The sequence below is a fragment of the Myotis lucifugus genome, unplaced genomic scaffold, assembly GCF_000147115.1.
Source record: "Myotis lucifugus unplaced genomic scaffold, Myoluc2.0 scaffold_57, whole genome shotgun sequence".
Lineage (NCBI taxonomy): Eukaryota > Metazoa > Chordata > Mammalia > Chiroptera > Vespertilionidae > Myotis > Myotis lucifugus.
In genome coordinates, this window is record NW_005871105.1 from 2,358,116 (window position 1) to 2,471,828 (window position 113,713).

General features: G+C 37.1%; 2 protein-coding genes across 2 annotated transcripts; one reads left to right on the plus strand and one right to left on the minus strand.

Annotated features, from left to right (window-relative positions):
• Nucleotides 1–30,446: 30,446 nt before the first annotated feature.
• CEP85L (centrosomal protein 85 like) lies at nucleotides 30,447–108,306 on the minus strand. Its single transcript, XM_023754202.1, has 14 exons — nucleotides 108,261–108,306; nucleotides 101,862–102,023; nucleotides 86,327–87,114; nucleotides 79,288–79,374; nucleotides 58,310–58,431; nucleotides 56,208–56,325; nucleotides 51,352–51,531; nucleotides 47,874–48,026; nucleotides 45,763–45,917; nucleotides 42,678–42,795; nucleotides 42,133–42,183; nucleotides 41,189–41,296; nucleotides 39,123–39,354; nucleotides 30,447–35,163 (listed from the first exon to the last, which is right to left on the minus strand). Exons 1-14 carry the CDS (start codon nucleotides 108,304–108,306, stop codon nucleotides 35,000–35,002), a joined length of 2,484 nt encoding a protein of 827 aa, XP_023609970.1. The 3' UTR covers nucleotides 30,447–34,999.
• On the plus strand, nucleotides 71,385–82,540 carry PLN (phospholamban). The gene is made up of 2 exons (XM_006089206.3): nucleotides 71,385–71,524; nucleotides 79,966–82,540. The coding sequence occupies exon 2, from the start codon at nucleotides 80,055–80,057 to the stop codon at nucleotides 80,211–80,213; it is 159 nt and encodes a 52-aa protein (XP_006089268.1). The 5' UTR covers nucleotides 71,385–71,524; nucleotides 79,966–80,054; the 3' UTR covers nucleotides 80,214–82,540.
• Nucleotides 108,307–113,713: the final 5,407 nt, after the last annotated feature.

Genomic DNA, 113,713 nt, shown 5'->3' on the forward strand with positions numbered 1-113,713 from the left:
TCTCCCTCATTCCTATCCACCGTCTCCTGCCTTTGGAATGGGCATTGTGGGAATTCCACGAGAGCAGAGGAGGGAAGGAAATGAGGGAGGAAGGAAGATGAAATCATATTTATGTATACTGTATGTATAAGTATGTTTGCTTGGTGTTTGTGAGTAGAGAAAAACTTCACAGAGATACTGAACTAAGAACTGTAGTCCTCCAGACGTGGCCCTAGGGGTAGAGGGAAGGAACAGAGGAAGAAGCTTGACTACTTACACTTACATTTCTGTAACTCCGGAACTTTTTACAAGCAGGGTTATAGCTTACATTAGTAATTAAGTCAGATAATGATCCTATCTAGGTCTGGTCTTTACAAGCTCAGTGCACACTGCGGCTTTATTAACTCTGGGCTGGGGCACGATGGAAGCGAGTGTCTGTTTACTCACCGCAGGCTCATTGTTCGGAGGAACCCAGCACGGATGATGGAAGCAAATTGCAAAATCACTCAGCAGAAACTGGAGAACGTTGTCAATGAGTTGGAAAATTGTTCTGAGCGATTTGTGATGAAGGGTAGTGACTGGGCTGAAGCTGAGAAATTTGAACTGCCTTGCTGTCTTCTGATTATGAGAGCTGAAATTATTAAAGTTTAAAATTACATAAGCAGAAAGACGGTTTTCTCACTCTTAAATGACAAATGTAAGTCCCACACAAATAATTGCAGGTTATAAGGAGCTGAATCTGAAACCTACCTACACTACACTATAAATATTTTGAAAAGTGAATTCAATTTAATATAAAAATACTGAAAGGTGATGTTTTCATAATTTTTATATTTGATTTGTTTGCATAAGGTTTCACCCAAAGGCTGGGTGAACAACCTTTCCATCCAATCACTTAAAAACCTGTTAGAGTTGACACCGATGACTTCATCTTACATTAGCTTCCTGTATAAATATATCTCCGAGCAAATTACTGCAGACAACCTCCGTGTTAAAACAGCTTTCGTGCAAACACAATCTCTCAAACAAGTGCGAAGGAGCTACACTTGAAAATTCACCCCTTGTCATTAATTCCCAAAGTCAAGGACACTTCGCTAAGCCCTGGCCCAGATCTCAAGAGAGAAAAGGGCCTGGTGGCGGCGGACAAGGCTTGTGCTCACAGCCAGCCTCACGCATGCTCCTCCACCCAGTCGCCCAGGAGGCTGGTTCCGTCCGGGCTGGGCTGCTGACCACCCCGCCGGCCAGGCCTGATTCTTCTCCCAGCCACTCCGCAGCTTTCTTCTGTGGATTCACCAGAACATTTTCAAAACCAGGTCAAATAATTGCTATTCAGAAAGGGCAGGTCCACCCATGTTTAGAGACAGTTAAAGAGCTGAAGTTCATGGAAAAAAATGGATAGATATCTCAAATGACAAGATATTATGGAAATATTTTATTTCAATTCTGTCCTTTTAAAGCTGAACAAACCAAGTCCTTGAGAGCTATGTGACTGGCCAGAACCAAAAGGTTATTTTGTGGTCAATGTATCGCTAGGCAGAAAGAGATTATCTTTACCTAGATATTTCGGGAACGGTGATATAAAAAAATGATTATATAAAAATGTAGTAATTCATATCACATACCTTACTAGGTAACCAAACAAAGATAAGTTGCAGTTTTTTGGCTTCTGTTTTTTACACTAAGGTTTAAATATTATTTTATTCATTAGGCAAATCTTTATCACCTACTTTATGCCAGGCACTGTTCAGTTTGGGGGGAAAAGGACCATTGGAGAGTTTTGAGCACAGAAGTGATATGATCTGCTTTATTTCAAAGGACCACTCAAGTTGCTGTGTGGAGAATAGAGCATGAGGCACGGACGGGAGGTCAGCAAAGGGGAAGGAGGCAAAGCAGTGAGGAGGCTGTTGCAATAAAGGTAGCACTCGTGGCGGCTTGCACCAAGGTGGTAGGGGAAGGAATGCTATTTTGCAGGAAGAGTCAACAGGATTTGCTGCTAATGCACTGGGTGTGAGTGTGAGAGGAAGGAATGAGTCAGCCATAATTCCAAAATATTTGGCTTCTGAAAATACAGCAACTGAAAGAATGCAATTGCCATGAACTGATATGGAGAGAACCAGAAAATTAAGGATTGAGGGGATAAAATCTGCAATTCAGTTTGGGACATACTGTTTGAAAATGCTAGAAGATATTCAAGAGTGATATGAATCAGCACGATCAGACCTAAGCAAGTGGAGTTTAGAGGAAATACTGGGTTATATATCTTCTCACTCCAATTTTGAAGTGAAGAGCTTAATTATAGCTAATTATCACCCCTAAAGTCTCTAATAAAGCATTTCTCACTAGAGTGTTAGGAACTACTATATTCTACTGATTCAACTAGTTCTTTATGTATTAGGAGCCAGACACTATTATAGGTTCTGGGGGGTATAAAGATGACTATGGTCCTTGTTCTGGGTGCCTAGATGTAGAGGAAGGGAAAGAAAATAAACAAAGTCTACATCATTATAAATGCCGTAAGAGTTTGCCCAACGTGCTAACGAAAACCCAGAAGCAGACACAGTTAACTATCCCGGGAAGGCCAGTTAGTGTGTGAGTGGCCTTAGGGTTGTGTATGCGTTTTTCAGACAGGCAAGGGTGGGACGGGAATTCCAGGCAAAGAAAACATGCACCGGGTGCCAGGACAGGGCTGGGCAGAGCTCATGCAGGACCCTGGTGCCTTATGGCCAAAGCCCAGGCTGTGTGGGAATGGAGGCTGTTAATAGCCGGGATGAAGAGAAAGCAGTGGGTGTGGAGTGCGGAACATATGATGTGCTGGGCTGCTATGCTACCCCATAAAGGAAGAGCGGGCAAACACAGGCAGGATGAGTAAAGACACACACATCCGTCCATGCGGGCCCAGCTGTGCTCGGCTGAGCTGCGTTAATCTCCTGGCGGCAGAGGAGGTGGCCCTGCTGTCTGGGAGGGAGGGTCAGGTGCCAGGAGCTGACAGTGTCATGAAAGGGTGCCCTTCAGAGGGTTGTCTATGGCTGCTGAGAACGGGGCCAGCTGCTGGGGGGAGGGGGGGCAGCGAAAGAGCAGGCATGCCCTGGAGAGGCCTTGGCCCCCATCTGAGAGGAAGGAGAGCCACCAGCGAGCTTATGTTCCGAGAGGCCCATGATGAGATTTTCCCAAGGGGCCACTCCTTCCCAGGAGACTCTGACAGAGAAATTCATCACGTTTGGTAGAAGTACATCAATGGATCACAAAGTCTGTGCAGAGAACATTGGGGCGGGCGGCCCTCAGACCATGTCACAGTAAAAGGCTACCTACCTACTTAAGATCAGCCTGAAAATATGTGGTTTCTGTCCAGTTTTAGCCTTTGAGAATCACAAAAGAAATGCTTTTACTTAGGATATTTCAGAAATATGGAATGTCTGCAAATGTTTATCAATTCTAAAGCAGTGTTAAGTTTTAAATACACACTATATAAAGGATCATCTATTAAAATTATGTTCATGATGGAGTGTGTGTGGCGGGGGGGGGCACTGATGGAAATAAGGAAAAATCTAGGGTTGTAAGAGGATAATCTCTTCTATTCGTGTTCCACAGGAGCCATTCTGCATTGATAGAGTAGCCCACTTGTTCTTATCCATGAAGTCGAATGGTGTGGCTGCAGAGTGTGGACAAGGTACCTACGTGGATTGTGCTCTTGTGAGCATGGGAGGCCTGGAAAGGGTATACGGATCGTGATGATGTTGTGGTGATTTTCCAGAGGAGAAAGCCTTTCCCGGGTGGCTTTCTGCTACAGGCTTTAGGGGATTACGGGTGAATAATGTAGCTTGTACTCACTCTTTCCTGTCCATTGGTTCCCACTTCCTGTCCTTGAGAAAACAGCTAGATCACTTGTATCCTCTTGTACAAGGTTTCCAGAAATAACCAGGTGGAACTTTGACTGAGCTGTAAAGAAACCAGCCCACATGCACAAAGGCTGTATGTATTCTGAAAGTGTGCATGGATTTTTAATAGTCCATATATCAGCTAGGTTCTTCTGGGCTTTATCATCTAGACAATCAAATATCCTGACTCCACACTTTATGGAAAGTCCAGTGCCCTGGCCAAGAGTGATCTGAATTTCTGAAAGGGGTAGATGAACGTGGTGGCTCCTTTATCTGATCGCCTGCCTGCTCTGGCTAGACTGTTGTGTTTATGGAGTCACTACCCTGCATGTGAAATGCTTGGTCCACACCATGTGACACCAGTCATCAATTTCTACCATTCGGGTGAGTTGCCAAGTAGACTACTCACCCAGGCTCTTTGGAGGTGGAAGTGACTTTACTGGTTTAGGGGAGATGGTGGGAAGTTTATAACAGAAGAACTCTACAACTTTAAAGCTAAATAATCCTCACCTCTCTCTCTCTCTGCAAGCCCCTTGGTCCCTCCATTTTGCTGTTCATCTTTTCTTCCTCATCAGCATCCTCCTTCCTACAGGCATAAAATAAATAAATAAACATTATTAGTATGATGAAGAATTTTAAAATTTCCCTGTTGTAATATGCAGAATAATTTCCTATCTCCATTCTCTCCCTTGAAACTCAGTTGCAAACTGCATTGTTTATTGAAGACTCTAAGGAAGCTCTTACGCCCAGGAATGGGCCTGGCCCTCTTGACCAAATAAGTCCTTAGACAAAAGCTCAGAGACTAGCAGTAGATATCTCTGCCTGCAAAATTATAGCTAAATGCTATATTCTTTTCTGTGCCTTTTTATCATTTTTCAAAATTTTTACTGTACTTTTTATGCAGACACAAATAATCAAATGCTTTGAAAATGTTCTGGGAAAATAAATCTAGTCGTTTGTGGAAAATTGTTTCTTGGAGAACATGTATGGAAAGGGGATTTGAAGAAAGCTGAAGTTGATGTTAAGAGTGGGGGTCAACAAACTTTACCTATGAAGGCCCAAAGAGTAAATATTTTAGGTTTTGTGGGTCCCACGGTCTGTGTCACAGCTATTGGACTCTGCCATTGTTCAGAAAGCAGCCATAGATCACACACAAATGAGTGTGACTGTGTTCCAATCAAATTTTATTTACAAAAACAGGTGGCAAACCCCTTCCTCTCTGTAAAAAAATCAATAAAAATATTTTTAAAAAAAAGAGTGGGGGTCAACAAACTTTACCTAAGAGCATGAGGGAACACCTCAAAAACAGGAAAGTTGAGATGATGTGGTTAAACCATTGTGTAGCTTCCATAAAACGTAATTGTTTCTCTTATTAGTATATTTTAGAAAGTTTAGAAAGATAAAATGTTTGGCTCCTTTAATAACTTAAAGAAGCTTAAAAGGAATGGGGAGAGTAGAATGCTAGAATTGAGAGAAAAACTAAGTTGGATTAGAGAGAAATAAATCAGGTAGAGAAAAACTTGGTGAACAGGGAGAGACAGTGTGGGGCAAAGACTACCGACATGGTCTCAGGAACCCTGGGTGCATGTTCAGGCTCTGGTAGGAACTCTTTGATGATCAAATCAGTTTAACTTCTGAGGCACCCGGTGCTCTTTCTTGGAAGTGATAAAAGTGTTGTACTAGATTAGTCTAATGTTCTCTCCTGCTCTAGGATTCCATGAGAAGTTAACTTGGAATCTTATGGAGAATAGAAATGAACACTGGAAAATATTTTCTTCCTTTTTACCCATCAGATTTAATAAATACATTGAGTGTTGCTTGTGGGCCAGGTGGTTGCCCCTGCATTATCTTACTCCACACTCCCAATAACCAACACTGTTTTCTTCCTTAGACCTGTCCAGTTGAGCCTAGTGGTTGGGTATTCTTATTGAGATCTTCTCATATAGAACCTGGACCTCTCAGAAGTTAAATAACTGACTATGCTACCCAAATAATAAGTGGTAGAACTGAGAGTCAAACTTTAGGCTCACCATGTCAGGCTACATCATTTATTACACTCAGTCATAGTTGCATACCTTTTTTTTTCCAGGAAAGGAAAAAATGGACATTGAAAGGCAAATGGGAACTTTCTTCTGAGTGCACAAATGAAAGAAGTCAGTAGGAAGTTTTCAAAATTTATACTGGAAGTACATACCATTGAGGGAAACCTTTAACAGCAAGATGAGGTTTGGCAGGAGTTAAAGGTACTTTTCTATGGAGGCCTAAAAGAGAAACCGAGTGGGAGAGGGCTGGGTGTTGAAAGGACGAAAGGAGGACACAGAAGTCAGTCCCAGTCTGCTACCTGAATGACTTGGAAAGGAGCAAAGTCCTCCAAAGGAGAGGGACCTGCATCCTCCGAGTGCCTTTGCCCCATCTGGGAGGGCCTCCCTGCATCTGTCACTGTGCCTTACAAGGAAATGGACAGTGCACCTGGGGACAAACTGCTTTTCCTACTGCCTTCTGACTCCAGCTAGTCCCCTAATGAAGACCAATAATTAGTTTAGACTCACAGAGTCAGGGCAGAGGGAGGAGGGGCTGCTGCCTGGCTCAAGAAGGAAGTTGGTATCACCTTTGAACATGACTGCAGACACAGCAGAGGCCAGTGACAAACCAAGTTTTTTGGTTTTAGTTACTGACCTTTCCAGTGAAAGAACTCATTGTATCTTAGCCCTGGGGTTTGGTTGGGAAACATCTTCTTCTTTTACATTTACATCGTGTGTGTGTGTGTGTGTGTGTGTGTGTGTGTGTGTGTGTACTTTCCAGTCACAAAGGGCCCATTTATCATCACTAAGGAAAACAGGAGAGAGCATTACAGGACATGGACAGCACGGTGCCCAGGAAATTGCATTTTTGTCTGGATCCAGACAGCTCCGGTGGACAAAGAAGGCTTAGCTGCTCTCAGCTGTTGATGTGTCTTTTGAAACATCCGGATGAGGTCTAGTTGGTCAGAAGAAAAGTGAGTCACGGTAGGATGAACAAAGCGAGGTCATGGGGATGGAAGATGGATGAAATAAGCAAGAAGACAGTTATCCTCTCAGCCAATGGATTCATAGGCCCTGTCCAATATTCTCAACTTAAGACATTCTGCTGAGGGTTTGGGGGCAAGGTCTGTGGGTCGGTCAGTCCGGCTCACTGTCTTCGCTGTCTCACCTGTCCCCCACCATCTTTTTCCATAAGGAGTCTTACAAAGGTGGCGTGCACTGAGAGTCCAAGCTGTTTTACCAGCTGAAATCCCCACTGTGTCAACATAAAAACTCATTATGTCTGCTTTTAGGAACCACAGCATTTTAGTAAAACTTGCCAGCCTGTCACGTTAGGATGAGTTTTTGAGATGAAGACTAATTTCTACTTCAGTACCTTGTGTTTTAAAACCCTCATATCATCCTTGTCCTTTAGTACCTTTTCAGGATAGGGATCAAGCAGGAGCGGTCAGGGGACACATTTGTATTCAATCACATTAAAGGTGTTTGGTCAAGAGTTTAAAATTGGGGGAGAATAAACAATTAGCCAAATATTGACCAGCCATGTTCAGGTGAGTACACGGCAACTGTGGAGGCATGGGAAAGTCCTGGTTAGAAGCTACATGTGGCAAATGGAAAGGGAAAGGATAATTTCCCAGGCCAAAAGGGTCCTGCCCTGGCCGGGTGGTTCAGTTGGTTTGAGCGTTGTCCTGTACACCAAAAGGCTGCGGGTTCTATTCCCATTTAGGGCATATGCCTAGGTTGTGGGTTCAATCCCCAATCGGGGCATGTACAGGAGGCAACCAATAGATGTTTCTCTCTTACGTCAATGTTGCTCTCTCTCTTTCTCTCTCCCTTCCTCTCTCTCAAATCAATGAACATATTCTCAGGTGAGGATTAAAAAAAGGGTCCAGCTGAGAGTCAGGGACTCCCCTGGGAGTGGTATTGAACAAGGAAAGGCATTTAAATGCTTTCTTGGAAGGAGTCACTCTACAGCTTTCCAAAGCTTTGGGGGCTTCTCAACACCGGCTTCTCTCTTCACAGATCTTGGTAAAGGGACACCCAGGATCACGCGCTCACCCTCCCTTTCTCTCTCTTTAAGAGAGCACCTGTAATAGAAAGTTAGCTTAATCCTGTGACCTACTCCCAATACCTCCATTTCACCTGATTTATCTGAGTCCATTTGGATGACAAGGTTGAATCAGGAGAGGACAGAACCAGAATTCCCTGAGGAGAATATCTTCATGGCTTCGCTCTCTTGACCTGAAAAGAAGCAGCAAAAGAAAAAAGCAAAACCAAGTGCCCCACAATACAGCACATTTTAGGGGAGAGGCAGCTTCTAGTGTCAGGGATGATTTTGTGTCTACAAAGCACAGCTGCTCTCATGCCAGTTCTAAAGGGAAGAGACTCAGTTGTCCTTAAGCTGTGGTCCAATATTTGCAGGTCTAGGCTGACGACGTGTGCTAAAATTCTGGTTACACTAAAGGAAAAAACTAGAAAACAGTATTTCGACTCAACATTTAAAAAGTTAACCTTGACAATGCCTTAAAAAGGTAGTAAACCTCTTAGCACTGAAAATGCTCAAACAAAATGCCCATCTGGTTTGTATAAACTGGGGAAAGCTAAGCTGAAGTAACAAATGGACCCAAAAGATTCAGGGACTTAGAAAATACGGTTTTGTTTGTTTGTGTCTTCAGGCAATAGTCCAAAGTAGGTATGCAGGGACCCAGCTTGATGACTAATCTAGTATTTTTCTGGATGGCCCATCCCCGTGACCTACCTGGATAAGGGGGAAAAGCATCCTGAGAAAACCCACCCATGGGAAGTGGCCCACACCTCCACTGCCCCCATTGCATTTGCCATAACGAACTGCAAGGGGGTCTGGGAAGTACGTTACAGCTCACTAGTCACAGCCTTGCTCGGCACTTCCAATCCCTACAGTCGGTGGATAGCAGGAGGCGTGTGTTTGGGGAGGTAGTTGGAAATCTTTGGTATCATGCCCTGGAGTCAGACTAAAATAGTTTGAAACGTGGTGCAGCAATTCTATAGCTATGGTACTTTTAGGTGAATCATTTCACCTCTCTGAAATATTGTTTCCTCATCTGGAAAATGGAAGAAGGAAACTTGGCAACATCTATGTCATCTGTGTGGAAATAAAAGGGAAAAATCGATGTATTTCAGAGCACTGGGCTATCAGGCCAACTCTCTGTTGTTGTTGTGATGGGAATCTAAGTGTAAATGCACCCAAATGGTAAACATCACCAACACACTCTACGTCTGTGAGCAAATGACAAAGTCGAGGTAAAATGCAGCAGGAGGGTTTCAGGTCAGGAGTGAAAACGGACCCGCGGAACACAGATGTCAGGAAGTAGAAGGGAAGGGAGGGTGCAGGGATGGGCTATTGAAGAGAACGAGGGAGCCACTTTGTCTAGATCAGGGGTCGGCAAACTGTGGCTCGAGAGCCACATGCGGCTCTTTGGCCCCTTGAGTGTGGCCACAAACTTTCAATCGCACTGTGCATGTGCGCCCGCACGTGGTATTTTGTGGAAGAGCCACACTCCAGGGGCCGCAGTTTGCTGACCACTGGTCTAGATAACCTTAGAAGAAGATGTGATTCTTATTTCCTTGGGGGTGGGTTTGAAAAAACCACAAACTCACCTACAAAGAGGGCTTCACTGAAGGTCATTTCTCCAAGTCCTTTCTAGATCTATTTGTTTCCCTCGAGGTGGCCTTGGACTATGAAGGCATCACCAAATGCAGGAACAGCTGAGCATCTTTTCATAGGAAAACTTAAAATTGTTTACCTTTCCTGATCCTAATAGTATAGCGAAAAGGGAGTATATATCAGAGGCTGGAAAGCTGGAGACATCTGTAGACCATGCAAAACAGTCGTCTTCAATAACATACCTGCTGAGTCACCGCTCCAGGGAAAGTGCTTGAATGCAGTCGAAGGTCTGTGTGAGCTGCCAGCTCCTTGCTGTTCTTAGCATGGCTTGACAAGAAAACAGAACTCAGTAAATTGGTTGCTTTGCAAACAGAAATGGAAGGAAATAGAAAAGGTATAGAAATGCATAGTTTCCCGTTCACTCATTTGTTCATTCGTTAAACAAATTTGTCTCAGGCATTTGGAATGAACATCAATGAACTAAACACACAAAGAACTTATATTCCAGTTGGTGAGGCATGCAATAAGCAATAAATGTAATGAATTATAGACGTTGGAGAATAGCAAGTGTTATGGAAAACAAAACAGGGAGGACAGTGCGACTGGGGAGGGGGATGTGAACAGTATGTGATTTTGAATAGAATGGTCCTAGTAGGCCTTACTGAGAAGGCAACATTTGAATGAAGACTTGGAGGTGGGGGAGTTCGATATATAGAAAAAGCATGTTCCAGGAAGGGGGATCAACAGGGCAAGGGCCTGAGTTGAGGAAGTGCCTGAGTCATATCCAGAGGGCTCCTGGGGGAGGGTCGGAGGATATGACAACCTCAGCGATCTCCCAGTGGTCATCCTCCTCCCAGGGAAGAATGAGAACAAGGTGGGAAAATAGCTGTTTTTCCCCAGGAACATAAAGAATGAGAATAAGATCCCCCTACAACTATCATAATTATTAAAGTGCACGATAGGAATATCTTTCATTTTAGAACAGAATAATTCATTACACACCTTTCAAAATCCCATTTTAAAGTGCATTATATAACAAGAATTAGGTAATTCTTATGTTCACAATATTCTTTCTTGCTTAACCAATGTATTTCTCTGAGAGGCAGCATAATGTCATAGGAAAGCAGCCTCAATTTGGGGGATCAGACTTAAATCTCTTTCTAATCTTGACCTTTCTATCTACTAGCTGTGTAAGTTACTTAACAGCTTTAAGCTTCAACTTCCTGCCCAGAAGAGAGGAGCGGTGATACTGGATGAATGTGATAGCGCATGGTAGATAAATATTACAGTGTCCATACCATAGAATGCACCCTCAAGGTTAGTTTTTCCTTAAAGCAGGAGAATCCATGTCAATGTGAAATGTCTGCTCTCCGCTATCCTTGAAAGAAGCTCCCCTCCCTGAAACATCGGCTCCTATATATGAAATGCAGTTTGCCAAAGTTGAAAGAAGAAACGTTGCTTTCCATTCAGATGCCCTTGGCTTCATTTGTGGGCTTTGGAGAGCTCGGTGACCTCCAGCACTAAACCACTGATGAAGCATAGTCTGCGAGAATTCGGTGCAATGATGAGAAGAATCGTCTCATAAAAGAAGCTATTCTTGTGATGTCTTCAGCCCTCGCTCAAGTCTTGTGGTTTCCAATAGATCAAACAAAGCCTGGGGTAAAAATAAAACCTCGATGGAGATTTGTTCGCAGAAGCCAACTTGCTAGAAGGCTACATTTCTCAATGATTTTATGGTCTGGTATTTCAGTTATATGCTATCAATTACTCATTTTTCTAACACCAGAGCACTGACTCAGAGCTCTTACTAATTATGAGAGATGCTGTGAAGAATAATGAGAAGGGGGTTTCAAATGCTTTGATTAAAATGACATTCACAGAATTGACATTTAAGTGACTAATTTGGTTCCTTTTCCATACTATAAGCTCATTCATATTTTGTACCGGTATATAAAAGGAGATTTGGAGAATTTCAGGAGCAAAATCACCACCATGGGTAGCAGTCTATTTTAAAATAAAACCTTTAGTGTTCAAAGAAAAAAAATCCCTGTTGCTATGCAGAGAGCTTTATTTTTAAATCATATGAACATATCATTGGATTAGAGTAAACTGCTTTAAAACAGCCTTTGACATTCTTCAGCATTTCCCTTCAGTGATTTATACCTTTGTATAATGTAGTAGAGCAGAAAAAAGAAGACTTAGGAGTTTCAAAGTTCTGGGTTTTATTCCCAGATCAACTGGTTGTTTGATCTTGGGCGAAAGAACCTGTTTTCTCAAATGCAATGTAAGGACAACTCATAATATTGTTCTACAGATTTAACAAGAACATTCTTTTGAAAACATCTAGTATTGGTATTGGTGTCTAGTAAGCAATACATGGTAGCTATATTTCTACGAACAGTCATCATAATTCCTTTGATCCTACTTTTGAAGATCATTTCCGGTCTTCCGCAAAGCTACGTGAAACTTGAGTCAAATAACATACGTTCTGGAGAGAGATACTTATAGCTAGGGAAAAGTGAAGCAAGAGAAAATGGAATAGCATTTTTTGAAGCTACCTACTACTATTGCATGATTATTATGTGCCAGACAATATGCTGAGACATTTGTATGAGTTATCGAACACAATAAAATTTTTTTTTTAAATTGAGATGTAATTCACATAAATCATCATTTTAAATTGTATAATTCAGTGGTTTTTGGTATATTCACAATTGTTAAACCATCACCACTATCTAATTCCAGAACATTAGCAGTCATTCCCTATCCCCCTCTATCACATGTTCTGGTAACCACTAATCTACTTTCTATCTCTAAATTTGCCTGCTCTGGACATTGTATATAAAGGAATCATATAATGTGTGACCTTTTGTGCCTGAATACTCTCTCAGCATGTTTTCCAGATTCATCCATGTTGTAGTGTGTGTCAGTGCTTCATCATTTTTAAGGCTGAATAATATTGCATTATATGGATATCCCACATTGTGTTTATCCATTCATCAGTTGATGGCATAATAACACTTTACAATTGAGGATACTGAGACAGAAAGTTTAAGAAAATTTGCCAGAGATCACACAGTATGTGTCCAGGCAAGGACTTAAAGCCAGGTGTTTTTTTTTTCTTAAATCTAGACTTAATATTCTTAATCATTTCACCTTACTATATCAAAATTTTAATATATAAATGGAGAGAGAGAGAGAGAGAGAGAGAGAGAAGGAACATATGTCCATGGCCTTGTTTTTCTATTGTTTATGTCCTTCTTAATGGTTTAGAGGTATTCTTAATATAAATATTATTCTGATACTAATTTTTGTTGGTGGTGTGTATTATAAATATTGTATTTCAGTTCATAACTTGTCTTTTTACTTTCTTGAATGTGTCTTGATAAATAAAACTTCTCAAGTTTAACATGTTAGTGGTGAAATGTATCAATATCTTACAGATATAATTTTTGTGTCTTGTTTAGGTCGAGACCCACCCCTAACCCAAGGTTGAAAACATATTCACTTATATATTCTAATACAAACATAAATTTTCCTTCTTTATATTCAAGTACTTAATCTATCTGAAGTTGATTTTGGAAGGGTTCTAATTTTATCCAAACATTATTCCACCCATGCATTTCATAGAAGAACTGCTCATGGCAAATGAATATTTGAAATGATATTCAACTTCATTAGCAATGGAGGAAATGCAAACCAAGGACACAATATGACAGCATATTATATTCTTTAAATAAAGTGGTTAAAGCCACTTGGAAAACAGTTTGTATTATAAAGTTGAACATGCACACCCTTTGCAAGCAGTAACTCCACAGGAGAAATATCCTTAACATCTTAACATGTGTTCATAATAAAACATACAAACAACCCAAGAACCCATGTTGGGAGACATGAACAATTGTGAATAAACAGTGAATAAACAGTGGAATGTTCACCAAATAGAATATGATGCCACAGTCAGAATGAATGAATTACAGAGACAATATTATGAATGAATCTTAGCAAAAAGTGGGGAAAAGTAAGTCCTTGAAGATAACATCACTTTTATACTCATTTTTGTAAATTTAAAAATAATTCTAATCAAAAAGAAAACAAGGAAATTCCACACTATGGAGCCAATATATTCCCTTTCTTGCATGAACAATAAGCATTTTTTCAACTTGAGTAACTCTGTTAGGTAAAATGCCACACAATTTTATCAAATATTCATATGGAGGGCATCGTTGGTTCTTCTTGGGTTATAGTGACAGAGATGTAGACTAGGGGTTGCAATTTGATCTACATTGTGACCAGATCTGTAGACCAACATGATGTTCTTTAAAAAGGTCTTATTGAATCTACCAAACAGAATTCTGTGTAAGCTTATGAGACTGTATTTAAAAGACTAAATATTGTATTTGATTTATACTTTGAAATTTGTGAAAGATAAGGAGAATGCAATGTCTATCATTACATACCCAAGACTTAGGCCAGCATCATGTGGAATATACTAAGAAATTACTCAGAAAATTTTGTTGAGAAAATGGCTTTCTTCTGAAGATACAAGCCATACCATGACACGATTCAGCAGTTTTTTTGCAATGCCCCACAGCTTTTTTTCTGAAAAAGCATATGGATAACACTGAAGTGAGGCAAAGTAAGCAAATTCAATAAATAAATAAATTCTAGCTCATCAGTATGCTGTTTGACCTTGAGAGTTGAAGTTGTTTCTGTATAAACAAGATTTCCCATTTCTAGGTCTCTGGGTTCAAGGGAACCTAGCAAGAAAAATACCCTACCCTACTTTATAACAAGCAAAATAATAATAATAATAATAATAATAATAATAATGTTAATACATTAACTATTTGCAAAATAATTTAAAGCTAAAACTAAGCTTTCCAAGTTTTAAAAATCCTTTCTAATATAGCTCATATTCACCCACAGCAAGAGTGCTTCTGTCAGAACAAGAGCAGTGCCTTCATCCCAGCTGGAAGGTGTTGGGGGAACATTTGCTTCCCCATCACATTTCCACAGAGATTAAGGAGCAGTAGTGGGGTGACTACTTCTGCATCATTTCTCTGTCCCTTTCCTCATCCTTTTCCACTGGAATAAACACAGATCCCTCTGGAAAGGTCATGGATCTCTACGCACCTGATCCACACTCACCAAGCCGACCAGGGTGGGGATGAGGCACAGCACTGAAAAGCCGACCGCACACCAGTCTCTGTTTAACTGGCCCTCTCTGTTCTGCCCGACGTTGGCTTATTAAGCTGTCACGACTCTGTATGGTTGGCTGGGGAAAAGGTGTGCTCTGCAGGAACAGCTCTTCCTACAGGTAAGGAAGAAGGCCCAGGCTGCAGAAAGGAAGAAATGGCAGCCTCCACTTAAGCCTAAGCGCACCATCTAATACAGTTTATCAGGGGCTGTGGAGCCAGGGAGGCTGAAACTCTACTGCAGGTGCTTCCGGCTTCCTTTGCCCTTTTTAATTGGCTAGTTACCCGGAAGTAATGTCTGTGAGTGATCAGCACCTTAGGGGTCAGCATAAGGCATTTTGGCAAGGACGACTTACACCTAAACAGAGGAAGTAGCAACTGGAGGGCAGAGAACCATATGGGGAGCCAGCATTTTGGAGTGGCTCCTGGAGCTGATGCCCTTGGGGTTTTGCGGCCAAGGGCACAGCCCCACAAACTGTAGAGCTTGCGTAGTAATTACAGCTTTACCTGGTAACACAAGGCCCAGTTTGTTTCTTTAAAAAGAAGAAGATTCATTTGGGATCCAGATAGGTTTTCTAGAACCTAAAGCTGCGTGAGAAGAAACGTTCTTGTGTAGAGAGATCCATTCCTGCATTTGAGAGGTTAGACCAGACCGGTGGCTTCACTTTTTTAGGGACCTCAGAGGACAAAGCCCCCAGTAAATCTTGTAAGGCTTGTTTCAGAGCCATCAGAACCTCTGACGATAGCCATGAGTAGAAAGAACAATTCGTGGTATAATTTGTTTTAAAACTAACTTGTCAACCTGGAACACAGCTATAAAACAGCTGATGTCTATAAGGGCGAGAGCTGATCAAAGTGGTGGCCCTGTAGTTGTTGGGACTGCCATTGGGACTTTTGCGTTCCAATGCTAGACCAAGTTCTGTTCCATTGTATTTTACTGTGAACTATAACCAGGGATGAAGATAAAATTTTAAGGGAATAGCTGAAATGGCTTGACTCCAGGCATCGAGTATCATTTCTACCATGTTTGCTTTCATTTGGCTCTGAATTATGTAAGCCCTGAACACAATTGTGAAATTCCTATAGTTAGGAAAAGTATATTTTGTCCACGAATAGATAAAAAAGAATGAATAGGCCCTTTATGGTAGAGGGCCCATACCAACTGTTTAAGCTGAAGTGGTGAAAAATCCCAGTGGACCCATCACATCCCTAAGGCCAAAGAGAACATTTTGAAAGGCTGTGCTGGACAACTCTATCTCCAGGAAGTAATTTTGTTCAGACTCAAGGAGAAAGAAGACCAATGTAAAACATGGGTTGGATCTTAAACATGATCAAAGGGGAAAATGAGAATAAAATTACACTTTCCTTAGATGAAAAGTTGGAAGTCTCACCAGGCTTTTAAGATAGGATTGGAAAAAGCAGTAGGATGCCCATCTATTTCCATTCTAAGGACACCACAATAGATTGGCAATGCCAAAGACATCTGTGGTTAGACCATGGTTTAACTACTTCAGCTGGGCTGTCCATTGTAGTAACTGTGCCTACCTTGTTTTTGACAATTAAGTGCGTACATTTGAAGATCAGATGTTGAATGTTGTGGGGAGCCTCTATAGGGTTAAACCTCGGACTGACCTGTTGGCAAAGTCACAAACAAGTCCCAGCTTGGAGGGCACAGTCCTCTTAAGCATAATTAGGCTTGACCTTATGACGCTCCCTAGATCTTACCTGGGAAACTAATGGGCTGAGGGAAGTGCAGCAAGAACAAGAACAAAAACAAGTGAAACTCACAAGAACAGTGTAAACAAGTGAAACTCACAAGAACAGTGTAACTTTGGTAACCACTACCTGTTTACCTCTGACTATAAAAATAAAGGCTCAGCTTGCCTCAGGATCTTTCTCTGTGGCCTCAGCCAGGCACAGGAAGATCCACGGAGACTGGAGAGGGCTAGAGAGTTCTGAATGCTGTCTCCGTGTAAAACATTCTTCGCTGACTCCGTCCACACCTTTGGGAACCCCTGGACTGCTGGGGCTGGACCCCGGCAGAATGTTGTTATCCCAATCTCTGTAATAGGACCATCTGCCATGGGCCTTGGCTCCACCCAGGTGTGCTTACTGCCTGAGGTCAGAAAGCAAAGGATCCAGCAAAGGAGAAAGGAGAAAGGCCCTGCACCTGAAGAGAGGGAGAGAAAGAAAGCAAATGGGTGGAGCCTGAATCTTGCTTCTTGGCCCAGTTACTCTCCCACCAGCAGACTTGGCTCAAACTCAACAGACGTCAAGTTCTAACTACATTGCCCCCTCCTTCTCCCATAGGGAAGGGAGCATAAGAAGATGGAGCGAGGTAAACTTTCCAATCTCAGCACTTACCCTGGTGCGAGAAGGGTGGAAACCAGACTCCTAATAAGAGTCTTGATGAAAGAATAGGGTTTGGATTAGTTGAAATGAGAGGGTTCAAGTGGTTAACATGGGAAAAGCAGTAGTCAAGAGCACGAAGGCAGGAACGGGTGGAAAATCAGGCAGGCTCTGGTCCTGCCACGTGACCTGTACTTTTTTTAGGGCTCCCACCCCAGGAGGGAGCTAGATGTCAGTGGGGAACCAAAGCTTGACTTGTGATACGAAGTGTGCAAATGTGGAAGTCGTTAGGAAAGGGAAGTTTCAGATGTCGCCTGGATACACAGGGTCACTACCAGAACTTACAGGGTTTAGGGCAACAGAAGTAATTCCAAAGCAATCCCCAATCTACAAGCAGAAATTTCCTAAAGGGTATCCAACACTTACTAGCTGAAAATTAGGCAGCTATTCCCCAATAATCCCAACCTCCTAAAAGTGTGGCCCTTTAGGCAAGTTCACCCTGAAGTTGGCACCTTGCAAAAATATCCATTTGGGGCCCAATGAGTCTCCAATAGTTCTCAAAGCTCTAGTGCTTCTGCAGGAACCATTCTCGTGGTCTTAAAAATTAACTAAGACTTCAATTTGCATTTCATTTCTCTACTTGCCAGAAAGAAAGAAAACGCAGACAACGCATTTCCTGGTACCAACCCACAAATTCCAGTTCAGTTCAAGAAGTTCCCAAAGGTGTGGACGGAGTCGGCGAAGAATGTTTTACACGGAGACAGTGTTCAGAACTCTCTAGCTTTCCTTAGTCTCCGTGGATCTTCCCTGTGCCTGGCTGAGGCCACAGAGAAAGATTCCAAGGCAAGCTGAGCCTTTATTTTTATAGTGAGCGGTAAACAAGGTAGTGGTTTCTATAGTTACACAGTTCTTGTAAGTTTCACTTGTTTACACTGTTGTAAGTTTCACTTGTTTTTGTTCTTGTAAGTTTCACTTGTTTTTGTTCTTGTTGCACTTCCCTCAGCCCATTAGCTTCCCGAGTAAGATCTAGGGAGCTTTATAAGGTCAAGTCTAATTATGCTAAGAGGACTGTGCCCTCTAAGCTGGGAATTGTTTGTGACTTTGCCCACAGGTCAGTCCGAGGCTTAACCCTATTTCCTGGTACCAACCCACAAATTCCAGTTCAGTTCAAGAAGCTGAAAGAATAGGACCCCTGCCTTTTGTCTGATGCAAAAGCCAGTGGGGACTCTGCTTTGAAAAGGCAGCTAAGAATAAAGCCAGCACAGCAAAGGACAGAGCCAGGCAGGAAAAAAACCAGCTCCTGCCAAAAATTGTTGTATTATATGCTAACTCCCACTTTAAGGTGGCAACCACAATTTAGTCTCTCCGTATTCTTCCCTTTATAAGATTGGATGGCATTAGAGTTGTTTGGAAGTCAGCGGGGGCAGCGTCTGCCAAGAGCAGCCAGCCCAGTTAAGTGGCATTTCCATGGTGCTCTTTTTCATAGTGACAAATGGACCCGGGTTGATGAAATCCCTGTGAAAATGAGGCATTTACGTGGAGCTCCACGTGACTGGCCATGTTCAGGCAAAGACTCACCAAGGAGTTATGCGGAAAGGTTCTTGTTCAAGGGGAGAAATGTGGGTGTGGAAATGGTGGGTGTGGGAGAGGTGAGATGTTGGGTCTTTAAAATATTCAGGACATCAAAATAGGTATGCAGGTTTGGAATATCCTTCAGAAATACCCAACCTAATGGCACCTACTCTTCATTATGGAATGCTTTAAGATGATTAATAAAATGACAATTAACTACCTTCTTTTTGACATATTTTAAAGCCTTCAATAATAAAAACAGTTGCTTTTTTGTCAATTTCCCATGATTAAAGGAAAATGTATAAAGTCATTAGCATTGAAATTGTGGCATCTAAGCCACCAAGCATTAGAAACATGTAAACATACCATTGAGTTTTGAGATTTAACTTTGAATGGGGGCTCAGTCTTCCTAAAACATGCTCTGATGATATGGCATCCTGATATGCTGACCATATCTCTGTGAAGAAGAGGATAGCCTTATGGGACTACACACCCGTGGTGTAAACTTAGGCATTTTAAAAGAAAAAAATAATTGATTATTAAGGAAAAGGAGTTGAGGCTTGGGTTGGGAATCCAGAAAGAAATATCTACAACTAAAATTCTCCCTCTCTCTCTCTCTCTCTGTCTTCCCCTCCTCCCCTTATTTCTTCCCCTTTCCCCTTTCCTTTCTGCTTTCCCCCCTCCATCCCCCCACTAGTTTGTGCGAGGTGCTTTACTGTTACTCAGTTTTACTGCTATGGTTGCATCTATCGCATCCTATTGTAACTGTGACTATTTCTCCTGCTAGATCGTCAGTTCTTCCAGTGCTGGCGCTGAGATGTTTCTTTTCCAAGGACCTGACACATAGCAGGCATCCAACAAGTTTCAGCTGAATAAAAGAACGAATAAGTTGCTATTTGAATGGAAGAAAAAAATTGCAAAGGATTTTGGGAAGAGAGGGCAGCTGATGGTTGTAGTGGGCAGAGACAGGGAAAGCCTGGAGGAGCTGGATGCAGAAGGAAGATGAGTTCATGGCCCTGGAGGACAAGGAAAGACATACCAGCTGGGGTCATGGCCATAAAGCAGAAATGCACTCAGTTTATTGTGAAGCAGCGAATTCTCCAGCGTGGCTAGAGCAGAAAGGTCTAGAGCAGGTCGTAGGGAAGGAAATTGGGAAGCTAGAGTCAGGCTGCAGAGAGCACCACATGCCAGACTAAGCAGCTTTACCATTGTCCCCTGTTTTAGGTTCTTAAAATATTTTGAGCAACAGGCAACGTAACCAAGTGAAGTTGAAAAACAGCTGGGAGATGTATGAGAGAGTAATTGGACGGGAGAAACCAATTACACATAAAAGGAGAAAAGCCATTCTCCTGCCAAGCTATGAGCCAGAGAGGTAGGACCAAGTTTGGCTCTGGAAAAAGCAATTTGGAAGGGATTTAAAGATTATTTACAGATTCAGTGATCTCCTACCCCTAGCTTAGAGTTAACATTCTCCACGAGGTGACTTGAACCCCACATTCTAATGCTTCCCCTCCTGTCAGACACCATCATTAGCTGTTACCAACATGACCTCTGTTGCCTCATCTCTGGGAAAACCTTGGTGCCTGGAATACTCTCCCGTCCACCCGCTTCCTCCTGTCAAAATCTGACCTGTCCTCCCACCCTCCTCAAATGCTACCTCACCCGTGATAGAAATTCAAATGTGCATATGCATCACCTGGGGAATCTTGATAAAATGTAGGTTCTGCTTTAGTAAGTCTGATTGGGGGCCTGAGATTCTGCAATTCTACCCAGATGCTGGTGATGAGGATGTAGGTGGTTCCCAGGCTATACTTTGAGTAGCAAAGACTTAAAGCACATAGTAGGCTGTGTAGTCTGCATCTGTGGTTTTCAAAGTAGGTCTCGCTGTCAGATATGGGCATGGAGGGCTGAGGGCTCACTTTATGGGGCAAATAAAGCATAATTCTAGACTTTACTTTTTATATTCGAATAAGTGCTGCTTAGTGATGGGGGTTCCCAGCGGGAGATTTGGCCCTCTGTCAGTGATTGGTAATGATATAAAGTGCATTCATTTATTCGAGACCACCAGAGGCCACTGCCTGTGAGCCAAGCACTGGTCTGGGTATTGGGAGTACATCTGAACAAAACAAGCAAACAAATAAAAACTCCCTGTTCACATGGAGCTTCCATTTAATAAGGGAAATATAATGAATAAAACAAGGCACGCACATAGTTAGAATTCCTACACTTTTAGGAAAACATGTTTTTTATCGTATGTCAGTGTTTCCTTAAGCTGGTTATTGGTGTTTCCAGTGCTGCCATTCTGCCGTCCATTGTAAATGGATATTAGTGTAGCTGTAATTATCAACTTAATTGTGGCCTGTTTTGTGAATCCAGTGGTGGGTAGTGACGGATGTTCGCAGCAGGGTATTTTAGGACTTTACGTTTGAGACTCAATTATGAACCATTCGCATTCCATTCCCAACAGTCAGATTGATGTCACTAGACTTGATTAACTGGTGACCTGCAGCAAAAGTCACAGATAAACCTGTCCGTCAATTGGACTCCAAGAAAATTGCTCATAACAGCATGAAGCAAATCCTACATTTCTATGAGCATCATCAGCAACAATCTGAAAGCAGATTTACCTAATCTCTTGTCAAATTCTGCTTTTCCAGTGACATTTAATTGTGATCACCAATTCCTTTTTTCACAGAAGGAAGAAATGGGGAAGGTAATGTGCCTGTTCACTAAATCCTTATGGGGAGACTCAGTTAGAGGTTGCAATTTATGAGGATTTCTGCCATAACCACAGAGTTCTGCCACCTGGGGTTTGACTTTTCTGTTTGGTTGATGATCGCATTAGCCATGTGCCTCCTGAGTTTCTGCTTCTCTATTCTTTCTCTTTAAAGTCAGGGGAGCTATTCTGAGTTTAATTTTCTCCTTGTCCACTAGCCCAGGGTTTCTTTCCAAGTTTGGACATTTTCAGATGTTGGATATTTCCCCTCGTTGGGCTCAGTCCAAGTAGACATGATGGATGTCCTGGTAGTAGTTTGGGAGTCAGAGTGACAAGTGACCTCACTTTGTCACTTTAAAAATACATTATTTTTTAAAAATATTCTACTATGAGCACATACTATTTTCATAAATGTAAAAGTATTTTTAAAATAAGATACATGATTTGTTGAGGATGACTAAGTATGGTCTCTCTGCCACAAAATTTTTAAAATATTCACTTCTTTTTTTAGCTGAAGGAGGAGCAGTGATCTTTTTTCTCTCTCTATCTCTTTTTTTTTTTTTTTGCTTCAGAAAATTAAGTACCTATTACCCTGGGAATAGGGTTTAACTGGACCTTTTTACTTCCTGTGACTTAGAAAAGGTCCCTGCTCTTCTCAGAGCTCTGGGAAGTGTCATGATAATTTGCATACTTCTGGAAGGGGAAGCCCAATTCCAAACCCCTCTCCCCAAAGCCCATGGTATTTTCTAACCGATAGAGTGGGCCAGACCAAAGGGCTGATGGGAGAGGACACCCCAGAACTCACCTGGGGAATTCACCTACAATACCAGGGACAATGGCTGGTGGTTCTGTCTCAACTAAGGGCCCATAGGCGTGTGAGAGAGCAAGGGTCTAGAGAGCATGTGCGGGTGGCTGCAGGCACCTCCACATCCGGCTGACCTGCCAGTGTCCTGCTGGGTACAAGGCAGAACTCACCAAATCTGACCCAAATCAGCTCCCACATTTCTAGACCAATCCAACGGGGGAGGAAAGCTCACAGGGAAGACGCCATGCTTCAGCGGTGAATAGGGAACTAAAACCATATTTGTACCCTAAGCTGGTGAAATGAGTTTAGTTGCACTTTTCCTTGGGTTTGCTGTGGGCAAGGGGAGGTGGCAACATTCCCTCAACCAAGTTCAGTGCAGATCAGGAGCCTGGATGCTTGTTGATGATGTTCTGCATAAAGCTTGAGCAGCAAGTTTCATCTGCACGGTGACTGCCCTACACATTACAGCTGTGAATTTGCACGGCCGTTAACCTGAGAAAAATACTCAGGAGACCCATGGGCAGCACAGTAAATGGTGACAAAGGAATATGGCAAATTAGTAAATGTTATGATGCCTCTTTGCAGTGTGGACCCTCTGATTGGAGAAGAGCCACACCCTACCTGTGAGGGGAGGCTGGTTGGAAGTTTGGGTGTCCACTCCCGACTTGCTTGAAGGCAGGAGGGAGCTATGGCTCCTGCTTTTACAAAATCCCTTACTCTGGAGAGAAGGGGAGTTCTTCTACAGCTTCTGGGAACATTTCACTTGCCCTTCGGAGCCTTTCCAGGCAGGGGCTGCAGTGTATAACAGGACACCACAAGCCTTCATTCCTTTGAAATGTGTTTCCCTGGGGGCCATTTAAAGCACTGAAATGAAACCCATTGAAGAATACCTAAGTAAGAGGAGAGAAAGGGGGGAGGGGGTCAGGGACAAAGAAGCCAAATGCCACCTTGACCTCCATTTTGCTACGGGCTCGCATTTGGCTGTATTAGTTTCCTAGGGATGCTGTAACAAAGTCCCACCAACTGAGGACCTGAAAACAACAGAAATGTATTCTCTCACGGTTCTAGAGACGACAAGTCCAAAACCAAGGTGTCAACAGGGCCCTGCTGTCTCTCAAGGTCTTAGGGAAGAACCTTCCTTGCCCCTCTTTCGCCTCCAGGATCACCACCATTCCTTGGCCCTCCTGGCCTTGGAGATGTATCCCCTCAATCTCTGCCCCATGTGACATGATGCTCTTCCTCTGTGTCTGTGACTCACTTTATAAGGACATCAGTCACTGGATTAGGGCCCACAATAATCTAGTATGATCTCATCTTAACTAATTACATCTGCAACGATCCTACCTCCAAATGTCTGAAGTTTTAGGTGGAAATGAACTTGGAGAGGACATTCAACCTAGTACAGTGGCTATACCTCCTTTCAGCTCTATTTGCTATTCCTAATATTCTAAATATAAAAAATTATCAAGTTAAAAAGAGGACATCTTGCAGCCTGGATTAGTAGACAGTAGATAGATTTTTAAAATTTATTTTTAAATTATGCCTTTTCACTAGATGGGGTCATTCAAGGTCAAAAATCACTTTGCTTGGGGTTGGAGCCCACTGATGAATCTTGTATGACATAGTGTTCCCAGCATTCACACTATAGGCAAGAAAACAGTTAGAAAAAGAGCTTTCCCTCAAATCTGACCTGGGATGTTCCTTTCAGCAAGTTCCCTCTAGAATATCATGATTTGCATAGGCCTCCCCTCCCCATTCGCAACCTTCTTCTTGTTGGCAATAATTTCTGGGACTATGGGAATTAAAATAAGCAAATTCATGCAAAAGTATTGCTGACACCTTTCTGCGGACTCCTTTAGGGATACCCTTTCTAAACATCTAGACCTGTATGAAGAATCCAGAAGAAAGAACAATTACTAGTTAATACCATGATAAAAAGTATTACTTCATCAAAATACAGAGCACTGTCCCACACTCATTGCCTACATATATCAGATATACAAGCTGAAAAAAAAGTGTATCACAAGCCACAAAACTATCCAGTTGATATTGAGAGAGAAACAAAAGAGGCATGCTTCCAAAAAATAGAAAATAAAAGCCAAATGAAGTAAAAAAAATTTTTTTCTAAATAGTCCTATTGTACTATAATGTACTTACAGCTGTATTTTACACATCTATCCCTGTCTGTTTCAGTCCTTCGTTGTTTTATCTAAAGTCGCCCAGTGAGGAAAAACCACATCGTCTGGATCTGGTTCAGGGAGTTTATAAAAGTCGCCTATACCCATAAGCCTTAATAGTTTTTGAAGTGATACAAATGCCCTGTAATCTGAAGAAGAATAGGAGCACAAAAACATTTGTAGGGAAATTTGGAATAAGAAAAAATGGTTACTGGGTGTCTTCAACAGAAAACGATGCATCATTTAGAGCCTCTGAGGTTATCTGATTTAAACCGGGCAATTGGAGCCATTTTATAACTCTTGGCACCTTGGAGCTCCAAGAATTATCAAGCATTGGAGCTATTTTATAAATCTTATAAGTTGTAGATAACTAATAATAAGGCAAAGTAATTGTCTATCGACAATTCTTATCTATCAATACACAATAAATTCTGACTAGTGGAGGCTCAATTGACTTTCCTTCCCCAGGATGAAAAAGCGTTTTGCAACCGCTTGCAAATGCATTTCAATATTCCTGATTTATAACTGTGTTTTTTCCTCTGGATTCTCTTTTGAATCAATTGTAATAGCTTTTCCTGTTCCCTCATTTAATTACGAGTTAAATAAAATCTTTGACACATGTTCATTTTATATTCATGAGTCATGTTGCTTTTTTTGAAAATTATCCTTTAACAGATTTATGCAAGAAAATACTCCACCATTTTCAGATTGAAAAGAAGCCTTCAATTTTTTACTGAAAATTGAATCTAGCCATTAGATTAAATTTAAGTGAATTTACATATTTCTGGAATAGCACTCATGTATTAGAGCATTAATCCCTGCATAGATGGACTGATAGTTCAAGATTATTAGATGCATTGTTTTTCCATAGTGTCCTCATTTTTTATGACTTCTGCCTGGAAAATTTTCAGACCAGCTCTGCTCCACATTAAGGAATCATTGGGATCGAGTCATGGAAAATGTGAATTCATTTGGTTTGCTTTGTGAATTACAGCCTCAAAGCTGAGAGTAAAGGCGATGTGATTCTAAAAATAATTTATCACTTGATGACAATGCAATAGCTATTGCATTTGAATAATGAGTTCACAATTTACCTTCACAGTGTAAGTGAAGAAGGAGCAGGAAAGGGAATGCACCCTTCAGTCCAATCCTTCACATTGGGGGTAGGGACGCACCTGGACTAAAATTCTGGCTGCAGGTAACCTCCTCACCCCCACACACTCAGGCCCCAGGCACAATTAAGAATACATTAGAGTATGTCTTTGGTATATGTTAGCTGTCAATTTATGTCAATCCATTATGGCTATCTCAACAGCCAGTATCCTATAACTCAGACCCACCTGTTAATAGAAGATTCTGAATAATTCTTTCAAACTAAAATATTAAAAACTTTCAACATTACCTTCCCCAGGAGGAGCTTTATTTGAAAAGGAATCACAACCCACACGTATATAGTCAACTGATCTTTGACAAAGAGCAAAGGCAATTAATGAGAAAAGTTATTCCTTTCAACAAATGGTGCTTGAACAAAGGGACATCCACATACAAAAAAATGAATCTAGATAAAGATCCTGAAGCTTTCACACAAATTAACTCAAAATAGATTGTAGACCTAAATATAAAACACAAAACTATAAGAGAAGATAATATAGAAAACCTATGTGCCTTGGGTTTGGTGATGACTTTTTAGATGCTCCATCAAAAGCATAATCCAGCAAAGAAAAAATTGAAAAGCTGGACTTCATTATAATTAAAAACTTCTGTTTTGAGAAAGACGCTATTTAGATAATGAAGAGATAAGCCATAGAATGGGAGAAAATATTTGCAAAACACATATTTGATAAAGAACTTGCATCAAAAATAGTCCTGGCTGGTATGGCTCAGTTGGTTGGACATCATCTCATGCACTGAGAGGTCACCAGTTTGATTCCCAGTCAGAGTACATGCCCAAGTTTCAGGCTCAATCCGGGTAGGGGACATGCAGGAGGCAGCCGATTGATGTTTCACTTTCACATCAATGTTTCTCTCTCTCCCTCTCTCCCTCTCTCTATAAAAATTATTTTTTTAAAAAGAATTTGTATCTAAAATATACAGAGAACTCTTAAAACTCAATAAGAAACCAAACAGCCCAAATAAAAAAGTAGGCAAAAGATCTGACCACTCCACCAAAGATATACAGACATGCAAACGGGCATATGAAAAGACATTCAATATCATATGTTACTAGAGGCCTGATGCATGAAATTCATGTGAGGGCTTTGGCCCCGACCCATGCCCGCCACTGCCGCTGAGGCCAGGGGCCTCTGCCACCTCTGCTGTGGCCCCTACCCACTGTGGCTAATTAGCATATTACCCTTTTATTATTATATATTAGAAAAATGCAAATTAAAACAATAATAATGAGATGCCACTATTCCTTCACCTAGTAGAACTAGAGGCCCAGTGCACAAAACTCGTGCACTGGTAGGGTCCCTAGCGGCTGCCAGCTGCAGGCAGGGTACTCCCTCCCTTCCCCTTGTCACCTGCTGCTGCCAGCCAGGGCCCCCCTCCCTTCCCTCATCTGGCCCTGCCCTCTGGTCAAACTCCCGGACTAACTCCCGGTCGGTCGAGGGGACAATTTGCATACTATGCTTTTATTATATAGGATGGTTAAGATCCAAAACACTGATGATAACAAATGCTGACAAGGATGTGAAGCAGCATTCATTGCTGGTGGGAATGCAAAATGGTACAACCACTTTGGAAGACAGTTTGGCAGTGTTTTATAAAACCAAACATGGCTTTACCACACAATCCAGCAATCACGCTCCTATGTATTTACCCAAAGGGGTTGAAAATCTATGTCCCCACAAAAACATGTAGATGAATTTTTATAACAGCTTTATCCATAATTGCCAAAACCTGGAAACAACCAAGTGTCCTTCAATAAGTGAATGGATAAACTGTGCATGGGAAGATATCAGGGAATTTTAGATGCATACTGTTAAGTGACAGACACTAATCTGAAGTGGTTACATACTGTATAATTTCAACTATATGACATTTTGGAAAAGGCAATACTATAGTAAAAAGATCAGTGGTTGCCAGGGGTTTGGTAGGGAAAGAAGTGTAGGTGGAGCACAGAGAATTTTGGGAGTGACCAAACTTCTGTATATTAACCCTTTGCACTCCGCTGTCCCCTCTCAGGGGACATCGGAATTCTAGCATATCACTCGGATGTCCCCTGACAAAAACCCATAGTACTGTCCAAATAAAGATGACCCCTAATGTAAATTATGGACTTTAGTTAATAATAATGCATCAATATTAGTTCATCAGTTATAAGAAGTGCACCACACTAACACGAGATGTTAACAGGGAAACTGCATACTGAGGCAGAGGGAGAGTAGGTCTATTTTCTATTTACAGAAAAACTTGTGTTCTAAAAACAAAATCCATTCAAAAAGAATTGCACAGTGAGTAAACTGTTTAACACAAAAGTGTGACTCGCTGGTTGTGAACTATTGGTAACAGTTTTGGAAAAAGCAATTTCCCCAACATCTCGTCACTCACATCGCAGAGCCAGCATTCCTTCGGTCAGTCACGTGGCCTTCCCGAGTACTATGGAGGGATTTTGCTTTATTTTTTCTTCTCCAGACCCATTCTTCTTGTCCAAACCACTAGTTTTATGACTAAATAATCAGTGTAGGAATAAAAAATGTAATTTACCTTGCTTTCTATTATTTTCCAAACATATACATATATGCATTTGCCTTTTAAGTTGGTATTGTGTTCCTCTTTTAAGCCAGCCCTTGGATTCACCCTTACAAAACCTGCACAGCTGGCCTAAAGCCTGATAATGCTATGCTCTTGGGGCTCTGGGGTTGGAAAGTAACCATGTCCAGTCCTGTGGCCTGGACCCACAGAAGAGCAGAAAGCGTAGTCACATAAAAGATGAACAGGAGCCGAAACCGGTTTGGCTCAGTGGATAGAGCGTCGGCCTGAAGACTCAAGGGTACCGGGTTCGATTCCAGTCAAGGGCATGTACCTTGGTTGCGGACACATCCCCAGTGGGGAGTGTGCAGGAGGCAGCTGATCGATGTTTCTCTCTCATCGATGTTTCTAACTCTCTATCCCTCTCCCTTCCTCTCTGTAAAAAATCAATATATTTAAAAAAAAAAAAAAAGATGAACAGGAGATCCAAGAGATGGAAGAAAATGGGACTTGCCCAAATAGGATTTATTATCACTGTACCCCTCTCCCATCAAAAGCTCCAAACAAACAAACAAACAAACTCCACAACCTCCTAGGGGGAGCTATGCTTTAAACCACATTTTCTCCTTGCTACTAGGGTTCTTACTTCCTGGGGCTAAGGGCAGATACTTGCACATCGTGGGAGGATGGTATATTCCAGTTGCTCATTAAACACAAAATTTAATAAGACAAGGCATCACCAGCACCCCAATAGCAAACAGCGGCATAGAAAGTTTGTTTCAATCAGGATGCGACCAAGCGCTTCACGAGAATTGTGGAGACACAGAGAACAGAGGTGGCAGCAAGACAAAGGACAATACCCCAGAGGGAAGTAGAAACACAAATGCCTCTAGTTAACAGACAGGCTGTTTTCCAACTCTGATTCTCCACTGCCTTGTGTACTAAATGTTACTCCCTTTTCCAAAAAAAAGTATATAGATTATCCCTTAGAACTCAAGATTGTAGAAAAATAATGTTTTTCAACTCTGGGTGGAGAACTCATACTGAAAAAGTATTTCCAGTATTTGATTATTATAAATAAAACTGCTATGAACATTCATCTGCAAGTTTCTTTTTAGGCATATGTTTATATTTATATCAAATATCTAGGGTGAATTTCTGGGTTACAGGGTAGGTGTAAATTCAGTTTAAACTTCTATTATGAGCAAGTCAATAGAGATCATGAAGTGAGGCTGGTGTTTAAGTAAAATCAAATTGGCTAAAATGCAAAGATTTTTTCTTTTTGTGTATACACTTTTTTTTCATCATCAGCAATTTTAAACATTCTAGAAATTTTTCATCTTAGTTTCAGCCTTCAAAGTGGACTCTCCCTTAAATCAGGGAGTCTCTACTGCCCTGAGGTTGGAGTGTTCTTTGTGAGAAGGTGTCTGCTCTGCTGACCCACTCTGCCCATTACTAACACCCTTCACACCTCTTTCTTAACTGATTTCTACATAAAATGGTTGTTTGGGGATTTGGCATAAAAAGCTCAAAATCACTGAGATGCACCCTATCAAAAGCTATTGCCTCCCCCATCAAAACATTTTTGAAACCAGATCAAAAATAATTATATCTTCACCAATTGCCAAAGAAATATTCTAGGATTTTGTCCACTCTGCTTTTATTTCCAAGACATTTGCTTGCAACCTAAAAGAGTCTACGATGCATGATTTTTCAGTGCTCCTTCTGTTAACTGAATCAGTTGCCTCATTAAAGACTCTGAGAGCCATGTCAAGTTAGCTGGGCTGGAAACAAATACTGCTAATCCAAATAGTAACCAACTTCCTAGAGACACTGAGGCCACAGCCCACATGTGTTACAACAAGGACCCAGGGTGCCATCCACAGGGCATCTCTGGTCTAGGCTGGCAAACCACCAAAGGTGAGATGTCAAGTCCCTGCATAGTATGATCTTTTCACAAGATCACATTCGTAGCATACGTTTCAGTCGGGTTTCAACTTTGATTAGAAGGGGAAATATTTGATTTGCTAGTCCAAGCTTTTAGCAATATGGGAAACTAAAATCAAATTTTCTCTGTTGGAAAAGAAAACACTCTTGATATAAATGGGGCTTTTCAAAATCCAAATGGGGGACACAGCACTATTAGCTGAAATGGATATAGATATGTATTTACAGCACCTGTTATAAAAAAAATCTCAGTACCCTTCATGGGAAGGCCAGGAGAAAAAGCTTTTTAGTAACTGAAAAGAAAGTGTAAGACAGACCTAAAGCAGAAGTCTCCACTTTCTAGTCATAGGTTCTCTTATTTATAAAAGCTTTTACCTAAAGGACAAGTCAATATAATCTTGTTACTGAAAGTTCAAGTCTGAAATTTCAAATACATTGTTATATTAAAATTAGGCACTTGGAAGAGATAAATCTTTTAATAAAAATTTTATTTCTCTGTAAATACAAAGTCCAACATCAACAAACAATAATCCAGTGGAAAAATACTTAGCCATTAACATTGAAAACTTTTTTAAAAACTTTAATAAATAGAACTTTGGCATTCAAAATTCTAGCTGTAAACCCTATTAAAAAACAAAACAAACAGAAAAACAGCCCCTTTACAAAAAAGAGGCAAGAATGACAGATCAGAAGGCATAAGCCAACCAGTGGCTTCACATTCTTTTTACAAGGATTGTATTTCAATTAAGTCATGACCACTGTATTTACACGAGGTATTCTGGGTGGTTCAAAACTGAACCTAGTTTACAAAAACCACCAGCCATAGTGACTGATTATACACTCTGCTGTGCTTTTCATGTGACCACCTAGCACCTTACCACTCTTGGCATCACACCAGCGTGATGTTGAATTTTATGTTTATATATTTAAATAACTATTTATACATATATGTACACACGCATTCACACACGACATTCCAAAGGAGTTTCCTGCTCACAATATGGGGAAAAGGCTGGGTTCCAAAGACATATATCCGACACCTCCTGTCATGTTTACTAAGTTATCTACCTAGTAATGAAAAACTGCTCCTTGCTTTAAAAAAATCGTTAATGAGTCTAACAAGGTGCGATAGTCATCAACATTCTTATAGCTCTTGTAAAATAGAAATGAATGCTTACTGCAGGCAAAAAGGCACGAAAGGTTCTCTCTGTATGCAGCTGCAAGAGTGTTAATGACTTACTGAATTGAAAATACATTCCTAATTTACTCAATTCTTCCTCTAAATAAGAAAAAAAAATCCAAAATCTCTCCCCTTCATGATTAAATATTATTAAATGTATAATATTACCATACAGCAATATACCACCATGGCATTTTGGGGTGAATTTGGAAATTATACTCTATATACCAAACAAATAGTTTTCTTGCTTTGTGAGTGCTGAAAAGAATTAAGAATGGAAATGAAGTGAATTAGCTTTGGCTCAGAGAGCTATAGCTACTGGCAGTTTCAAGTGATACGGTCTAAGTGAGCATGGTTATGAGAACTGCTTATTACTGTAATTACATATCTACAATGATAGAGATCTATGTAAGAGGATGCCAATAATCCAAACTAAAGGTATGGCTGAGCTGAACTGTGCTATGTAAAACCACAGTCCAAGTTCTCAGCTGCTATTCAATGAACTATGACTGATACTGAAAAAATGTTTTCCCAATAAAGTAGTTCCTTTAAAAATACCCTCCAAGAGATTCATATTTATAAGTCTTGAACTATCACAACATTAATTTATAAGCTTATTCATAAGTCATAAATGTACAATATCTATTTTAGCAACACTTCCTAGCCCTTGAGATTGTCCCTAACAAACTACTAAAAGAAATCTAATTCGGTTTAATCACTGTCATAACCAAAATAAATTTCACTAAAATATAATATTGTTAACATTAAATATTGAATCCTATTTCAAATATAAAACAGGGCCACACTTCTTAAAAGAAAAGTTCAGGCATGAAAATATCTAGTCAATTCACTGAGGCTTTTTAAAATGAAAGACCACTGCAAATTTACTAACAATTAACTAGAGTCATCCTTTTTTCCTGACATCAAATGAAAAGACAACCATTGTGGCTTTGATCTGCACAGGTAATTTGGGTATTTTATTGAGACCACTGTTACTTTATCTCTGCTTTAATGTGACTGAGGCCGAATAAGTTCAACTTCAAAACCCAGAAGACTAAGAGTAAATTTTGATAATGCACGAAATACTTCCTTAGAAGACAAGCATTTAATCACAAAAGCATAATTTAAAAGTTTTCATATCTAAGGAAATTTTCAAATAGATTTACTTTAAAATTAGGTTACTTTTCACCTCAGACCTATATCACTGTAATAACTTCCAAGAGTACCTCGTTCAAACTGACACAAGAGATTGTCTTGGGAACGGGCATTTTCTGAAAAATGAAAATCAAAATTAAATACTGATGAATTAATATACTACTAGTTTGATTTTCTCCCAAAATACCCTCCAAGGCCAACCACTTATCTATGTCCTTTCACAAACTCCCCAGACTCCAAGAGATTACATTTTGTAATTCAAGGCTATACTTAAACTATCACATCTTAATTTCCTTTTTTAATGGAGTGTATACATTTTGGAAAGTGAAATATATAAGCAGTAATTTGTTAATTTCCTACTAAGTTAAATTTTTTTTGACCTCAAGACATATGAATTAGGTGCAATTCTATAAGTTTTAGAAAACTTATTTTAAAAAATAAAATATTTTATCCCAACTAAGCCACAAACAAAATGTATCTATAATAGATGAAAACAAATGACCAAAAGTTTGTTTAAAACAATAATAACCATAAAATCCCCAAACATATACTGAAAAACTAGGAGATATTTAAGTAAGAACCTAGTGACCCAGGTAAATCAGTGATTATTTGCCCGTTAGTACTATATTTTAGGGTTCCTTAATTTCCAAAATTGTGAAGGTTGGGGTGGGGGGTGGGGATTCTATTAAAAAAGAATATTAAAATACATGCTGCATTTAGATGCTCCTTCCTACTTTACTATAAAGGGTCATTTTTATAGATATTAATTTTTACAAGGCAGAGTTCTTTGCCTCAGATTTTGGGCACAAATTTACTACTCTCTGACTATCCTCAACCCACCAACATTAGAAAGCAAATGAACACATGAGAAAGCCAAGTTCTTACCAGTGCTCAGTCCCTCCTTACTAGAGCTAGGGGCCTTGGGATACAGAATCACTACCGTGCACTGATTTCTTAGTGTCCAGATCCTAAGAACTAAGAAGAGCAGAGAGGACTCAGGCACTGAACAGAGGGAAGTCTGATGCCCTCACAATGTATTATAATTGACTGCTGCAATATAACTAAAAGTAACTTATTGAGAGCTGTACGTGAACCAAATGCTGAACTGGGCAGTCTTCTTCAAGGCCTTACGCCACGTGTTTTCACTGCTGAAAATATTTAAGAAGAATCTCTTCCGGGAGCAGCCTTTATACCAGGATATAAGCCTGGCAAGAAAACAGACATGTGATCTGCTCTTATCTTGCTTGACTCACACCCCTTATTCTGTCTACCTCTTATGTCTTGACTTAATGAGACTTAGCTGCATCAAAGAAAACAAACCAACTTATAAAGGACAATGACTGTCATAACAAAGTATATTCAAAACAATGTAATGAATGCTCTGAAGGAAATAGAATATATAGTCCTTCCGCATTACCAACTAAAACAGGGAGATAGTCATTTGGAAGTTTAACTGATTGCATGTCTACTTAAATAACAGTTCCATTTCTTAGTGATAGCATGTACTCCAGTAGAACTAACCTGACCAAGTCTGTATTCTATGAAAACGCCTGTTTTTAATGTACCTTACCTAATAAAAGGAATTGAAATATCACCTAATTTAAATTTTGTTTTCTGCTAGTGATGATTCAAATATAAAGAGGACAAGCTGGCTTTTTCTTAAAGTAGTTTCAACTTTAAAACATATATGAAACCGTTAAAATGTAAACATTTGAGATTTGGATAAATAGGCTATTGTTCTAGAGTCACTTTGTTAATCTTTTACAAGAATGAGGGAGGCCTTAAAAGGTCTGCATTAATTATATATGGCTTTGCTTACATTAAACAAATGTATATAACATATAAGTAGAAACCATAAATAGTAAGGGACATGTCAAAATTAGTTGAAATTATGTTAAATTGCCTTGTGATATATACTATGTAATTTTACTATGCTAGTGAAAAAGATCACATCAAAATTTCACACCTTTAAGGTAATCCATAATCCTTCTGGAAAAAAGTTGACCTATCTACCGTACTACAACCAACTCAACCCTACACCTCATCATCTCCGCACAGCGGCTGTTCAAAACACAATGGGTTTGCCTCCTGTGCTACTATTAGAACACTCGCCTGCTGTGGGAACTCTTGCTCAGCCAGCCTTTGAAACCCCCAAAGTCTAACACAAGCTTGTACATGAAAGAAAAAAAAAATACAAGTGCGTGCCTTTCTCAGAAGCTTTGCTCTGACCCTAGAAACCCTTACTATTTTATGAATAAACACACATGCACGCGCACACACATGTATTCACACAAAAACACAGGATAAAAAGAAACCCTCCCCCCTTTATCCGAAGGGCTCTCTTCACAGCTTGGTCCTACCCTCAGTAGTTTGAGAATACAGAATTTTTTCCCTTATATACTTAATCACATCTTCAAATGGTAATTTGATTGATTGTCCTGATTAGATAAGCCCTTTGAGACCGCCTACATCCCCTTCCCCCCAACAAAAGAAATCCACAGAAAAAAGATCCCATGTGCAAGTCACATGTCACTTGCAACTTTCCAACATGGCACCTTCAGAGATCAGATGAGACTGGGTGCGTTCAGGGTGGTGTGGCCGAGACCAACATGGCTCCTAAAAAGAAATGTGAAGACTAACACAGCAGCATTTAAGAACAGGTCATTATTGCTGTGGGACTAGCACTTGATCACTGAGTAATGCAGTTGTCTCCCATGTCCTGAGCATAGCGGTCTGATATGGTAGTCCTTAGTTCATCAATGTCCCTCCGTAACTGGCATACATCGGACAGTTTTTTAGTGAGTGTTTCTGGGCTGTGGTCATTCTCAGTCTCTTCAGCTGAACAGTTCAGTGCTGTGGAAATAAAATAGGGAGAGAATGTCTCACATTTTTTTGAACAAAGGCATTTTAGGATTTTCCACTTAATTATCATTGACAATACAATGTTATTCATGGAACACCATTCGGGGTCAGATTTAAATTATGCATCATTCATTATTAAATAGGTCTTATCTACTTGGTCCTTTCAAAATTTTGTTAAATAAAATGTATTAAATTCATACAGTAATGCACACAAATTCATGTTTAATGGATGACAATATTCCAAAAGTAGAAAAAAATCATCCTCTAGCAACTCTATTACAGCTTACCTAGACCACTCAGTTCTTCCCATTTGACAAAAATCTGAAAATCATTTGTGTAGTGAGGGTGATACCTCACATTTTTAAAAAAATATATTTTATTGATTTTTTACAGAGAGGAAGGGAGAGAGATAGAGAGTTAGAAACATCGATGAGAGAGAAACATCGATCAGCTGCCTCCTGCACATCTCCCACTGGGGATGTGCCTGCAACCCAGGTACATGCCCTTGACCGGAATCGAACCTGGGACCCTTCAGTCCGCAGGCCGACGCTCTATCCACTGAGCCAAACCGGTTTCGGCACCTCACATTTTTATAGACTGCAAAGTGGGTTTGTTGGCATGAAAACAAATTTTCAAAATATATGGCAAATATATATATTGAACTGGAACCTCCAAATCCCAAGCAATTGAATTAGGCTGATTGCTAGATACCCAATGGCTGAATAACTGAGGGTGAGGCCCTAAGCCAGATAGCTTTTAATCATTTACTCCAGTTCCTCTGTCAGCATATCTCAACATAAAAGCAGGTGGAGCCAGTGACTGTAAAATAAACCTTTCTTTATATCTTCATTGACCTTGGTAGCTTATTAGAGCCATAAGAGACAGATAACTTATTTTAACAAACATTAAGTGAATACCTGCCATGACCCAAGATGTTGAGTTCAGCAAAAATAATGTAGGGTAACACCCCAAAATGTACACACACTTTGAATAATTATAAAGGCAGTGTTTATTAAAATACATTTCATTTTCAAAACTGAGCTATCAGCTGTTAAAGTGTATATACATTTTTTTTTGGGGGGGACACCCTGTAGATATAGTGGCTTATTCTTTCATTTTATTATTTTTTTAATCCTCACCCAAGGACATGTTTCCGAGGAGGGGAGGGGACGGGAGGGAAAGAAACATGGATGTGAGAGAAACATCTATTGGTTGCCTCCCATATGTGCCCTGACTGTAGAGGGAACAGGTTCACTGGAAGGGCCAAGGAAGCAGAGTAAGCAAATGTATAGAAGCAGAAAACCAAATAGTCTGACAGAATTTGAAAAACTTCAAGAAAATCAGTAACCAGCTCTAATACGGTAGAGCACAAATTATGAGAGAGGAGAGTGCCAAGAAATAAGGCTGAAGAGAGAGGTGTGAGCTACCCGTCTATACTTGGGGGAGTGTAAGTATTAGGAAGTCCACAGATCACTCTGGCAGCACTGTGAAAAATGGACGGGGGGAGGGGCAAGATGGTTGACAGACCAGTCCAGAGGAAAGCTTGACTTAAGGCCACAGTGCAATGAGGTTGTAATGGCAGAAATACACAATAGGAGCAGGAAGAGACTGATAAAAACGACAGAGCCCAACTATCCTCAATATGCATAGGGGCCAGGGGTTGTGTATGGGACACACGACAGAGGAAAGAGGATAAAGTCCAATTGGGGTGACAGGTGGATGGTGCTACTCACTAAGAGGAGGAGTTGGTTTACAGGGGGAAGAGAAGCAGGCTCTGCTTTGGACATACTGAGTCTGTGATGCCGATGAAACAGCTGGTCCTAACGTACAAGTCAATATAATCAGGAGCCCAGAAGGGACATTCTAGGCAGAATAAGAGATAAATGTCTCTATGGGTCAAAGGTACAGTGATAACAGAACGCAACAACAGGATATTAATAAGATTACTCAAAGAAAACATCTAAAAAGAGAAACAAAAACCCAACAACACAAGGTATCTGGGGGAGCTCAGTATTTCAGGGGCAGAGAATTCCGTAGAAGTCTGAGACTGAGCAGTCATAAAGGTAGCAGCAGACCTACAGGGTGACGTCATGAACACCATGGTGGCAGAGCGTTTAAGAAGCATGGGTGAACATTGGGGGGGATAAGGACACATTTGTAATATTTTATTCAATAAAGGAAAAAAAAAACGCAAACAAACAAAAAAAGCATGGGTGAACAGTGCCAACAAATAATCCACAGAGTGAGATGGGGATTCAAAAGAATTAGCTGTACAATGCTGAACTCCAAGGTAAGAATTCTGGGGTTAAATTGTAAAGACTGGAAAGAGTATTCATGGAGAGAGGATTGTGGCAATGTTCTTAACTCTCCCTTTTATTCATATTAAGATAGCTCTCTTATCCTATTACTGAAAACATTAACAAATTATTATATAGGAGTGTGTAGATGTAGGTTACAGAATAAGTAAAAGAGTGACCATCTCTGAAATGGTGGAGAATATGAGTTCTGACACTGAACTTTTGCTTCTTGTTCCAAGAGATCATTGCTAACTGAGCCACCCCATATTCACCTAGCAAACTCCTCCTTTAAGATTCAAGCCAACACCAGTCACTCCATGGCGTCTTCATAGCCCTTACCAGGTAGATTCAGTTGCTTTCCCTTGCGCTCTCACTGTCCCTGTGCCCATCTCAATTATACTTATTACAACGCCCTAAGAATGTGGTTAATGTGGGAGGCAAAGGCAGTGTTCCAATTATCTGCATTATCACGCATGGACTGGAGAAGACATTTGATGAATATGAGGGAAATTCTGCTAACATCTCTGAGCACAGTTACATGTTTCATTTAACAAGTGATACACTTTGATCAAGAGTATTATGTATTTGGTTTGACAAAATAATTATGATACAAGATGGTGGAATTTTTTTTAAAATATATTTTTAATTGATTTTTTACAGAGATGAAGGGAGAGGGATAGTTAGAAACATCGATGAGAGGAAACATCAATCAGCTGCTTCCTGCACACTCCCCACTGGGGATGTGCCCGCAACCAAGATGCATGCCCTTGACCGGAATCAAACCTGGGACCCGTGAGTCCACAGGCCAACGCTCTATCCACTGAGCCAAACTGGTCAGGGCAAGATGGTGGAATCTTTATAAAACTGGGAAAAAAAACCTAGTCCCCTCTCTAGGTACATATTTACTATATTATTAGGTAATTACTCAATACAACATGTTGCTGCATAAATGACCTGACTCCATTCCTACCTCCTCACTGAAGTCCATTTCTTCTGTATTAAAAGGAGACTAACACGTCAATAATAAAATGGAGAAGCATATGCAGAAATGAGTGTCCCTGCAACAGCAGCACAGAAGGGATGTGACACTGGGACATCCTGTGGCGGCTGTCACAACTCTGTGTGGAGGAAGGCAGAGTGAGGCAGGATGGGTGGTGTCACACCGAGAGGGACAAAGCCAGCAGGTATGCATGACAAGAGCAAGAGACCTGTAGGCATGAAAACCTCCACAGAACAAACGCTACAGAGGAAAGCGAGGGAGTATCTTTTCTCCAATATTTTCCAGTGGACAGATGGCGGGGTCTATTGAAAGCCAACAGAATTATCATGTTTAGAAGAGCGGTCAGGAAACCACACCTATCATCACTCCATCAGGGATCCGCACAGCTCAGCATGCAGGCAGATCTGCGGCATCTGGCAGGTGCCATTCCATATCACCTATGGCCACGCTCACTTCTGTAAGCATGAGGTAAGTCCTACTAATGAAGTAAAAACATGTATTCACGACCCACAGAATGATTCAGAGATTTAGAAATCTATGTAGGAAAGGAGATTAAAAACAAATACGGAAAATGCAGTCCGAAGTTCCTAATTCATGAAGACCGGTTTCTAACAGTTAAGCAATACTGCAAGGACAAGTCATGGGCCACTTACATCTGATTCCCAGTAATAATGAAAGATTCGGCTCCTTGCCCTGAGCACGCTGATTAAGAATACTGCACAATGCCTTCAAGTCAAACAAACAATAGGACATTTCCTTGAACAGCTGGTCAATCACACTCAAATCAAAGAGTGGTCGTTTGGAAAGAACCGTCTGCTGCCTGGGTTGGTCCGCTTCCTGGCCCTGATCCAACACAGAGCATGTCTCTTCTGTGTGTCTTTGGTTCTGCAATGGATGAAGAACACATGGTTAAAACAGAGGATAGGTACTCAAAAGCCATACAGGTTAACATCCCCCCTCTCCCCCCCGCCACAAGTCTATAAATGAAACAATGGAATACTAAATGCACATGAACCAAATTTAGTGGGGAAAAAAGAGAAAAATAATTTAAATAATGGAATGGTTCCTTTGCCCTACAGAGGAAATACAATTCCAAACCGTCTTAGTTTCTAGGAGTCTCTCACATAATGAGCATCTTGGTTGTATATGTATTTTTATAAAACAAGATTTGTCCTAAGAACAAAATGAACCACAAAGGAACTTACACCTCATCCTGTAGTTTTATGGTATTAGTAGCAATAGTGATTTAGTTACTAAGTATGTATGTTGCTATAGTAACCAGAACCAATATTTTCAGTGTAAGAGAAAAATACAACTAAAAACTCAAAGGAAAAAAGACCCTGAACACTGTAAATTGTTAAATTTGAATTATCAATATGACTCATGATTTACTACACTTCGAGAAAGTTACCCTCGCCTCATCCCCCAAATTGTCATCATCTACTCCCATCCTGAAAAGTGCTCATGAAAGATAAGTTTAATTAGCTTTCCAACTGGGACTGTATTTCAGAATAACCAAATAGCCTGTGTTGATGAGAAAAAGATTTTTTAAAAATAGATGAGTGCCAGCTAGTAAATGTAAAAGGAATGATGTAATTAGAAAAAAATACTATTCTTTTAATCATCTAATGATGCAGATAATGATCACCGTTGGATACTAAAACCAACAAAGTAGAGGGTGCTGGCAAACTACATATTCACACAGTTGCCTAAGCATCACCCACAGAATGCCTGCTGTTTGCAGAGGCTCTAACATGACACTGGAAAAAATCAGTCTGTCACCCTTAATCCAATGAGATGAGTACTGGTGTCACTAACAGTGAAATAACCAAACATATATAACTTGATGATGTGAACAACACCTACAAAAAATGCTTGACCTGAATCTAATGGTGTCTTTAGCTCTAACTTCTAGCTCACAAGAAAATAGACGGGGTAGAGAACAAGACAAATGACACCACGAGGAAGCAATCAGACAAACCTAGAAGTCTGACAAATAAAAGTCTACAAGACAAACAGGCACAGTTTTATCAACAAGTCACTAACGTGGGAGAAGGGGCCTTAGGTTTATGAGACAAAAGGAAATGCAACTCACTGTGTTTACTGAATGCTAGTTTCAAGTCACTATAAAAAGCATTTGTAAAGAAGTGCAATATAGACTGGGTATTATCAAATATCAAGACATATTATTCTTACTGGGTGTGAGGATTGTGATACGGTTATACAGGAAAATGTCCCTCATTTTTGGAAATACATTCTGAAGTATTTAAGTGCAAATGTCACAATGACAGTTAAAAACTAAAATTAAGTATTATCTGTATAATATGTCCTGAAATGCAAGCCAAGTAGTTCATCTCATAATTAAGTGAAGGAAGTGTAATCTGTTCCAATGACAGTGTCAACACTGCATCTTCCTTAAAGATTCCCTAGGGTAATTGTGTACATTCAATTTATGCCTTATTCGATGATTTTGGGCCTAATCTCTATCTAACATTTGACTTCGAGTAATGTCTGTGAAATTGTATTCTAAGACAAAAAAATAAGTCTGTCTTTTTATTATAATTTTAGTAAGAAACATAATAGATTTAATTAAATGGCACATCAAAATCAAATCTTCAATTTAAAAATGTTTTTTGAATATGTACAAAATAAGCATTTGCTTTAACTTAAATAGATACTGAATCATCCTTTGAAAGTAATTTGAATTTCTTCTACTCACATCAAGCAATGTTTTTGTTAATCTCTGCAAGCTTCTTTCTTTCTTTTCCAGCTCTTCCATCATCTTGTGAGTGGTCATCTTTTCTTCAGAAAGTTTCCCTTGCATAGACTAGAATAAAGAGAATTGTAAACAAAGCATGTTAAAATTGAAAGCAAAATGCAATCTGGTAAGTAACAAGGGATATTGATTCTGAATAGTTTAGATCTATCATCCTCGCCAGCCCCTTGGAAGATGAAGCGCTCACGTTTAAGTCAAACCATATTATCTCTAGAGCAGATGTCTACAACGGGGAAAAAAACACCATCTTTTCCAAGAACGTTTTTAATCTGGGTAAAATATGTTAAATCTACATAATACATAAACAAATACTTAAGTCTATGTTTTGATAATACAGGAAGAATACACATAGAATTATTACGAAGGAGAAGGCTCTTGCCATCACAGTGGACTAAAAATAGACCACTGTCAGACCTCCCACTGGCAGGTGAACAGGCAGAAATGAGGACAACACCTCATAAACTAATTCAAGCAGATCATTTTGGAAAGAAAATGAAAAATCCTATGAGGTTTTTGAAATGTATTCCTATCTAATAAATATTATAGTAATAAAAAATAATAAAAATACAAAGTCCATTGTCTTTAGTTAGATCATGATGACCTTAACTAAATGTGTGTTTAGTAATAGAGATAGACTACATCCAATTAAAACAAAGACTAGTAAGGAATAGACAATCTTCACAATTTTTTGAAGAACTGATTTACTGAGTAGCACTTCTGTTCTAAAAAACGGGAAGATTAATATTAAAGAATTTGCAACTTCATCTCAAGTGCTATTAATCTTTTCACACAAATATATACATATGCTTTAATATTTTTAGGTTGTGTAACCATTAAAAGTAAATTGGCAAGTAGCTAAATTAAAATGAGCACAAAACATTTCTTACCTGAATTTCTAAAATCATTCTATTAATCTCATCTTGTTGGCGGTCTATTATCTAAAACACAGAAAACATACCAGTCTGAATCAATTTTTTCCCATTGCTTTTTAAAAGTATTGATATTTCAAGAAAACAAAGGAAATTATAAGTTTTTTTTAAAAAATTAGGGTATAATTTTTTTATAAAAGTATTCATACCAAGTATCCTTTAAATAGCCACATATGTAAAATTGCAAAAGTCTTCCTACTTCTTAATAAAAATTTTCTCTAATGCAATTTACAAAAATAACTTTGAAACAGACCTTGAATAATGTAGGAAGGAAAAAGATATCCTTTTGTTTTTTCTAAGAATATAATTTCCCGAGTTTGGTTTTTATTTAAGTTTACTTAATGGGTATTTTATTTCCAAATAAAAACATACAAACTAAAAATTCCATCAGCTATTAAATATTATAAAAAATATAAATCAAATAACTCTAAGTTATATATCTACATATATGACCATGACCACATAGCATTGATTTCTTGTTATTATGAAAGATATGTACTGACCTTACTAGCATTCTCATTTTGTTCTCTCAGGTTATCATTTTCAGTCTGAAGCTGTTTTGCATCTAACATAGGAAGGCGAATTCCATCTTCAAGGCATCTTTCTACCTTTTGCTGCAAACTGTTTTAGAAAAACAATTATATAAAGAAAATGGGCTCTAGATGCTAACTTTGGTAGAAAATTTCAACATAAATACAGCCCCTTCTGAGGGCCTATAATATTTTTTAATCAAGACTTACGGACAGTATATAAATAAGTTTGAGTACCCATAGTTCATGAAAGTAAGAAACATACTGGAGGCTGATCATCTCTTCAGGAATGAGACCAGAGTCAAGTTGCTTCGTATGTGGCATCCTCAGGCCCTCATCACCCTAACCCGAGCTCTGAGATCTGAGCCCTCTTCTCTTCCTCCCCCACCAAAAGCAGAGTTACTGGGTTAAGATGACTGTGGTAGGGAGCCTAAGAATATGAATACACATCTTTTGCCCTTCATTCTGAGCTCAGGAAAAGTTTGTAAAGATAGCTGTTGCCTAAACCAGCAGAATTACATTTCTCCTTTATTAATAAGAGCAGCAAACTAATATATGTATTACTTCACCTAACAGTTTCTCATGCTAGCCATGAAACAGAGTTGCATTTTAGAAGAACAAAAGACAAAAGACCCTCTGGCACACTAAGAATAAAAGGGTAAATGGGAGGATGGTATTGGCCCTGAGAAAATTATAGCATTTATAATAATGACCAAAACCAAAATATAACAGAAAGACACTTAGGAAGAGCTCCACTTTAGCTTGTGGTCATACTCAAGAGTTACAGAATACTAAAAGAAATAGACTTCATCTTATTTGGGTTTTGCTATTTTCATTATTTTTCTCCTTTCAAGTATTATGGCTATCCTGTGTTTTCTGCCTTTCAAAAAAAAAAACAAAGGAGCATTTGTGATCTTGCTCCCTGACAATGTCCTCAGTTTGGCTCAATACATGCTTATAGAATTTCAAAAGAGAAATGCCATATTCAGATTGTGGACAAAGAATTGACAGTCCTAATGTACAATATGGGCTTCAGATGTGTTGGTAAATAATGGCACTAGAGAAGTTATATGTATTACAAATGTAGTGTATTGCTTTGTAATATATTACCTGCCATGAAAAAATTTGCTTTCTCAGTCCAAAAGTGAAAAACACATTATTTCAATTTCAGAATACATTTTTCCCCCAATGCAGTCAAGACACAACTATGTATTTATAACATTCCAAAAGACATAAAACTTTTGAAAAATGAGCCAACAATGAGGAAGGGAAAATGTATTGTCATGGAAAAATACCAAGTAAGTCTTCTTTCATATATCCATTCTCATTTTCTTTATGTTATAAAGCATGCTCACTTAGAAAAGTAATAAATCTCTTGATCAGCAAAGGTATCAACTATTGCATTATTAGGGATCACACCCACATATTTACTTACTTTACTTTTCTAATATGAAAACTTTTCTCATTTCTTTTGAAATCTCAAAAGTTCTTATGTATTCATAAAGCAGGAACTTAAGAGATATTATACAAAAGCGAAAACTGTAATGATATAAATCAAAGTCACATATACATCTGCAGTTCTGGCACTTCAGGAATACTGTATTATTTAGCTGAGGAAACGGAAATAACACTCCTGTCCCCAAAGTCAAGTGCCGCCATAGCCATACAAGTACTGAAGAATATAGAGAAGACCTTCTCTGGTTCTTTGCACCCATTTGAAATCGAGCAAAATTTTCTGGGACAATATCATCTCAGAGAGTATCAAGATAAGATTAGGAAATGGAAAATGTATTCTGAAATGCACTGTACTAAGTCTTTCCAAATAAAAAATACCAGTCTCAATGTCTCCAAAAACCTAATAAAAGCGAAAAATCTAAATAAAAGAGAAGGTATAAAATCATATTAAATATGTAAAAGCACACACTGGAACAAAACAAACATTAAAATTATTTTCAAGTGTTCTTAGTTCTATATTCATAAAACAACACAGCTTGAGTTTACAATTATAATGCCCTATTAAAAGAGAACAGATACATTACCTCTTTTCATTTTATCAGTAAGATGACAGAAAAAGATATATGGTAGAATTAGTGTAAGTCATAAAGCTATTTTGAGACAAGAGATAGGATGTAAGATGTGGAGTTATAAAAAGTTCCCTTAAAGAGCAAGAAAGCAGAAAATAGGAGAAAAGTAAAGGTAGAATCAAAGTGTATGCATTTTTCTGGAGCTTAGCTTAGGAACACTGAATACTGAATTGTCCCAGAAATTATAATTTTCTGCACTAAAATCCAAGGAAAAAAAGGAGACCAGACATACTTAAGACTCTGAAAGTAGTAAAGCAGTATTAACATGGAATCATCAGATAGATTTTGATTAAACAGCTGAGAATACATTGAGTTATATATAATTGATATAGCATGAAGAGTATATTTCTTAAATTTCGTTTTTTGCTTTTTTGTCTCATTCTTCAGGATATTTTATCTATTTATGATCAATAATCTAATAAATTTAAGTTTTACAAGACAGGAGAGTACGTGGACATGCATATTTAACACAGTTGTCCAGATTTTTCAGGAATCCAATATTAATTTTCCAGCTTGAATACAGTAGCTTAATATACTAACAAATAATATTCCCTATAATTCTAACTGCAGTGATTTAAAAGCAAGATCCCATGAGGCAAGATGTGTCAGTCAAACTGAAACGTACGTGGCAAACGGCCCTATCTGTCCCTCCGCGGCAAGGTGAAGAGGAGCCAATGACTTCACTGGACACACCTCACTAAGGAGTGCAGTCTGAGTACCTGGCTGCCCCTCCTCCTGATACTTTGAGTTTTCACTTATCTCCCTTTGGCAAGATGTTAGTATGTTGCATTAAAATGTTAAACAACTGAGACAACCGTTTTAAGGACACAATTACTTCTGGTTCTTAATAATACCTCTTTAAGATAAAAAGAATAAAGAGTAATTATTAAAAATTAATGTATTTTAAGTGAAATGCTTTATGAAAAATATAAATAATTTTAAAATAACAAAAGAATTACTGAAATTTTTCTTACTTCTGAACTGTAGTTACCAACTCCTTTTCTTTCTTTTTCTGGCATATTAACTGTGCCTCTTTGTCTTGACACTGTTTTTTCATCTCTTCAAGCTTTTTTTCCATATCTATCAAAGTCTCTTGCAAATTCTTGTTTTTTTCTTCTAGAACCTGCAGCTAAGAAGAAATGTTTTAAAGTTCATAAAACATGAAATATTAAATGTCTTTCTACTAGAAATTGTTACTGTGTTCTCAAAGATTAATACACTGGTTAAAATCACACTATTTTCATTTCATCCCCTTTCTAACACTTTATTTCCTCCTTTGTGTATAGAGAGCTGGGAGAATGAAATTATGGAGAAGAAGAGAATGGAATCAAAAAGTTCTAGAGGACAGCGAGAGAAGGTGAATGATCTCAATTTGAGGGATTTTTAAAAATTATATTTTTAATTGTGGCAAAATATACATAACAAAAAATTTACCATCTTAACCATTTTTAACTGTATATTCCAGTAGTGTTAAGTATATTCACATAATTGTACAACTAATAATCAGAACTCTTTTCATCTTGCAAAACAAACTTTATACCCATTAACAACTCCCTATCCACTTCTCCCCTCAGCCCCTGGCAACCACACTTTGACTTTCTGTCTCTATGAATCTGACTACTCCAGGGACCTCATACAATATTTATCTCTTTGTAACTGGCTTATTTTACACAAGAAATTACCCTCAAGTTCATCCATCTTGTGGCATGTGTCAGAATTCCCTTCCTTTTTAAGGCTGAATGGTTGCATATGCCACATCTTGCTTATGCATTCATCCATTGGTGGGCACTCGTTGCCTCCACCTTTTGGCTACTGCAAATAATGTTGTTATAAACACACATCATGTACAAACATCTGTTTGAGACCCTGCTTTCAATTCTTTTGGGTATATACGCAGGAGTGGAATTGGTGGATTGTATGGTAATTATATTTTTAATTTTTTGATGACAAAATTATCATTTTCCATAGTGGCTACACCATTTTACATTCTGACCAATAGTGCATAAGGAATCTATCTCTCCGCATCGTTGCTGCCAACACTTGCTTTCTTCTTTTTTTTATATTAGCCATCTTAATGTGGTATAAACCCAGGTAGTATAAACCCATGTTTTAAAATCTATATTCCTTGCTGTTCCTGGTCATGCAAACTCCTGTCCTCCTCCTTCAGTCACCCTCTCTTAGTTATACAAATTAGAAATTAACTTAAACAGAGAATGTGTTGTAGGTCTAGAGTCAGCAGAATAGTGGCACTCTGTGGATTAGACCAATGATTTCAACTGGAGCAAGTTTCCCTCCCAGGGGACATTTGAAAACATCTGCAAACAGTTTTGGTTTGGGGTGGGGGGAAGGACAAAGCAGTGCTATTGACATCTAGTAGGTAGAGGCTGGAAATACTGTTAAGCATCCTTGAACGCACGGGACAAATCCTACAACAAAAAATTATCCGCCCCAAATGTCAATAGTGCTGAGGCTGAAAATTCCATGATTAGAAAGATTTTGAAAAAAGACTGAAAAATAGGTGGTTTATAAATAGGGTTTCAGGAGGACAGGCCCCAGAACTGGTGGAAAGACTCGGGAGGGGGTATCCTTAAGAAAGGAAAATGGTCAGAAAAGAAGGCGAAGGAGTAAATGGAGATCATAAAGCAGAAGAAAGAATTTGTGGAAAAATTAAGAAGGATGAGGAAAACAAATCAAATATCTGGAAAGATAGTAAAAAAAGGTCTTGTTGAATCTTGTTGGAGAGATCTCACAGAATGCTGGGAAAAGTCAGACTGTGTGAATGTGTGTATGGGGTAGGTATGTCAGATTGGTTTGGAAACTACCTTTGAGAGTAGAACATAAAGTGAGACAGTTAACATACAGGTTCATTGGGAAGGTAACATTAACAAGAAAGATCTACTTATGCTTAGATGAACAGTTTCTAATTAAAAGTTAATCCTAAAAACAGCAATTAAACAGATTTAACTTATAATTAGACAATTATATAACTAAAATTTTAAATTATAGAAGTTATGAAATTTCTAAAGCATTAACTGAAAATATGTTCTTCATGCCATTTAAAGACGAGCACTGGATTTCCTGTTACCTGGAGACTCTGACTCTGGACATCATCTAGCGTTGGAAGATCAGCCAGATACTTTTCCAAGGTCTCAATTCTTCTCTGCTTTTCTTTGTTTTGTTCAGATTCCTTCTGGCATTTCTTTTTCAGGCTATTGATGTATCTATCTCTAGTTTTAAGCTATAAAAAGATTATAAATCTTCAGTGGTTTTGTGCCATTAAAAAATAGTAACAAAACAAACATTCTAATCTTAGGCATCACTGAATTCTCCAACAGTTCTAGGTTATAGTTGATACCACACCAACTCAAGTAAGATTTACTTTATTTCATCAATTCTGATATTCACATTTTTTCAAATTTCACAGCACTGAAATCAAGTTTTTGAAATTTATTGTTTTCATTTACAGCTGATGGCATCTTTTAAACTGCAGTCAGATAGCAGTAATAAAGTTTTTATTGTATTATTTACTCTAGTTTTTAATGCCTGCATATGTGAAAATTTGGTCAAGGCTATTCTTATTTTTGGTATTTCAAGAGTGTTATGTACATCTTGAAACTATGTGTTGAAAATTTTACATTATACTTTGGCACTGACAAAAGTTATTGGGTATTCAGCATGACACAGAAACAGAGCCATGAGGTATAATTTCAAAATCAGTGAAGCAAGTCATTCTCTGGAGGAATGAGTCCAATTCTTATTTCTTACAAAGTTATATCCAAATGTTTTGAATTAAGAAAGGAAGATAACTACAAATAATTAAATCTGTTCTGTTACTAACAAACTTGCAAAGGAATTGCTTATCATGGACTAAAGCAATACAATCAAAGCTAGAAGGACTTTCAACAATAAAGATTTTTTAAAAATTAAGAAAAATCTAGGAGGACTTACTAAAATTATTAAGTACTTGGGAACTGATAAGGGGACTAGCCATACCAATCCATACCTCAAGCAAGACAACTGATAAGGCATTGTGGCATAATTAAGTTTATAGCCTGTGTACTAAAAATTACATAAAATAAAGGTGTGCTTTATTATTATCATTTTAGGATTGATGAAATATGTTAGCTGAGCACCTACTATAGAACACATAGAGCACATGACACTAGAAAATCCCAATCGGTGTAGGCCAGACCTCAGATTTCTATGTAGTAATTTTTTTCACCTTTGCATGTAAAATAAACTCTTTAAATTCCACCTTATTTGCAAAGCTCTTTCATACTTAAGATCAATTAAAAACAATATGCATATATAAACAGTTGCCTAAAAAGTGAACTCCAGACTCATATTTACCTTAAATCACCAGTCTTCCAAACATTTAACATTTTTAGAAGTTTACAAGGTTTTAAAATATTTTTGCAGCCTTTTCCCATTTCACCAGGGAAATAAATGCTAGTAATTAGTGGTATAATGGAGTAGTCCTTCATATTTTACTAAAGCTAACACTTGACCAAAATTTAGTTTCTTCATGCCTTATCTAATTTCTTCAGGTCCAATGTATAACAAATTTTATTAAAACAACTTCAATTGGAAAAATGAATCACATCTCATTCATTCCATTAGTAACATCAGAATCCATTTATTACCTTGGGTAAGAAGCAAAACTGGCAAAACAGACAAATCCCATTATTTAGTGGGGCTTTCTCAGGACTAAAGGCAAGTGTGCTGGTATGACAACTTAACTTGTGATCTATTACAACTCACAGACTGCTGGCACTGATGGTGACCTGCAGGACCACATAGTATAATTCGCTTTCAGAATATGAGGCCTAGAGATCTTTTGTGACTTAACGACAAATCTCAGAGACAGAGTTGGAATTTAAGCATAGACTGTCTGACTGAACACTAAAGCCGATGTCCTTTCAGTTCTATACCACGAACCAGATTCCCATAAATTCTCTTATAACCAGCTGTGCTGGATCGCACATCAACAAAGCCTGCTCTTCCTTAGCAAATAACTGTACGTGATAGAAGTAAACACAACCACCAGTCTATTTTACTAAGTGTTCCAGAATTTACACTTAATTGTTTAAGTGTCTTAAACACGACACAGTGATGTCCTCAAAAAGCAGCCACTGGAATAGATCAGCTATGTGGTCTTCTACTGCGCAAAGAAGTCCTTGTTTTCTTTTTCTTTGGTCGGTCAACTGTCTTCTTTGCTATGATGCCAAGCTTGCTGCCCTTGATCACAAATCTCTGCCAACACTCTCCTACTGGATAACCTCCGTTATTTGTTGACCACAAGTTGATAACCCATAACCACTGGGTCTTGTTTTTTTCCAGCCTTGCTCACTAACGAGAAGCTCTTTGTTTTTTTTAATTTATTTTTTAACTTCAAAGTTTTGTGTTGTTTTAGGTTCACAGAGGTCACTGAAGTCTGAATTCCAGTAATTATCCCAGGTAAATGAGGCATCACTAAGAAATCTTTCCTATCCTATTTATAAAAGTTAAATGTTTTCCCTTCCAGGAAGTATTATGCAACCCTAAGATCATTCTTAGAAGGCAACAGGAGGGCCAGGCCTGTTTTAGAAGAGGTTAACAAACAAATTTATTTTTCTTTATTTTAAATACAATAATTAGAACAAAACAGTGAGGAAATGTTTTTCTGTAAATTTTTTACAAATAATTGTTACAACCAAAGTATCAGCTGTGGAGTTAAATTGTCTTGAATTTTACTCCTAGCTTGCAACTAGACAAATTTCATGCAACTAGACAAATTTCTCAAATTACTTTTCTCAAAGCTTGAGTTGCCTCATTTTTTAAAATACGGGCATAGTATATATCTCATAGGGTTTTCTGAAGGTTAGGATTAAATAAGAAAATGCCCTGAATGCACATTAACATGCTGTCCAGCACATACAAGAAAGAGCTCACTAAAAAGTAACTTCTTTTATTATTATTATGCTTATTATTAGCACATTAAATGTTTTTCTGTAAAAAAAATCAGTCTTGATCAGCATTAGAGAAAATACATGAGGAAGAAAACAATGCAATCCAATCTCATGTGGGCCCAAAGTGCTGTGTAGCTGATGCATTACCAATGAGTGTATTTTCCAGCTGCTATACTCCCTTCGGGAACTCAGCTCCATGCTGTCTGATACACACTTTAGCCTCTACATTCACCCCTTCCTCAAGTTTCCCTGGCACAGACATTTCCACTCTTAACTGCTTCACAGAAGGCAATTCCTCTTCCTTCCCAAGAGTGCCTCTTCCACCTTGTTGTCTGTTATCAACCTTTCCCTATTTCTCTTAGGAACTCATTTCGTCATGCACCCACTCTGACATCTTTGATATCCCTAATTATTCTTTCTTTAGTCCTTTGTTCTCCAGCCCAGGCTGACAGGCAAGTACCCCCCCACCCCATGTTACCCTGACTCAAGCGCCTATCTCCCTCTTCTCCTCACAAGAATGAACTTTTTAAAGATTTTGCTCACTTCTGCTGGGGTCCGCTCATGCATATTGAAGACATGTTTTTGGCCTAATTTAACTTCATTAAAAATACTTACCTTTTCCTCTAATTTCTTCTTCTCTTCACTAAATTGGCTTATTCTTTGTTTGAGAAACTGATTAAGCTGTAAAACCTCTTTCTCAGTAGATGCAAGCTTTTGCTCAAGTTCCTCTTGCTGGGAATTGGACACTGATGGATCTGAAAATGGAGTCTGGAGTGCAGTGCTCTCATATTGTGGCTATTAGGAAAGAAAAACACAGGTAAGACTTTAAAAGCGTACTTGTCTTGAATAAATGAAAAGAAATTGGAAATGAGGTAGAGCACATATAAGCTCTAGCAATAAACAGATCTTGGCATAAATTCCAGTTTGCCCCTCATTTAATAAAGTGTCACACACAAAAACACAATGAAACTGTCAAAGTGCTAAGATAGCTGTACACGTAGTAGCTACGGAAAGGCTTTATAGATAGGCATACATATAAAAACTCAAATGAGGTTGAAGAACTCAAAATGTCCCAAAGGTTTTAACACTGTCCTGCACTAGAGATTGAGTGGTATAGCAGATCTACCTAAAACATAGTCACAAACCCAGACAACCAAAATGAGGAAACAAAGAAACAACCCCCAAATGAAAGAACTAGCAAATTCTCCAGAAGAAGAGATAAATGAAGCAGAGATAAGAAATTTATCTGAAATAGAGCTCAAAGTAATAATGTTAAAAATGCTCAACAGTATGAAAAAAGATAAAGCAACTATGAAAATGAACAGTCTGAGATAAAGATGACATAACACAAATAAAGAAAACATTGGAAGCAATATACAGCAGACTAGGGGAAGCTGAGGCTGGATTCAGTGAATTAGAAGACAGAGTTGAAAATAACACTCAATTAGAGAACCAAAAAGAAAAAAAAAACAATTAAAAAACAGGAGGACAGCTTAAGGGAGCTGTGGGACAATGTGAAATGTAACAATATTAAAATAGTAGGTGTGCCAGAAGAGGCAGAAAGAAAGTAATAGAGAAGGTGTTTGAAGAAACAATGGTAGAAAACTTTCCTAACCTGGTAAAGGAAAAAGTCACACAAGTTCAGGAGGCACAGAGAAACCCAAACAAGAAGAACCCAAACAGACCCACACCCAAACACATCATAACTAAAATGCCAAAAATTAAAAAGAGAGAATAATCTTAAAGGCAGCAAGAGAAAAGAAAACTGTTACCTACAAAGAAGTTCCCATAAGGCTGACACATGATTTATCATCAGAAACTCTACAGGCCAGAAGGGAATGGCATGAAGTACTCAAGGTAATGGAAAGCAAGGATTTGAGACCAAGATTACTATATCCAGCAAGGCTATCATTCAAAATAGACAGTCATATAAAGAGCTTCCCAGACAAAAAAAGGCTAAAGGAGTTCATCATCACCAAGCCAACAATACCAGAAATGCTAAAGGGATTGCTGAGAAGAAGAAACAAAAAGAGAAACCTGGCCATACAGAATTAAAATGGCTAAAAATAAGTACCTCTAATAACCCTAAATGTAACTGGATTAAATGCTCCATTCAAAAGGTGTAGCATAGTGAATGGGTACAAAAACACGACCTAACTATATGTTGTCTACAAGAGACCCACCTCAAAATAAAAGACACACGCAAGATGAAAGTGAAGGGATGGAAAAATTTTTCCATGCAAATAGAAAAGAAAAAAAAAGCTGGAGTAGCAATACTCATATCCGACAAAATAGACTTTAAAAGCATCATGCTAAGCGAAATAAGCAAGTCAGAGAAAGATAAATATCATACGATCTCACTCATTTGTGGAATATAATGAACAACATAAACTGATGAACAAAAATAGAGCCAGAGGGAAAAAATATTCTAGAATATAATAGAGGTAATCCTGTTATTGGCAGATTTTTAATATTTCCTATAACTTTTGTGATATCATGCTATGTTAGTACAATTTTGTTAATATTACTATACTTAAAATCCTTTTATTCTTGAAATATTTATGTTTATTGCATGTATTATTATATGTAAGATCATTTTTCTTGAATAATTGGTGTTTATTGCATGTAACATCACATTTAAAATCGTTTTTCTTGATATTAATGTTTATTGCATATAACATTATATTTAGGATCATTTTTTTGAAATATTAAGGTTTATTGCATACAACATTATTACATTTAAAATAGTTTTTCTTTAAATAAAAAAAACTAATGGTAGCTACATAAAAATCATATTTTATATCTGAAAATAAATTATGACATCTCTTCAAAAAAAAAAAAAAAAGCAAGCTAGCTGTGTGAGACCCTGAGTAAGATCCTGGAACTGAAATCAGACATACACACACACACACACACACACACACACACACACGAGTCTATAAAGTCTATAGTTGAATTAATAAAAAACAACAAAAACCTGACCCAAAGGTGAAGATGCAATAAAAAAAACATATAAATAGATTTATCGTGTTCAGGGTATGTCAAAAATGACAGTTGGGCACTGCCTTTTATAAACTGAAACTAGAAGCCCAGTGCACTGCAGGGGGCAAGGAGTCCCTCAGCCCGGCCTGCACCCTCTTGCAATCCTGGACCACTGGCTCCTAACTGCTTGCCTGCCTGCCTGATAGCCCCTAATCACTCTGCCTGCCTGCCTGATCACCCCTAACTGCTCGCCTGCCTGCCTGATCACCCCTAACTGCTCGCCTGCCTGCCTGATTACCCCTAACTGCCTCTGCCTCGGCCCCTGCCACCACTGCTTCTTCAGGAAGGACGTCTGGAATGACGTCCGGAAGGTCATTTGGCTGTCCAGTCTAGTTAGCATAGTATGCTTTTATTATTATAGATTATGAGAGGCATAAAAGAAACCTTATATAATTATATATTGGACACAATATCATATGGCAGACAAAGAAAAGTCATATTAAGTGCAAAGTCTCAGGAAGTGTGAGGAAAAATGATGACAGCACTGGGAGAATGAGAAAAAAGGGTTTACTGGGAAAGTGGCTTTTGAGATAGATTTTGAAAATAGGAAAGATTCTAGCAGTAATAGAAAAAAAGAAAAAAAAACATTTCAAAAAGGCAAAGGATGGAACATATGCAGAGAATATTCATGTCTGTTTAAGGTATAGGTTATAAGAACGGGTAGTATAAAGAAACATTTAAAAATCTAGAACAGCACGGTTCAGAGTTTAACCTTAATTCATAGAAAATGGAAAGTCAGTGATGTTTTTAGAACAAGAAAGTAATAGAACAAGAAAGTAACATGATTTCAGAAGACTGTGAACTATGTTTTGTAAATCCCCTGGCTTTTTTGGTAACTTCCTGGTATTTGGCCCGGTCTTTCTTCTTTAGTCTTTAACAAAAGAGTCCACATTTTGTTTTGTTTTTTCCATGAAGTCCTGTTAACCACAGGTTGACATTTTAGTATAAGGCATTATAGTACAAATCACTTTGGTTATACCAATTCTGCCATTTAAACAATCTAGGAAGTTTGAAGTTCAGGATAAAGACCTGCCTCTGAGACTTGGTGATGCCTATGTCTCAGGTCATCAGGACTGTCAGGTTATTAAAAGTTTTTAATGGGCAAATAGAAATTACTTCTCAAGAACATGTTTTTCAACTAGAAATCCATAAAAGAACATTATTTTATTTCAAAAACTTGTTTTATTTAACCTAGAATATACAGAATATTAAAGGTCTTATTTTCTTTGTTTAATGTGTTATGGAATTAGGATGAACAAACTATGAACCCCAAAATGTACATATGCAAAATGCTGTGCATTAAAATTAATGTTGTTCATAGATTCAAGGTAAAAATCCCTTTGCTAAAGAAATGTTTTATCATCATATTTGTTGTTTCTTCTAACCCCTTCCATTTAATTAGCTCTCTAGATCTATCCAGTTAATACTTCAGGTATCTCGCTTTTATTAACTAATCATTTAAAATCAAATTTCTTAACAATATTTTAATTATCTACATAATTTAAAATCCTTGTAATAGTTTTAGTAATCTAGCCCCTTTTCCATATCCTTGCTATTTCTATCTGTCCTGGCTGACTGGCTTTGAGAGCCCTCTACTGGCCTGATGCTATGTCAGAAAGGATTTTATTCAGCTTTCGGATACACATTATATTTTACATACCATTGGTAATATAATAGTTGTATCATTCAAGTAAAGCCTTTATTCAAAATAATAAAATTACAAGGACAAACTGCACAGTTCTATTAAAATACTGTTATCAGAAATAAACCCTCACATATACGGCGAAATGATTTTTGACAAGATGCCAAGACCAGTCAATGGGGAAGAGATAGTCTTTTCAACAAATGGTTCTGGGAAAACTGGATTGTCCACATGCAAAAAATGAAATTGGATCCTTATCTAACATAATATATAAAAAATAACTCAAAATATATCAAAGATCTAAATGTCAGACCTAAAATTGCAGAAAAGCTTAATGTCATTGGATTTGGCAATGATTTATTGAATATGACACCAAAGACAGGGGCAAAAAAAAAAAGAGTAGGTAAAGTGAACTTCATAAAAATTAAAACATTTTGTACATGAAAAGACACTATCAACAGAGTAAAAAGGCAATTCAGAATGAAAACAATGTTTGCAAATTGCATATTTGATAAAGGATTAATGTCCAGAGTACATAGAGAACGTCTAAAACTGAACATCAAAAAAACAAACAACTAAATTAAAAAATGGACGGAGGTCTTGAACAGACATTTCTCCAAAGAAAATACAGGCATACCTCATTTTATCGTGCTTGTCATTATTACACTTGGCCGTTACTGCATTTTTTACAAATGAAAGTTTGTGGCAACCCTGCATCGAACAAGTCTAAGTATAAAATTAATATTCCTTATTAATAAAACAACTATAAAATCCTCTGTAATCTTACCTGCAAACTAGACAAATAAGAATCCCCACAATTTACATAGTGCCCTAACATGGCATGTTGGGCCCGTAATTCATTATCCCTTATCCGCTCGTGTAGGTGGGTAATTTGTTGCTTCTGCCTGCAAAACATAAATTGAAGTCAGAGTATAAAAAATGTTTTTAAGAAGTACAGCATAGGAAATACAGTCAATTATATTGCAATATGTATGATGCCAGATGGGTACTAGACTTATCAGGGTGATCATTTTGTAAAGTATATAAATGTCTAATCACTATGTTATACACCTCAAACTAATACGATACTGTCAACTGTAATCCTATATAATAAAAGGCTAATGTGCAAATCAACTGAACAGCGAACGACTGGTTACTATGATGCACACTGGCCACCAGGGGGCAGACACTCACACAGGAGCTGCCCCCTGGTGGTCAGTGCGCTTCCACAGGGTGAGCACTGCTCATCCAGAAGCCCCGCCATACACAGTGGTGGTGGCAGGAGCCTCTTCCGCCTCCGTAGCAGTGCTAAGGATGTCCAACTGCTGGCTTAGGCCCACTCCCCATCAGTTGGACATCCCCCAAAGGCTCCTGGACTGTGAGAGGGTGCAGGCAGGGCTAAGGGATCCTCCTCCCCACGAGTGCATGAATCTCGTGCACCGGGCCTCTAGTTGTAAAATAAATTAAAAAAAAAATAAAGTATTAATTTCAGGATTGTACAATGCACAATTTAGTAAGTGTTCAAAATATATATACAAGCTGTGACTACTCATCTACAAAATTCACTTGTATTAGAAATATCAAATATTTTAAAGCTTTTTCATAAAATCAATTAAAACTATCTTCTAGAATCTTCATTATCAAGCATTAAGCATATACTAAATGTCAGGCTCTGTTCAAGAGAAAATAGTAGAAAATAAGAAAGTCGAGATGTCTACGCTCTAGTTCATACTCCAGTAGGTCTTTAATTCCTAAGTAAAATCTTTTGGAATTTCAACTCTTAAATATGTTTAAAAGTTTGAATTAGTGTTTAATTTTAAAGCTAAAATGTTTACTACTTTATCCCATATAAGCACATGAAAATAAGTGTAACTAGCATTGATTAAACACCTCCTCAAACTATTTCCCAACCACCATGATACTCAGCATGTTTAATTATCTCAAAAGTATGCATAAATGACAAAGAACCAATACATATCGCAGATAATTAAATAATATTAGGTTTATTGCTCAAAATAATCAGAAAACTATTAAATATATCAGAATTTTTTTCAGAGCTTTGGTACTCAAACATACAAAATTTCTGGAATATACCCTCATATCCAAAATTCTTATCTGTAAGTCATCTAACTTTAAATATTCATGATTTTCATAGTTTCTGTGCCTTCATATCTAACATACATTAAAGGAAATGATATTAAAGTAGCTTTCCAATTTGATATTTCCTAAGTCTGAAATACAAACATTTACTTGCAGCTTTGATAGCTCATTAACATTGCAGCTAACTTGCAACATGTACAAAGAAGATGAGTTTCCAAATAATGCATTACTCTAAGTTCCCAAACTTATTTGGCCTACCGCCCCCTTTCCAGAAAAAATATTACTCAGCGCCCCCTGGAAATTAATTTTTTTTAAATTTTAATAGCAATTAAACAGAAAGATATATGTATTAATGTTTCTACTTTTTCGTAAAATATAGTAAAGAAAGGTGTAAATTAGAAACACTGAAGTTTGAAATTATGAAACTATTTATTGAACTCATAATAGAAAGGTAATACAAAAAAAGTTAAAACAAATGCACCTGTGGCCATCACCGCCCCCCCCTGGATCGCTGCAGCGCCCACCAGGGGGCGGTAGCTCCCACTTTGGGAATCACTGCTCTAATGTAACTGGGAGTATGGTAGAAGACAGACAGACAGATTGACCCACCAACAAACCCTTAGTTCTGTGTGTGGTTCTTAAAAGGACTGAGATTGGGGAAAGACAGACAATGTATTTGGTACAGTTCTATTTTTTTTTTAAGTCTACATAGTGGATACAAAGGTATTTTTTTAAATCTACATTTCTGTATGCCTGAAATATTTAGTAATTAAAATAAAATAGACTCACCGATCAATTACAATTTCTTTCTGCCTTAGCAATCCTTCCTTTATTTTCAACACTGATTCCCACTTTGTGAAATCCTGATAGCCAGAAGGTGAATAACTTTGACGAGATGATCCAGCCAAAACCTGCACAAACATGTGTATACTGTTAGTATTCTAAACGTGTCTAAAGGAAATATTTATATAGCAACTAGTATTTCCCAATGATTTTCATTAAAAAAAGGAGAACTCCACCTTTGAAAAAATTTTAAAGACTATCTGAAATCATACTTGTGAATACAACATAACTTGAAAACCATCAAGGAAGTTCCAAAGTAAATGTACAAGTCTAAGGAAGAACTAGTGACAATGGAACAGTTAATCTGGCTTATTGTATTACTATATATAAAATCTTGTTCTCATTATCTTGTGGAAGCTTTCTGGAAAAGAGATTCATCATTTCCTAAAGAAGGAGTGCAGTAAAGGAATATACAATGGCTAGACTAGACAAATATTACCAGAAGGGTTTCCAAAAGGAAGTAAAAACAGTGTCTGTAGCATTCAGATTTCAAATTGTCATTCATCACATCATCATTTAATTACATTAAAATTTCAAAAGCTAAAATGTTTGCACAACGTAGTAAATATAACCATAGAAAATATATCCATAGACAATATAACTATTAGGCAGATAATCTAGGTGTCTACTGGCCATTGTATAAATATCATTTAGAAAAAAAAATATTCCTAGAATTTAAGAAAAATTTGAGATATTTAAAACATATCAACGACCATAAAAACCAACATGACAGATATCCTCAAACTTCTATTGCTGAAACAAAAGTTTAATACTGGTGTATTGGGTTGAACTGTGTCCCGTCAAAAGGATATGTTGAAGTGCTAACCCCCAAACATCTCAGAAAGAGGGTTTTTGCAGATATGGTCAAGTTAGCATGAAGTCATCAGGGTGGGCCCTAACCCAGTATGACTAATGTTCCATGAGAAAGGGAAAGCTGAACACAGACATGCACATGCAGAGGGGAGAGACATTTTAATCATGCAAAGATGAAAGCAGAGATTGAAGTGACATATCTACAGGCCAAGGAAAACAAAAGATTGCCAGAGAAGTACTAGAAACTTGGCCTGGAACGGATTCTTGCTTCACAGGCCTCAGAAGGAACCAACTCTGCTGACACCATGATTTGGGACTTCAAACCTCTAGATCTGTGAGACATTCCATTTCTGTTGTTTAAGTTACCTGGTGTGTGTTCTTTGTTATGGCAACTCCAGGAAACTAATACATTGGTAAATCAAGTAGGAACATAAATTCCTTGTCAAGCTAAATGATGCTATATAAACACCACAAAGCAACTTTAAAAGAGTTCAAATGTGCAACGATATTTTTATCTTTTTTTCCAAAGATGATACTGACAAGACCTAGTTCTGAATAAACCACTAATTGTGTGACATCAGCTAGTCCTAGATTAACCCTTCAAGTTAAGATGATTGCCAAGTATATTGGACGGGATGTTTCGGGCAGAAAGACAGGGCAAGGTGAACAGACTAAGAGAAGAAACTAGGTTATAACAGAGTACATCACTGTCAGGTGGGCAGATATTTGGAGTGTGACACAAAGTGTTACAGGAGCAGGTTAATCAGATACCATATCTCTGCATTTCATTCTTTCCCTTGCCTAACATACAACTCAGGCTTATATTCAGCTAGTATACACCAATACAGATATGTTAGTTGTTACAATACTAAGTTACTTTCACTGTGGTTGGTAACTAGCTACTGCCCAAACCCCCCGAATGTCCTCTCCACTCCCCAGGCCACTGCCCAGGACCTTCCATCGTACAAAAAATAGTTACTTCTTGGCACATAAAAAAGGGCCTCTCAAGATCCTGTTCATTCATAAATGACATCCTTTCTGTTTGATTGATTCCTGCACTAGTCAGTCCCCCAAATCTGCCAGCTCAACATTACTACCAACATATATTTAGTTGGAAGAGCTAGTATTCATACCCAGGCAGCACAACAAAAGAGCACCAAATTGTTACTCTGCTTCTACTATGGTCTAATTAACTAAGAAGGTCTTGCAAATTTTATCACAAGGGCTAGAAAAAAAAAAACAACCGAAACTAACTGCTCTTAGAAACTAAGAGAAGATTCGGCACCATAAACAAATATTGTTGACATTAAGAGAAAGTCTCTACTTATTTCAACTCCATGTTACTTAATGACTATCAATTTATTAGGCAAATCATTTCATAAAGTTTATTTTGTCAAATGTAGCTCAAACAGAAATTAAAACAATAAAAGCTAAGCAAAACAAAAGACCATATCAATAATTCCAAAACTCAACATAAAATCTGGAAATTACCAGGATGATTTGGTGAAACATTGTGCTATAGCTTATCATACTAAATATATCATTTATTTGGTGACTAAAAATAACTATATTTTATTTATATACTGAGTTAGATATTAATTAATATACTTTTACCAGTTGACAAATATATTAAATATTGGTTTTATACATTGTTATCACACCTAACAAAAAACATGTAAGGTAGCTTAAAGATCTATGGTCTCTTCTTCCAAAGATCTAAAAATGGCTCCTCCATTTCTGATCATCACACGTCAGGAAAGACCTATACCATAATATTTGAAGCTATGTTGCCTTATAATCTTGTGCCTATTTGAGTAAGACAAGTGCCTAGGCAATAGACGATGAACTTCTCAAGAAGAGAAGTAATCTCAAAAAATGTCCCATGCTAACAACTTCTAAGGAGAAGCCTTTTCTTGATTTGGCATCAAGAAAGAGAGGGAGTAAACAGAAGGAAAAAATAGGTCTGCAAGAGAAAAGCAAATGACAATACTACTTGGTTTAATGCTACTTGGTTTGAACCACTGACAGGATGGACCACTACATAAAGGACTTGCCAAATATAATACTAAATAGAATGGAGCTCTTATTACACTTAAGGCTAATACAGTTAGGCATTTCGCGTGGAGACATTAGATCTCAACAAAAACAAAATATATAATTACCACATAGAATACCTATACTTTATTTTTCTTTACACTTTTTCTCTCTAAAGTAGAACTGAGGGGAAATGAAGACCCTGTCTGCTAGGGGAGAATATTTAAGTACTCAAAGGTACACTACATATGACACAATGTTAGTTTCATCTTTTCATCACTTTAGTGCTATTCCACACATGCCAATAACTGAGATAAACGACCAGATGAAGTAAATACTGTATGTGCCATATTTTGGTATGTCGAAATATGACTGTGGGATTTCAGGGCATGCCGCTCCAAAATGTGCTGCTTTGACATTATTCTGAGCTGCAAGCACTGAAAAAAACATGCAGGGAGAGGCTTTTCTGAACTCCATTCATCTGCCTGAAGATCCTCCAAAAGGAACCCAATTGTCTTTTTGAGTCCCTCCTTTTCCCTGGGTATCTTCCATGTGTACCTGAGAGATATATACATATTAACAAATTGATTTTTCTCTGGTTAACCATCTTTTATTACAGGGGTCTCAGCTAAGAACTAACTCAGAAGGGTAGAAATAAAATTATTTTTTCTCCCTTATAACAACCTACAGTTGGTTTTAAAGATTGTCGATACTCTAGGACAGGGGTGGGGAATGTCTGGCCCACAGACCATATATAAGGCTCACAAAATCATTGGGTCTGGTTCTGACAAGGCATTTGGTCTGGCTCTGGTCAAATTAAATGACCAAATATAGCAGGCTAATTTTTAAGTTGATAATTTTGTATGGCCCACCAATGACGTTATATTCAAATGGCCCTTGGCAGAAAGAAGGTTCCCCACCCCTGCTCTAGGAGAATAAAGAGGTTTTCTGTTAGATAGAGTACAGCCTTGCTAGTGTGGCTCAGTGGCTGAGCGTGACCTATGAACCAGGAGTCACGGTGCAATTCCCAGTCAGGCACATGCCCGGGTTATGGGCTCTATACCCAGTAGGGAGGCTCCCTCTCATCATTGATATTCCTATGTCTCTCTTCCTCTCTAAAATCAATAAACTATACATATTTCTTAAAAGATAGGGACAGCCCTGGCCGGTTTGGCTCAGTGGATAGAGCGTCGGCCTGAGGACTCAAGGGTCCCAGGTTCGATTCCGGTCAAGGGCATGTACCTTGGTTGCGGGCACATCCCCAGTGGGGAGTGTGCAGGAGGCGGCTGATCGATGTTTCTCTCTCATCGATGTTTCTAACTCTCTATTCCTCTCCCTTCCTCTCTGTAAAAAATCAATAAAATATATTTTTTTAAAAAAAGATAGGGACAATCCTGCTTCAAAATATGAAAAAATAGAAAAGTAGTTTATATTCAAATACCCTTTCCTCCTGTGACCCATTAGTAACACATTTTTATCCTGAGTAGTAAGAAAACAAATAAGAATTTCTATTCAATAAAATTATAACTTTCAGGAGAGGCATACCATTTTGTGGCAGTTATATATTGGTAGTAAAATATTCCAGAAAGCATAGGTATCACTTTGATAGAAGCTGAATAAGACACTGAAGAGATATTTGAATATTTCTAGAAAAAATGTTTTAAAATTCACATATCAATAAAGTAGAAAATTATTATGCTGTTGTTCACAGAATTTCAAGCAGTTAGTCATATTTCTACTTGACTGTTGCCAATATGAGTAATCAAGAAGAACATAATAGTTTAAATTGATGAATACCCAATTTATATTTATAGCTTTTAAATAACATAATTTCAACTGACATGAACATGAGATCTAAAAGATAATTACAAAGGAATGTAACTCTCATCATTGATATTTCTATCTCTGAAATAAAAAAATTTATACATTTTTTAAAAAGATAGAGGACAATCCTTCATAATATGAAAAGTGTCTGAGCTAATTTAAAGTATGGAATAGAAAGGATGTCATCAAAGTAACAAACATATCAAAATCTGTACAGGTGGAACTAGGGCACTTTTTACAAGTAAACATTTTTTAAAATATATTTTATTGATTTTTTACAGAGAGGAAGGGAGAAGGATAGAGAGTTATAAACATCAATAGAGAGAATCATCGGTCAGCTGCCTCCTGCACAACTCCTACTGGGGATGTGCCCGCAACCAAGGTACATGCCCTTGACCGGAATCGAACCCAGGACCCCTCAGTCCGCAGGCTGACGCTCTAGCCACTGAGCAAAACCGGTAAGGGCACAAGTAAACATTTTTCATATATATTTGGTAGTTACCAAACTCGGACAGAAGAGAAGTCCTCATTTAGATGTTCTACCTAAAAATGCATAAGATACAGTGTTGCAATGATAGTTTAGAGAAGAAAATAGTAGTTTATCATCCAAGGAGGAATCATAACTCTCTGCATCTAGACGCAATCATCCAGATTCATAGGCCTATAATACATATACAATCTACCTGTTATTGTAAATAGCAATTTCCACACTCATAACTGAATAGGGATAGTGGGCATCTACAACAACCCACATACATGCTACTTAGATGAGACCCAGTGATATGAAAAGTTGCCAAAATGTCACTTAATGGTCAAACATGCTTCTAAAATAAGCTTTCTATTTGCAGCTGAAAATAGCTCCAAATTCCTTGGTCTCGTCCTGGACATACTGTTAAATTTAGATAATCTAGCGCTACCACACTTAGCTGGAATACAACCTCTGCGATTCTTCAAGTTTGTTATCTCGCCTTCATTTGCTTTTGTTCCTTAGCTCATTCACCACTCACAACATGTCAAATAGCACAGCAAATCTTCCTCTGTTTCCTGGAATAGTCTATCTGAAGAGATACCCTATAAGAGCTTTTTGGTAAAATAATCATAATGCTTCACCCCAAAATAAGTTCATAAAGCTCAAAAATAAAAATGAACTATAAATTACATAGAATTTAAAGAGCTTTTATTCAGCAAGAAAAGGAAAAACATGGATTATATGATTACTAAAAGAACTGTGCATTAAAATAAAATCTGTATCTTACTATATTACTAAGAGAGTGGTACATTTAATAAAAATCTCTATATTAACTAAGTCCATGTAATTATTTATGAAGTATATTACTATTACTACACATTTTCTCTAACAAAATAAAAAACAAAAAACATATTAAAAATATTCAATCTGTAACTTCTTCCTTATAGTGACCTATTAAAGACCCAAGTCCACATCTTAACACTTGAAATTTAAATTATAGAAGGAACTGAGCTGTTAATGATATTATTTCTTTGTTCTGTCTTTATTACTAACTCTACGCTATCTTCAATGGTAATAGACCCTAGAAACAAATGATAAAAAAAAAAAAAACTAATGAGAGGAGCGTATATCTCTTTTTCTGTGTCATAAAAATACATGTGCATAAAAATAGAGAACCTAGAGGTATTACTGATTTCCACTGTGCTAAACAGCTAATTACTATTAAACCCTTTATTTCCAGGAAGGAACATGTTCCCTCTCAATTTGTTTAATGTCCAATAGTGTTTGTATTACCATGGTGTGTTTTTTTAATGTCAACAAAGGAAAGATCCATGCACAACACACAATCTTAGTACAGTCACAATGCAAAAGTGAAGGGGGAAAATAGTATATCCAAGACTGAGGAGCAAGTCAAATTCAAGATTATAAAATCAGAACAAGTTGATTGCTGTTCAATTTAACATCCCTTCATATATTTTTCTAAAATGTTTAAGAACCAGAGATGTTAGTGATTTGAGCCTAGTTTATTACTTGGCCCATAGCACACAACAAAAACAAGTTGATTAACTATAATCCCTCAAGTATATTTCTCAGCCTTCAAAAAAAAAATCTAAAAATATTTCCAACAGCACAGGAAGGTACTGTAATTAGAGTATTATGATAGTAATCAGGACAGTGTTTCCTTTTCCAGTTTAGTCTGTATGATGGTAAGCCAGGCCGTAATCTTTTATAACCCCTGGGACTCAGCACAGAACCCAACAATCTTTGCTAAATATTGAGCAATCTAAAAATTATCTACAAAAGGCTGCCATCTTCCAAGTTATCATTAATTAAAATCTCTATTATCATTTTTAGAGCAATGATGTATTAACACATATACACTTTAAAGATACAGTTTAAAGAACAGTCCACAAACTTAACATCTGAATAAAAATCATGTTTTCCAGCCTTGATCTAGCTTCATTTCTCTCAGACCCAGCAACTCTCTGAGTAATCTACATGACTAATTTAATTTTAGCTTGCATTTTAGAGAAAAATGTGAAAGATAGTCATTGGTGGCCATACTGGGTTCTATTTTGGAGGTGTGAAGTCTCCAGCACTTTCTGATTCTCTCACATACATTACACAGATTTTTAATTATCCAAATTCTGAATTATTTTAAATATATTTTATTGATTTTTTACAGAGAGGAAGGGAAAGGGATAGAGAGCTAGAAACATCGATGAGAGAGAAACATCAATCAGCTGCCTCCTGCACACCTCCTGCTGGGGATGTGCCCACAACCTAGGTACATGCCCTTGACCAGAATCGAACCTGGGACCTTTCAGTCCGCAGGCCGACGCTCTATCCACTGAGCCAAACCGGCTAGGGCCAAATTTTGAATTTTTAGATATTTTATTTTCTCAGGTTAGATTTTTAAATGTTAATATATTAATGCTGGAATCAAAAATAAACTCTTCAGATATCATGGCCCCAACTAAACAATAAACCTAAAAAATGAATACATTAATAGAGAAGCCTAATAAACAACTCTGCCAAAAGCATCTCTGGAAACTGACGCAGGGTTGGTCCTGGAACCCACTTACCACCCACCTTTGACCGACTCAAGGGCAAATGGAAACAGCAGATGATATGTTCACATCCTTTGGCTGTGTTTATAAACTTTTAATTCAGAGATGTCCTGAGATATATTAAAACAATGTACAACTCTCAGTATATTTCTGATAAAAAGTTACAATGTCTCCACATCAAGAAATTAAACTTAATATTTTTCACTAAGACACTTTATATCTCTTGCTTAATAAGGTAAACATGAGTTCCACATATCAAAATCCACTTTACATAACCTTCTCAAACAATGCATCTATACTGAAAAACCAAGGTTCTTTTGAAATTGTGTTCTAGAAACCTAAAGAGGATTGTGTAACTGAAGGACAAAGGCTATTATGTTTCAGAGGGTCCCACCTGAGGCAATCAAGGACTGAAATGTTAAAATCAAAGTCTTTATATAAAATCTCAGACCTAAATCAAGGTAAGGGTAACTTCCCCATCCTTAGCGCAGAAGCACAGTTAAAAAGGCCACTTGACCTAAACCCACAGTGTGACTCCTTTAGTGGGTAGGGTGATTCAGTCATATCACTCTGCATGTTGACCAGTTTCAGTCTAATCCTCACCAAAAAAAATTCTATTCATAGATCATTTTATCAAAGAAGTTTATTGATATAAAAGGAACTGCTGTCACCTAACTACCAAAACTTTCAAAAATTACTAAATTGGAATTCAAATACAAATCAAATTCATTTAAGAGCTTGATCATCCTTGAATAAACTGACATTTAGTTATAACAAGCTTATAGAGTCAAGACTAAAAAAGACAAAGGAAGGTCAAATTTATTTACACAGATGTTCATCAAGGGTTATTTATATATGTTTTATAATGGCAAAAGTTATAAATCACCAAATATCAAATAAGAGACTAATTCAATATATTATGGCACATTGATATGCGGTAAAAACAACACTCATTTAATATATAATCACATAAAAATGCCCAAAATATAAATACGTTTAGAGAATGTGTGCTTATGGTTTGGCCTTCCTTCACTCTTCACTCCTTTTTTTTTTTTTTTTTTTTGCCTTCCTTCACTCTTACCCTCCAAATATATTTAAACCTTTTTAAATGACAAGAAAAAAGTTACTTTCCCAGTTATTCTACTCTAATCCCTAATCTCCCATCCTCTTCCTCCTCCACTACAATAAGCTTAAAATGGAGGATTTTATCATTGTCCCTAACACTTACTTCTGCAGGACCACTCATTCACTACCAACAATGCAATCTTCCCTGACTCTCCCTTTATTCACTCTTCCAATCACTCATTTAATCAGTATTTAAGAATTATTATGAGCCAGGTTCTGTACTAGGTAATACTATTCAGAATAAATAGCAGTATAAATATGAGTTATTGGATCAGCTCTCAAAAAGCCTGCAGTCTAGGCACATATACTTATAAATGCAATAAAGAGAGACATGATAACAGAGGAACACGCAAAATTGTTTGACAGAAGGCAGGGAGGGCTGCACAGCAGATATAAATTGAAACAGCACTTGATGGGCAGAAAGGTTGGTAAGAAGGACATTCCTACAAAAAAGTAGGGAGGCTTAAAATAGAACAATGGCCTGTTCCGAGAGTCGCTGGCAGCTGCACAGGGCCAGAGCACACAATACAAAGGAATGTGATAAGAGATGAAGCTAGGAAGACAGGGCCTAAAAAAGCAAACTAAGAGGTCCGGATTTGAGCCTGCGTGAGAAGTCAGTCCTCTTTCAAATAAGGGCTGCCCCAGACAGCTACAGAAATGCGCTCTCACACAGGAATTCTCAACTTTTCATGCCATGGACTTTTCTGGAAGACTGCTGAAGCCTATTGATTTGTTCTTAAGATGTTTTATACACATAAAATACATAGGATTCCAAATAATGTTTATAGACATTCCACTGTAAAGGCAGGGAAACGTAAGTGTGGGCTATGCATAATGACTTTCTTCTGTGGATACAGTAAGGAGGGTCAGGGAGTAACCTTACAATGTAGAAACCAGACGGACCTTACAGCTCAGCCAGGTGATCAAGGTTTAACAATAAGAGTGGTAACTCATGTTGACAGCATGTACACTGGATTTGTGATGAAAATGGCATTTACCTCTATGGGCTTCCTCTCAAAAACACATTACCCAGTCTCACCACGAGAAAAACATTAGACAAATTCCAACTGGGGAACATTCTACAGAATATCTGACCGGCTCTCTTCAGAATGTTTGGGGTCATCAAAAAAGGAAAGTCTGAGAAACTGTCACCACTAAATGTAATCTGGTATCCTGGATAGGATGCTGGAAAAGGAAAAGACACTACAGAAAACTGAGGAAATCTGAATAAAGTAGGGGTATTGGCTAAAATAATCTGTCTTGGTGCAACTCTTATGACAAAGGTGCCATACTAATACAGAACATTAACAACAGGGGAAATGGTGTGTGGGGTACACAGAAACCCTCTGTACTATATTTGCATTAATTCTGTAAATTTAGAATTGTTCTAAAAAATTAAATGCCCCCTGAAGAAGGGGAGGAGGTTAGGAAGCCGTACCTTGTCATGCACCATCAATACAGTTCACTGTACCCAGCTTGAAAAAAAAAAAAAAAGCATAGCACTAGAAAGAAAATGAATTATCCTTAAATAATTCTTTTTAAAAAACAAATCTGTGATGTAATACTTGAGCTTCTTTAATACATTAAATTACAATATTTACAGGCAGGTCTAATTATGGTAATTTTAAAGTAGTGAGGAATATAAACAGTATTTAAAGCTCTGAAGTTTTCTGAGATTGCTATCATGACATCAAGTGTATTAACATTTCTGCAGTTTGTGGTCTATAGTCAAATCTTAAGAAGGGCTATATCTCATGTAGAGTTTAGTAAAAAATAAACATGTAATCTTTCTTATCCAAGTTAAAGACCATTGAACTCTATCCATGGACTGTAGGTTAATTAAGGACCATCTTCTAAAGAAAAAGAGAAAGTAAGTACTAACACTAAATGAACACTGTGTTGCAGAATTTCTGTCACTACACATACTTCATCTCATTAAACCCTCACCACAAACCCATTCCATAGACAAGGCAGCAAAGGGAAGCTGCATATGGTCATGTGACCACAAGTGGATTCGAATTATATAGTGTGACTCCAAATTAATACTCTGACAGAGCACCTCCAAAAACAGTTTCCAGCCCCTCGTTGTGGAATTTTTGAAGAATACTCTACTGATTATATTGTAGCTCACCAATGCTCCTATTTATTAAACAACTTTCTGTTTAGGCTGCATCAGGCTAAAACTAAAATGTAACACTTTTTAGAGCTCCCTTTGGACTAATAATAATTAGGAGCAGCAGCTAACCAAAAGGAAATGGGTAAATAGAAACCTCCCACTTTTGTACAAATCTGAAAAGTAAATTTCTGCGTCTATTCACCAACTCTGACACACACCGTTAACATCCTTCTAAGGTGGGTGTGTATGCATGCGAGTCACACCTATGTATGCTTCTAAAGCAAATACAGCAACATGTGAGATATTCATGGCATATTTTATTCAGTCCATGGCAGTTATTTCGTTTATCCAAGTAGATATTACTAGTATTACTAATTCTCTTTCCAGAACTAAAGGTGCTTATACTATAGTGAGCTATCCCCTAAGCGTCATTTTCAAATGAATGTATATCTGGCAGGTAAACTTAAAGCAGACTCAAACATGCCACTGTCAATGAATTGTAACTCAACATCTGGATTGGAATCCTCGGTCTCTCAGCAGATATAACTGTAAACCACTTTATGCTTGTATTTTGAGCCTAGGTTATGTATTTCAGTCATCACTGGCAATTGATAGTAAGAGATTCTTATTATGAAAAGATTGAAAGAAAAAAATGCTTATAGAACACTGAGCAAATGTCAAACATTATTCATGCAGTATTTTTAACATTGGGTTTTACTTTTAAGTTGTAAATTTTCCCTTAGCAATGTTCACAGGAGGTATTTGCAGAAATATTTTTCTATTAGTTTTAGTTGATTCTCTAAATAATGAGAGATTTTGCTCTAGAGAATGATTTTATCTTTCTTTGGAGGAAACCAAAATCATCTCCATTTAAGGACACACAGCAGCTGCTGCAATACATTTCAGTTACCCATAAGAAAGCAGGCTGAGTTCACCCTGCTTAAGTATTAAAAAATTAAATATTAACAAATAGCTCTCCCAAAAGTACAGAAGAGACTTAAAAATCAGACTTTGCAGGTCTGGTGATTTAAGTAAATCTAATATATAAACAAAAATCAGAATAAAACAGGAATGATGCCTGGCTTTTCAAAAGAATTCTTTTCTTACTTCTACCTTAAGATAAACTGTTCCAGGAAGTTCAAAATGTCATCCCATTTACTAAAATTTCATTTATACAGTAATTTTCAGGAAAACTGCTGTATTAAATGAGGCACTTCCTTTTATAAATACTACACAAAAATTTCCAGCCTGCACACCTATTGTCAGCAAAGTATCATTAACTAGGATGCCAGTGATTAGGAATTTGTGATTATTTCTCTTTTGCTAGAATGTTACGCTTGATTCTGTGTCAACTTATTAAAATTTTAGTAATATTTTATGGTAACTTAATGCAGCTATAATAAAATCCTAAATACTTCCATTTTAAAGTACAACTTTTCTTGTGGTGATATGCATCAGTTAAATATGAGAATCACTGCTTATATATTGTTAAAACCCTAACTGAAGGAAACACAAATGTATTAAATACATTTATTACTTCTTACTTTAGCCGTCAGAAAAACCAAAAATTAGTTATTAGCCTGGCTTTCTGATACACATAAGTATGAGGAAACAATGTAAAAATAAAACAGGAAAAGGTATAAAATTTGTTTTCTGTGAAAATGTTTAATTATTGTCTTGTTAGAAGTTAACATTATGAAGCTGCAGAATTAAAACAACAGCAATTCAACAAAAGTTGTTTGGCTTAAGTCAGTATTGTTATTTTCACTCTATTAAAATTCTTATTAATGTAACTATTTTCATTCTTCAACATTATCACTCTCTGTATACAATCATTTCTAAGCCCAAAGCTGCATGAGTTTTTAAAAAGAGCTTTCTACACCCCAAAATTATTTTTTTCATTCATCTATCTCATACTTTTTAAAATTAAAAATAAGAAAATGAGGCACAAAATGTTAATGACCTTTCCACACCTAAAGTAAGACAAATGGCATTCTAAAAAGTTTGGCTGTGATAAGACTATGGCTAACCAATCATAACTTCAGAATTCCTGTGTGACATCATAAGACCTCCCTAAAACACTTTTTCTCCTCCACCTACTTCAATTGTTCCCATAAATCTGGTAACAGAGAAAACTTTCCAGCTAAACGCCGATAAGACTTCATACTACTCACAATACTCTATATATTGGGATCATCACAACAGTCAAGGTAAGATAAAAGAGATTTCATTGATTTTGGTAATACTTTCTGTAATTCAAACTTACTTAACTTTTAAAAAAGGAATGGCATATTGTAAATTTCAGTTCAAAGTTAGACAATAAGATGTCTGCTATGACAAAAAGCTTAATTTCTAAATAAATGCTTATTCATTCAGCGACAGAAAGAATAAGACAACCTTGAAATGATAAGGGTTATTCATCTTTGATCCTGATTATTGGTTTGTCATTTTAATTTAACTTTCACTTTTATTTTGCTTTTTAAAAGTGCTTTTCTGCCAATTAAAATATCGTTCAATTATGTTACTATATTTGGTGGTAGTGATGAGTTGATTTCTCCATGCAAAGACAATGGCTTCATTTTGTTGTTGTTACTCTGCTAAGAAACAGGATGGGAGAGGGCTATTTACATCTGGAATACTATGAATAGTATAACATGCACATTATTGGCGTGATTGTACAACATGCACATTATTGGCGTGACTATTCCAATATTTCCATTATGATTCCCTACAGGTAATAAACTGGCATTAAAATATATAATATAAACTATTTTAAAATGCTTTTGAAGACTTTTTTCTTTGCTATAAAGTCAGTCAACTTTAACAAACACTGCTAAAAAAATCTAAGCATTTAATAAATTGAGTTACTTATATTAAATTCAGTATTACAGCATCAATAATGAGTTTGGAAATTTTAAAACACTTGTCAAAAACACATGCAAAATTCTTACTAAAATTACAGAATAGTAATGCAGCTCTTTAAAAACAGACATTACTTTGGAAGCAAAACATTCCTAAACATCTCATTTGAGTGAATATGATAAAATGAGTGTTTATTCTGCCTATTAATGAATATGTCTTTTTCAAGTTACTATCTCCAAGTGTTCTTCAGTTTCCCTCCTGCATTTAGGAGGGGGATAAAGGAAAATGGGGGAAAAGTGAAAGAAATGCTCAGGGATAAAGATGCCACAATAAATTGTATAACTTCTGTTTGAATTCTACTCTACTCAAGATGTTATAATCCTCAATATAATATATAAAATGTGTCTTCATTCTTAAATCTCAGTCATGGCATAAAGAATAATACTTCAATTTTATTTCGTTATTCTTATATGTATGTCAAAATAAAATTTACCTCGAGAGTTCTAAGTTCCTATGACAAATGTTAACTCTACTGCTTTACACAGACAAGAACACTGTATATCCATAAGCAGCTTTCCTTAAAGCATGCAAAAACATTTCTAATTTTTGTTTACCACTGAGGCACCCTACCTGCCTCTGAATATCATTATATCCACAGCATGTTTTTCCTTTGATATTACACAGAAGTCACTCAGTGAAGGTGTTTTATATGCATATTTATTCATTTTTACTCAAATACCAAATTACATCCTCATATTTCAAATGAAATGTTTGTGAGTCTTTATAATATCAGAATGTCACATCACATATTGCTCCAAAAAATTGACAATTTCTAGAAAGAGCATAAATTCTGCTATTAAAGTTTTCCATAGTATATCCAGATTAACAGTGACTATTGCTCAAATTTCAAATATTATGCATCATTGCCAGACTTTTATCCCAACTAGTTTATCTCTATCATAAGGTAAAATTTAAGTATGGTCTTTGTTTATAAAGCTATGTGGTTTAAAATTAAGTGCTAAAAAAGTGTCAGATGGAATAAAATGGAAGAAATGCGCAAGATGTTTAAATTACAAAAAACACTTGAAAGAGCTAGAGTACTTGGCTTTATCAAGAGACATCAGTTACATCACTGTCATTTCCTAAAACTCAACTTCCAAAAATTATTTTAATAGTATTTCAGTGAACATTAAGGAAAAAAATATTCCAGAAAAAATTGCATTTGGTTCATATTTGTACATATTGTTTCTTAATCTCAGTAATTAGAGAGAATATTTGTATAGATAAAATAGTTAAAAAGAAAGAATAAAATTTTTAACTTGTTAAATGTGATATTTAATTATATAAGATATATTAAAATTTTAAGTAAACATTAAATGTAAAGATTAGATCACCTTTCTAAGTAAGACTATATTTACCAATCCTAGAAATAAAGATTCCATTAAAACTTCCTTCTTTATTCTTGAACAATTTTCTAAATGCACTGGTGTATACAAACATTTCATTTGATCCTCTTAGTTCCCTATGTGTTTCACACTGCATCTCTAGTTTATAGTTTAGTTAACAGATGTGAAAAAGTGAATTCTCAAGGTCACAGAGCTAGGAAATGGTGGAGCCTTGGCCAAGAGCCAAGCTTTTCTAACTCTAAACCACATGCACATCCTATCCAGAGACGAACGTGGCTTAAAAATAAATCATGACATTGAAAAAGCAAAATAAAAGTCCTCAAATACTATCAATGGTACTCTAAAAAGCAAAGTCAGAGGATATAAACTTATAATTTAAATCACTCTATTTCATTTAAAGTTTATTTGTGCATAAGGCATTATATCCTTAATAGCCTATATAATACTATCCTGATCATTTTCAAAGCCAGGGATGTAAGAAAATTATAGATGACCTTAGTTATTAAGTAATACACCCTGGAAGACAAAACTCAAAATAGTTACACAGACTTTAAAAAACATTAACATAATCAAACTCAAGTTTCCTTTAACTTGTTCCATTGCTGAAATATTCATGCCTTTAATCTATTTAGTTTTGATAACCTAAAATCCAGGTTAACTTTTCAAAACTTTTCATACTTTGTCCCAGTTATATATTAAATCTTTAATTTTTCTTAATTTCATTTCTGACCTCCTCACATTCTACCATTTAAAATATTCAACCCCATATATTTTGGGGTGCTTGAACAGAGGAATCTTGTTATTTATGCTACCGGAATCACTAGCCTTCATCAATGCTGTGAATTAACACAGTGCTGACCATACCAGCAAAGGAGTAAACCTAGAAGGTTAGAAGTCCAGGAAATAATCCTTCTAAATAACAGTGACCTAAGCCAGATAATATATAGTCTCCTTGAACATTTCTAGAAATAGTGCTCAGTGATCTTACCCTGCATAAATCTGACGCATTTATTACCAAGTAGACATGAAAATGAGACCTGAGTGTACATCTCCACCCCAGTTTACTTGTAGTCAACTGAGGCCCTCTAGTGCTTTTTACAATGTACTCCACCTTCAGGTCTTTTAAAAAAATCCTCTCACATTAGTGGGCATATATTTAACTTGGCATTCATTTTTCCTTAAAAGTTCCCCTACACTACACCTCCCCACATAATCTTTTCTCAAAAGAAGAATCTAAAGTCTCAACTACTACAGGGTTAAAAATAATATTTTAATTGCAAATAAATTAATTTTAACAAAATAAATATAATAAAGACAAGCCTACAGACAAAACAGCAACAGCAAAGTGCCAATTTCAAAGAGAAAATCTCTCTGCACTATTGTTCAATATAGTTTCCTCAAGGCACAGCTTTAAAGCAATAGAAACATTTCATTATGAAGTTTTTTTTTAATCCTTACCCAAGGATATTTTTTCCACTGATTTTTAGAGTGTGAAGGGTGAGGGAGAGACAGAGAAACATCGATGTGAGAGAGACACATGGATTGATTGCCTCCCGCATGCCCCCGACCAGGGCCCGAAGCCTGCAACCAAGGTACGTGCCCTTGACCAGAATCGAACCCGGGACTCTTCAGTCTGCAGGCCAACACTATCCACTGAGCAAAACCGGCTAGGGCTATGGAGTCGTTTTAAGGTTTGAGAATAAACTGATTTTTATGCTTATACAATTCTTTTCATAACCAGGCAGAAGCAGCTTGAAGATTCTTTCAAATAGTCAGTGTGAACTAACAAAGCTCTGAAATGCTGCTGTCACATTTAACTTCAATTAGAACTTTCAAGTTTAGCATTAGGCAACCTCAAAAGGAAAATAATTCTATCAAAATAACTTTTGGATGCTAACAGAATGATAAATCTAATGATGAACTGTCTTGATTTAATCAATAAATCAAAAATAACTGCACACACAATCACTTCTAGATTATCTACAAAAATGACAGCAAATAGTAGGAAAAAATAAAATACCAAAATAATACCAATACAGACAAATCCTGTAAGCTCAAATCTATACCGAATTCTAATCTTATGAACCAATTAAATGGGGAAAAAATCAAAAAATATGTCAGACTTGAATTTACTAGCATAATATGCCCACATTTACTAAAAGAATAAATAAGCAGACAAAAATCAGAGGAAAGTCTTCCACAAGATTTTCAGATCTCAGGAATTTATAATTCAGTAGAGGGAGCACCCCCAAAAACTGGTTCAGAAAGTTCTGCAAAGGACTGAAAGTACTTAAACTATAGGTGGGATGAATACTCAGCATACACATTAATTGCCTAACAATCCATAAAGCAGACCGCGGAACGTTTTCAAAAGTGTACTGAGGTTCCTTTTGCACAAGATGCATCTGCTAATCCATAAGAAAATGACTCAGAGAGGACTCCTGCAGAAACTGATGCAGTACCTTCCACCCAAAATTTGCCTAACGTGGCACACATCTGTTGATGGATTAGAGCTGCCTGTGGTGTGTCTTTTTCTTCCACCTCAAGAAAACAGAAAACTATCCTGAACTTCATTGCATTTATTTCCCAAGTTCAACTTTTTGAGCAAAAAAAGGAAAAGTAAACAAGCAAAGGCTTTATAAATCCTACAATAGTAGAGTTATTTCTCCCATCCCTCCAAAAATTGCAATAATTATAAATCCCACAGACTCACAAGATAACTCTGTGGGCACCTTTCTGACTCTTTCATGTTACTCAAGAGACAGGGATCTGGCATTTCTGCAACTGAACTCCTATCAAAGCATCTTTCATATTTTCAATATTCTAATTCTAGGGCTTCAGCAATTAATTAATTTTTAAAACGTCCTCACTCCTCTCGTTCCAAATACCTAACTTACACATATCGTCATCCTGTAAAAGGGGGAGTGGGTAAGGGCTAATTTCTGTCTTCATGCCTGTTTAAGCCAAAAGCAATTTCAGAACATCCCAATACAATCTCTTTCTCGTTATCCTAAAAGAATGCTCTAGAAAATTCAGATAAAATGAAAATAAAGTGAAACTATTTTTCTAGGTTCTCCACCAAATATTACTGTTATAGCTTGGCTCTAAGAAGGGGTAGTTCTAAACTCGGAATGGCTATGACTGCAGAGAAAGAATGATAAGCCCTGAAACCATGTTATTGTGATGTAGTAAAGGTCACAGACACCTCCAAAACAGGACTGTGCTGTTCCCACACACAGCTTTCCAATCTCAACATGAAACAGGAAGCCTCATCTGATATGAATGAATTTTGGCTTATTATCATCATACAAATTTTGGAAGTTGAGCAGAATAGGACTCAACACATTTCAGACTGTACCACTGTAAAATGAATTGGGTCCAGTAAATTGAGGCAGAGTTGTTTTTTAGTTTTAGCATAAGATTATAAAGTGACTACAAATCACTTCAGAATTATAACATTTCTAAGTTTGACAAGAAAAAGCCCACTATCTTTATACTCAATTTGCTTCCAAGAACAAACTATCCTTTTTCAATAATAGCTGGCTATTGAAAGATGAGATCATCTTTAAAGTATATTCCTTATACTTTCATCAGCAGAGAGCTCATCTCTTTAGGGCACACTACTTTGTATTTCACAAACACCAAATACCTATTTGTACAAAGCCTAGTACAAGGTTAATGTTGTTAATCATTGACAACAACTTTTCGAAATTGTAATTATCTGATGTAAATGCTCTAAGCCTCACTTTCCTCATCTGTAATAGGAAAAGACTTGAGAAGTGTTTGGGGTCTATATGTTCAACTATCAAATTCTGTTACTCTAATTGGTTAATCTGTCAATCACAGCACTATCTTTGATCATTATCAATTTTCCAAAAATACTAAAGGAAATCATAAAAATCCCTTATTCAACTTCATTGAGTTATTCAAATAGTACCAACTATATACCAAGTGCCAGAATACAAGATAAACACGTGGCTCCTTTTATTCATGAACTAGAAGTCTAGTTGAGGAAACAAACATGTAAATCAAAATTGCAACACAGCCTGCTAGCTATCCTGATATCGGTAACGCTAACGCCCTACTAAAAACTAGCAGAGCTGATAATCATTCTACCTTAATAGAAGGTTTTATTAGGACGCGATATTTAAGCTGGGCCTTAAGTATCCACTGAAACGTGCCTGGCAAAGAATCCAAGGTGGGGGAGTGGGGGGAACATTCCAGGCAGAGCCAGAACAACATGTGCAAACGACAGAATCATAAAAGGGAATGAAGTATTTATGGAAAGGTGACATGTTTCATGTGACTGACACACCACTCACCAGTGTCATAATAGGGAATGACTCTTGTATATACAATGCTTCGTGATGAACAACTGGCTAGCTTCCTCCTTTTCCATGTTTTGTCTCAAAACAATTTTTAAATTCAGACCTTTTAAACAATTTAAGTCCTAAAACTGCACAAAAATACCAGCTCAAATAGAAATTACCAATCTAATTCTTATTCCTTTCTTAACTGTACTGTTAATATATCCTTATACATCCAACTATATGAAGCAATAAAGATAATCTTCCCCACAACTACCCAACAGTATAAAATCACTATTATCTACTATAAGCAAATATAAGCAGAAACAACTTAAAAATGCATTTTCTTAAATAAGAGAAACCCCTTTATTTCTATAGTATTTTACCTAAGAAACCGAAACAAAAATAATTAAATTAAATATATAACAAGTTTAAGCTGCCATTTTCTAAGTAGAGAGTGTTATAAATAAATTAAGTAACAGCCACTAGTGTTGGACAATTAAGAATTGGCAGAGAATGTATACTAGATTAACACAGGTTGTTACCACTCTTTAAGAGAATGAAGTTTGTGATATGTTGGCTAACGGGATCACTACAGGCCAACTCTATGAAGGAGGCCAGAGTCTCCAGCAATGAAAGTGGGTCTAGTATATAATTCCAATCATAATACAGCCAAGTTGAAGTACTGAAACTACAGAATCTAACTACTATATACCACAGGGTTTCCTTGTAAAAATGAATGCTAAGGTCTCACTGACCCATCTTTTCCTCTTTCCCACTCTCTCATTCTCCCTTCTGCTCTCTTCATCACTAGTCTCTACAGAAATGGAGCTAACACATTAAGTTGGGTTTTCCTCCGATATAGAGAGATGGGAGAAAATTAAATCTGGTAGCTGGAGTAAAGCAGTAACATCTCGACTAAAATGCTATTTCAACAAATGTCAACAGCTATAATCTCTAAGCAGTTAAATGGTTTTTTATTCCATAATTTTTCTTATTTCAAAATTTTTATAGAAGTATCCTGATTGACAACAAGATATCCTCAAATCTTAGTAGCTATTATCTTTCTACAGTGATGTATTGCTTTAGGTTTTATTTTGTTTTGTTAATTATCACAAATAATAAGGCAGCAACTAATGAATTAATCATGCAGAATAACTTGTGGAAGCTCTGAAAGAAAAGCAAATGGCACCCACTGCCTATAAGTACAGGTCATTCATAAACAGTTACCATCTGTGCTAGAAAGTGAGATAATGATGATTTTATTGCTAAGACTTCTGAGCCTGATAGTCTTCAGTACTTAGTATCAAAACTTGTTAAAATGTTACTTAAAATAGCATATTCTACAAAACTATCTATAATAATAAAAGCGTAATTTGCTAATTAGACCAGACATACTTTGTGGCTGGCGGGGCGAGACAGAGGCCCATGGCTGCCGCGGCGGTGGGGGCCGAGCCCCTTGCACGAATTTCGTGCATTGGGCCTCTAGTGAAATCAAAAAAGGAATGACAAATATTTGAATCTTTAGTACTGGTGAAACAATTCTCATTTAACTATTTTATTTTGGACTAGATTAACATCCGAAGAATAATTTATTGCATGCATTTCTTATGAGATTTGCTCTAGAGCTGTTAAGACACTAATGCTTACAACAATTATGCTCATAGAGAAATACAGTATTAATGAAACTATATGTAAGAACTTTATGCTCATAGAGAAATACAGTATTAATGAAACTATATGTAAGAACTTTTTGCCCAAGGCAATAGCCCAAAACAAGGTGCACCCTAAAACAAACTACATTTCTAGTCATTTTGAGAGGAGGAGGCAAGGAATAAAGTTATTACATTCCAAACACAAGACAAATAAGATATCATGGTGACCTTCACCAAAAAACCCAGAGACAGGACAGACAAGGAAACACCTGTGTGTGTGCACACACGTGTACAGACTAGAGATATAAGATGTGATAAATACAAATAATGTTGAGGAAGATGAATGCAAAATAGTGTTTTACCTGTTCAGAAACCAGGTTGCACATATGATCCTAATCCATTTACTCTTTCTACATTCCAGGCTACCTCACAGTGACCTCACATTTGGCTGCCCACTTTTTTCCTTTGTCTTGATCCTTTAAAACTTCAGATTTCCTTGCCTTCCGCGTCATGGAGAAAGTCCAATACCTCACTCGCTCTGCTATAAGAAGAGCTTCAACCATTGAAATGCCTCAACAAGCACGTCAAAATCTCCAGAACCTGTTCATCAACTTCTGTCTCATCTTAATATGCCTCTTGCTGATCTGCATCATCGTGATGCTTCTCTGAAGTGCTGCTGCCATGTCCAGTGCTGCAGCCTGTCACCATCAGCTTAAGCCTGTCACCCACGGAGAGGGGAAAAGAGACCACTTCCCATGAAGAGGAAATTCTTCATGCAAAGACCAAGGTTCAGAAGAAATGATTAGCAAATGTATTCATCTGTTGGATCTTGTAACCATGAAAAGGGCTCGATTTTTTGAAATTAACTTTAAAATGACTATAAGTGTGCATAATGTAACTGTTGATTTCTGCAACAGAGCTTATAAGTTTCAATCCCAAATCTTTTCTGAGGATGAACTAGGAGTTTAGTTTTGAAACTGTACTGCTAACAAGTCACTTCATATATAAAGCATTAGCTTCACTGTTTGGGGTAAATATAATTTATATTGTACTGAAAAAGCCTCTTTGATGTTTATTAAGTATTTTTCAGGTCTTCACCAAGTATCAAAATAATCATTCAAATGACATGTCATTATTTTAAATAGCCGACTGATTCCTTACTTTATCTTCGTTATTATTATACAAACGTCTCTTTAGTAACTATCATAACCTCCATTCTAAAATAGAAATTGCATTCTTTTCCTATACTTACCTTAACATTGTTTGAAGTTCATAAGAATCAAGTAGGAAAAAGAAGACCATAAATAAAATTTCTCTTAACTATTTTTTAAAGAATTATAGAATGCTAGTACATGTAGATAACCATAAATCTATTTTCTCTAGGACATTATGATAAATAAAGGAGAAGTGCTGGTTAATTTAACAGCTGACAGTGTGATTAGCCATAATTACTAATACACTAATAGAATAGAGTCTAACCTTAATTTATTGCATGTAGTTGATTATCTGAGTTACAGTATATAACTTGCCATACTGTATCTTTGGAATCATGAAATCTTAAGACTTCATATTTTATAGGTTGTCTTCTATTCTATCCTCATACTCAATGTAGGCAAACAAAAGAAAAATGTAACATTTCAAGTATTGAAAAATAAAATTTTTTGAATTCTCTCTCCCAAATTAACTAATTATTTGATTACATTTTGAAATGAACTTTTTCTTATTGTTGGTTATGACAGAATATAGCTACTTTCCTTAATCTACCAATCAGATGGTAAACACTTATACGGTAGGCCACTCTACTACACTAAATTATACGCCCCAGAACTATTTTCTTGCTGAATACATTTTCTATTTCCCCTCTGGTCATTTAAAATATCTTCCAACTACTCATAAAACAACAGAAGTAAAAATTAGTGATGAAAAATATATTCAACCAAAATTTGGTAATGAAGTTGAAAATGAAGTCTAAAATGGTTTACACATACTGTATCATCCAATAATTTTAACTTCAGTTCAAGACATATTACTAATATAGCAATTATTAAAGGAGTATAGAACATTTAATTTACTGTATGATTTGTTAAAATATAGTTACTAAAAGTATTTGAAAAGTCAACATTGACCTTGATTTGTAACACCAGTGCTGGCAGCGGAATAGTGATAAAGACATTATTTTTAAAATTTTTCTGAATTCCTGAGCAGTACTGGAGATGGGAGGGGGTTCGCTGACAACTGAGGAACAGAGGGGAAATGGATCTCATACTGACAGGGGCATTTCTTGAGCAAAGCCTTATCTATGGGTTAGAGAAACCTAATATCAACTAGAACAGCGGTTCTCAACCTTCTGGCCCTTTAAATACAGTTCCTTACGTTGTGACCCAACCATAAAATTATTTTCGTTGCTACTTCCTAACTGTAATGTTGCTAATGTTATGAATCGTAATGTAAATATCTAATATGCAGGATGGTCTTAGGCGACCACTGTGAAAGGGTCATTCAATCGCCAAAGGGGTCGCGACCCACAGGTTGAGAACCACTGAACTAGAAAGCTTATAAATAAGACACACATTCACCTCACTGGTGTAATTACCCATGCAAAAAGTAACCAAATTCTATAATTAGCTGCATGATCTTATAAATAAGTGGAAAATTTGAAATAACAAGCTCTATTCCCTTCAATATATTGTTCATCACAACATCAACTTCAAACTATGAACTGTTCAGATATCAGGTTTTCCTTAATAAATTACAAGTAAAGATTTTTTTTGTTTTTCATTCTGCCTTTAATAGAAATTAAAACATTATACTTGATGATTACAGAACACTGTAACTCAGGTATAATACCGAACAAAAACCCATTCTTTAAATGTAACTTATTTATTCTGTTTATCATGATGTATAATAAAGCAATGTATTTTTTAAATGTAAATGCCAAATGCTCAAATACTTCCTACAGTAGAATAAATTCCAAACTTTACAGTTCTAAAAACTAATTACTTTTAAAATGTTGCCTTTATATTTTAGTTTACAATGTTTATTTAATGCAAATCACTATATTACAATGACCTTGAACTCAGTGAAATCATTCTTTAATACACTCATGATTGATATGATGTATTATCATAAAAAATCTAATATAAGCAGTTTTGATTTTTGGGTTGTTTTGGGTGACTATCCCCATATAAAATAAGATCAAGATTTTCTAGTACAGACACAAGAGGGCAGACCTACATAAAATAATGAATTTCCTTCTACCTAGAAATGACTTATACTTTGATTACTTTTCAGTCTTATGGCAAAGTGGAAAAATTATAAATTTTCAAAAAAACTGTGCTCTTCTAAGTAACAGCACACTTTAAAATGTCTAAAAATTATATTCTAATACTATATAGAAAAGTTGACAGATAAAAAAATCAAGTATTACTAATTTTATTTATTAAAGCATGTGTACAAAATTCATTTATATGCTTTTTCACTAATGAATGTGTCCAATGGATACTGCTGTGTGTAGAAGTACACACCCTCCATATCCAGCCCCTCCCCCAAAAAAGAAATGCAACAGGAACATGGAAAGACATACATTTTTCCAAAGAAAATGAAGACTTTGTTTTCTCTTCCTGTAGGGTCAGACAGCTTTTGGGGAGGGAGGGAAGGGAGGGGTGATGTATAACAGAGGAAAGTATCAAGGACACTGGTGGGCATTTCACATGGAGGCCTATGCCCCAACCAACTGAGGGCACAAATGGCTTCTCTTAGTTCACAAAGGAAAATGCCTCAGAGCACTGCACTACCTGCACTGCCGCTGATTTGGTAGAAAACGTGGGAATCAAGGAACACTATGCACGGAAGACTGTGAAGCTGACTCACTATCCTGGACTGAGTCCTCAGAAGACCAAACTTCCATGTTACAATATTAATCATCTGAGGAAAATAGGAGGGGAAGGAGGCTGTGAGGATTAAATGAGATAAAATACTCCAAGAGCTTCAAAGTTCTGTATAAACCTATCATGGTGTTAGATCATGACTCACCAGATTCCTTTTCTTGGTTTTAAATTTTTTTTTTCATTGTGAGAGTTTTATAATTGTGCTTAAAAATCATACACATTCTCACATGAAAGAATAAGCTGATCCTTATTGTAGCTGTGCCCTCCATGTAAAAATTAGACTAAACAGAAGTCAATGTTTTAAAGAATCTTTTTAAAAACAACTACGAGAAGAGCTTTTAAAATAATAAAGATAGCACTGGACACTCCAAGGAGAAAGTTATTTAAGAATTTTTTTCCTGACCCTAGCCAGTTTGGCTCAGTGGATAGAGCATCAGCCCGTGGACTGAAGGGTCCCAGGTTCAATTCTGGTCAAGGACTCATCCGAACTAGGGGGCGTACAGGAGGCAGCCAATCAATGATTCTCACTCATCACTGATGTTTCTATCTCTCTCTCCCTCTCCCTTCCTCTCTGAAATCAATAAAAATACATTTTTTTAAAGAATGTTTTTCTGTAATAGTCCAAGAAGGGAATTAGACAAGAAGTGATCATTTAAACATTGCAATTGAAGTGTCTGAGTTTTCTTTACCTAGTTTCATCTTCCTACTCCAAAACTTTAAAGCACTATAGAGATCATCCCAAATAGGGTTAATAAAAAAGTAGAACTTTCCAGGGTGTGTGCAAATTTTGCCCCTTAATAGCTTTCTTCCTCTACCATGTGCTGGGAAGATTTAAAAATAAGTTTTGCTCCACAATACACCTTCAAGATGCTGCACTGTTAGGTTGGGGAAAACTTTGTTTAAGGCAGAGATTCATTCATCTAAGCAGAATGAAAGAAGGAGTGAATTAATACTTAACCTTTAAATTCAACCAATTTTCTCAGTTACCTTTCTATCGCCCCCACTTCAGGCTGGAGTGGAATACTCAGCCTCTCTGGACAACTACAATTCTGTGCAAAGACCAACTGGAGAAATGACTGCCTGATCCCTGTTCTCCTATAACAAGCATTTGAGAACTAAAATATAGTATGTTTAAAATTAGGTTTCAGTCACTTGAATTGATAAATCACAAATAAATCTGGTTAAATTGCTCTTTCCTGACTTGTAATTCAGATAGCACAATGATGCTTCTGTCTAATTATGTGCTTTAAATATACATAATCAAGATTTTAAGAACTAGGGTTCAACCCAATAGTAAAGGCGGCACGTGGGATGTGTTAAGGGTTCTCCGGTGAATGCAGCACGTTAAGGTATGTATGTTTGGGGTTGTATTCAGATTTGTGAGGTTCCTAGGTAAGTGATCTCCTTTTTCTTTCATAGAATATATTCTTTTAATCTTTAACATTTTTATTAGTACCAGGAATAAATAATAATTTTTAAAAATTGCTCTAGGGAAATTTTGCAGTTTTGTTAGAATTAATTTGTTTATATGAAAAGCTGCTCAATATCACTAATCATCATGGAAATGCAAATCAAAACCACAATGAGGTATCACCTCACACCTTCAGGATGGCTATTATAAAAAAGACAGGAGATTAAGTGTTAACAAGAATGTAGAGACAGAAAAACCCTGTGCACTGCTGGTGAGCATGTAAATTGGTGCACTCACAATGGAAAACAGTACGGAGGTTCCTCAAAAAATTAAAAACAGAACTACCATATGATCCAGCAATTTCCCTTCTGGGGACTTATCCAAAGGGGGGGGCACTAATCTGAAAAGATATGTACATGCCCATTTTCAATGAAGAGTTATTTACAATAGCTAAGAGATGGAGGCAACCTAAAAGTCCATCAGTGGATGAATAGCTCAAGAAAATGTGGTACATACAGGGTGGGGCAAAAGTAGGTTACAGCTGTGAGTATGCGAAACAGTTTATTCTTGTATTATTTATTAATTTTTATATTATTTTTCATACAAACAATTATAAACCTACTTTTGCCCTGCCCTATACACAATATAATATTTTTCAGCCATAACAAAGAATAAAACCTTGCCATATGTGACAGCATGGTTGAATCTTAGAGGGCATTATGCTCAATGAAATAAGTCAGACAAAGACAAATACCATATGATCTCACTTATATGTAGAATCTTAAAAAAAAAAAAAAAAGGAACTCATGGATACAGAGAATAGATTGGAGGTGGTTCCCAGAGGCGAGGGGCTAGAGGCCCATATTATAAGTTTGAAAGCTGCTAAGAGTGTAAATCTTAAAAGTTCTCATCACAGGAAAACATCATTTGTAACTACATATGCTGACAGATGTAAACTAAACTACACTTACTGTGGTGATCATTTTGCAATATATAAATATATAAAATCCTTATGCTGTACACCTGAAACTGATATGTCAATTATATCTCAATTAAAAGAAAGAAAGAAAAACTGAGGCCCAGGGATATTAAATCATCTAGGTTCTGAATTTGACAGAACAGAAACAAAATCCAAGACCTCATATTCCCAAAATTAATGTTCTATGATAACAAGCCAGAGCCTATGTTTCTGTTTCAAGTTTTCTAGAATTGATGTTTTCTTTATTTTTATGTCCATGCACATATGAGAAGGAAAGTAAAGACCAAGTTTTTCATATTAATCAGCCTCAAATATTTTCTACGTTTTGTCTATCAATGCAATCGTTTGGGCATTTACAGCATCTTAGCTTACTTTACTTTCAGGCAAAAAAAAAAGCAAAACAATCTAAGCCCATGGACACACTGCCATTGCTTACTGCACATGTGCTGTTACTGTACTCACAGCCTCCACTGGAGGGAAGCAAATGCTAGATTTTGAGCCTTACCTGCATTGGTGTTTCACTTTCTTGTGGAAACTCTTCAATTTGCTGCTGTTGCCACGGAGCTAAACTGTAAGAGTCTTCCGTACTTCTGCCTTCCAAAGGGTTTGTCCGCAACTGCTCTGTCAGCCACATCTGTGTCCTCACAGAAGGCTGAATGGGAACTCCACCTACTGCCTGCTGACCAAGCATTAAATATTTTGGAGGTTCAAAAGCCTCTGAACTTGTCATATTGGGCTTGCTTTCAGGTAAGGCACTATATGTCATGTCCAAGGCCTGTCTCCTAAGAGTGGAAGAAGAAGCTCTAAAATCCTCTTTGCTACAGCTCTCAAATTTATATTTACAGTCCAGAGTTGATGATCGTTTTTTATTTATTTCCTTGTCCTCTAGCTTAAGCATCTCCATGCTATCATGTAAGCAGCTGGGCCCAATCGTCCTTGGTTGTGATGTGAAAGCCTTGCCTCTCCCCGTCTTTTCCAGACCACCCCTCGACTCTTCAGTGTGTGCAGCAGCACCCTGACTGCAGTTATCCGGGGCAGTGAGTTTGGATAAAGATGACCATTTCCGGAGGGGCCGCAAGTCCTTCATGTCTAGTGAAGAGTCCTGCTCCCCCTTACTGTGGCTTCCCAATGTTTGCAGGAGGCTTGTAGTCCATTTTGAGCCATCTGATGTCAATGACTCCCTGTGTTTGGAAACAGAAGCGCTGGAGTGAGACGGCATGACATGGGCAGTAGGAAGAGCAACCAATGATCGACTAGACTTAAAAGTTAATGTGCCACTTGAAGTTGAGTGATCTGGAAAGAGAAAATAATTTCAAATTAGTATAATTAACAGAAAAAAAGAGGCAAAGTGCTAAAGGCCAAAACAAAACTCTGCACAAGGTTCCCAGCACTTTTTTAGAGGCACTTTATCAAAACAAGGGAGTAGTTATTATTACTATTATTATTCCTTTAAGTTTATCTGAAACAGATCAAGCTTTCAAACATTATTTTCTAAAAATGGATTCATAACAAAATGTATGCCCATTTACCATATACTGAGATATGTTATATTCATCCCATTTAATCTAAGTGTTGTGCCTTTAAAAGAAAAATGCATCTCCCCACTGACAGGTCTTACTCATAATCCAGCACTGACAGCTCAGACACAACTCTATCAGAAAATTGTATTTTTCATCATTTTTCCTAAGCTGTGGAAATCTGTGCCAAATCTAAGCATTTTAGTGCTTCCCCTGAACTCTAATTCAAATCAGAAATATGGGTAAAGGAATTCTGGCAATATCAGAAAACAATCGGAAAGGGTTCCAACAATGTATGTGCAGATACTGAATAGTTCTTATGGTCCCAGTCTTCCCTAGTGGCATCATCAATGATTTATTTCCCAAATTAGAACTCTTGTTTGGAGTATACTTTGGTTCCTATCTTTCTCTGCACATTCACTTCCAAAATGATTACACAGCTACTGCCGTAGGTGGGCCTTGACATAGTATTATTCTACACACAGGAACAGTTTTAGTAGGCTTATGTAAGCCCAAAGAATGAATAAGTGCCTCTATGCTCAATGAAAACAAATGATCCCATTTATCTGCAGTATGGAGTAAGTGTCAAGAAAAGTTGCTCTAGACAGTTCTTGAAAGGTAAAGGTGGAGCAGAGTTGTACAGGTCTTCAAAGGCTCTCAAAGGAAAGAGCCTGGCCTTCACTCAGCAAGAAATGTGATAGCACTGCAAGTTTCCAAACAAAGGAATGAGTGACTGGTAGCCGGGCTGAGGATGGACTAAAGCTAAATGACTGGCAAGAGGGAGAGTAACAGGCTATATGAAATCAGTAGAAGAAAATGAAGGGGAATATGCTACTGAAGGTCAGTTCTAAATAGAAATAGGGCAAAAATATCCCCAGAAGTATTAATATATTATAGTACTAGAGGCCCGGTGCATGAATTTGTGCACAGGTGGGATTTGGCTGGCCTGGCCCACCCCAAACTGGGCTGATCAGGTCGGGCTGGCCGGGGGGAGGGGATGCAGGAGGTTGGCTGGCTGGCCCCACCCCAGATCAAACTCCCGGCCGAGGGGGCAATTTGCATATTGGCCTTTTATTATATAGGATTACGTCTATTTATCATATTTATATGTTTACTAGAGGCCCAGTGCACAAAAATTTGTGCACTCGGGGGGAGGGGGGAGGTCCCTCAGCCCGACCTGTGCCCTCTCGCAGTCTGGTACCCCTCAGGGGATGACCACCTGCTGGCTTAGGCCTGCTCCCCGGGGGATTGAGCCTAAGCTGGCAATCAGACATCCCTCTGGTAGCCCGGCAACCCTCGGGGGATGTCCACTTGCCAGCAGGGAGCAGACCTAAGCTGCAGTCAGACATCCTTAGCGCTGCTGAGGAGGCAGGAGAGGCTCCCACCACCACCGCTGTACTGGCAGCCATCAGCCTGGCTTGTGGCTGAGCAGAGCTCTTCCCATGTGAGAGCACTCTGACCACCAGGGGGCAGCTCCTGCATTGAGCGTCTGCCCCCTGGTGGTCAGTATGTGTCATAGTGACCAGTCATTCCGTCTTTCTGCTGTTAGGGTCAGTTTGCATATTACCCTTTTACTATATAGGATAGAGGCCTGGTGCATGGGTGGGGGCCGGCTGGTTTGCCCTGAAGGGTGTCCCGGATCAGGGTGGGGGTCCCGCTTGGGTGCCTGGCCAGTCTGGGTGAGGGGCTGAGGGCCGTTTTCAGGCTGGCCTGTGACTGAAGCTCCCAGCCTCTCCTTTTTTTCTTTTTTTTTTTATTCTGGGATTTATTTACCTTCTATAATTGAAACTCTGTTGCCTTCACTGGCACTCCCAGCTCTGAGGCAGCGGCTGGCTGAAAGCAGGTATCTGGGGTTTGTTTGGCTTCTATAATTGAAACTTTGTTGCTTTCGGAGCTGTTGCTTCCGGAGCTCAGAGCCGGGCCGTGGCAGGCGGGGAACCTTGGCTTCCTCCATCACTGGAGCAAGCAAACCTCATGTTTGCTTCAGCTGCGTGGCTGCCGGCCGCCATATTTGTTGGCAGTTAATTTGCATATCTCTCTGATTAGCCAATGGGAAGCGTAGCAGAGGTATGGTTAATTACCCTTTTTGTCTATTAGATTAGATGTTATATTCCTAAATATATTAAAATCATGTAGCCTCTTAAGTAAAGATATAGTGGAATGTTTTGAAATAAGTGTTTTTACATTGAAATCCTGGCTCTACCACTTAGTAGCCATGTGTGCTCCAACCAGTTATTTAACCTCCTTGCATAACAGTCACCTCACCAGTGAGGACTCAATAAAAGAGTACACATGAAAGTCTCCGAAAAAGAACTGGCACAAAGCAAGATGTATGACACCTTTGAAAAGCTAAAAGTAAATGTTATTTTCAATGTAACAGACCAAAGGCTAAATGTCTAGACTACACAAAGAACTAAACGAACAAACAAAAACAACCTAACAACCAAATTTTAAAATAGGCAAAAGAAATCAGTAAGCAAACCACCAAACAAGAAATGTTCCTTCAATGATGAGAACATAAACTGTTATAGCTTTTGGAAGAAGAAGGGCAATCTATATATACATGCAAACATATAAGTGAAGATATATAAACACAATTTTACTTATTCATGAGCAGAGAAACAGCCTGAAAGCATACACCCAAAACTTAACAAAGATAACCCATGTATAGTGTAACAGATCAGTGCTTTCCAATTTTACTTTATACAAAGTCTTGTTATAATTTCTTTTCAAGAGCATTACCATTTAGTCAAACTTCTGCAAAGATGTTCTGTTTTGTGACCTCAAAGAGTTTGAAATATCTCAAAGAACACTGTTCTAAAGTATGAATAATATATCAGGTGACTGACTGGCTCACTTTCCATGTCACAGCTGAAACCTCTGAGAGCAGAGATCACCAGTCTTTGCAGCTACTTATATCTGATAATGTGCTACTTTCTTGTCTCTCTTTGGTGGCTCATTATTTCCCACCTGCAGGGAAAATCAACAATTGGCAATAAAAAAACAACAACACAATTCCACATCAGGCTAATATTTACTTCTACAAATCTGAAAATAATTAAAACTTTAAAAAAATTTTTATTTATTTATTAAATTTATTGGGGTGATGACATTGGTTAACAGGAAAATATAGGTTTCAGGTGTAGGTTTCTATGTTACAAGATTTGTATATTTCACCATGTGTCCACCACCCAGAGTCAAGTCTTCTGTCACCATATATTAGGACCCTCTTCTGCCCCCACCCTAACAATTCAAACTTGAACATACAAACCAAGTTACCTGGCATGTAGAGCCTACTCCAAGAGATTGTGATTCAGCTAAAGTAGAGAGGGGGCCCAGGAAGTAACACTTTTAATAAGGGACTCTGCTATTCTAGTCACTACAACATTACTGCACCTGGGTCTAATTCCAGTTCTGAAGCCTTCAAGTGTAATATCCTAAGTTCAACCATCACCAACATCTGAGTTCTAGTGTAAAATCTGATTTCCTGTGACATGCAGAATTCATTACTGTCAAAACTAAGGATTAAAGCTTAGTCGGTTCACATACATATGCACATGAATACACATGTACACACACAACATGAATTAATGAACAAGGAATTAAAAAGTTGGCAGGATGAATATCTGAAAAAGGACCATTATATCTTAGACAGAGATGAGTCCAGAAAATATTAATTTTAACAATTTTGACACTTTAAAAACGTTATCTTGGCCCAATAAAACACCATCAATTGGAGGTAGATGCAATGCAATTCCTAATGTGCTTTTATTATACAATCTAATTGTAGCCACAAATCCCAAATGCAAATTATTACAATAACATCTAGCCCACATGTAAGTTACAACAATGAAATCTGAAACCAGCAGAGGGCAGTTCTTTTAAAAGCCAGAGGCAAGGTTTATAACACTCACAGAGCACAGAAGAGCTAATGGTTTCAGACAGATTTCAGTTTGTGAGGGAAACTCTAAGAGGACACTGCTGTAATCTGATAATGCAAGTTCATTACATTTAAGATAACATATTCTAAATTCTGAAAAAAATCGCAGCCTCCTGCTTTACTCGCATGTTATTCACACCTGGCAATGGATAAATACATTGATTATATCATCTCTCTTTTTAGGGAGAGTCTATCTCTCTGCTCTATCCCCCTTAAAGTAAAAAGGAGTAAGACCACACCCTCCAGGTCTATAGTATAACAATAAATCATGAGTCTTTACAGTCAAAAGAAAAAGTAATCAGGAAACTATACAAACCTGTATCCAAAATATTCTGATTTTAAATGTAACAGCTTAATGTATTTATCAGTCAATAGTAAATACTATATTTCATATTTTTAAACAAAAATGTTAACTCTAACCCAAAGTCAGTAATTCAATTTTATACAACACCATGATACTTTTTTCCTCCCCTACTATTGTCACAATCATATGAGGGAAAAACAATTTTTTAATGCTACATGTAACTTCATTCTTCTTTAAAAACAAACAAAAAAAAAACCCAAATGAACATTTCTAAGCATTCACTATATTTTTAGGTATATATTTTAACATATTCTAAACTACACTCTGGTAGGAAAAGGGATATCTACAGAATCTTAACGATAATCAACCAAAGACTCTCTGAGGAATGTATTATTTGGAAGGTACTGTGCTAGGCAGAAAAAATGATGCAAACATATTCACAATAACAATATGAATACAGTTCTACCCCTAAAGGTTTACAATTTCGCTGTTACACACGCAGCTGCAGAGCAGGACTAGTTTATCATAAGGAAACTACAAAACACCAGACAACGAGAAGTGAGCCAGAGAAAAGGCAGGCTATTCATAAAAGAACTCTCAGAATGACAGCCAAATGCTCAACTGCAATAATGGAATCCAGAGCACAGTGAAATAATACCTTCAAAGGGTTAGAGTGAATAACTGGCACCCAAGAATTGTTTGGAAATGTGTGCTATCTTTCAAGATTGAGGGCAAAATATATTTTCAGCTAAGCAAAAATGGAGCTTATCACCAAGAGACTCACTAAAAGAACTACTAAAATCTCCTGTTTCTTTCAAGAAGCAGCAGCCCTGAATTATAAAAAGGAATGAATTTTTTAAGTAAAATTACAATTAAATTTAAAAAACTAAGGACAATGATTGCATAAGTCAATAAAAACAATACCAAATTTGTAGGTTTAAAAAACAAGACAAAATATTTGACAATATTGATATACAACTCAAAACAAGGGTGGATCAGCATTCCAGGGTTTAAAAGTTTTTGTGAGAGAAGGAAAGAGATTCTAACCACCATTATAGATAGCCAAATTAGGGATGCATATTATAACTTCTACAGTAACAACTAAAAAAAATAGGTAGAGCTAGTATAGTTGTACTACCACCAGAAAAAATAATAAAGTTGGATTCCTACTTTTTCCCATCCACATGTATTAACTCAAAATGAATCACGGCCTAAATATAAACTTCTCAGAAGGAACCATAGGTGCAAATCTTCATGTCAGGCAGTGGTTTCTTTGCTACAGCACCAAAATCCCAAGTAACAAGAGAAAAAAATTAGACATCATCAAAATGTTTTAAATTTTTGCTGCAAATGAGACCAGCAAGAAAGTAAAAAGACAACTCACAGAATGGAAGAAATGTTTGTAAATCATGTATCTAATAGGGACTTGTATCTAAATTATATAAATAACTTCTACAACATAATAATAAAAATACAAATGACCCAATGTAAAAATGGGTGCAGAATCTGAATAGGCATTTATCCAAAGATACACAAATGGCCTTATTAAAGCATAAGAAAAGATGCTCGGTATCATTTGGTCATCAGGGAAATGCAAATTAAAACCACAATGAGACACCACAACACACCCACTAGGAAGGCTATCATTAAAATGAAAGATAATGTGTTGGTAAGGATATGGAGAAACTGAACTGTTCATACAATGCTGGAGGAAATGTAAAATGGTGTCCCCGCTTAGGAAACAGGTTGGCAGTTCCTCAAAATGGATAAACATGGAGTTATTACCATATGACCCAGCAATTCCACTCCTGGGTATAAACCCAAGAGAAATAAAACCATATTCAGAGGGGCTTTATTCCTAATAGCCAAAAGTCAAAACAATCCAAATGTCCATCAACTGATGAACAGATAAACAACAGAATATAGTATATGGCAAAAAAAATGTGAAGCACTAATACATACGACAATATTAATGAATCTTGAAAACATAGTAAGTGAAAATCAGTCACTAAGGAAATTAGATGATCCCATTTATGTGAAACTAGAGGCCAGATGCACGAAATTTGTGCAAGAGTAGGAATTCCTTCCCCTGGCTGCTGGCACCAGCTTTCCTCTGGTACCTGGGACCTGGCCTTTCCTCCGGCCACCGGCAGGCACCAGGGATCTAGGCTTCCCTCTGGCCACTGGCAGGCACCACGACCCAGGATTTCCTCGCACCCCGGCTTCGTCCCGAGGGTCATCCGGAAGGATGTCCGGTCTAATTAGCATATCATGCTTTTATTATTATAGAGGCCCGGTGCACGAAATTCATGCACAGGTAAGGGTCCCTAGTCCTGGCCGGCAATCAGGGTCGATCTGTGGGGTGACTGATGGGGCGATCAGAGGGGCCCCCCTGCTGGCACCCGCCTTGGCTGGCCTGGGGCCTGCAGCTGGGGGCAGCTTCTGCATTGGAGCGTCTGTCCCCTGGTGGTCAGTGCGCGTCATAGCGACTGGTCATTCTGCCATTCGGTAGATTTGCATATTGGGCTTTTATTATATAGGATGACCAAAACAAAGAAATATATAGAGACAGAAAAAGTAGTTGCTACTTAGGGCTAGAAGGAAAGATAGGGAGTGACAACTAATGGATTTCTTTTAGGGAGGCTAAAAATGTTCTAAAACAGGATTGTTGTAATAGTTTCACAATTCTGAGAACATATTAAAAAGCATTAAGTTGTATACTTTAAATGAGAGAACTGTGTGATGTGTGAATTATATCTCAATAAAGCTGTAATTTTAAAAGATAGGTAGAGTTTATAATTTCTAATAGACTAGAAAAATGACATTAAGAAAAGAGTCAATCAAAAGAAGGCAAGAAAAATGAAAAAAATGAGAAAAGCAGAAAAAGTATACAACATGATTTTTTAAAAGATAATCATTATAGTAAGTGAAAATTCACTGAAAAAAAACAAAATTGTCCAAATAATTTTTTAAATCCAGCTAAATGTTTACAAAAGATACATGTAAAATATTAGGTCCTATTTTGGCATTATTGTATCTGCAGAGTCTGAGAATGATTGGGAAAAATAAATCATTCAAAAATAATGGTTAAGAACATTAGGAAAACTATATGCCAGGTATTAATATTATAAAAAGTGTGCTTTCTTGAACTGCTTGCTTTTATTCTTTATATTTAAAGATAGAAACTTCTGTTTCCCAACAGTCAAATGTATGTCCTATTAGCCACTGTACATGATTAGTAACAGTATGCAATTTTGTGCAAATCTTAGTTCTCACTGTGTTACTGCCTAATTATTTTTATGTTTTCTTGTCTATTTTATATTTTTTCAATTGCATTTTGTTAAGCCACTTCAAATTCTATTAAAATAAAAAAAAATGAGCAAAAAGTTAAAAGTACTTGTTAAAAATAATTACAGAAGTCTACCATTCACAAATTAGACAGGGTATTTCTAATCTGCACCTAGATTATTGGCAATTTATTTAAAGCAAAATCTGAGAGATACAGCTTAAAGAGGTCAACAATTCAAAGCTAAACTCATTTGAAAAGCTGGTCAGTAAAAAAAGATCACTTTTTATTTACACAAAAACTTAAAATATTTTTTCTCCAATAACTTAAAATTTCATAAAGTTGTACCCATTTTCTAGATATCTCCCACTAATTTCAATTTAAGATTAAGTATCATCAGGCATTTTACTTGCAGAGAGCCATAAGTATTTTCTCTCTTCTATAACAATTTTTACAAATCAAATTATAACTCTATCTCTTAAATTATGGGATATGATTTTTGAAAATGCAAATTTTCTCAGAAACAAAATTATTACTTAATTACTGAACAGACAAGAAATTATTTGGTCTTCTATTTGCAAGTCTGAAGGGAAGTAGAGTCACTATCTCTTCCCTAAACCCATGGCTCATCACAGGTCTCTAAATTCAGCTCAGCTGGTCAGGTACAGCATTCATATTCTATCAGCCAAGAAACAAAATGATAGATAAAAAATGAGTGAATGAATAAATAAATGGATAGATGGATAACACTGTAGGTAAAAATGACGCCCATAAACAGACAAAATATACCTCCAACAAACAATTTTAATTTCTGCAAACTTAAGAGAGCTGTAATGCTCATTTCATTTTAAGCAATACTGTAGACTACCAAAAAATTAAGTAGAAATAGAGGGCAAGTGAAAAGGGTTATCTGGTTTGAAATAAAATGTAAATCATAATTATTTTGAATACTGCCTTGAAATTATTTGATTTCACAAGCAAAAAAAGTATTCTGTGCATAACCTTTGACCTATTCCATATGCAAATGAAGAACTAAAGTCCATAAAGGTTAAATTACTTGACAAAGTACAAATCTCAAAATAGAATCCTGGTCTCTTGTTTCTCAATCTAATATTACCCAAATGCTCCTACACTACACCCCTAGGAGCTTCTCCCCTCCTGGATCTCCCTTCTGAGGACAGATATCTAACCTAGCAGGGCTAAGGGCAGAGCTTTGGATTGACTTGAAGAATCTTAGCTCTACTACTTGAACAGCAGTATATTCCCAGATAGGTTATCGTCATGCTGAATCTTAATTTTTCATCAGTAAGTAAAATGAAAGTAATTATATTTTACTGCAGAAGGATTTCTATAAAGAAAAATAGTTTAAATCATGTATAAAATAAAAAACATAATATTGTAAAAATTGATGGTATTTTTGTTAAGTGAAAGCCAAATAACCAACTAATCCACTGTAATATCCAGAAGTCATGTTATTGAAGTATCCATCATCAAAGTCCTAGAAGTTTCAAAACTATAAACTTTCAAAAACATAATTTTACTCACCAATGAACTGACCACTAATAAAATAAAACAAGGATAACAGGTTAGAAAATGGTCTAAGTATCATTTACTTTACCTATAATACGGTATATAATTGTACCTAACATCTAACTGCAACAATCATGTAAACTTCTTATCATGATGCCTTTTACCTGGTAAGTGCTCAATAAATGTTACTATTATTATAATTAAAAGGTTAAGAGGACATGAGGGTAAGCAGAGAATAACTGAAATAAGATTTGTGCTATAATTTCTAATTGTATAAATTTGATGTGTACATTTGGGTTACCATTTTATCTTATTTCTACTATTTTATGTTTGAAATTTTCTGTTAAAAAGGGGGGGGGAGACAGAAAAACAAAGAATAAGGACAAGAAGATATTTTACATTAAGATGAGGTGTTTTAAAGAAACTATTTGGCAAAATAAACTAATAAAACCTAATCACTGTAATATACAGCAAAGAAGAGAGAGAGCCCTGGGGAACTTGTATGAAGTCTCCCAGAATCAGTGGTTGCCTGGAACTTAGGGGAAGGTGGTGTTGGCGGATGATGGCTAAGAGAAGCAGGGTTTCCATTTTGGGGTAATGAAAATGTCTGAAAACTGACACCAGCGACAACTGCGCGAATATACTAAAAGCCACTGAACTGTGCACTTTAAATGGGTGAATTTTATGGTATGTGAATTCCATCTGAATAAAGCAGTTCAAAAAAAAAAGAATGTATGGTTTTTGTCTCAATATCTCCTGAATCATCTCATTTTCTCCTTTCCCACTGCTTCTTGTTTATGAACAAGTCACCTTGGGTGCCTACTTGCAACAGGTGGTCTCCTGGCATCACTCAGTTTTACTCTCCTCTGACCCATGCTCAGAACGTCCTTTCACCTGCCAGCCTCTGGCCACGCTGTTCGCTCAGCCTAGACTACTCTCCTCCCCGCCCCCCTTTGCCCTGCCAGTCCTAACTTACTTTTTGGGACCTCGGCTGAAATATCACTTCTGCCAAGGGTCCTTCCCCTCATCTACTGGGTTTAGGTATGTCACCTACCCTGGCACGTCACCTGTTATACTGTTCAACATATTTGATGATTTCCTGTCTTCTCCACTTTATATACCCAATGAACAAGGAAAATGTCTGTTTAATTCTAACGCCTAGTACAGTATCTGACACCTAACACACATTCAATAAATACTGGCTACGTGAATAAATAAATGATTGAACAAGTCCTTATCTTAAAAGACCTTAGTTTCTTCATAAGATAAAAACAATGCACTAAATGGTAACTTTTCTGCCTTTTCTTCCTTTATGATCTATATTCACAGGATGACCTCAAAATTTGTATTATTCAATGGCCTATTATTTCTTAGTAGAAACAACTAATGAACATATGATTAAATTGAAGTCCATTTTTATCGGTCCCTCCTATTTGAAATAAATGAGGTTAATTAGATAAGAAAATTATCTCCAATACAAATTAGCAGTTGGAAGTTAACAAAATATTTAACTCTATCTGTACCTTTTTTAAGTACCATGTATAAATATGCTTGAAAATTAGCCCAAACAGACAGTTAGGAGCTACATTTAAGAACGCAGATGTTATGAGATAAAGAACTGCCTGAGAGCCTGCCTCTCTGGCGCCATGTGATACAGGAGAGAAAGACTGTCTGTTGAAGGCTTCAGAGCCTAGCCTAGGGCAAAATTCTTTTTTTGGTCTCAGGGTCCTATACTCCACTCCTAGTTTCCTCTGCTATTCCCTTAATCACTCAACTCTGGCACTACATCTATAGGTTATGCCCTACACAACATATGCTGCATACGTACTTCAAAAACAACTCCCTCTCAAACGCATGGCCTTCAGGTCTTGGCAAAGAAAAACCTAAGAGAAACTGGTGATCTGCTGATGTGGCTTATGTTACAATTTGGTAGGCTTGCAGATGCATCCAGCCTCATGTCACAGATCTATTTCCTACCGGCCTGGAACTTGACACCTCATGAACAAATTACCACAGCTAAAAAAGTGATGCTGCTAATGTTAAATTAGTGTTTCAACTTCTTGTTAAATGTAAAAATCTCACATCCTTATTTAGCAGTATTTTAAATCTCCAAATACCACAGCTAAAAGCAAATCACCCAATGGCAATTTCAGAATACTGTTCTGTCCTAAATCCCATCCCTGCTGAGATTCCGATGTAACTCTCTTCCATTTTGCTCTTTCCAATTCTGCAGTTCTTGAAACACAGTAATAACTGAGTATTTATTAAGTGAAAAAATGAATGAACCTCTAAAAGCTGTAGGTTAGAGAAGAAAGGAAAGGTATCTCTATTTATATAATGGTCACTTATAAAACTGTATATTTGTAATTCATAGTGCATTTATATTCTGTGTTCAGTTACTTTACACTCATGTATGAATTTTAAGTTTTTAAACAATTAAAATACATTAAAATAAAAAAGAATGCACGTTACTTTTCAGATGAGTCACAGGATGTTTAGAGGATTTATCAGTGTCCAAAGAGCATCACTTGGAATATCAGCCAACAAAACTAAAGAGCAGAAAGGGTTTTGGGGAGGGGACACTGAGGGGTCTAACTAGACAGTAATATTCTGTATGTTTGAGGATGACTTGCTTCACAGATGTACTCTTTACTTAAAGCAATGCACCACAGAATTTAAATAAAAATTATTCCATGTACTTGATCTATACCCCCAAAATTAAATTTACATTTTTATTTTTTAATATATATTTTTATTAATGTATTTTTTCAGAAAGGGAGAGGGGAAGGGAGATAGAAACATCAATGATGAGAGGTTCATTGACTGGCTGCCTCCTGCACGCCCCACAATGGAGATCAAGCCCATAACCCCAGCCATGTGCCCTGACTGAAAATCAAACCATGACCTCCTGGTTCATAGGTCAAAACTCAACCACTGAGCCATGCCAGCTGGGCTTGAGTTGTATGTTTTAGATCATGGGTGGGGAATGTCCAGCCTGCAGGCCATTGTATAAGGCCCATGAAATCATTTGGTCTGGCCCTGCCAAAGCAACCACAGGCAGAACTTTGAAATTCAATAAATCCAGGAATATTTTTCGTAGCAACATAAATTTATATTACGTGAATTACATTAAGCGAATGATGTTATAAATATCCAAATGACCCTTGGCAGAAAAAAGGTTCCCCACCCCTGTTTTAGTCAACTGATATTAGATACAAGACCATAATAAAGTTAAGATTCTATGTAGTTGCTAGCAAAGTTATGACAGTAGTAGTTAAACAAGACTTTGTTAATGGTCATAAATTATTGTTAGAAGATGGAAAAGATACCCTTCCCTATATTTCCCACTAAGAACAACTAAAAGCCCTGGACATTATAATATAAAACAAATACAGACTTTTAAAAGTTGGAAAGAAGGCAGCAAATTGGCTAAGAACCTCAGGACCCAAGGAACAAGACGGTGGTGAATTCCCTGGGTTTTCTTCTTGCCCCATAACTTCCAGAACTGAAGCTGAAAAAATCAGCAACACAAAGGAACCAAAAGGCACCGCCCAGAAAAGTCCCAACAAAACCTGCTCTCCCTAGTCAATGGACCAAAGAAGCAGCCTAACAAGACTGAAAATGTTCAGACAGTAGCTACTCTTCTCCAGACAACAGCCAAAGAAAAAACTGTAGCCCTTCCTCCACCCATGCCAACAAAAGCCACGTAGGGAGCCTGGACTTCGAACCTTACCAATCTGTAACAAAGAAGGTCAAGTAGGGAAGCAAAACTTCCATCTCTCTTAGGTATAAAGTCCCCCACCCTCACCATGCACACACACTCAGGTTATGTCAGAGGAGGCCTAATCATCTGGATATTCACCATCATCCAGCAAGAACGAGGTGACTTTGCCTAGCAATACTCCATATCATCATTCATCATTGCTGGGAGAGTAAAACACTGTCCATGCAACTTCACTGGGAGAGACCAAACTGAATGTTTAGGCCTGTTGTCTCCTGGACCCTTCCCTTTACCTTCTATTTTTATTGCTGACTGATATCTGTATTCTTTTGCTGTAACAAATCATAACCATTAGTATAACAGCTTTTCTGAGTTCTGTGATTCCTTCTAGCAAATCACTAAGACTAAGCGTGGTCTTGGGAACACGTAAACACACACACTTAACTTCATCAAATTTAAAACTTTTGCTCTGCAAAAGACATTGTTAGAGAATGAAAGACAAACTACAGAGTGGGAGAAAATATTTGCAAACCACATAGCCAACAAAGGATTAGTATTTAAAATATAGGGTGTCCCAGGAAAACATACATTTTGGGAACACCCTGTATATAAATAATTATAAAGGCAGTGTTTGTTAAAATACATTTCATTTTCAAAATTGAGCTATCAGCTGTTAAAGTATGTATACATTTTGGGGACACCATGTATATAAAGAACTCTCAAAATTCAACACTAAAAAAAGGAAATAATCCAATTAGTACATGAGCAAGACATAAAGAGATATTTCACCAAAGAAAATACAGAGGGGAAATAACCATGTGGAAAATGTTCAACACTGTTAATTAGAGAGCTGAAAATTAAAACCACAATAAGATATCACTTAATTCCTATCAGATGGGCTAAAATTTGAAAACTACCAAATGCTAGCAAGAATAAAGACAATATTGGGTTACTCATTCTAATCCATTTCCATTACTGATGTAAATGGAAAAGTCACTCTGGAAAATAGTGTGACAGTTTCTTTAAAAAGTAAACATGAAACTGCCATATGACCAGCCATTGCATAGACATTTACCACAGAGAAATAAAGACGTAAGTTCACACGAAAACCTATACATGAATGCTGGTAGCAGCTTTATCCCTACTAGCAAAAAACTAGAAACAATCCAGATGTCATTCAACGGGTGAAAGGTTAAGAAAAATGTGGTCTATTCAATACCACCATTGCTATGTAAGTACTCCTCAACTATAAAAGGAAGAAATTATTGATATACACAACCACCTGGATGAATCTCCAGTGGGGAAAAAAAAATTCCAAAGGGCTACATATTGAATGATTGTGTTTATCCAGCATTCTTGAAATGACAAAATTATAGGAATGGAGATTCATGGTCTCCAGGAGTTGAGGAGGGGAAAGTGGGTGTGAGCAACATTAGGTATTCTCTGGTGATAGAAATGTTTTGTATTTGGACTGTAACAACTCAATATCCTGGTTGTGATGTTGTATTGTAGTTTTGTAAGATACAACCATGGGGGAGAGAGGTACACAGAATCTCTGTATTATTTCTTAAAATTGCATGTGAATCTATGATTTATTCAAAATAGCAACACTGAACATCATTAAATATTCAAACACTACTTTTAAATTTCTTGATCTAAAACAATAAAACATATCCCTTGAATGTTCTCAACTCAACCATTCTCCAAACAGGCGTATCAAAACACTAAGAATTTTAACTCACCTTCCACGCTGTCAGAACAGGAAGTTCCGATGCCAGTGTCACCACTGTCAGAAGCTATGCTATGTCTCCTGATGTGGCTATTTCGATGGTTGGATGGAACAGTTGTGGCCTGCCACAATGATTCACTACCAGGTAACCATGCTGATGAAGAATAATCTGGGCCTACAAAGAAAAATGTGCAAACATTACCACATTTATAATTTCTGTGAGTAGAAAGAAGATATCTTTTTCCACCTTGTAAAAAAAATGCACATCAAGTTATATTCTGCCCAAAATAGTTAAAATAGGTCAATGGTAGATAAGATTCAACATGAATTCAATGCTGATTTAGCAGCTTCCTCTGGCTGAAGGACTCTGATATCTGCATATAGATATCTGAACTTTCAAACACATACTGTTCTCTTACTTAAAATATCACACACATCATCTATCTATCTGGAACTACTCTGTTCTGAAATATTTGATAGGTAGGCATCTGTGATTCCACACACAGGCATTAGCTGAGAACTGGGGCTCAGATAAAGTCTAACTGAATCATATGGCATGGCAATATAAGTAGATTATGCTCATGAAAGGTCAAAAAAATCTATTTTTTTCTACAATATCCTAATCACTTAAAATTTAAAATTATTTTGGATTATTTTAATTGATTTTATTTCTTCAGTTATCTTTCGATAAATGTTTAACACCACATTTCCCTTTCGAGTTAGATTAATTTGTTTATGAGGCTATCACAATGATCTTATTTTTGTCAAACTTTTCCTTTAAAGAAAGCAAAGCAATTTATTCAGGTTTCCCAAAATGACAATAACATAATAAAATGATAGAATTATCTATATGTTGATCTCCTCCAGCCTGAACTCAATTTGTCTTAACATTTAAATATTCCTCTTTTAAAGAAGACTCAATATATTTTATGTAATTAGAATACTGATTATAATTAACAAATGTCATGAATAAAATAACATTCTAATCTTTATTTTGGATTGACTGCATCAGTCAAAGAATAATATGTCTTGTCTCTATTCAAGTCAATCCAGAATCACAAAACATTAAGAACTAGCTGTGAAATATACTCACCAGTGATATAATAAGGATAATTTTCTCACATAATAGTTATGACTATGCTACTGAAAGGGGAACTACTTACTTTCTAGATATATGCTATGCACTTAACAAAAACTTAAGGTTCAGTGAACTCTGACAATCAAGTCTTACCTAGGTCCTATCATATTAAAGCAACTGAATAATTGTGTAAAATCAGTTCTCTCTAGAACAAAGAGCATTTCTGTAAGAATAGCAAAGATCCCAAGACAGCATACATTTGAACTTCTCTTTGGAAGGCAGTACAGTATGTTACATTTTTTAATATAAATTTCAATTCTTTTACACAGACTACTAACTGCCCAGTAGTAGTAAAATTCACACTGAAAATATAGAAAGATTACATTAAAAAAGAAGTAACCTATTATATCTTATTTTGTTTCTGAAGCTTTTATTTAATTGGAAGCAAAAATGCATACAATATCAAGTCTTCTACAATATGTTAATATGCCTGTAACTACATTTAGAAAAACAACTAATCTTATTTTTTAATGACAACTCTGAGCCAAAAGAATAAAAAGACCACTGACAAAGCAGATTTACATTTTTACATAAAAAGCTGAATAAATATTACAAATCATAAATAGAAATTGCAGTTTTTTTTTCAAAATGAAGGTTATCACCAATTCAGTAGATTGAGACCAACCTTTTTAAATAAAAGAGAATTGAACAGAAAATATCAAAGCACATTAACCCTTATATGACATCATAAGATGCACATACTAGTATCTCACATTTTAACATCTCTGAAATGTCAACAAGTACACAGCACTTCTGCACAAAGTTCAGAGCAGTGGCCTTCAATTGCCCAATTCTACCATCAATAGAAATTAATGTACAACTAACTTAAAAAGAATGCAGGGAATACAACAAAAAAATCTCCTTTCCTTAACACACACATCTAATCTATTACTGAAAGTGTTCAGTCCATTTCAGAAGTGCCAATTGAATTAGAGCCCGCCAGTCCATCCCCACTGTCACAGATCAGACCTTTTGGCTTAACTACTGCAAAGAGCTCCTGCTAGAGTAACTCTATCAGAGCCGGCCTCTATGCTACTATCAGAATTATCTTCTTAAAATCAACATATTTATGTCATTCTCCTGCTTACACAGGTCTGTTGGTTCTTTACTGCATATTAAATAAAACTCAAACTCATTAAGTTTGGCAAAGTTCTTCATCAATTAGAAGCTTCATTTTCTAAAACTTCGCAAACCCTACCTCCCCAATTCCGGCTCCCCTACAAACACTCTCCAGCCACACATACCTAATCACTGCCTCCAAACAAATTAGGTTCTTTCGTGACTCCAAGCTATTTCCCTCCACTATCTTTTAAAAGTCCCAGTATGCAGAATTAGCTTGCTCTAAGTGTTTTCTGGTTCCTCCAGGTGGTATTAAATAACTACTAGTTTGTGCTCTCCCAATATACCATTCAAAATTCTATTCACAACATTTACTAATTTAAATTAACCCGTATGTGTATGACTTTCTTTACCATAACCAAACTGGGAACACTGAAAAACAACTTTTTTTTTCTTTTTTTAGTCTCTAGCACAGAGCTTCACAGTTCGGCAGGGTCTCAATAAATGCTGTCATTATTACCACTGAGTACTCAATAAATGTTCGTGGTATAAAATTAAAACTCTCAAAGACTTATAGTTAGATCTAAAAAATATTCTTCCATTTAGAAGAAGAAGCTTTTCTTTTCTTTCTTTTTTTTCTTTTTTGGTTGTTGTTGTTGTTGTTTATTTTTAAATCCGGGAGATTTTAAACTATCCCTGGAGCTAGTGTACATTTAAGTATCAGTAAATATTTTCCAAAGCAGCTAAAAATATACTAATAATTATAAATGGTTTGAGGAGTTTATAGGAGTTTATAGCCAAAATTCCAAATAAACATGGGAAAACAATCTCTAATAGGATCAAAAGACCCAAAAAAGTAATAAAAATTGTAAATGTAAAATTAAAACACATTTTAAGATATTCATATTAATAATAACCACAAAAAAAGGGGAAAAAAACAGAACAGCAAATCCTGTTCTACACAGAATTTCTATCTAAGATGGAAGAAACTTTATTTTCTTTATTCCAGTTCCTCAAGTAACTAAAAATAAAAATACCTTATGATCCAGCAATCCTCACTTCAGGGTATATATAACAAAATTTCACAAGAGATATCGCAACCCCCCATGTTTTACTGCATTATTTACAACAGCCAGGACAGGGAAGCAACGTAAGTGTCATCAACAGATGAATGGATAAAGAAAATGTGATATTTATTCAGCCATTAAAAAAAGAAGAAAATCCTGCATCCATTTTTGACAATATGGATGGATTATGAGGGCATTATGCTACCTTAACTATGCCAGACAGAGACAAATACCATATGAGTACACTTAAATGTGAAATCTAAAAAAAGCCAATTCATGAAAACAGAGAACAGATTGGTGGTTGCCAATGACAGGGGATGGGGGAAAGGGCAAAAGTAGCCAAAAAGCACAAACTTCCAGTGAAAAGATAAGTAAATTCTAGAGATTCATTTACAGCATGGTGACTATAGTTAACAATGCTGTGCTGCATATTGAAAGCTGCTAAGAGAGTAAAACCTAAAGTTCTCATCATAAAGAAAAAAAATGTAACTATGTCTGGTGATGCATGTCTACTAAACGTATTATGGTAATCACTTTGCAACATACACATATATCAAATCATTATATTGTATACCTTAAACTAATACAATATTACATATCAATTACATTTCAATCAAACTGGAATTGGCTTTCTTGCAGTTAATGATTTAAACTGAATTCTAAGTAATTGACAGCTAGTATTCTTTGCTTTCTAAATTTAAAAAAAATCTGGAAGTTCATTCATTAACTATTGTAATTAACTTTAAAAACATTACCACAAAAGGTATAAAACTATATTCTTCAGAAGTGATTCTGAATTTCCTATTTTCAATTCTAGTATAACAAGGAAGAGCTTCAAACTAGGTTGGTTCAGGTTAAGGTGTGAACTACCTCAATTAAGAATAGTCAGATAAATAAGTGGTTCACCTTTCACAGTAAAAGTATTAATTCAAACCAATAAATATTCACCCCAAGTACTCATTATATAAACAAGGAATTTAAGAGTTAGGGTAGCAACCAACACAGATAAGACTATCTCTGTCTATGAAAAAATTACATGCCTGTTGATTTCAGTGTGTGACGGGCCAAAAAGCCCTATCTTCTGGTTACATGAAATGCTGTATTCAAAAGTTTTTTGGTAGATATGAGGAATGAGGGCCACATATTTAATTTAGTCTCTCACAGCCTTTGTTTCTGTTTATAAACTGGAAAAACAAGGTATGGTAAAAACTAATAAGTTTTTAATACAACCACTACAAACGTGAGGGAGTATACCACGTGGTATTCCAGAGGGGTTAAAATATAATTATTAAATATTAATATATATTTAAATATAATTATTTAATAATATCAATAGAAAAATATTCTACATGGTAGCAAATTATGGGAAAACTAAGAAGGAAGTATTATCATTACCCAGGAAAAAATTAAAAGAAACTTTCCTAAATAAAGAAGTTGTTAGATCTAATTCTGCACATGCTACTTTTATTTATGTAGCATCGGCTTCCAAAGGAAGCAGAGTAGATTAGCAATTATTTCTCAATTAGCCATTTATTTTCTGACTCTTGGGAACCTAAGTGCTGTACACAATACATTTAAAGGCAAAAACTGAAACAAAAATTTTGGTTATTAAATTTATTGGGGTGACATTGGTTAATAAAATTATATGTTTTAAGTGTATAACTGTATGATAAATCATCTGTACATTTCATTGTGTGCCCACCACTCAAAGTCAAATCTTCTTCCATCACCATATATTTATCCCCTTTACCTTTTACTACCCCTCAACCTTTCCCTCTGGTAACCTCCATACTGTTAATTGTTCGTCTTGTTTGTTCACTTGTTGCTTTCAGTTTTATATCTCACATATGAGTAAAACCATACAGTTCTTGACTTTCTGACTTATTTCACATAGCATGATATTCTCAAAATCCATCCATGCTGTCGCAAATGGCAGTATTTCATCTTTCCTTATGGCTGAGTTGTGTTCCATTGTATATATGTACCACATCTTCTCTATCCAATCACCTCTCAAAGGACACTTCGGTTGTTTTCGTGTCTTGGTCACTGTGAATAACACTGCAATGAACATTGGGGTACAGATAAATCTTTGCAAATAATATTTGAAAATTTCTCAGGTAGATACCCAGAGGAGAGGTTTGTTGGATCATACAGTAACTATTCTTAATTTTTGGAGGAAGCTCCACACTGTTTTTCATAGTTGGCTGTACCAGTTTACATTTTCACCAGCAGTGAATGAAAGGGTTCCTTTTTCTCCACAATCTCTCCAACACTTATTACTTGTCTTGTTGATAACGAGCCATTCTAACAAATGAGAAGTGGTATCTCCTTGTAGTTTTGATTTGCATTTCCCTAATAGTGAAGTTGAGCATCTTTTCATATACCTGTTGGTCATTTGTCTGTCTTCTTGGGAGAAGTGCCTGTTCAGGTCCTCTGTCCATATTTTCATTGGATTATTTGCTTTTTTTGGTGTTGAGTTGTATGAGTTCTTTATATTTTTGGATACCTTGTCAGAGCTGTTGTTTGCAAATATCTTCTATCATTCCATTGGTTGCCTTTTTGTTTTGTTGGCAGTTGAAGCGTTTTAGTTTGATATAGACCAATTCATTTAATTCTGCTTTTACTTCCTTTGCCTTAGGGTCAAATTCAGAAAATCCTCCTTAAGACCAAGGTCTATACGTTTTGTACCTATGTTTTCTTCTATGTAATTTATTGTGCCAGGTCTTATATTTAGGTTGTTTTAATATATGTTGAGTTAATTTTTGTACATGGAGACAAATAGTAGTCTAGTTAAATTTCAACTTATTTTGGAGTGTATTAAAACTAACACCCCAAAATAAGTTGAGGAAATTTATAAATATCTCCCCAATAATAAGAAACTTAAGTTCTAGTTAAACTTCTCAGTAAATTATTCCTAAAATGAGATGGAATGCTCAGTATTAATGAAAAGGCTTCAGAAAAGCTTCAGTAATGTCATGGCAAGGCAATATGTATTTCTAATGGTCAGTAAACACACAATCTTTGCCTCTACAGGAGTAATGTAACCACCTTATATATCACTTTCTCCATAATAAAGTGGGCTGGTTGGATTAGAGAATCTCTAATCTCCGCCAGTTTTAAGTTACTCCATTCTCTTCTGACATCTTACATAGCCTCCTCGAAGCACAGACTTCGGTGATTACTCCTTTCTCCATCAGTCTCCTCTCTTCTGGAACACCACACACTTACATCACTAGCTCTCCTTCCCAGTCTCTTTGGATGGTTCCTCTTCCTCTACCTGACCAGAACATCAAGTGTCCCAGAGCTTGATCCTCTGCTGTCTTATCTTATCTACAGTCTCTGCTACCTGCTCTCTACTCTCTCCATGTGATCACCTTTAAACACCATATACACACAGGTAACACTCAAAATTCCTACCTCCACCTCGCCCATGTCCTTTCTGAGCTCCAGACTGGTATGCCCACCTTCCTACTCAACGATCACATAAACCTCTAAAGAAGCATCCCGAACGTCACATGGCCAAAATAGAACTCTTTAGTCCACTTATTCTCCTCACACCCTTCCCCCACCTCGGGAGACACCACCATCCATTATAATTACTGAAGCCAAAATTAAGATACCATCTTTGACTCTTTTCTCCCTCATTTACCACCTCTAAACTATCAGTAAATTCAGTTAGCTTTGTTTCTCAAGTACATATTCCAAACACATCATCTTCTCCTAATTCAATCTAACCACTCCAATCCCAGCCATCATCTCCCACATAATTAACTACAATGACCTATTAACCTACTTCTCTACTGCTATTCTTTCCCTCACTCCTCCACAATCCCCGTCCCCCCCTCTCCACCCTCAAAAAAGCCAGGAGAGATCTGTAAATACCAAAGATAAGGAATGCCTGCTTCATTCTCTGGTCCATAAAACAATGTCTATCTCATAGCAGGCACTCAATGTGCAGAGTGAAAGAATGAATGGTTCCTCCCATGGGTAGCTTCCCCTCATGTAGAATAGAATCCAAACTTCATGCAATGCCTTCCATTACCAGCCCTCCCTCACCTCCCATCCCTGCTCACTATGCTCCAGACTCTCTGGTTTTGACATTCCTCAAACTCCCCAAACTCACTCGCATCATGGAACTATTTCTGGACCCTCAGGTACAGAACGCTTCTCCCCTCAGGTTTGGCTCCTTCTCATCCTTCAGGTCTCAATACAGTGTTACCTCCTCAGAGAGGCCTTCCCTGACCAGCCTACCCAAAGCAGGTTTCTCTACCCATCCCCTGTTATCTCACCCTGTTCCCTTTTCCTTATATACTTAACACTAGCAGAATTGTCTTGTTGTTAGTTTACTTATAGATTATTTATCTCCACTACAATGTAAGCTCCCTTAGGGACCTGGGACCTTATGGTTCTTATTCAATAATGTATCCTTAGAGTCCAGCACAATGCCTACCACTCACAAACATTTACTACGTGCTTATGTGAAAGCACTATGCTAAGTAACAACAATGGAGTTTTTTAATCATAGAAAAATAGATATTAGAAATAAAATATTAGTATGAAGAGCAATTTCATGCTCTTTTTATGTTGATCATTCCTGTTCTTAAAATGAATAGCCTTATATAATAAATTCTACTTTTTAGAATATTATTCTGCCAGTGTAAAATATGAATATCCTTAAAGTAGTCAAAATAATGAGTATCTCACTGTAGCCTTAGGAATCATCTAGACAACTACATTCTCCATTTTTCAATGTACAATTTGAGGGAACTAATTAAGCTATCACTCAATAAACTACTACCTAGGAGCCTTCACATCTTCATCTTTTTCTCCGAGTACACATACAACACATTTCATCCAGTCAGAAAAATCATGACTCTGTAAAGCCTTTCTGTCCGCAACATACAGAAATATTCAGTGTAACAAAAGAGGTTGTCAACTCACCATTTATTGCCTGGCCTCAAATTAGCTTCATTCAAGCCAAGAAGTGACAGAGCTTCAATTACTAATCAAGTTCATTTCACAAAAGTCATCACTGAAGTTGAGATGAAGCCCTCACGCCCCCACTGCCTATTATAAAAGAACATGTCCAACTGCCTTTAGGCAAAAGAGTTATGTTTCATTGTTACTATAGTACTTATAGGTCCATCTAATTCAGAACCACAGCAGAAACCTTTAGTATTTGCTGTGATCACACCAATTGCTACCACACTCATTATGACATCACTAAATACCTTATGGCAATGCATCAACTAGGCCAGTGGTTCTCAACCTGTGGGTCGCGACCCCTTTGGGGGTCAAACGACCCTTTCACAGGGGTCACCTAAGACCATCCTGCATATCAGATATTTACATTACGATTCATAACAGTAGCAACATTACAGTTATGAAGTAGCAGCGAAAATAATTTTATGGTTGGGTCACAACATGAGCAACTGTAGTATTTAAAGGGCCAAAAGGTTGAGAACCACTGAACTAGGCAAAGGTAGATTTAAAAGTTGGAGGCACTGAACAAGTGACACTCCTTCAGATGACGTGTTTCTATAACATTTTACTTTTAACTTGAAACTGGCATATCCTGCCGCCACATGAATATATTAATATTCTTAAAGTATGACTTACAAAAAGGAACAAATTCAATATAACTAAGTATAAGTACTCAAAATAGCTCTATATCATACTAGATTTTTAACACCTAAAGGAAATGCATCCATCCTTCCAACTTTGGCACTATTATACATTTTGAATAGGTTGTTCTCGAAAAATCAACCAAATGCATAAAGACAAACCACACGTTCTACTTAAAATTAGTTGTTTTAACCACACTTGTCAAGGCAATAGAGGAAAAAGGGGGAAGGTGTGTGATTGTACAGAAATATAGAAAATGTTTATCTTATTTTAATTATTAACAGTTACTCTATAAAGCTGAAATATTGTTGGTAAAGCCAAAAAAAAGTTAAATCCTGAAGCAAAGGTCAAAAGTTCAGTATTTTCCAAACCACACATTATTTCTATTTGTTTTTACTGGCATTACTTTAAAAAGAAAGTGTCCTCCAGTTTTTTAGAACACTAGTTCTATAATGCCTTTAGGTCTCCCTTTAGTTACATATTTGTATAAACAAACTAGTTTTAGAATTAACCCACATACTGAGATAAATTTATTTCAATAGCAGAAATTATTTATCCATGTCTTCCCACTGGCACTCAGGACCAAATGATTGCTGACACACTGAATCAGAAGACTGGTTCTCTTTGTTTTCAGAAAAACTGTAAAATCACTCAAGTTAGTCAAAAGATGTACTGGACAATATTTCAAAAACTATGAATTTTCTTCAAATTCTCAGAAACAGAAAAAAATCCCTACATGAATCAATTAAGAGGTCATTATCTTGACCTTAACCATCTGCTCATTTGCTAAAGAAACCACACAGTTTGTCATCTAACGTATAACTTTTTTAAACTAAATAAAAAATAATTTTAATATTTGTTTGCTCAAGAACAGAATAAAAAAACATGTCGTCACTATTACTATAAAAGTAATCAATTACCAGCATACAGCTGAAAAAATTTTTATTGGAAAGGCAAGTCCTGACTTACCAACAATATCAAAGCTGAGATAAAATATATGCTTTGTAAAGCAATCGTGTCCAAATTCCTTAAACTTGGGTAGATTTATAAAGTATCTTCTATATTCTTTGCCACAGCAAAGATTTAGAGACTGCAGTATAATCTCAAAGCTTTAGTCACTTAACTTCTAAGCACTATGGTAGTTTTCTATCATAGATATAACAATGGAAAAATTGATACAATGCTTGGATGACATTACACCACTAGACATGTTATTATTACAAATAAACTTTAAGAGGTTAAGTCACAAAAACATTACAGATGGCTTTGACATGTACACATAATTGAAAGACTCCCTCCAGTCCATTAGGGATAAAGAACACTTGGAGTGCGGGAAACGAGTTAAGTCGGCTCGCGTGAATTGCGCGTACTCCGCGGGAGCCGTCTTTAACTCGGTTCATATAGATTTGCGGTGGAGTGCGGGAAACGTGTAAACTCGGGCCGATTGTAACTGCGTATTACCAAATATTTGTTTGTAATCCACCCTTTTGGTGGATGGAACAAAACCAAAAGACAGAGCCATCTTATATTTTGGCGGGAAATTCACCCGCACTCCAAGTGAGAAATGTCTTCTCACTTGAGTTACTTTGATTTCAGGGTTGTAAATATTCGGTAAGCATCAGAAACTTCTCAACAGCTGTCTCCTCTATTATGTATACAAACATTATACATTTTAGAGAAAATAATTCCCTATTTTTTTTTTTACTATTATTTCTAAAAGTGTTACATGATCAAATTTAACAGGATAATTTCAAATCTAACCCTGGGTTATGAAATGTATGTGTATTTAGGTATAATATATAGTACATTGACTACAGTTAACAATACTGTATAGTATGATGGAAATTTGCTAAGAGGGTAGGTAGATCTTAAGTGTCCTCACCATACACCAAAATACAAAACAAAACAAAACAAAAAACTGAGGTGATGAATATGATAACTAGTTTGATTGTGGAAGTCATTTCACAATGTATACATATGAAAACATCAAGTAGTACACCTTCCATATATACACAATTTCCATTTGTCATGGAATTGCATTATTTGACATTTTAATTAGCAATCTTCTGAGTTTGTATTCAATACTTTTTAAACAGCAGAAACTACTACCAGCAAAAAAAAAAAAAAGAGAAAGAAAAAAAAAGCCACTTCCAAATATTGCTTCTGCTTTTTTGTTTTGCAAATAGCTTTGAAAAAGGTATACAAAAATGTCAGTTACACAAGTTGAGCGCAAACATTTTATGGAACAAGGTTACTTAGTGGGAGTCCTAGAACCACCTAAAATAGTAGGGAGGGAGGGATGTGTATGTACATACGAAGTTTCTTTCTGAATAAAGGGTCCATGTAACTTTCAGCTTCTCAAAGGGGTTAAAAATTCAATTAGGATTAAAGGGCCTGGAGGACCTGTCAACTTCAGACAATTTGTCACAGACTACCCTAGCCTTATTTTTTTTTTATCCCAAATTGGGGTAAGATTTATCCTGATTTGGTGGCTCCTATGCAACTTCTGAGCGATGCTGGCATGAAATGGCTGTCCGACTCAAACAGCTCCCTTCGTACACCCAAGCCGGCAAACCCCCAAATCACCTTGGAGGGGAAAGGGAGATGCAAAAGGGTTGCAAACGGATGAACACCCTCATTGCTCCAGGATGCACGGGCTCCTGCAGAGCGTGCGGCATCCCCGACTCCGAGAGGGAGAGGGATGCGGGGCGATCACCGGGTTGCAGCGCGGGGCTGACTTCCCTCGGGGGTCACTTGCGTCACCAGCCCCCCTCTCGCCCCTAAACGCGCCCTAAAGCGGCGCCGCGGGCGTGGCTCAGGCCCCGGCGCCCCGAGCGCGCCCCCAGACGCCGCCGCAGCACGGTCGCAGCGACCTTCCCGCTCGGGGCCCCGTGAGCCCCGTTATCCAGGTCCGCCACACACCCAACGAGGGGAAGGGAGGAGGATGGACAACAAAGCCAACCGAAGAGTCCCGGG

Bases quoted from the DNA above. Each gene is read 5' to 3' on its own strand.
- CEP85L (XM_023754202.1), bottom strand. From the start codon at position 108,306: ATGGAGAAAGGAGTAATCACCGAAGTCTGTGCTTCGAGGAGGCTAT. The intron at 79,375-86,326 runs GTAAGGCTCAAA...TGATTTCACTAG, and splicing joins AAAGTGAAACACCAATGCAG to AGGCCCAATGCACGAAATTC. The intron at 45,918-47,873 runs GTAACAGGAAAT...ATTTCTTCTTAG, and splicing joins TCCAGAGTCAGAGTCTCCAG to CTGCAGGTTCTAGAAGAAAA.
- PLN (XM_006089206.3), top strand. From the start codon at position 80,055: ATGGAGAAAGTCCAATACCTCACTCGCTCTGCTATAAGAAGAGCTTCA.